General features: G+C 36.4%; 1 protein-coding gene and 1 long non-coding RNA gene across 6 annotated transcripts; one reads left to right on the forward strand and one right to left on the reverse strand.

Moving 5' to 3' along the window:
- Positions 1–2836: 2836 nt before the first annotated feature.
- MSR1 (macrophage scavenger receptor 1) lies at positions 2837–87539 on the reverse strand. 5 transcript variants are annotated; one of them, XM_033226006.1, is made up of 10 exons: positions 87370–87535; positions 73455–73558; positions 70483–70596; positions 64058–64470; positions 59708–59894; positions 50735–50815; positions 45155–45235; positions 38215–38268; positions 15110–15298; positions 2837–4799 (listed from the first exon to the last, which is right to left on the reverse strand). In XM_033226006.1, exons 2-10 carry the CDS (start codon positions 73555–73557, stop codon positions 4666–4668), a joined length of 1356 nt encoding a protein of 451 aa, XP_033081897.1. In that variant the 5' UTR covers position 73558; positions 87370–87535; the 3' UTR covers positions 2837–4665. The 5 variants fall into 5 exon arrangements, with proteins under 5 accessions (XP_033081897.1, XP_033081888.1, XP_033081876.1 ...); XM_033225997.1 differs by having other exon boundaries at positions 73455–73561; XM_033225985.1 differs by lacking the exon at positions 87370–87535 and adding an exon at positions 83831–83881.
- Positions 87540–102219: 14680 nt separating this feature from the next.
- Positions 102220–117705, forward strand: LOC117092449. The gene is made up of 3 exons (XR_004440819.1): positions 102220–102478; positions 102934–102935; positions 117695–117705. It is a non-coding gene; the product is annotated as an uncharacterized LOC117092449 (long non-coding RNA).
- Positions 117706–144179: the final 26474 nt, after the last annotated feature.

Consider the following 144179-nt stretch of genomic DNA (forward strand, 5'->3'; position numbering starts at 1 on the left):
TTGTTTTGTGACTATCCTAAATGATTTTTACCAAGACTGTGTTCTTTATTGTTGAGGATCACTGGACTCTGTGTTCCTTACTTTATGTTAAGCTAGTGTTTTTGAATGCCAAGCACTAAAAACAAAAATAAAAGACAAAATACAAAATCTGCAACAAACAAACACAACCAGCAACAATCCATCTCCCTCAGTATTGCAGATTGTTTCTGAACCTGGGCACGCCTTCAACATTTAGCCAGATTTGCACTAAGCCTAGAGATCAGCCCAAGGTGAAACCTTAGGCTCTTTTCAAGGCACTTGTTTTTCCCTGGGCATGCAGGGGGCTTTCTAAATTTCCCTGCATTCATTTTTTTTAAAACACCCTAATTTCCCAAAGGAACTCTCTTCAGTTTTTGCTACCAGGCCTTATGCTCTCTATTTCATGTTTCAACTATAATGTTGTGACCCACACATTTGAGGGTTGTGACTTCAGCTTACAGTATTTTTGAACAACAGTCACTGCTTTACCAACCTGAATTCAAAATTAAGTGAAACAGAGATGAATGCTTTGCATCAGTCCTTCAAGGAATATCTTAGACAGATTAGGACAGACAAACATAACCATTTGTGAAGAAGGTCGTCTCTGCTTCCTGTGGAACTAGGGACCAAGGGCCCAAGCTACGAATGTAGACTGCCTACCACTGCCCCAAGACAAAAAAACATTGCTGCATCCAGGAGGAGATAGGTGGAAGGCAGGTAAAACCATCACAAACTTCATTGTTGTTTCAAAGTTGCCTTTTTCTTGACTCAACATTTGCTTAGTTGCTGTAAAATTTCGACTTTTTTCAGAGTCCTGACAAAGTTGATTCTAATAATTTCTATTTATTTTTTGATATTTCTCTAAAGCAATGAGTTCATGAACCTGCCAACTTCACCATTTTGTTAATATTGCTCTTTGTTTCTGTTTGTTTAAATAAATGTACTCAATAATAACATCTACATAAAATAAGTTCGTTAAGATATTGACATTTTAAAAATATAAATTCTAAGAGTTTTAAATATAAATTATTCTGCAAAGGAAAATAGCTGAAATATCAGAAAGGAATACATATTTCACTATGTTATGTGACCAGAAGATTGGTGTGGTTAAAGAAAAAAACATTTAAAAATCTATTACCTAACATTCAATAAAGAAAAAATGCAAAGAAAATGCATAGTTGAAAAAAAATCAGACTATATTATCGTTATATGTGTGATTGAAAGCCAAAGCCACATCTAGTGCCAAACAGATGTTCCTAAAATTCCTGTATACTGTCTCAAAGAATTAAAAAAACTCAACATAATTGTCTCCTAATTTTGCTTTTCTGAGGGAACATTATTAATTGTCTACCTGATAAACATTGACTTTTTCCTCCTCTCTGCCAGAATCTTGTTTTTATTTAGTTAACATGGAATCTTGAGCTTCACCAGCCTTGAGCCTCTCCAACTCTGGAGAGTAAATAATGCTTATCACTGTAACCCAAGGATGGTAAATTTATATGTCTTGACTGTGATTGCTTTGGGCATCCTGATCAAACAAATTACTGAGGGTAGAAATATTTCATTTTACCCTTAATAGCAAATATTATTACAGTTGACCCTTAAACAATTCGAGTTTGAACTGTGCACTGTTCCACTTATATATGGGTCCTCCACCTCTACGACCCCTGAGAAAGCAAATCCAAATCCTGTCTTTCTCCTTCTCGGCCTATTCAATATGAAAACAACAATAAAGGATGAAGACATTTATGATGGTTCACTTCCACTTGATTAATAGTAAATACATTTCTCTTCCTCATGATTTTCTTAATATTTTCTTTTCTCTATTTTATTGTAATAACACACTACATCATGCATATAAAATGCATTAATTGACTACATTATTAGTAATACAAAATGTGTTAATTGACTATTTATGTTATTGGTAAGGATTCTGGTCACCAGTGGGCTCTTAGTGGCTAACTTTTGGGGGAGTCAAAAGTTATATGTGGATTTTTCACTGTGCAGGGGGTCAGTGCTTCCAACCTCTGCGTGGTTCAAGGGTCAACTGTATATGATTTGTAATAGTCACATGCTTTAATGTAATACGTTACTTGAGTACAAACTACGATAGTCTATACACTTTGAAAAAATGGAAAGTTTTGATTCGAAGCTATTTAGATAATTTAGGTGGAATATGTTTAGCCCTTAGATATCAATGGTTATTCTTCATTTTCTACATCCCTTTGCTCTTTTTTCTTCTTCTTTTATTTAAATATACATTTTGCATTTATTTTATTTTATTTATTTATTTTTTTTGAGACGGAGTCTCGCTCTGTCACCCAAGCTGGAGTGCAGTGGCCGGATCTCAGCTCACTGCAACCTCCACCTCCCGGGTTTACACCATTCTCCTGCCTCAGCCTCCGGGGAGCTGGGACTACAGGCACACCACTGCACCCGGCTAGTTTTTTTTTTTTTTTTTTTTTGAGACAGAGTCTCGCTCTGTCGCCCAGGCTGGAGTGCAGTGGCCGGATCTCAGCTCACTGCAAGCTCCGCCTCCCGGGTTTACACCATTCTCCTGCCTCAGCCTCCCAAGTAGCTGGGCGAGGTGATAGTTTTTTGTATTTTTTAGTAGAGACGGGGTTTCACCGAGTTAGCCAGGATGGTCTCGATCTCCTGAGTTCATGATCCGCCCGCCTCGGCCTCCCAAAGTGCTGGGATTACAGGCTTGAGCCACCGCGCCCGGCCACATTTTGCATTTAATGTGACGCTAGATGGCTCAACGAGTAGAATACATTCATTCTGGTCAGCTGAGCTATTTTTTCAAAAAAACCAAATCGCAAATTTCTGTTTTTTTAATGGAGTGAATGCAATTCAACATTCCAAAGTAAATTAAGTCCTCAATTTGTATTGGTGCTATTAGGTTCTTTTCTAGACTGGACTGAACTTCGTAGATTCTCTCAAATACAAAAGGGATTTTTAGATTACTTATTAAAGATATAACTATGCATAAGTGGTAAATCAGTACACATATACCAGACAGCAATAAAGTATTAACAACCCATAGGCACTGATCTCAGACGTCCCAAGCAGACTAATAATGCAAATCATTCTTTCGAAAACTATTGTATTCACCTTTTGAAGAAAATACCTAGATAGTGGAATTGAACACAAAGAATTAATAACTAGCTGAAAGTACAGCCAGGGTTTGAGACAGAAAGTGTGCATTCAGAATTCATTCTCTTAACCACAAAATTACGCTGCCAGAGAAAATCAGCAAGGTTAAACAAGTAGAAGAATGTTACATGATAAAGGTGCATTTTCAGTAGGCTGTGTACAATAATTGCAGTTCCACGGTAAGGTTTTTGCCTTTTTAAGTTGGAGGGTTGTGAATCTACCACTTGGTTACTATGTGTGGTGAGACTTCAGAATATGAAAGAGTGTTTGAGCTTATGCTTTCATTGGCCACTATTAAAGAAAGAACAGTAGAGTAATTCCATAATAATACTAGTTTACAATTACATTTTTTTGTGAATTGGTCATAGGAAACTTGAAGAATTCTGTTATTTTCAGGGCTGAGGTTGAATTCATTTGGGCTTTAATATCAACTATGGGTCTTTCTGCAGACAGTCACTTTCAGGATAGAATTGGGTAGCTTTTCACACTCTACACTGTGGTCCTGGGGATGGGTTGACTACCAACAAAAAGTTGCTAAGCTACTTTCTGGGGCATGCTCCGAGTTATTGTCCCTTTAGCACTAAAGAGGCCCTCTCCAGCCCCGGTTGTAAATGTTGACTGACTTCATAAAAGACTCCAAAAAACTGAAATTTCTCTTTCTTCTGCACTCAAGATGTTTGCATTCTGTTTGTTAAAATGGAGTAATGAGCTTTACATTTTAAACACCATGTCCTAGAATTGTAACAAGCTAATTATTCAATGTAAAACACATAACAAACTAAGCTTCCTGTTAACAAGTGGCATTTTTGATCCACCAATTATCTGGACAAATATTATGATGGTCAGTTTTCTCATATGTTCTGCTTTCAATTTACTTCATGATTCAATTAAACAGTTGTCAATACATGACAAGAAAAATAAGCTCCCTAGTCCATCGTGGTCAAGACATATCATTAACATTGATATCTAATACACAAGTTATTGCACACTGAGATATCTTAATAGTTGGATAACATCCTTCTTTTAAAATAATATGTGTGGATTGGAGATTTTGCAGTCTAGGCACAAAAGATATCTTCTGAATCCTTCTATTATTCAGAAAGTAATTAAAATCAACTACATAGATTACAAAGACAAGAAGAGCAAAAAATTGTAATCTTCTGATGAACGTGTTATGAATTGGAGTCAATTATTGTTATGCATTTCTATTACACTTGGCCTTTGTAATCTGAAAGCTATAAACTTCAATATATTCAATTCAACATATAAGTCATTATATTAGAAAATTCCATTTAAAAACCTATTGAAGTTAAAATGGTTTAAATATAGATATAAATGGTAAGTATGAAGGTTTTCAATATGTTAATCCTGTAACTTAAAAATATTATTTGGACAATATTCTTAATCTCTTATTCATTAAATGGATTTTACAGGAAGAAGGTAATCATTTTTGAGCAGCAATTTCATAGTTGTGAATGAAAATATGATGTATTATAAAGTGCAAGTGACTCCAGCATCTTCAGAATGTGAACAGGCTCTTGTCCCCCATTGTCGAATTTTACATTCTTCAATAGATGATTCTCTCCCAAAACAATACACTTCATTCAGCCATATTGGACCAGTACCTGCAATAATGAGGTGCAACTGCATTAGTAAATTTAGAGTTTAGTGTTTCTGTTCGTGTGGGGCAAAGCCATTAATTCCTTCACTAATTAAACAAAAAAAGTGTTCATTATTTTCTATATGCAAGTTCTGTGCTCTCTAGTAGGAATCAAACATGAATCTCCTGCTTCAGAACACTTTATACTGTTAACATGTAAACTACTAAAATGCAAAGTAACAAGAGCTATAACAAAGGTACCTACACAGTTCTATGAAAGTAGAGATTAAGAATTTTTTAACGGATTTGACAAATTAGTTTTATTATTAATCTAAAAATAAAGAAGAAAGTTTCAGCCTTAATAATCATGGGTGTATGTAATAACCTGATGATCCAAGTGTATATATATGTCAAAGGGTCTTGGGGGTATATTTGCATGTAAGATAAACTGGAAAAAGGAAAACTTAATCACAGCATCTTCCTCCTTTTCTTATCTTCCCATGTATTTCAATTTATGTCTGCCTAGTTTATCAAATACATTATCTATTTTTAATTAAAGTAGAACTAATCTAATCAGCCAAGGGCCTACAAACCATCCTGTAAGGAAACCATGGATTAAGAATGTTACTAATTGCAAGCACAAACAAACAGCAAGAAAATGATAGAGCAAAGGTTTTCATGAGCTGATCAATTATGAGAGTAGTAATAGTAAGTTGGAGAGCCCAAGTATTTTGTGAGGTGTTTATAACAGTATTGAGCCTTTTTGACTTGAAATTTTAAGGCAGAAGAAGGAAAAGAGTAAAGGAATATGATCTCAAAATCAGAAACCTTGCCAGGGATACTTTTTAGTTCCCAAATTAATCTTACTAGGCATGACATGTTCCCTTTTGTGTTTGTGATTGTATGAGTGAGCATGTTTGTATATGTATATGTGTTTGTATATCTGGGTTTCCTTTTAGGTATATAAAGTCTATAAAAACTTTTTGAAAGCCTCAAACGGCTACTTAAAAATACATGCATATACAAACAATTGCGCAAATAGTAAGACTATGCCCATGTTAATACAGGAGGAAGCCAAAGTACTGAGACATTTGTAAATTGTATCTATTATATTTATTGTCATTTATAAATTGTATAAACAAACTGAAATTAAACTTTTGGTGAAAGCCATGGCTCTGTCATAATTTGGAGAGTGCGAGAATGGCTCCATGAATTCTGAACCTGGGCTACTGTGATGCTTTTGCATTATATTTTGTAGGTCTAGTCAGTGAATTTAGATTTCAGCAGTGCAGAATTTGTACAATCCAGGAAAAGGAAATTGAGACTGGGAATTCTCCAAATGTCTACGACACCAGCAAGGTCATCCCAATATGAAGAGCAAAGGAAAGACATTATTTAGTTGATTAATGTGCTGACATGTAAGCACATGTTTTTAGAAACTACGGTAAGGGAATTCATGAATGTTAGAATACCAAGGTTGTGCTCATAATAATGAAAATTTAAGTCCACTCTTTTAAGAATTTTATGTGACAGGAAACACACATTTGATGTATTATTCCATGGAATCCTCAAATAAATTTCAAAAACTGAATGCCATTATTGTGTCATTTTACTGTTTAGGAAACTGAAAATCAGCGAGGATAAGGAACTGTGTGTGCTCAAAGTCACATAGCATTCCAACCCCGTGTCTACCCTGAGCCACTGCCTTTAATCAATGACTTACTGCAACCTCCTTCATTGTTAGACTTACTTATTTAGCAAATCTGCTTTGAGTGCCTACATGAGTGAACAAGACCAAACTCCACACTCTTGTGGACTGACTTCCTGGGAGGGCTTATCTTCTACATAGATGAAGCACCTGAGATCACATATGTACTCATGCCAGAGCAAATACCTTATCTAGAGCCTCTGATTCTTTTTTTTTTTTTTTTTTTTTTGAGACAGAGTCCGGTTATTTTTCCTCTGAGGACACATGGATGTGACAAATGTATTGTGGAATTTGGTATCTCTGTCTTTTGCTATGTGGAAAAGTTTCAAACAGAGTGAAATTTTTTTAAGCGCTTGTGTATAAGGTAATATGGTAGGTCCTTTCACATACATTTCTAAATTTACTTTTTATAATAACCTTGTTAAATAATGGTAATTATCTCCATTTCATAAATTTCATAGATACATAAACTGAGACTCAGAAAGGGTGTATGACTTTCTCAAAATTACAAAGAATAGATCCAGGCAACAGAACATCATGATACTTAAAGCATAGTGATATTTATTGGTTACACAGATGTCTAGAGAGAATTATAGAAGTAATTTCCAAAGATTTGTTGTTTTATTTTTACATTAATATATTCAAGACTATTGAGCCCAGGGGAAAAATTTATTTAATACATATTTTCCATCTCATTCCAAATTGTTTTCTGCATTAAAAAATTAATGCAGAGATAGTATAAAATTCATAAAATTTTATCCTTGTGTAAACCAATGAGATAAAAAACAAATTTGTTTTTATTTCTTTAGATAATAACTGTTACTCAACGATTTTCGTTGTTGGGGCTGTCGTTGTTATTATTTTCTTTGTGCCTCTGAACTATTATTTCTAGTCAGTGGAAAGCTATACAAAAAGTATGTGTGTTTCTTAGGTATGTTTTTAGTCTCTAATCTTCTTCCTCTCTCTCTTCTCTCTCTCTCATCTTTCCACCTGTATACCTAGCCATATATACATCTATTGATTTCCTTTATAATTTGAGGGTTGTAGGGATTGATATTGATTTTATATATATATATGATATATGATATTGATTTTATATATACATAGAAGATCTCTCTCCCTCTCTCTTTTTTTTTTTTTTTTTTTTTGAGACAGAGCCTTCCTCTGTCGCTCAGGCTGTACAGCAATGGCGTGATCTTGACTCACTGCAACCTCCGCCTCCTGGGTTCAAATGATTCTCCTGCCTCAGCCTCCTGAGTAGCTGGGATTACAGGTGTGCACCACCATGCCCAGCTAATTCTTGTATTTTTAGTAGAGATGGGGTTTCACCATGTTGGCCAGGATGGTCTTGATCTCTTGACATTGTGATCCACCCACCTCAGCCTCCCAACGTGCTGGGATTACAGGGGTGAGCCACTGCGCCTGGCCTCCTCTTAACCTCTTTATAAAAAATGAAAGATACTGATATTTCTTTGGGGTATTTGGGTATCTTTAATCTTACCAGCATGTCTATGAAAAATAAAAGATAATCAGTTTCATACATCACCCAGATATATTATAAAATGATGAGATTTGAGATCAGCTGCTGAATAGATAAATGGGGGAGCAAATATCATTAATAGTTAAAAGTGTCTGAATGTGTATTTTCATTATATCTAGTCATGGCTGAGTGACATAAATTTCTATCACTTTTAAGCCTAGTTGGGAAGTGTTTTGTGAACAGCATCTGCTTTGAGAAAAACATTGTGAATTAAAGTAGAAAACACTGTGGGAATCAAAGTAGAGAAGAATGGGTAAATAGTGCATATAGTTTGGATTCTAGTTTTGTGCTTATAGAGAAACCGCTTATTTTTCCTCAGTTTTATGATATGCAGAATAAAGGGGCAAGGGTAACATAGCTTTAAGACTTTGTCTACCTTTAATATTTCATGATTCTAAGATTCTGAAGAAGCAAGCTCTTTAGAAATGAAGTTCTGAAGTATAAAGGACTTGGAAGGATGTTCCATCTGGCAGAGAAAGCATGGTATGAGAGCCAGGTTAAGGCATGAATCTCGACCCTTCTTCCCACCCCCATGCACCCACAACCAACATAATGACTACGTACATGTGTACAAGTTTGGTGACCTCTGCTAGCCCTACTTATTTTCTCTATGGAAATAAAAAGCTATTTTTCTATGATTACCCAGCTCTACGGACCGGCCCTATATTACTTTCCATAATATTTGACATTCAAACATTTACATTTTAAAACATTCAACGTGCAAAGAACAGTACGTAAAAATTTGACTTGTGACCCTCTGATATATTTATTTATCTTTGAGATTAGTTTTACTCCCATTCATTAAAGGATAGTTCAGAGGTATAGAGTTGCATTTTTTGATTGCCTTCTGTTTACGCTTATGGTTTTTGTTTTTTTTTGAAAATTTCACACAGAAAATTGATTATGGTATATGAAAGTGGTAATAAAAAAGCAAAGAAAAGTTAGCTAAGAATAACTTCTAAATGGCATTTATGTTTAGATGTTACTTTTGTTTCTGTTTTCAGGTTTGGAATTTCAGCACTCTAAACTCAGAAGATGCAATAGTTACTCCAGATCTCACTTCCTTCACCAGCATCCACACAGGCTCAGATATACCTGGAGCACATTCTTGGAGGTACCATTGTTGTCTGATAAAGCTCATCCAAGTTTGCTGCAGGGAGACCACAGGCACAAGAGCTTGGAAAGCCTGGATACAGGGCCAAAAGTACTCACTCTCCTTTCGCTGCCCTGTGCATTGATGAACAGTAGATGCCCCTCAGTGCTTATTTAATTAAACTTGTTTTGGCTAGTCAGAAAAAAGGTGCATCCAAATGAAAGAACCTATTTAAAGGAGCATGCTTGAAACTTTATTACTGTAAGTCATTTTACTGGCAACTGCAAAACTAATTGTTCTTAAAACTAACAAGAATTCTATCTGCTAAGCCAGGTTTGCTATTTAAAACCAGAAAAAAAAAATATGTGGAGACTGTCCAAAAATTATATTCTTTCTGCAATGAGGGATTATATAAAGAGGATTCATTTAAGTTGTTTCCTGGCTGGGCACGGTGGCTCATGTCTGTAACCCCAGCACTCTGGGAGGCCGAGGTGGGCAGATCTCTTAAGGTCAGGAGTTCGAGACCAGCCTGACCACCATGGAGAAACCCCGTCTCTACTAAACACACAAAAAATTAGCTGGATGTGGTGGAGTATGCCTGTAATCCCAGCTCCTCGGGAGGCTGAGGTAGGAGAATCGCTTGAACCTGGGAGGCAGAGGTTGCGGTGAGCAGAGATTGCGCCATTGCACTCTGGTCTGGGCAAAAAAGAGTGAAACTCCATCTCAAAAAAAATAAAATAAAACTTGTTTTCCTTTTTGTTTCAATTTGGTAATTATGTACAATATGATATGATCCTGATTCTTCTCACTTTCCTGAGAGAATGATAAATAATTAAAACATTAATGCATGTTTCTCTTTCACTTCTTTACTCATCCACTCATTTTTCTAAGTTTCTTTTCTTGTCTCTGCTCTGCATTCAAAATTGCTTTTTCTTTTTCTCTTACAGTGAAACTGTAAATTTAAGGTGGAGGAGTGAAAAAATGAGGAATGTTTTAAAGAGCTTTCCATAAAAACCTCGTTAGCCATGTCAAATCCCCAATCAGTTAATGTAAGCCTGTCTTTTGAAATACAATGTCCCGTGAAGTAGATCGTAAAACTTACTTTTCAAATCATTTTCTTCAGAACAAATAATGTTGGTTCTATTTTTTTCTCTCAGCTTATTTTGCTTTATTATTTTAAAATTTACATAATTATTCTTTAGTTGTTTGATACTGAACTCTAGGCAGGGAGTGGAAACAAGAGCTAAGTCAAACCGGGTGCAGTGGCTCACACCTGTCATTCCAGTACTTTGGGAGGCTGAGGCCGGAGGATTGCTTGAGGCTAGGAGTTTTAAATGAGCCTGAGCCACAGAGCAAGGCACTGTCTCGATAAGAAATTAAGATTTAAAAAAAAATAGCCAGGTAGGGGGTGCATGCCTGTGGTCCCGAGAAACTCTGGAGGCGAAGGTGGGAGGATCACGTGAGTGTGCAGGAGTTTGAGGCTGCATTAAGCTGCGATTGTACCATTGTACTCCAGCCTCGGTGACAGAGTAAGACTCTGTCTATAAAACAAACAAGCAAAATCTAAGTCGTATTAGTGGGATATCTACTTTGAATTATCCTTGGAATATCACTGATGTCAATATACAATGTAATAGTGATCTGACTCTTTCAAAGAGAATAGCAAATAAATGTGTGATTATACAGTTTGTATTGCTGCTAGGGGTGAGCTCCTTCAGTACTGCGCAACACAACATTGTGAGTCAGATTTTGTAGTGGGTGCTTTCCATATGCTAGTTAGCTTAGACTTCAAGACACATTCGCCAGATTGGTGTTATTCTCACTTTATTGGAAAGGAAATTGAAATTCTGAAACACAGTAACCACAGCTAAAGTTTAAACTTGCAATTGTTTAACTTAGAAAACTCCTAATCTTTCCAGTTTGCTTCACTAGATGCTGAAAAATGTAAAAGGATTGTTTGATGATAATAAAACTCTGGGACAATGTATAGAATCACCAACTACCATAAACAAACAGCCTCCTGAAATTTAGACAAATTATGTCAAAACTTGAGAGACTTATCTTCACAAGCCAAGTAAATAATTTCACATGAGACTAAACTCTGTCTCTTTATTCTTATTTAAACTTAAAAAAACAAAAACAACAACAACAACAACAAATTCTCTTCTTAGTATCTCCGTATACCTATTGTCTTCCTTTCTTACCAGTTCTTTAGACCAGAAATCCCTATCTTATGGAGATATAAGTAGGAATGAATAAAAGCTTTGAGGAAAATACTATTTTACGCATGAGACTAAGCCTTAAAGTTAATGCAATTTTAGGGCAATAGTCTTCCACTATGTGTTTCTCACCTATGTTTGTAACTCTGGTGGAAAAATATCTTTGAAGTCCACGGCAAAGCTTCATGCTCAGAGAAAAAATAAAGCTACAGATGATGTCTTGTTCACTTTCATACCACAGGTTGTATTTTGCCAGCACTTACTCATTTTCCTTGAATTAAAGTATGTATACTACTACTGTTGCTCTCCATTTGATTTTCTCTTTGTAATAGACGAAAAATGCTCACCTCAACCACTGTGCTACCAGGCTAGTTTCTTAAAGCAAGGGTCCCCAGCCCACAGACCATGGACCATTAGTGGTCCATGGCAGGCGGGCGAACAAAGCTTCATCTGTATTTACAGCCGCCCCCTATCACTCACATTACTGCCTGAGTGCTGCCTCCTGTCAGATGAGTGGCAGCGTTAGCTTCTCATAGGAACACAAATCGTATTGTCAGTTACACATGTGAGGGATGTAGGTTGCATTATCCTTAGGAGAGTCTAATGTCTGATGATCTGAGGTGGGGCTGCAGCTCATGATGCTAGAGCTGGGGAGTGGCTGCAAATAAAGATTAACATTAGCAGAGAGGTGTGACAGCACAGAGGCAATAATAAATCAATTGCTTGCAGACTCATATGAAAACCCTGTCAGTGAGTGGCAAGTGACAAGCTGCATCCGAGGGCAGGCTTTAGAGTGGAAAGTGAGTCGATATACTTCAGTTGTACAGCTGCATTTGGTGCCCTTAATAGTATGTTTGAGACAACTTCAAATCTCCATACCTTCTGGATTAAAGTTTCAAAGCAGAATATCCTGAAACTACCACAAAAGCACTGAAAAGGTTGCTTCCATTTCCAACATCCTATCTTAGTGAAGCAGGGTTTTCTGCAGTGACAGCAACCAAAATGAGATTATGGAGTAGACTGGACATAAGCAACACACTTTGGGTGTCACTGTCTCCCATAAGCCCCAGATGGGACCGTCTAGTTGCAGGAAAGGAAGCTCAGAGCTCCCACTGATTCCACATAGTGAGTGGTATAATCTACATCATAATGACTTGTATCATCATTTCATTATATATTACAGTATAATAATCACAGAAATAATGTGCACAATAAATGTCATGTGCTTGAATCATCCCCAAACCTTCTCCCATCCTTGGTCCAGAGAAAAATTGTCTTCCATAAATCTGGTCCCTGGTGCCAAAAAGGTTGGGAACCACTATCTTAAAGAAACAAGGCTAAAGGCAGAGTTGTCAAATCCTGCATAATGTAAGCATCAAAATAATTCATCCAGACTAGTGGTATTTTAGGGTACTTTTTTTTTTTTATACTGAGCTTGTCTGCATTTATTATATTATCTAAATAACTGGCAATTTTTATACTTCATTTATCAACAAAAGCACGTCTTGAGAATCCAAAACATCCACATGCTTTTATTTCTAAAGCTGAAGAATCTTCAGTCATTTACCAGGTGACTAAGAACATGGATAATAATCATTATGTCCTCTATTAGAACTCTGGATGTCCCCTTCATAGATGGTAATAGTCACTGGAAATGTTTTATGTGATTATGTATTTAAAATAAATGGCCTTTCATTCTGTGGATGTTAGTTATCATAGAAATGGATTCTGTTCCCACAAAACAATTTGGAAACGTGGGCTGGGTGTGGTGGCTCACACCTATCATCCCAGCACTTTGGGAAGCCAAGGTGGGTAGATAGCTTCAGCCAAGGAGTTTGAAACCAGCCTGGGCAACATGATGAAACCCCGTAGCTACCAAAAATATAAAACTAGCCAGGCATGGTGGTGCATGTCGGCAGTCACAGCTTCTCAGGGGCCTGAGGAGGGAGAATCACTTGAACCCAGGAGGCAGAGGTTGCAGTGAGCCGAGACTGCGCCCTGCACTCCAGCCTGGGTGATAGAGGGAGACCTGTCTCCAAAACCAAAAACACAAAAACAAAAACAAAACAAAAACCAATGTGGAAACTCAGACTGGGAGCTCAGTCTTGTTAAATAACTGAGGGCATCATTCAATTCTCTAGGGATGAAGAGTTGAGGATTTTTTTTTTCTTTTTCCTCTTCTCTAAAACAACAAAAAAGAAAAACAAAACAAAAGCAAATATCTAGCTGTTGACCTTGAAAATATCTTACTGTTTTACTTTTGGAGATACATTTTATAGGTGCAAGAATGATTTCAAACCCACACTTTTCAACCTGGGAAAAACGTTCTAAATATGGGACAGGGATGGAAAATTTGGAAACTCCAGAGATCTGTTTGAAGCTATTTATTTCCTTTATTCTTTCTATGTAAACCTTTAGGGTGCAAGTTAAAAACTGGGGCCAGGGGCTGAACCTGGCTACAGAAGTTCTGCACATTACCACTCTGTTTTCTGACATCTCTTCTCTTTATAAAATTAAATTATCCTTCTGGGATCTGAAGACTCTAGAACCTGAGACTTCTGCTTAAATCCACCTCTTAAACCTAACATGGTAATAATAATAATATTTTTTTGAGATGGAATATCACTCTGTCACCCACGGTGGAGTACAGCTTGGCTAACTGCAACCTCCACCTCCTGGGTTCAAGTGATTCTCCTGCCTCAGCCTCCAAAGTAGCTGGGATTACAGGCGTGCACCACCATGCCTGGCTAATTTTTGTATTTTTAGTAGAGATGGGGTTTCATCATGTTGGTCAGGCTGGTCTCAAACTCCTGACCTCAAGTGATCCACCCACCTCGACATCCCAAAGTGCTGGGATTACAGGTGTGAGCCACCATGCCCAGCCTAATATGAAAATCATTTTAGGTAAAATAGTAAAGGATGTAATTGTGACCTATTATTAATACTATGCAGGTATTTAACACAATGCCTGGCACATAGTCATTACTCAATAAATCATAGCATATTAGCACTTGGTAATATCTTCTAGGCATTTGAAAAGTTCATCTTACCTTTTTCTAGTTTTCTGTAAAAATTTGCTTTTCAGAGACAGGCCTTGCTCTGTCACTCAGGCTGGAGTGCAGCAGCATGACCATAGCTCATGTAACCTGGAACTCCTGAGCCCAAGCGACCCTCCCACCTCAGCCTCTGTAGTAGCTAGGACTGCAGGTGCATGCTATCATGCCTGGCTTTTTTTTTTTTTTTAATTGGTAGCGATAGGATCTTACTATGCTGTCCACGCTGGTCTTGAACTCATTTATTCTAGTGATCTTCCCGCTTCAGCCTCCCAAAGTGCTGGGAATATAAGTGTGAGTCACTGTACCCAGCCTAGACTATGTTCCTGTCACTACTTTGTCATTAGAGAATGCCTGCATTTCATGTTTTTTTAAAACAAAACTTTCTGACCAAGCATCGGTGGCTCACACCTGTAAGCCCGCACTGTAGGTGGCCGAGGCACGCAGATTACGAGCTCAGGAGATCAAGACCATCCTGGCTAATGTGGTGAAACCCCGTCTCTACTAAGAATACAAAAAATAAGCCGGGCATTGGGGCACACGGCTGTAGTCCCAGCTTCTAGGGACGCTGAGGGAGGAGAATCGCTTGAACCCGGGAGGCAGAGGTTGCAGTGAGCCGAGATCGCGCTACTGCACTCCAGCCTGGGCGACAGAATGAGACCGCGTCTCAAACAGCAGCAACAACGACGACAACAAACCCCGTAAGATTTTCTTTCAATTACCTTGTCCAAAATGAGCTGCCTTGTGCACGGCTTGAACACCCGGGTATCCCAAACTCCTACAGACGACCTGTCCAACACGCACTTCCCAGCGATCGTCACAAATTGTACCCCACTGGCCGCTGTGGAGTATCTCCACTCTCCCCTCGTGAGGGCCGCTCCCACCGACCAGTCGAACTTTCTTAAATGGAGCTGTTTTTAAAAAAAAAAAAAAAAAAAAAAAAACAGACAAGCAAGGACTAATTATGTACACATTACTTTATAGCACCTTTTTAACACACACAGAAAAACATTTTAGCACATTTTTCCAATAAGTTAAACTATTGGAATAAATATTAAACTTTCTAGCACCACCTATTGGTAAAGAGTTTAACTGCAAATATTGGAGTTTTAACAGCTGACGAGCAAAATCCAATCTGTCTTACATGTAAGTTATATACATATGAGGACACTTCAAATATTATATTCCAATGACTTTCAATTTTAACAGATACAAGTTTACTGTCATATAGATCTTTCATACCATTGAAAAATTATAACTAAATGGTTCATTATTTTCTTGACATGAAAACATACAAACTTATGAACATATAATGCAGAGATTTTCAATGGTATAGGAGGTTGGGGAGCAGATATTTTAGAATATCACAAACACAAAAATAGGTGACCAAACTTCATATCTTTTACCAAGGGAAACAAGGGAACTATAGTGACAACATTCATTTAGAAATAGCAAAGACTTTCCTTGTAGTGAGGTTCCTGGATTCTGTACCAAAGTTTTTTGTGTTTTTCTTTTACAGAAAAAAATATTAACTAGATGTAAAATCAGACAATTTTGTGTATTTTGAGAAATGATTCAAATAGTAAAAACAAAGAAATAAGCTTTGTTTACAATTATGAAAGTAATTTTGTTCTATAGTGTCTAATCAAAATGACCATGTGTACAATAAACTTTTGTAAACTCTTGATCCTGCTACAGAAAGATTTATATAAATATGAAATGGCTCTTTTCTATTTTTAAAAACCAATATATATACACTTTGACCTAGGGACAGATTAAATAAAATAGTACAACAAATATTATAAGAGCAATTCACTTGGTGTATGAAAATTCTTTTAAACAGCCTGTATTATTCTGCTACATATTTGTTTAGAAAATTATTTGGCTAAAGAACAGAATGAAAGGCAGAGACGAAAAATGTTTTTTAAAATTTAGTTAATACCAGATAAAAATAACAATATTTTCTAATAATCATAAAACAAATTAATGTAAGTCTATTTAAACAAAACATATCTTTTCAAATATAAGTTTGAGGAATGTTATATTATAAAAAAGCAAGATGTAATTTTTACAACAAAAGTATCTCTCTAATACGAAAACAGTACGGCTTTTTGGAGCTTAATAAATTGAAGAACTATTCAGTAACTTTTTTTTCTCCAATTTGAATTCATTCTGTTAGAACGGTAATCTAATAACATTGAAAGTTATTAGATTATCATCCCAACAAATGTTTTTAACTTATGCTTATTACTGTTTTAACAGTAATTTAATAACATTAAAAATTATTAGATTACTGACAATTTCCTGTAATGAAACTGAGTGACCTGAGCCATGCAGAAACATAAAAGGTGGCATGTTACTATATATATAATTATATTTATTCTCTTGATTCTTCCAAAATATAATTCAGTGCTAAATACTGAATTAGTGTAAGCATGCCTGAGTGGATAAGCCCTTCTTCACTTAATAGGCATAAGTTAAAAATGTTTTTAAAAATGAAAATAATTTGTTATTATGGTATCTCAGCTTTCATTTACTAGTAAAATTCCTGAGTGGCCCGATCATTTCCTGTAATTGCCTAAAGAAAATTAGAAAGAAAAATCCAACAATGGATTGTGAGAAGTCTTTACATATTAGAGTCATGTTTTATTAACTAGTATGATATCCAAATGTTTATTTTTATACAAGTCAAATACATTTAAACATAATATATTTATCATGCATGCATACTATGAAATTTCAGGCATATTCAAACATTTGATTATATAAGCATCATTGTCCTGTTGTCCAAACAAGTGTATGTAAGCATTCTCACGGCCCACTGTTTACCTCTTACTCCTTCCAAAATGTCATGAATGAGCCATGCTTGTCCTGGAGCAGTGGTTCTCTAACAATAATATGTAGCAGAACAAGCTCCCAATAGCTGATGCTGTTGGTCCAGGGACCACACTTTGAGAACCACTAACCTAGATGATTGCAGTATATATTTAGAAGAGGAGACATATTATATCAGAAACAGATGGTGCTGCTGATACAATCCTTTGATCTCATTTATTGCAAAGAGAATGGCTGACTGTAAATTTCTACCAAATTCCCTATGCTCAAAGGATCCTGAGGGGGAGTAGGTACGTGTATTCAAATTCTTCAGGGCCATATATGTTTGGGTATGCTGATCCATATCTGTCACCTGAAATATTGTTCAATTATAAATCAACTGTTAATAGGTGACCACACATTGCTGATCCTTGACCATCTCTGAAGTAATACAGAGGAAAGGTGTCTGAATAGGTCAGTAGACTCATTTGAGAGTTGGCTTCACCTGACATTCAACTGCTCTGTTTTGGTGATATAGAAAAGTTCGTTTTGTCATGAACCTTGATCATAGCATTCGCTCTGTAAGACTGAAGGATCGAAACTTCTCTGAAACTAGCTAACTCATTGTCATAGATATGTAAAACACGTCTATGGTTTCTTTGGCATCAAGCTAATATATTTAGTCAGATAGGGCTTTTTTTTTTTCCATTTGGGTATTTTTATCTCGTATATAAAGATTTCAGAAGACACACGTGTGTGTGTATGTATGTGTGTGTGTGTATGTGTTTCTGGATAGCTGTTTCCTCTTAACTTTATTTGTGTAGACATTTTCTAGATCCAAATCAAATAAACACAGATAAGCATTGACTATGTGCCTAAACAACGAATCCCTGTATTATTACTCTTTAATTGGTGAAAAAACAGAAACAGAAACTAAAATAACTTACACCAAAACCAAAATAATACTGTATTTTAAGGATCATTGGATGTTTCATAGAACCCAAGGATAAGATTATAGTTAGGAATCTGGAATAGCCGACCCAAGACCCGAATCCGCTTAGGAGGCTCCAACTTGTACCCAAGCTTCTTTCTGTAGGTTGCTTTCTTCTTCTTTTTGTTGTTGCAAGCTAGATATCTTTGCTCTCCTGTTCACTTGATAGAACACGTCCGTTAACAGCTCCTAAGTTTATGTTTTACAGTTTCTTTCTCGATGAAAGTGACTGTCTCTTTCTCAGTGACAGACTGACAGTTCTAACACTCACCTAACTTGATATTTTACAGCCTATTTCTTAGTGATAGATTCTAAAATATCCAGGGAAGCTCTTCAGTGGCCTAGTTTGGGCCAAATGCCCATCTGTGGACTGGACAAACAGGCAGTGTCACTTGCATGAACACGGCATTCCCGGAATGAGAATGGGGAGGCATTTCCTTATTGAAAGAGTTTTGAGCAGACAAAACATATTAAGTCCATTCCATAAAAGATATTTTAATAATCTTGCTGCTTTTATGCAAATATTTGCTGTTTCCTTACAGAACAGGTTTGGGAATCCCTGATAGAATTACAAACATAGTAGACTAGAATGATAGAGGACTTCATGAGAATACTCTTGCCAAGTGACTTGTGGAATAAATAAGGTCATGATTAATCTCTGTTCACGTTTCCAATCTAACCCTTGAGAAATTCTGCTTACCTGCATTGGTTTGTCTTTTTACTTTAGTTATGTAACTACTCACATTTTTCAAATAAGTCTCATTCTTCTTTATTCCTGGGGCTTTGGTTCCTGTCTGGAATGTTCCTTCTTCCCTTCCCACTTCCCCTCTCATTTCTACACTCTCAATCTCCAAATGTGGATTGGTTACTCTATAGCACTATTACAGATGCTATACCAAACCACACAAACTTGTTTGTTTCCCCCCTTAGACTGAAAGAAACCCCTTATGGACATCTTTTCAGCATCTGACAAAACGCAAGTTGTCACTTAGTAGTCACGTGACAAAGAGTTATGGCATGAATGAGTAAATGAATGAATGGTGAGCTTCTCTTGATACATGAACTGCATTACCCAGTGGGATTCAATTGGCAGATGCTTAAAATATCAAATCATAGAAGAAACAGAATTTAATATTTCATAAGTCTTTAGAGGGAATAGAATATAGTTTCTATGTGTAGAAACAGAAAAATCATGAAAGAAAGACTGATTTAACTGGCATAAACATGACTGTTTTTATGGAAAAAACGCATATGGCTGGCTACCGAGAGCCTCTCCATATACGAGGGTTTGGTGGGAGGCTCTGATCAGAGAAGCCTGAGACATTAGAAAATCTGATTTTGTCAGCTCAGTGAGCAGATCTATCTCTTAGAGGCAGACTAATGTTAAACGGAATCTCGGGACTAAATGTCAATTCAATTTACAATGAGAAATGTAATTGCCTCAAAAACTGGAATATTTGAATTTGCTTGACAAGGCCATTTTCTCCCCTTGGGCAATCTGCATGGGAAGCCAAATCACAGGCAGTGAACTCTTAGTTTAATTAATTTATTAATTTACAATGAGACCTAGCAGTGAGATTTTGCTTCTGGGACTGGCCAGTGATCTTTGGTTACCACATTTTTCTTTATATATGTTAATACATTCAGCCAGGTTAAACGATGTGACATATCTCTGGGCATTCATTGAATGTTCACTCTATCGTTTAACTTTTTAAAGGCAATCTCACTATTCTTATGTCCCAGTTCTTTACATCTCTATGACAGTGAGTTATCTAGTTTCAGAGAAGTTTCATCCTTTCTTTAGGAAAGAACTGGGACATAAGAATAGTATATACATATATAGCCAATGCACAAAAACATGAATGGAAGGAAACAAACTCCAGGATGAAGGTTTACCCTGGAAAGGAAGACAGGTAGACATACTGGGACTTCAACTCTGTTCATAACATTATATTTCTTTTAAACATTTTTAAAAATTTTTCTTTAGAGACCAGGTGTCCCTGTGCCTCCCAGATTGAAGTCTGTGGTGCAATGATAGCTCCCTGAGGCCTCAAACTCCTGGGCTCAAGTGATCCTCCTGCCTCAGCCACCCAAGTAGCTGGGATGACAGGCGTGCGCCACCACACCCAACTAATTTAAACATTTTTTGTAGAGAAGGGGTCTTACTATGTTGCACAGATTAGTCTCAAACTCCTAAGCTCAAGTGATCTTCCTGCCTTGGCCCCCCAAGGTGATGCCATTACAGGTAGGAGCCCCTGCACTCAGCCAAAATTATATTTCTTGAAAAACAAATTCTTGTAGTCAAGACGGTAAATGTGAACATTTCAAAGGTCCAAGTGGTGTACACATGACTATGTATTAGCTATTTATGATAAGTGTTATTTCTTTTCTTTATTTTTGAAATATATTTTATTTAAAGAAGGAAACAAGCCATTCACAGCAATGTTGACAGAGCCACACTGGAACCCTGAACAAATTATTTAAAGTGTTCCATATACAAGTCAACCCTTAAAAGTTAGAGAAAAGATACTACGAATCTATTAATCACTGTTAGAAAGACAACATTTAAACTTGAAAAGTCAGGGAACATGTAAGGTCTTCTTTGCATGTGTCAATTACCACTACTCATTGGGAAGAAATAACTGAAGTTAGAAATGACTTTTGAGGAGCATAACAGTTATTATCCTATTCTTTACTCATAGTCATGATTTCTTTTTTGTATCATTTATTGGAATTAGGATTTAGGTTAAATCCTAACCTATGGATTATGAATCACAAAATAGAGTCTATTATGGATTAGGTTAAATTCCATAACAATGGAAGTTATGATATTTGAAATGCAAATGTAACACAGAAATTTTTTAAAAATCTGGTTGCAGTTTGACCTGGAAGTTCTCACAACATGGCAAAATTCCTTTAAGAAAATAACTAATCCTTCATTTAAGATAACTGCCTTACTGAGATACTTAGCAATGAAATGTACAACCCAAATATCAGATACCTGCAGAAACTGAGTTAAATTTCTTTAGAAAATTTCTCTAGAAAAATAACATAACAGATTGTGTTACTCCTAAAGTCAGAGAGACAAGTATTTTGGAGATCCTGGGACAGAGTCAAGAGGAGATATTTTTGTATTTTTTGAAGAGACGGGAATTCACCATGTAGCCTAGGCTGATCTCCAACACCTGAGCTCAAGCGATTTGCTTACTTTGGCCTCCCAAAGTACTGGGATTACAGACATAAACCACTGCACCTGGCCATAGGTGTAATTTTGCACAGTTTCCTTAATGGTTCTAAATCGTCAAGGGGAAGACATCAGAGTGACAGATTCCTTGTGGGGATTAAGTAAAGGAGGTATAGAAAGTGCTTTTCATAGTGTCTGGTTCGTTCTACATATTATAGGTATTAGTGATACTATTATTTCTTAGAAATTCAGATTTCTGGCCTGAAGATGGGAAATAGGTGATGGGAGGACAAACGTAACATATATTAAATAACAGTTTCTCAACGACTTTGTGCTTCAGAATCCCAAGGAGAACTTTTGGGAATCACATGTATCGAGGCCATAGCACAAACTCCCTGAAATCAGAGTATCTGTATGTCATATCCAGGCATCTTTACATGATAAAAGCCTCACGGTCATTCTGATGTTCACCATATCCTGAGCCCAACTTGTAGAACAATACTAGAATACATAGGATCACTTAGAGAGCTACAAATCACTCACATTATGGAATAATTACACTAATACATCACTGCTGATAAGCAATCAACAAGACTATTTCTAAATATGATTGAACAAGTGAGTGAGTTTGATCCCCTTTCTAGTGCCCTGGACCCTGCATTCTGAGATTCTTAAAGGAAATCTTGCCTTATCCAGCATTTGGTATTTATCTCTTCGGGTTAGGCAATGAGTATATCTTATCTCTACACACAAAACAGCTTGTCAAGGGGAAAGCTCAGGATCAAAAGTAGAGATGGAAAAAGTTATTTTGAAGGAAAAAATGTGGCATTCTTTCTCAGCCATGGCTAGATGTTAAGATAATGCCACACAGCAAGAGCTGACTTTACAACAAATATAACATATCTAACGAGAAAGAGAGAAAGAGCAAGACTGAGTCCAGATGATTTACTTTGAACACCTGGATTCTGCTATTCCTGAAGCCATCTGTTGGAATTGTAATTCTTAAATATATAAACCAATAGACTCTATTTTGTGATTCAGGATGTTTCTCTTACTTTCTACTTAACAGTTCTTACAAATACTTCGATGGTGGTTATTTGTCAAAGAATATTAGAAGTGATTGCCCAGGTCATCCTATTTGTCACTGATCCCATCACCATTGGTTATTGTCTATTTAAACTGCATTATTCTGGTAATTTTTATTATTTTATGAGACATAATGTAAAAGAACATCACTAGAATGTAAATACACAAAACTAGCCATAAAGAAAAGTGAAATTGTTCTCATAACTATAAAAACATCAGAATGCATCAAATTTATTTATGGTGCAATCTAGGCCCTCTTTAAGAACAAATTTACAGAAAGATAGACAAAGAAAACTGAATTCATTCTGAAACAATTCCAGCCGTGTGCTGCAGAGATCCTGCCCACAGACACAGGATCAGTTCTTGATGCCTTCCTATCGTGTACTGAATTGTGTCACTCCAATATTTGTATGTTGAAGTCCTAAACCCCAATGTGACTGTAGTTAAAGAGAGAGGCTGTATGGAGGTAATTCAGGTTAAATTAGGTCACAAGGGCAGAATCCTAACTTGGTAGGACTGGTGCCTTATAGGAAGAGATAAAGACACTAGGAGCTCAGTGCTCACACAGAAACTGCCTCATGAAGTCACAATGAGGAGGCGGCCATCTGCAAGCCAAAGAGAAGCCTCGGGGAAACCAACCCTGCCCCAGGCTTGATCATGGGCTTTTAATGTCCAGAACTGTGAGGAAATAAATGTCTATAATTTAAGCTATGTTATCTGCGGTATTCTGTTCTGACAGCCCAAGCAGACTAACACGTTTTCTTTTTTCACTTACATTATGTATTTGTATTTGCAAAGGAGAAATAGCATACTTCAGGGCATATAAACTTAAAAATACACACTTCTTCTTTAATTTATAGGTGGAGTTAAGCTGCCATACTTCCTCTTTTGTGATTTGAACACATTGAAAATCCCTTTTCTGAAAATCACTTTGTCCCTAAAACACCTACTTTAAAGGCTTAGATTTTTATTTAAAAATGACACAAGTATTTACAAAGGGCCTATTAGATGTTTTAATACATTAACAATAATGATAGTTCGTTAGCTTACGCTCTGTGATTGATAAAGTACATATCCTTTTGATGCAGAAATAGTATTTCTAGGTGCAGGTAATGTACTGGATAACAAAATTAAGTGAGAATGTAACAGGAAAGAGTTTGAGGTGGAAGATGTTTTATAATAGAACAGATAGATAATCATTTTATAGGGGACAAATAAATTTTGTTGTAAATCATGAAGTTTCTGGGAAAATATTGTACACAGAAACTGAATATTTGTATGCAAAGAGGTTTACTTGTCTTTTGGGCTTTCTAGGAAATAAAAATGCAGAATTATACAAAACATCATTAGGAAATTGGTCATTTTGCTAAATAATTCAGATTAGAATTCCTTTATGTAGGTCCCTAAAATACCTGAGGGTCAAATATTTTACTTTGGCATGGATTAAGCAGGATGTGAGTAAGAAGTAGAACATGAAAATAACTACAGCATCCAGGAAAGGATTACGAGTCTGTAAGCTAAGCCGTAATGGCGGGATTTCTTGGAGACTCCATGTGAAGCAAGCCCACCGAGTCGTTCTAGGAAATTTGGTCTTAAGATTCACCTCAGATTGGGCGCCGTGGTTCACGTCTCTAACCCTAGCACTTTGGGAGGTCAAGACAGGCAGATCATTTGAGTTTAGCAGTTAGAGACCAGCCTGGGCAAGACAGCAAAACCCTGTTCCCTACAAAAATTTAAAGAAAATACCCGAGTGTGGTGACGCGTGCCTGTAGTTCCAGCTACTTGGGAGACTGAGGCGGGAGGATCACTTGAGCCCAGGAGGCGGAGATTGCAGTGAGCCAAGATCATGCCACTGCACTCCAGTCTGGGAAACAGAAAGAGACTATCCCCCAACACCCCCTAAAATAGATTTACATTTTAAGGGCAGCACATTTCCAGAGACACTAGGCTGAGGGGGGCAAATAATAGGCTGTGAGCCTATGCAAGGAAAGTGCTTTAATTTGAGCAAAATAAATAATCTTGTGTGAGTATCAGGCTAAATTTCTAGTACACAATAGGAATCCTGGAGTTATTTCTTCAAAGGGCAGGAAAGCGACCTGGTACCCAGGTTAGAGAGGAAAGGGAAGTGGTGTGTAGGGTCTCTGCTTCATCTGCATTCCCGCACATAATTGTATGAATTTCCACTTTTGCTGCTGTGAAAAACGGGGCTGATGTTTTTCCTTCTAATTGGTTCTGGTGAGAGTGAGGCTGGGAGAGTTAGTCGGGATAGGGACTAAGCAGGACAAGGGCTAACTGCTGGATCCATAATTGATTTAAATCTCTATTTCAAACAACAAAACATACAGGCATATCCGGTTTTATCGGTCTTCACTTTATTGCTCTTCGCAGATACTGCATGTTTTACAAATTGAAAGTTTGTGGCAATTCTGTGTCCTGCAAATCTGTCAGGCTCATTTTTGCAACCGCCTGTGCTCACTTTGTGTCTCTATGTCACATTTTGCAAATTCTCACAGTATTTCAAACTTTTCTCTTTGTTTCAAATGCTTTTTTTTCTGCACCTAGATGATCACTGTTTTTTATCCTTAAGTATATTAACATGGTGACAAATTATTTTTTTTTAAACTTTTATATTAGGTTCAGGCATACCTGTGCAGGTTGGTTATACAGGTCAATTGTGTGTCACGGCAATTTGGTGTACATAGATTATTTTGTCATCGAGGTAATAAGCACAGCAGCTGATAGCTTTTCAGTCCTCACCCTCCTCCCACCCTCCACCCTCAAGTAGACCCCATTGTCTGTCGTTCCCTTCTTTGTGTCCGTATCTACTTAAAGTTTAGTTCCCACTTGTAGGTGAGAACATGAAGTATTTGGTTTTCTGCTTCTCTGTGCATTTGCAAAGGATAATGGCCTCCAGCTCCATCCATAGTCCTTCAAAGAACGTGACTCATTCTTTCGAATAGCTGCATGGTATTCCACGGTGTATATGTACCACATTTTCTTTATCCAGTCTACGAATGATGGGCGTTTAGGTTGATTCCATGTCTTTGCTCTTGTGAATAGTGCTGTGATGAACATATGCGAGTTATGTGTTTTTATGGTAGAACGATTTATATTCTTCGGGTATATACTCAGTAATGGGATTGCTGGGTCAAACGGTAATTCTGTTTTAAGTTCTTTGAAACATCACCAAAGTGCTTTTCCATAATGACTGAACTGATTTATATTTCCATGAGCAGACAATAAGCATTCTCTTTTCTCCACAAACTCGTCAGCACAGCATCTGTAATTTTTTGACTTTTTAATAAACAGCCATTCTGACCGGTAATGAGATGGTATCTCATTGTGCTTTTGGTTTGCATTTCTCTAATGATTAGTAATGTTGAACATTTTTGCATATGCCTGTTGGCCATGTGTACGTCTTCCTTTGAAAATTGTCTGTCCTTGTCCTTTGTCCATTTTTTATCGTGTTTATTTTTCACTTGTTAAGTTCCATATAGATTCTGGATATTTGACATTTTTTTTATATATAGTTTACAAATATTTCCTCCCATTCTACGTATCTGTTTACTCTGTTGATAGTTTTTTTTTCTGTGGCACAGAAGCTGTCTAATTAGGACCCATTTGTCAATTTTTATTTTTGATGCAATTGCTTTTGGCATCTTCATCATGAAATCTTTACCAGCTCCTATGCTCGGAACGGTATTTCATAGGTTATCTTCCAGAGTTTTTATAGTTTTAGGCTTTAAAGTCTTTAATCTATCTTGAGTTGAATTTTGTATATTGTGTAAGGAACGAGTTCAGTTTCAATCTTCTGCATATGGCTAATCAGGGATCCCAGCACCATTTATTAAAAAGGGAGTCCTTTTCCTATTGCTTGTTTTTATTGGCTTTATGAAAGAGCAGTTGGTTGTAGGTGGTTGGCAACACTTCTGGGTTCTCTATTCTGTTCCATTAGTGTGTGTGTCTGCTTTTGTACTAGTACCATGCTATTTTTGTTCTGTACCCTTGTAGTATAGTTCGAAGTCAGGTACCATGACATCTCCAGCTTTGTTCTTTTTCCTAAAATTGGCTTGGCTATTTGGCTCTTGTTTGGTTCCATATACAGTTTAAAATAGTTTTTTTTTTTTCTAATTATGTGAAGAATGTCATTGATAGTTTAAGAGGAATAGCACTGAAGGTATACATTGCTTTGGGCAGTGTGGCCATTTTGATGATACTGATTCTTCCTATCCATGAACATGGAATGTTTTTCTATTTGTTTGTGTCATCTAGGATTTATTTGAGCAGTGGTTTGTAGTTCTCCTTGTAAAAGTCCTTCATTTCCCTTTTTAGCTGTATTCCTAGGAATTTTATTCTTTTTGTGGCAATTGTGAATGGGATTGCATTCCTGATTTGGCTCTCAGGTTGACTGTTGTTGGTATACAGAAATTCTAGTGATTTTTGTACGCTGATTTTGTATCCTGAAACTTTGTTGAAGTTGTTTATCAGCTGAAAGAGCTTTTGGGTCAAGACTATTGGGATATAGAATCATGTTGTCTGCAAACAGAGTCTGACTTTTTCTCTTCCTATTTGGATGCCGTGTATTTCTTTTATTTTCGTTGTGTTTTGTTGTTGTTGTTGTTTTGTTTTGTTGTGGTTTTATTGTTTGTTTGTGTTTTTGATAGAGTCTCACTCTGGCACCCAGGCTGGAGTGCAATGCCATGATCTTGACTCACTGGAACCCCTGCCTCCCAGGTTCAAGTGATTCTCCTGCCTCAGCCTCTCAGGTAGCTAGGACTACAGGCACCCACCACTACACAGGCTAATTTTCGTATTTTTAGTAAAGACGGGGTTTTGCCATTTGGCCAGGCTGGTCTGGAACTCCTCACCCTAGATAATCTTCCCACCGCAGCCTCCCAAAGTAGATGCACTATATTTCGTTATCTTGCCTGACTGCTCTGGCCAGGACTTCCAATAGCATGCTAAACAGGAGTAGTGGAGAGGGCATCATTATCTTGTGTTGGTTTTCAAGGGGAATGTTTCCAGCTTTTGCCCATTTAATATGATGTTGCCTGTGGGTTTTTCATAGATGGCTCTTATTATTTTGAGATATGTTCCTTCAATACCTAGTGTATTGAGAGTTTCTAACATGAAGAAGTGTTGAATTTTATCAGAAGCGTTTGCTGTATCTATCGAGATCATCATGTAGTTTTTGTTTTTAGTTCTATGTGGTGAATCACATTTATTGACTTGCAAACTTTTTCATTATTAGTAAAATATGGGGAGATTAAAACAAAGTTTGTTGAAAAATGCAATTAAAAAGTAAAAAACACAAAAGATAAACTTTATTTCTCAACATAAGCTCCATCAAGTTCAAGACACTTTTATAGGTGATGATACTAGCCATTTAGTCCATCCCTAAAGACCTGAGGATCTTAGGAATTTAACTATATCAATGCCGTCACCTTCTCATTATTAAAAGAAGAAAAATTGGTGTACTTTAAAAATATTTTGAGAGTGGGAATCAAAAAGATGTCAGAAGCAGCCAAATGAAGATTGTAAGATAGATATCCAATGATTTTCCATTGAAACTCTCCCAAAAATTGTCCTAGTTTGATGAGAGCAATGAGCAAGAACACTGCCATGATGGAGACTCTCTGGAGCAGCTTTCCTGTGAGTTTGCTGTTAAAACTTTGGACAACTTTCTCAAAATACTCTCATAGTAAGCCTAGGTTATCATTCTTTGGCCCTCCAGGAAGTCAACAAGAAAAATCACTTGAGCATCCTCAAAAACTGTTGTGAGAACCTTTGTTCTTGACTGGTCCGCTTTTGCTTTGACTGTAACACTTCCACTTCTTGGTAGCCATTGCTTTGATTATGCATTGTCTTCAGGATTATACTGGTAAATCCATGTTTTACCTTCTCCTGTAATTCTTCAAATAAATGCCTCAGGATCGTGACCCCACTTATTTAAAATTTCCATTGAAAGCTCTGCTCTTGTCTACAGCTGATCTGGACACAACAGTTTTGGCACCCATCTAGAAAAAACTTTACTCAACCTACATTTCTAAGTCACAGTTGTGCAAGCCAAACCAGTTAGGATGTCTGAGGTGTTGACTGTTGTTCTGCTGTCTCAGTTCTTTTCAATTAAGGCACAGACAAGATGAATTTTTTTTTTTCCTTACAAATTGATGTGGCTAGTCAGCTACTGCAGGCTTCATCTTCAACATGTTCTTATCTCTTTGTAAAACTGAGTTCTGTTTTTTGCTAAATTGCTGATTCCTTTGGGACACTGTGCCTATAAACTTTTCATAAAGTATCAGTGATTTCACCATTCTTCCAAACAAGTTTCATCACAAATTTTATGTGTGTTCTTGGTTCCATTTTAGCAATATTTATGTGGCTCTGATAGGGGCTCTTTTTAAACAGATACCTCATTGTTCTTTGTGCATCAAATTAGATTCTATTCAGACATGTTATAATAAGCTAGCTTGTTTTAGTGCAAAAGTTTTGAAATCCAAGTATAGTGTTCTCATAGTACATATTTTCCATGATTCTTTTGAAGACCCCTTGAATTTGTTATGGCAATCAGTGATCTTGGAGATTACTATTGTGATTAGTTTGGGGAACCACAAACCATGTCCATAAAAGATGGCAAACTTAGTCGATATATGTTGTGGGTATTCTGACTGCTCCACCAACTGGCTGTTCCCCCTTCTGTCTCTCGTCCTCTCCTCAGGCATCCCTATTCCCTGAGACACAACAATATTGAAAGTAGAAAAACAGTAACCTAACAATGGCCTCTAAATGTTCCAGCGAAAGGAAGAGCTGCATATCTCTCATTTAAACCAAAAGCTATATATGATTAAGCTTAGCAAGAAAGGCATGTTGAAAGTCAAGATAGGCTGAAAGGATGAAAGATATCTAAGTTGTAAATGTGAGAAAAAGTTCTTGAAAGCAAATAAAAGTGCCACCCCAGTGAACACGAAAATAATAAGAAAACAAACCACCTTATTGCCGATATAAAGTTTTAGTTAGTTAGTGCCCTTCATATATGATCAAAACCACCATGATATTCACTTAAGACAAATCTAAGTCCAGAGCAAGGCTCTACCTCTCTTCAACTCTGTGGAGGCTGAGAAAGGTAATGAAACTTCAGGAGAAACATTAGAAGCTAGCAAAGGTTGATTCATAAGGTTTAAGGAAAGAAGTCATCTCCGTAACATAAAAGTACAAAGTGAATTAGCAAATGTGGATACAGAAGCTTCAGAAAATTGTCCAGAAGATCTAGTTAGGAAAATTGGTGAAGGTGACTACACTAAACAACATATTTTCAATGTAGATGAAACAGCTTGTGTGGAAAAAGATGCCATCAATAACTTTCATACTTAGAGAGGAGAAGTTCATGCTTGACTTCAAAGCTTTAAAGTATAAGCTAATTCCCTTGTTAGGAGCTAATGCAGCTGGTGACTTTAAGTTGAAGGAAATGCTCATTTACTACTCTGAAAAGTTTAGGGCCCTTAAGAGGTAAGCTAAATATCCTCTCCCTGTGCTCTAGAAATAGGACAATGAGGCCTGGGTGACAGCACGTCTGTTGACAGCATGAATATTTTAACCTCACTGTTGAGACTTATTGCTCAGAAAAAAAAAAAAAAATCCTTTTAAAATATTGCTGCTCATTGACAGTGCACCTGCTCACCCAAGAGCTCTGATGGAGATGGACTAAAAGACTGGTGTTGTTTTCATGCCTGCTAACACAGTATCCATTGTACAGACCATGGATCAAGGATTAATTTTTACTTTCAAGTCTTATTATTTAAGAAATACATCTTGTAAGGCTATAACTGCCATACAGAGTGATTCCTCTGATGTGTCTGAGCAAAGTGAATTGAAAACTTTTTGGAAAGGTTTCACAATCCTATATGGCATTAAAACAATTTATAATTCATGGGAGAAGGTCAAAGTATTGAGGTTAATGGAATTTGGAAGAAGTTGATTCCAACCCTCATGAATGACTGTGAGGGGTTCAAGACTTTAATGGAGAAAGTCCCTACAAATGTGGTATAAATAATAAGAGAAGCAGAGAACTAGAATTAGAAGTGGAGCCTGAGGATGTGGCCGAATTGCTGCAATCGATAAAACTTCAACCGATTAGGGGTTGCTTCTTATGGATGAGCAAAGAAAGTAGTTTCTTGAGATAAAACCTACTCCTGAGGGGAAGATGCTGTGAACATTGTTGAGATGACAACAAAGGATTTAGAATATTATATAAATTTAGTTGCTAAAGCAGCAGCAGAGTATGAGAGGACTGATTTTGATTTTGAAAGAAGTTCTAAAGTGGGTAAATGCTATCAAATAGCATCCATTGCATGCAGCAGAGACATCTCTCATGAACAGAAGTCTCAATCAATGTGGCATATTTCATTGTTATCTTAAGAAATGGCCACAGTCACCCCAATCTTCAGCCACCGTCACGCTGATCAGTCAGCAGCCATCAACACTGAGGCAGGAGCCTCTACCCGGAAAAGATTACGACTTCTGGAAGGTTCAAATGATTGTTAGCATTTTTAGCAACAAAGTATTTTAAAATTAAAGAATGTACATTATTTTAAAGACATAATGCTATGGCACACTTAATAGACTCCAGTGTAGTGTAAATATAACTATTGTATGCACTGGGAAACCAAAAAAATTGTCTGGCATGTTTCATTGTGATAATTGCTTTTTTTTTCTTTTTTTTTTTTGCCATGGTCTGGAACTAAACCTACAATATGTCCACAGTATGCCTGTATTAGCTATACACTCTATTAAGGAACACATCTATTGTTAATGGAATGCTGCTTTTTTTTTTTTTTTTTTTCTTTTGAGAAGGAGTCTTGCTCTGTCTCCAGGCTGGAGTACAGTGGCATGATCTCGGGTCCCCACAACCTCTGCCTCCCAGGTTCAAGCGATTCTCCTGCCTCAGCCTCCCAAGTATTTGGGACTACAGGCATGCACCACCACACCCAGCTAATTTTTGTATTTTTAGCAGAGACGGGGTTTCACCACGTTGGCCAGGATGGTCTCAATCTCTTGACCTTGTGATCTGCCCACCTTGGCCTCCCAAAACACTGGGATTACAGGTGTGAGCCAACGCTAATTTGTGAATCCACAGAAACACCATGTAACTGTCAAGGATGAGCAGCATTTACCTAAGAAACCTGGAACCATCCCTACTCAGGTACACTCAGTTCTGCTAACTCATAACTAGTGCTACTAAGAAAGTACATTATGGAGTTAAAAAAAACACACAATAGAAAAGAGAGACATTGTAGAGGCCAAATAATAGTGAAAAATGTTAAGGCTGAGCCTGTTACCAAAATAAAGATAGAATATTAACAGGTAGCTCTTCCCCAGGAGCACATAAGTAGCTCTCATTAGTGATAATGGAAGCTTTGTGAGCTTTCCGGGAAGACTATGTTTCTGAGTAATATCCTTAGGAGGGAGACTAGAGGCAATAGCTGGAGTAGTTATAAAGGTGGAAACATAAACAAAGAATAATTGAGAATACTTATTTGGAATTTGATCTGCTGTAAGAATTTTTATCTCTTTAGCTCTTCAAATGACTAGGCCCATTCTAGAAAACCAAACCGCTCATTACAAATTTCTTCCTTTTCTGCCTTTCTCTCTCTCTACCTATCTCTTCCTCTCTTTCTCTTTGCACACTCTCCACATGACATATCTGTGATATTTATATATAAAAATACATAACACTAGTGTGGGAATACTGAATGGAGTCATAAGGACTTTGGAGATGTAAAGACCTGGCTTTGAGTTTCTGTTCTTCCACTAATTAGCAGTAAGACTCAGCTTATAATTCTAGAAATTGGGATAATAGTCCTTCACCCAAACACTCTTCTGAGGATTAATGTATAATGCACCAAAAACCCTGTTGGGTTGGGTGTGGTGGCTCACACCTATAATCTCAAGATTTTGGGAGGTTGAGGCAGGAGGATCGCTTGAGGCCAATAGTTTGAGATCAGCCTTGGCAATACAGTGAGATCCCATCTCTTTTTTTTTTCTTTTTTAAATAGCCAAGCATAGTGGTGTGTGCCTGAAGTCCTAGTTACTCAGGAGGCAGAGGTGGGAGGATCATTTAAACCCAGGAGCTCAAAGCTGCAGTGAGCTATGGAGGTGCCACTGTAGTCCAGCCTGTGCAACAGAGCAAGACTCTATCTCTTAAAAAAAGATAGAGAAAAGGAAAAACAAAACAAAACAAAAAAGCCCTTGCCTCACAGGCTTTACTTTGATCAAAAATGCTTTGTAAAAAGACTAGTGTTCATTTAAGATTGAGCTGAGTCCTCAGTAAAAATCAAATGAAAAACCAATGGATTTTGTCCTATCATTGCTTGAGTTTTAGATAGGATACTCAAAATTCACATCCTAGTTGTAGTCTCATTGCACATGAGCAAAGAATGATGAGAAATACTACCAAACCACATACTGGTAATTGAGGTACTTAGGACAGAGCCTCACACAAGTGTTATGTTTTATGGTAGGAATCATTCTGCTTGACTAAAACATCACTCTTCCAAGTTAAGGTGAGAACACAGCAGACAATTCACTATGACTAGCATTAGAGCTTATTGCAGGCTTCTTTTCTCTTCATTATACATTTTTAAAGTTGATAAAATTTGTGCCATTTGTGCCAATAATTTGAACAGGGCATTCAGGATCCATTTTTTTTTTTTTTTTTTGTCTAAAGAGAGAAGAGAAGCCTTTCTTCCCTAATTTGAAAAGTTTGGATTACTTTTTCACACTGAAAAATCTATCTTTAGTCTAGGATGTCAGATGACTTTTTACCTGAATCCCTGGAATTGTCTCCCAGCATCTCTGGGACTGAGGCCATCCTGTGCCTGATGTGGACCAAGGTCTCCTGAAGAAAGCTGCTCACACTCTACCTGACTTCCAGTGCAGAATGGGACAGGAGGTCTCACCAAATTAAACCAAGGAAAAAGAGATACAACTTATCTCTAGATGTTTGTGTAAACTGGTTATTCAATGTTGCTAGCCTGCTAATACTCGGGAGTATCTGAACAAGCAGCTAATTCTTCTCTCCCTTTTACTTCTGGAGATTTTAATGTCATGTAGGCATAAAACCAGAGTACCATTGACAACTCTAACTTGTTTCAACCTTTCTCGGAATTTTCTCATCAGCAGTGTCTTGGGCCCATGCTTTGTCCTTCAGAGCCTGGACTCTTGTTTTATTAGCCTGACATTTTGTTCTGACCTCTGGTGACAGCTACTGGCCTCTGGCGTGTACTCTGTTTAGTCGCTTATTTATAACTAATGCTCTTCTGCTCAACTCAGACAAACTCATTGATTTGCGATCTGGTCACCCTTGCGTTGCTCTATCTAATATAAAATCTTCTCTTTTTCTACAGCATCTCTCTTTTTGTCATGACATTTATTCAGCTTCTTGCATTTTCATTTTGGTTTCACTCCTATTCTGATTACAAATTAAAAATGTCTGCATTAGACCAATGAGGAAAAGCTATTCCAGTTCAGAGAGATCACTGCGAAGCATACCTTACATCTTTAAAGCACTTTATGATTTCATAGAGCATCTTCACACACACAGTATCTTACTTGATCCTCACAACAACCCTGTGAGGTAGGTGTTAACATGTTCATTACACAAAGGTGGAAATCAAAATGCTGAGATACACATAGGCATACTATCTAGAGTTCTACTAGCATCTTAATTGTATGAATCTTGGGTCTTAAAGGAAAGAAGAGCTGTGAAAATGTGGTCTGTTGATCAGTAGAGAGAAACCAAAAATATAACATGGAATCCCATAAGAGCTTTCTACAACAAAAGAATATTGGTATTCTTTTTCATGATCAAAATGTTTTTGTTTGAAATGACCAAGTAATATAAGAAAAGTTTTATTTTTGGTTTAAATGGGTTGGATAAATTGCCCAAGCTCGACCTCACTTCAAAACTTTAATATATATATAAAATATACATATATATTATATATATACACACACACTGTAATTTGGAAAATAAGAAGATGAGAAGTAAACTCAGAATCAATTTTTAAAAAATATTCTAAGGAATTAAAAACTCTTTATCTCCTCTGCATACCTATCCAGCCCTATTCTTCCCCCAGTATAGCTTGGATGTATTATAATTGCTTGTTCATTTGTCTACATCTCTCAGGGACAGTTAGCTCTGTAAAACCGGAGACAGTATCTCTCTTATTAGCTGTTATGTCCAGCTCAATGGACATCTGAATTAATGAATCAATGAGTAAATGAATGGATTTTCTTCTGACATCCCTATCTCGGTTGAGAACAATGTTTGAATAGAAAGAACTTGCATATTATCAGTACCCCTGACAGTTCTCCTAGAACCCAATAAATTAAATTGGGTTCTAGACTCTAGGCGAATGGGTGTAGTCCAGACTGTGCAACAGAGTGAGACTCTATCTCTTAAAAAAAGAAAAAGAAAAAGAAAGAGAAAAAGAAAAAAAAGCCCTTGACTCACAGGCTTTACTTGGATCAAAAATGCGTTGGAAAAAGACCAGTATTCACTTAAGATTGAGCTGAGTCCTCAGTAAAAATCAAATGAAAAACCAATGGATTTTTCCTATCATTGTATGAGTTTTAGACAGGATTCACTTAAAATTCACACCCTAGTTGTAGTCTCATTGCACATGAGCAAAGCATGAAGAGAAATACTACCAAACCACATACTGGTAATTGAGATACTTAGGACAGAGCCTCACATAAGTGTTACATGGTATGGTAGGAAACATTTTGCTTGACTGAAACATCACTCTTCCAAGTTAGGGTGAGAACACAGCAGGTCTCCTACAACTCAATAAACTAAATTGGGTTCAAGACTCAAGGTGAACGGGTGACAGAGAACTGAGGACTGGTTAGAGCAGCCCTCCAGGCCATGCATGAGAGGTGTCTAGGCTGGGGATGATGGGGAGAGGAGTGATGGTGGCGTAACTGGAGTAAGTAGAGGTATGAGCATGGGAGCAGAGACCCAAACAGCACCAGGGAGCAGGAGAGGAGGCCATGTGGAAGTCAGGTACAACACGGGAACCAAGGTCATTTGGAGGAGTCACAAAAGGATCTTGGAAGTCAGTTGTGCAGATGACTTGTCCAGAGGTGAAGGGCCTTTTAATGAGATGGTAGCAGAGGATGTCCCGCCCAACCCACCTGATCTTAAAAGGGCCCCGCCCTCATGTGATCAGTGAGTTGTACTGGTCCTGACACATATATAAAAGAGGAAATTAATTATTATTTTTAATCATATGTAAAGAAAGCCTGAAAAAATTTAAAAAATGCATATTAAAAAACTCAATATACATTTTCACCTACCAGAATTAACTAAAGATGTGGGGAATCAGGTACTTTCATACAGAATAAGTTGGTACAAGCTTTTAGCAGCCATTTACAAGAATTCATCAAATGGTAAAATGTACATAACCTTTGAACAATCGATTCTACTTCTAGCAAATTCCCTATTAAAAAGTATTCCCACAATATTATATATTGGAGTGTTGAATATAGCATTGTTTATTAAAGTCTGACCAAAGCAAACAAACATCATTTAGTGTTCAGGACGAGAGGGGTGAATGGCTATATTATGGTAATTATGATATAGCTGAGTAATAGAATAATGTGTAGCCATTGAGAGAAAAGAGGTAGAGCCATATATAATGATATGGACAGATGACTGACATATTAACATCAGCAAAAAGCAGAATATACCACATTAGATGTTTATGTGTATTATTCTTTTTTAAGCATTATGCAGTTGTTATATACTCTATATGAGGAGGGAGGGCCTGGTGGAGAATTCAGAGGCTGTCTACAAACATCACTCTTACTGCTTCCTCAAAGAAAGTATGTACATAAACTCCAAAATAGCCATTAAAATATCTGTAACTGAAAACATTTCTGAACATATCTGAAGAGAATGTTCAAAGCATTTGATAACCTTAGGTGATGGAAGAGAGTGGGGTGCTGTTTGCAGACTAAAAATTTTAAAAATGGCTTCTTATTTGCAAAGCTTGACTAGAGTCAATGTTAAGAAGCTCAGAGAAAGCCTCAGGAAAAGGAGATAAAGAAAAACAAAAGATAAAATAAAGGCAGAGATAAAGATAAACATAAGGATAAGAAGGAGAACATTTTAAGAGGAGCTTCGCTGAAAGTAAATGGAGTAAAGAGGAGAAAGAAAGAAGTAAGTCGAGTAAAACATATACAGCAGGTGGGCTGGGCACAGTAGCTCATGCCTGTAATCCCAGCACTGCGGGAGGCCGAGGTGGGCAGATCACAAGGTCAGGAGATCGAGACTAGCCTGGCCAACATGGTGAAACCCCATCTCTACTAAAAATACAAGAATTAGCTGGGCATGGTGGTGCACACCTGTAGTCCCAGCTACTCAGGAGGCTGAGGCAGGAGAAGAATCATTTGAACCCAGGAGGTGGAGGTTGCAGTGAGCCAAGATGGCGCCACTGCACTCCAGCCTGGTGACAGAGTGAGACTCCATCTCAAAACAAACAAACAAACAAACAAACAAACAAACAAAAAAGTATACAGCAGGCAAAAGTGACCACTTTAAAGAACAAATGGATACAATGGAGAAAAGACAGACTAATGTTTCTTTGTTTTAATATAAGAATAACAATAATGCTCATTAAGTAACACTAAAGTACTCAGAAGAAATCTCTGTTATACTTTGAAAGCATCATGATTACACTAATGACTACTCTAATGGCTAGTATTCACGAGCATGCCCTGCTTTGCCTATATATGGCATACCTACACAGTACTAGGTTAAAATAATTAGGTTTTGTAAGGCAGAGAAATTGGTACTGTATATTTCTAGATAATGATTACAACTAAAAACTGCTAGATTTTGGTACATAAAAGGACTTGCCATTATCTGTCTAAAACAGACCCCTGATGATTAAATATGATCACTCTGTTTGTATCAGCTATCCATGAACACATAGACATACACCCATCACATGTAGTTCCTACTGGGAATACAGAACAGGAAGCCTTTTGATTCTGAGAAGTTAAGTGGGCGTTCCACATTCCCCTTCATAATCCTTTCATCATATCAGTATACATTGAGTCAAGACACAACAATTGACTTACAGCATGGCAGATAGAAGACACCTCATCTAATACTCAGTTTTTAAGGTCCAATTAGCAGATTGTTTATATTGTAACATGAGGTCAGCATTAGATTGACAAATATTCTTGTGAAATCTATTCTGTTGCAGGTTTAAAGGTTTAGAACATGGAATACCACATTTCAAGTTTTTAGTAAAATAAACAAAACAAAAAGCCCCAGCCTCAGAGTGCTAATTTTTCAGGGTTCTTAAAACGGTCCAAATTCTTATATTTAAGGGTTCATTTAGTAAGGAAGGAGGTTGTAATTGTTTCTACTCATAAGCTTGATTTTCCCTCAGTGGATAGAAATTGACTTGAAAATTGAACAATTTTCTATGTGGAATATTTAGAAAATAGTGTACATCAGAAAAACAAGACAAACGGATAATGAGATTGAAAGAGTTGTATAATAGAATGCATTTGTTTTACCCCAATTAGCACGCTTATTTGTAAAAATTATGTTTGGCTTCCATACAGTCTCTATGGATCTGTGCTGAAGTTCTCAACATTTGCCTCAAGCCCAGATCTCTAGTATCACAGACTTACTTATTACAAGAATTCACAAAGAAAACAAAATACTATGTACTTACTTAGTGTGTTTCCACTCCCCTTTTCCCCTTTCTGGCCTTTTGGTCCAGAATTTCCTTGAGAAAACAAAAAAAAATTTGTTTTTAATCAAGGCAATTCACAATGTTTGCTTTAACTGCAGACAGATCATCACAAGGTAATTAAAATATAAATGTATAAGAACTGACAGATATTGAAATGTATAATAGCATTGACATTAATAATAATAATAGTTATTACTTAGGAAGCTCCATTCTGAACTCAGTATTGTGATATTTCAAATTATTTACAAGGCCCTAAATGCCCCATTTTCCTAAATCAAGCAAATCTGAAGAATAAGGAGCTTGTTTTGTAATTATTCATCGTCCTTTTCTCCTCTTCCTTTGACTGATCTTACTCACACTCCCAGGAAGTCCAGTGCCTTCCATCAGCTCCCACATCCCATTCTTCTATTCACATTACAATTTATGGCTTTCATTTCTTTAGAGTGTACCATCCCCCAAAACTGGGCTGCCAAGGAATTTCTGGGAGTGTTGAGATTCTTAGTCATGGAGAAGGTAGGAAGATCCTTGGAGCATTCTCATCTCTAGGGTGATCACCTTTGGTTGGTGAAATCTCATTTATACAGGGGTGTGGTAAAAATATTTTGTACGAGGGTCAGGGCTTCAAATGGATGCGGAAACACTGCTAGATCTTGGTCTTTGCCAAGGGGTTGCTACTTTACTCACTGTTGATTTTTAAACGGGTCTGCAGACCTTTCTTTAGTACCAAGAAGATATTTCATCTCATAAGATTGGCACTGTTCCTGCTTAGTGATTTTTCTTCCAACAACCATAAGATACAATCAGATCTTGCTAATTATTGTCTTGACACAAATGTAGAACTGATCCGAGTGCTCAGTCTCTAAGTCAAAATCTTTTATATGTTTTTGATTCCCTCCAGCAAAATCGAGAAACTTCAAACTTTTCATCCTAGAGCTCAGAGGATGTAGTTTAACAATCATAGACTTCGAGACAATAATAGTAATAATTTAGAAACCCTTCTGTTGAATTATTTTGCTCTGCCACTTACTGGGTATGTGACTTGGGACAAATCTTTAAATCTTTCTGAGCTAAAGTTTATTCTTCTAGGAAATAAAAAAATAATGCTTTCCATTGTAGAGTTGCCTGTTCATTACGCACTTTGCCCATAAAAGATACACATAAAAGATCTAGTTCTTCTTATTTCTATTCTTTACCTCCTAAAGCTTAGCTGGAATCTTCTCTCTGTGATTTTATTCTCAGGGAATGAGAGAAAAACTTTGTCATCTCAGTTCATTTTTTATGGTACAATTATATATAATTTTAGTGTTTATATGTTTTTTTTGATTTCTCTAGTTTACATTGTCTTCATCTGTGCTTTATTTTGAACATGTGTCATCATGTATTTCTTAGAGAAGATTTTTGGATCCTAATTTACCAACTTAAAAAAATACATATATATAATACAATGTATATAATTAGTAGCACGAGACTTGAGGCACTTAAAGAGTAAAAATTATTCCCAATTGAAATTGTATTTTGAAGATTTAATGAAATGCCAGCCATTTTATATCAGGGTCATAATACCAAATTTCTAATTCTCTAACTGCTTTGCATAATGTGATTATACTTCATATCATTACATTCATTTCTTACTTGTAACTGAGTTGTTTCAGGTACTGTTAAATTGGCAAAAATCGTTGTTACCACAAAGCACCCAAAACCTTTCCTATTTTTTGAGAGCATGCTTTAATAAAATATAGTACTGAATTTTCAGATTGTCTAAGAGGAAGAAGGTCTAAGAAACTGTTAAAAACTTGGGAAGGGAGGAGTTAAAGTGTAACTGATCAGTTCCAATTCTTTTCATAAAAGAGAACATAATAAGCAAGCTTAATTTCATTATTTCAACATTATCTTCACAATGAGAAAAGAGAAAGAAACTATGTATTGTTCTTAGAAGTATTTTCACACAGCAACTTGTCTTAGATATTTCAGGACATGCTTAAGCCAGAGCACTGACTCACGAAAGGCCCTTGTAGCTCTCAGATTCTGTGATAAATAAAAAATTACTTTCATGCTTTTATTTTGCTTTTGTTCTTACACCACTGTGACTTTTCCTCTTAAAGATGGTAAAATGAAATGCCTTATCTCCTTATAAATAAACAAATGTTTTGTATCATTTTAACATGATTCAGAGATTTCCTTACCGATGATACTTGGAAATTTTTTTTCACACTTGAAAATATCAAAAATATCCTTTCTAAAGGAGAGGAATGAATTGGTCCCTCAGAATGATACCTTTGGTAAAAAATGAATGCAAGGGCTTGGTCCAAATCTAGAGTTAACTATCTCCTGTCCTATGTATTACTCTTTTAAAAAAGGTAACTTATATTTCTAAAAGCCATTCAAAAATAAGAACCAGGTCATATGTAAGAGGACAGTCTAACTTGAAAGAATCTAAGAGGAGGTGTCTTCAATAACATCATCATGATGTCAAGCATTTTTAAGTGTCTCTTCTATGAGCCAGATACTAGGTTAGATGTTTTTGCATACATGCCTTAATTATAGTAACCAAATTTTCTGCAGCTGTAGCCCGCCTCTCCACCTCCCGTTTTTTTAAGCTATTTTTAAATGTGATCATCCTGTCTCCTAAGCCTAGTGCATCTTCCTGGTCCCTGAATTCCTCACCTTATACCCTCTCATTAACCCTACACTATCTTTTTGCTCTGCTTTCCTCTGTCTTCAGCCACTCCTCCTCTATTTTATCTTTCCATAAGCATTTAAATGGTACTCAGATCCCTCCTTCAAAGAAAAAAACAATGAAACAAACAAAACGAACTAAAAGTGCATCTCTTCCTCCTCCTCTGCATAGCAAGGCAGCTCAAGAGTTGGCTGTACGCCATCTCCAACCCTTATCCACCATTCCCTCCTCCACATACCCTAATCTGGTTATCACCCCACCCCACAGAATCTGCTCTGAACAATGGCAACATCCCCGAAGCAGCAGTTGCAAAGAGCTTTTTGTAGACTTCACCTTCCTTGACCACCTTTGAAACTCTGTCTTTGTCTTTTTTCATGCTCTATTCTCTGGGTTTTCTTCTTCAGTTGGGCTACTTCTCTTCCATTTGCTACTGCGTTCATCTCAGCCTGTACTTCTGGAACTACTTAAAGCTTTATGCTAAGCCTCTTCTCTTTGTACCTTCCCACCCTCTACCCATAAAATGTTATTAAAATCAGGGGTTCTGAAGAATATTTATATGATCATAGCTAAACTTGTCTTTTAATCTTTGGCCTCTCCTCAAAACTTCAGACTCATGTGTTCAACCATCTGTAGATAGCTCCATGAATCACACAGAGAAAATGTTCAGTAAATGTGTTGAATTAATAAATGAACTGTGTATGGTCTAATATTTTAGATAATTCTGAAAATTACCATAACTTACCCTGAGGGACACAATCAGGCTTTGAATGAACTTCAAGAAGCAAAATGGACAGAAACACGTTACTTGCATGCTGAAAGTTCTACTTTGTTGAACAAGGTAGAACAGAGCCTTCTACGGATTTTGAAGATATGCAAGGTTTCACTTCAATTAAATCCTCCAAACTTTCTGAAGTAAATATGTCAGGTCTTATAAATGCACTACTCTATAGATCTGCTATGCATGGAGAAAGTATGAAGTCTTCTCTTTCTCTTCTCAGGCTTGTGTATCTTTTCAGTTGTAGACTGTCTTATTTACTTTCCATTTCCCTGTTTCTAGCACTGTATCCCGATGAGCAGTGTGTACTTAATCCATGTAGAAGGAAAGGGCAAGGTGGGAAGAAAAGGAGTGTGGGAGGGAGAATAGAAGAAAATAGATGGAAGATGTTCTTTTTGAACTTTTTGCTTCAGAATCTGATAACGTTTTTGATGTCATTCACATAGTCCAGGCTGTTAAAAAACTACAGCTCAAGCAATGTGAAGTATCAAAGACTGTTTATAACATAAATGGGCGTCTTAGCTCTGAAATATATTACTTTATCTATCATGCACCTGTTTTTACATATTTCATTTTTGACAATTATTGGACTTATTTCTAATTTTACCACCTTCTTCAGACTCTTGTAGAGGAGAGACTGTATTGTTCCTTCTTTTAGTCTGCAGCACAACTAGAGCAGCACCCAGCACTGCTGCTCACATCTCTACCAGATTGGTGTCTTTTAATAAGAAGTGATGTCCTAAGGATATGTTTTGTCAAGGGACTTATTACCTCTGACCTTGTTTTCCTTTGTGCTTGATTACTTTTTCTCCGCTGTTTTTTTCCACCTAAACATAATAGTTTTCAAAACATAGTCCCTGGACCAATAGCATCACCTTCACCTGGAAACTGGTGAGGATGCAAGCCCAATCCCAGACCTACCACAACAGAAACTCTGGGGTGGAGTCCTGTAAGCTGTTTTAACATATCCTCGTGGTGATTCCAATGCCTCCTATAGTTTGAGAAAGACAAACCTAAAGAAATTCTAGGCCTCTTTTAGTCTGGCACTAACAAACACTATTTTCTATGTAACATATTTTCTTACGGTATGGAATTATTCACTCCATACTCTCTACTTCCATACAGCATTTTGTCCAACCTCACCAAGGTTGTTTACTCACCGCATGGCATTATAGCTAATTGCTTATGCATTTTTTTCTGTCTCCAGCTCCTTAAGAACAGCAGCTGTGCTGTATTTATCTCCAGCACACAGTGACCCCTCATCAAGTTGTTTGGACTGGGTGAATGAATGAAATAATCCTCTCCAAAGCTAAACATATGTTTACCATTTGATCCAGCAATCACACTCCTAGGTAAACTTGTGTCCACACAAAAGCCAGCACATTAATGTTTATAGCTGCTTTATGCATAATATCTAAAACTTTTTTTTTTTTTTTTTTTTTGAGTCAGGGTCTCACTCTGTCACTCAGACTGGAATACAGTGGCATGATCTCGGCTCACTGAAACCTCTGCCTCCCGGGTTTAAGTGATCCTCACACCTCAGCCTCCTGAATAGCTAGGATTACAGGCATGTACCACCATGCCTGGCTAATTTTTGTATTTTTTGGTAGAGACAGGGTTTCACCATGTTGGCCAGGCTGGTCTCAAACTGCTGATCTCAAGCAATCCACCCACCTCAGTAATCTGCCTGCCTTGGCCTCTAAAAGTTCTAGGATTACAGGTGTGAGTCACCATGCCCAGCCTAAAACTTCGAAGCAACCAAAATGTCCTTTAATAGATGAATGGATAAACAAATTGTGGTAAATCCATCAAATGGAATAGTATTGAGTAATACAAAGAAATGAGTGACCAGGCACAGTGACTCATGCCTGTAATCCCAGCACTTTGGGAGGCTGAGGCGGGAGGATCACGAGGTCAGGAGATTGAGACCGTCCTGGCTAATAGGGTGAAACCCCGTCTCTACTAAATATACAAAAAACTAGCCGGGCGTGGTGGTGGGAGCCTGTAGTCCCAGCTACTTGGGAGGCTGAGGCGGGAGAACGGCATGAACCTGGGAGGCGGAGCTTGCAGTGAGCCAAGATGATGCCACTGCACTTCAGCGTGGGTGACAGAGCAAGACTCCATCTTAAAAAAAAAAAAAAAAGAAATGAGCAATCAGACCATGAAAAGATATAGAGAAACCTTACATTCATACTGCTAAGTGAAAGAAGTCCATCTGACAAGGCTACATACTGTATGATTCCAACTACACGACATTCTGGAAAAGGCAAAACTGCGGAGTCAGTCAAAAGATGAGTGGCTGCCAAGAGATGGTGGTGGGGAGGAACAGAGTTGGAGCACAGAGGACCTTTCGGGCAGCGAAACTCTTCTGTCTAATACTGTAATGATGGATACATGACATTATACCTCTGCTGAAACATATTAAATGTACAACACAAAGAGTGGCCACTAATGTACATTATAGATTTTGGTTAATAATGATACATCAATGTTGGTTTATGAATGGTTACATATGTACCACACTAATGCAAGATGTTCATAAAAGAGGAAACCATGGGTGGTTTATGGGAACTCACTATGCTTTCTGTGTAGTTTTTCTATAAATGTAAAACTGTTCTAAAAATAAAATGTATTTTTAAAATACCTCAATGATAGGGACCCTATTCCTTTTATTTCTTTTTCTTATTTTTTAGAGACAGGCCCTCACTATGTGGCTCAGGCTCGTCTCAAACTCCTGAGCTAAGCAATCCTCCCGCCTCAGCGTCTCAAATAGCTGGGGCTACAGGTGCTCACCTCTGCACTTGGTCCGACTCTATTCTCTTGATGATTATTCACTTTGAAATTAGGAGACAGTAAGCCTAGCTCTTTCTAAAATTGCTGTTCAAAGTTTGCAATTCAAGCTTAGGCTACTGGCAGAGCTGATGGAAATAATATCATCATGCGTGTACATTTCAAAATGCTGAACAACCCTGATGATTAAGCACTACTAGATAATAGCAGACAATTTATTTTGCAGAGGATAGGATTTCAGACTTCTCTGTATTTTGCTAACTGTAACTTCACAAAGTCTGGAAAGTTGTAGTTAAATGGGTATTTATACTTTGCTTCTTTTTTTTTTCTTTGCCAGTCTTTCAACTGTCTTTGTTCAAAGATGGATATCATTGTTTGTGATGATTTATTATTGTGAAGAGTTTATAAATCTTGTGTGGTTTTTTAAATGATTTTCCTTTGGGATATAGAAACTTTCCTCAGGTGAACAAAAGTCAGTTTCAAAAATGTGATTTCAGAAATCATTTTTAGACCACAAAATAACTGCATGTGAATACTAGTATTCACACAATGACCACTTTCTATCATCCAAGAATTTAAAAAATATATATACTACATATATAACATTATGTATATATATAAATTATTTGGTGTTTCTTCTACATATTCCATAAAGAAAATACACATTATCGTAATACCTGGCCTTCCAGCATATCCTGGGAGTCCTCGACTTCCAGTAAAGCCAATTGCTCCCCGATCACCTTTAAGACCTGGAGGACCTACATTATTAATGAAGAAAAAAAGGAGGTAATAATTCATTTTCATACAGACTTGAGAGCATAATGAAAACATCTAGTTTTATAAGTGAATATGAAATTAGAGAATCTCCAAATGAAGGAATAGTATCTTTCCCAAAATTTAATGTTTGACATTGAAAGATAATATAAGCAATAAATATAAACCTTAGTACATTCAGCACATTGCAGCTATTCAAAAAATAACATATTGTTAGTAGAAACAAAAGCACATTAGAAAAAACAGATCTTGGCGTTTTAACCAGAAGACTTATGTAGTCAGCCAGTAATCATCAAATGGCAGGATTTTGCTGTAGCTGAAATGACAACTTTAAAATGTATAAGCTGAAAATTGAATTCTTAAGATTCGCCTCAGAAAAAAATATAACTCAAGCAATGTAAAGTATCAATGAGTGTTTATAAAATAAATTGGTGTCTTGGCTCTGAAATATATTACTTTATCTATCATGGACCTCTTCTTACATATTTCATTGTAATCCCAGTGTAAATAAACACACACACACACACACACACACACACACACACACGATACACAGATTTACTTACGAGTATATACTATATACTGAAACAAATCTAAGGTTTTATATGCTTAAATTAAAACTGAAAATGGCTATTTTTTTACCCAATATTACTATGGTGATCATAACAACTGCATACAAAAGAAAATGTTATATTCCTGTGAAATAAAATATTTTATCCTAGAGTTCAGTGGTTCTTGATAAACTATTGTAATAGTTTCGGCATCTTATTTTGTGTCATTATCAATTCGGAGAGATCTCATTCACCCAGTTTCACTTGATTCCTTGGGGAGGCACACTGTAAGAAATTGATTACACATCTTTGCCCAATACCAGCATTTTGGAATATTACTTTTAGTTCATAAGTTCCAGAAGACAGCGCTTATATATATATATTAAATACATTTTAAAAATCTTTTCTTGAGGTTTATTAATAGAGACACCTAAAACTGGGCTAACTTCCCTCTAAGAAGCGCTCAGTTTAAGAAGTATATTATTCTTAATAGTAAGAAATATTAATTAATCCAGTATAAACCTTTGATTCCAACAGAAATTAAGCAAACTTTCAAAGCAATAAAGTGATAAACTATGTTTAGAACGATTGCTCCCAAAGCAATAAAGTGATAAACTATGTATAGAAATATTAGTAAAGTCAGGACATTTCAACTCAATTTAATTACGAAGTAGTATATATTGGCTGGACTTCATAGTACACAGCCTAACAAAGACCTAACATCTGTTCTCAGTACACGCTGATTAATATTTATACCTTCCTTCACTATGTAAGCAAGGTAGTGAGACTTCCGCACTTGTGGTTACTGAGACCTGTCATTCAAATTTACAAATAAAAACACTGACAGTAAATTCTGCCAATTTAAAAAATTTGAAAACATTCCCCTACTCTTTGTAGACTGCCATTCACAAGTAACCTACACTTTTACTGTTTCCTTCATTAATTCAAGAAATATATATTGTACTAGTCTCAGTACATTCCTGGAGTTAAAAATATCCTTATCCAAACAGATCTTCCAGAGTGGAGAAACAATGCGAGACAGATAGTGAGAAAGGTAGCAAAGACAGACAGTAATTTGGGGGTTATAATTTTAGAAAAACTGGGTAATGGAATAGAGAATGCCATGGTGCCTGCTGTAGACAGGAGCATCAGAGAAGCCCCTCCAATGCTGACTTCTCAAGTACCTTACAGTGATGCTCAGAACATAGCTGTTCAACTAAAAATCAAGGTTGTTCAACTACAAATCAAGTACATTTTCAATGGGAGAACAAACAAATCTGTAAATGAAGCATATGAGATACTTGCATAGAAATCAGGCAGTCATAGAGCTCTGTTCTGGGAGATGGTTAAGCATACTCTATATGGCCTATGGAGTTATGTGACTTGTTTGTTTAATGATGTTTGAAAATGTTGCCCCCAAAATATAAGCACCGTTGTTGAGCTTTATTGCATAAGATCAGATTCCCTGAGGGTTTCAGGAGGCAACTGACTAATTTTCTACAATAATCTGTGGCAATGGGAAGGGCCTGGCACCTACTTCTAACTCATGGACAATATAAGTACAATTACACGGACTCTCAGCCATGGGATGTTCCAAGAGACATTAGACATCATTCAATCAGAATCCATCATTTTACAGAGATAGTTCCATAAGACCCCAGTGATCAAATCACTTACGTAAAGCTGGTCTGATAATTATTCACACATCCTAGGTGTCCTGCTCTGTTCTGGCTCCTTTCTGCAACGTAGCAGACTGGTTAAGGGCATGGACTCTGCACTCATGCCTATTGGGGTTCAAATACCAGCTTTGCCACTTACCAGTTGCTGACTGACCTCGAGTAAGTCATTTAACCTCCCTGTGCATTGCACCTGTAAAACGGGTGTATTATTTCTTGCTGCATCATCAGGCTGATGTGATAATTAAAAGAGCTCATACATGTAAAACACTTAGAAATTGCCTGACATGTAATGAATACTTTGTAAATGTTAGCTTTTCTTGTTCTCCTCTCCCCTCCTCCTCATCCTCATCATTTTCACCAGCCTGTTGTAAAGGCATCTAAACTTAGTTTTATTTAATGATACGTACACAGTTAGCAGTGACTCTGTTTGATTCATTGGCACCATTTGTTACCTCCAGAAGAAACCCGCTCTTAACACTCAGGCGTAGAGGGACACCCTGGAGCCAGGCAATGTTCCTTACTCAGGTGTATATTTAGGGATCCTGTCCGTGTTGAAGCCTGAGGGAGAGGCCTTCTTGGGCCACAGCCTATGGGAAGGGGTGGGCCAGGGTAAAGATATATGTGGATATAAACATTAATAAAATATGGTTCCTCTCTTCCAATATCCATGGTTAAGATGAGCTTATTTTCTCTTCCGGAGACACGATTCCTATGGTGGAAAATTCAGACTATGTAAGGAAAGTAAATAGTATTGGCTGATGATGAAAAGTTTGCAGTCAGAGGAGCCTTCAGTTCCCTCCCAGGGCATCTCATGTAGGTAGCCCCTTCCATGCCTACAGGTCAAACTACCTTGTTATTGATCATATGGACATAAACAGCTCCTTAGATGGCCCACACAGAGATTCTTTTAGAAAAGAAAGTTGTTTCTCCTTCAAAACATTGTTGTCATGGGAAAACAACTCTAAAATTGGCCCCTTAAAATGAATGCACGTGAGATCAAAAATCCTTGATCATGACATTTGCCTCACTTATATTATTACTTATCATCCTGGAAGCTCTGTGAATTCAGAGATTCTGTATCTGTTTACACATACTCTACAGGGTATTGTAGAACACTAGGCCTGGAGAAAGTGCTCAGCACATATTTTTTGAGTGAAAAGTGATAGGCCATTCTCCCTAGCATGCTTTCAAGGAAATAGTCCTCTAAAATAAATTTGTTCTTATTTGGGGAATAAAGCATAAGTAAACATAATATCCACCATAGTATATCAGTAATGATTCTACTATATTTAATGTATTAGTTATTTGAGGCTACTAGGACAGCCATTTAGGTTTTGCAGATATTTGCATCATGATGGTGAGTCTAGATGAATTTGATTTGGTCAAGCTGAGTTTAGTAGGCTCAAATGGATGTACAGATGGGGACGTAATAAACCTGTTCAATTTAGAAAGTAGAATTACTATGATTGTCCATCATATACTCTTTGCTTCCTGATTTCAGTATCAGATATGAGGCAGTTAGACAATCTGGTGGAGAAAGGAACAGAATGTAGCAAGTAATCAGGGAATAATTCATTAGGAAAGATGCCTGATATTTTGAATACTTTTCTTGCAGTGCACCAAACTAAATGGTAACCTGATACCTTAAAAGAGTCATTTGATTACCCCCAGGAACTCGACCTGTCTTTTATGAGGAACTGGGTAATGCCTATGTGTGTAAATGAGCAGTACCAAAAGCAACAAATTATGACATCACTTTTTACCCTGTAAATTTAAACCATGACAAATTGTAAATTTACAATAAAAAAAAAAAAACAAAATCAAAGACACAAGCTGAAATTTACAAATCCTTCTATTTCATATATTCATAGTTCAGAAACAGCTGCAGAAGATTTTCCCAAGATGAAGCATTGTATGGCAAGCTGTAGCCCAGACTGAACTTTTATGGTTGAGTTATAGAGCTCTGACAATTGCAGTTTGTATGGAGGAGCTAACAGACCCTTGACAACAGTAGACTGGCAGCAGATTTAATACTGATTATTTCCCCTGCTTATGACATTAATGCAACATTGTTAGTATCTGCTTAGCATTAGTCAAGTAGAAAGGCTTTCCTGAAACAAGTTCTTTCCTGGCAAGGCATTCAAAAGCACACCAATGCCAATACCATCGGACCTGGCATATTATATATATGGGGAGGATTGCTATTTTATATACATAATATAAAACATGTGTACCTGGATGTATCATCTATCTTCACATATAATATGCCACATACACACACACACTATATATATACACACATATACATATATCTGCTTAGGTAGGTATCAAGTTCATGCTTTTCATTGTCAAAAATTATTTTTCTGATGTGACCAGGGCTAGTCAATACATTGATCAGAAAGAAGAACTTTTTATATAATCAAAAGACAGAAAAATAAGATGAAGTACATGGTATTTAGACATTTTTTGGTAACACAAACCATTCTAGTTATAATTAGACCTTGCAATATACTTCCTATCATCAAACAGCATGCAGGATATTTCATTTCTAGCCAAGGCTAATATGAAAGTTCATGTTCTCTCTTCTGTGTCTTCTATTGTCGTTTTCTAAAATATTTCTTTCAAGATTACAACTTAGAGGAAAACAATTTGAAACAGTTTTGCTCTTAGTAAAGCACAGAGTGACTGTCAGCAAAGGTAAATGTCATCCATATGTTAGCAATATGTACATTCAGATTTCATTAGTTTAAACAGATATATTCCAAATACTACATAAGAAATATAGTCCAATTTGCTTGTGATTCGTAACTCACTACTAGTATGAGTTTTTATGTCTTAAAAATGAGATAGCTTGCAAATGTGAAGATGATTTATTCGATGCAAAGATAATTTTTGTACTCCCCTTCACATATGATCTAAGGTTAGGTCTGCCTTATACTGTTTGCTATCTATTATATACATGTCACTCTCTAGACTTATGAACAATTCCATTTGGTCACTCTGGGTGAAACATTTATTTTCTTCAAAAATAATGAGTAATGGTTATCTTTTAGTACATTATATGATTAGGCTACTAGAACAGTTACTACCCCCCACCAACATTTCAACATTTACACACACAGACACACACACACACACACACACACATACACACCCTCTGCAGGATATAAATAAAATAGCGATCCTCCCCATACATGTACCTGGATGTATATCATCTATCTTCACAGTATACGATTAGCTATAATTACCATACCTACTGGACCTGGAAATCCTCGTGGGCCACTTTCTCCAGTGGGACCTCGATCTCCTTTTTCACCTGGGGGTCCAGGAGGACCTTTAAAAAAAATTACAGTTATTAATCATAGTTATAAAACATAGGAAACATGGGTTAGTCATCTGTCAATATACTTATATAAGGAAATCCGAAGTCTTTTATTCGTTGTGCAATAATACAGAAAATGGATAAGACCAAACTTCATGAATGGAGGAGTATTCTGCTATTCAGGAATATAATGCCTTATGCTAACAAGGATGACATTGCCTCAAAACAAACAACCTAACAATATATTAAATGTGAGTATGCCTCACACCTTTCTATGTTCTGAGAACCTGGGGGCAGAGAAAAGACAGCAGGCTGGCACAAAGTCGCATTAGCATTATATACTTCCTAGGCAGTTAGACGTTGAGTTAGATATAATATGCAGTTAACTACTATATGGAAAATCTGTAAGTAAGAACTTAAAAGACATTTGTGATACCCTCAAGGGAAAGGAAAATTCACACACAGTAAACAACCAGAAGCATTTTGTTGGAACTGACCATAAACTCAGATATTTGTCAGTGAGCTGGAGATCGGAGTGCATGGTGATGGTTGAAGTCTTCATTGAGAAAGTAGGATAATGAGGGGTACTTTCAAGAATGAAGAGAAGGGGGAGGAAGATAATTCTTAGGGAGTGGGAAAGGTATGAGGAAAGGCAGGAAGATGAAAATGAGTAGAGGAATTCTTTTTTCAAGTAAAATCCTAAGTCAAATTCCTAGATTGGTATAGATACTATAAACATTATGGAGACACTGATAGGAAAACTTCTGTCTCATCACTTTTGTCAGGTGGTTCTCCTGAGAGCTGTGATTAAACAACACCGATTTAGTCATTTGTATTTTCTGTGTCCAGCAAAACAGATACCTGATCATCACGTCTTTAAAATGATTATACCTAGTACGTCTTTAGAACTCAGAGGTAATCCTACCTACATACCATGTTCCTTATGGAGTACAGAAGGCAAATATTCTCTTCTTTATTTAAAGAAGAACACTTGGTTTCTTTTTCAACACAAAAAGAAAGAAACAGAAAGGAACATTATTCCTTAGATTCACCACAGAATAAGGACATAGTGATATTTTAAAGGAAACATTTTCATTTGCTACTGTTTGGTCACATACATAGTTCAAGGAAAACATACAATTATATACAGCATCCCTGGTTAGAATGCACTTGTTTACAAATTTTAATCAGGTGGAAGGTATAATACCTGAAGAAATCTAAGAGGGGGCCACATAAATAAATAAAGATTATCTCATGAATAAGTATATTTTGTCCATTTTTTTGTTGCTTATTTTGACATCATTGACTCTACTTCTGTCTATTCCTCTGGTATGTCCCATTTTCAAGGTACAATTTGGGCTTTAGAGGCTCAAGACATCATTACTCTTCTCAACAGAATGTCCTTTTCTCTTCATATGCAGCATTGGACACACATTTAATTGTATATTTATAATAAAAGCAACTCTACTTACAGGAAATATAGAAGCCTAGAAAAGCCATGAGGAAAAATATAATTCATAGATGTATTATTTTAACTAAAGATCTTTAACACTTCTTTCCTAAATGTGTATGTGTATTTTTTTCCACATAATTGTCATGCAAATAACATACTACCGGGCTTTTAGAAATTAACCAGGGTATTATAATCTAAGGTATAGCTTAATTGTTGTGAGACATATATTTAAGTGCTGCACAAGAAATACCAGGTTTCCATATCAAGGGGAATTTGTATGTGCTCCCTGTTCTCTGCAGAAGAATGTAGTACTTCCCAAGAAAAGGGGTTTAACCTGCATAACCATGAACACAGCTGCATCCATTCGTCACTACATAGTGATGAATCAAAGGGGAGGGGGGCAAGCAGGACAGACATTCAATTTGCAACCTGAATTTTGTTGAACTAATTGAAGGGAAGCACAGTGATAGTATTCAAGGATGGTGTTTGGAAAAAAGTGCACAAGCAAAGATTTCAGTTTAGTAACTAAGGATCCAAAGCAAGACTCAGACATTCCAGGAAAAACCAGAACATGAAACAAGAAGAAACAAGGGACACAGAGAATAGATCTAGACTCTTAGCCTCTTAGATGGACTTCTCACCATTTCTTTGGTAAGTAAGAGATAGAAGGAACTCTCCTAATTACTAACTATCCTTTCAATTATACTACATGTAATTATGAGAACTGCATACAGCTTTAATTTTGGAATATTAGTTCAATCACAGCAAATACATCTGTATTATTTTACAAAATTTGGAGTTAAAGATCCCTCTCTGTATTTTTATATACAAATACTGATACCTGGTATTCGAATCCTAGAATAAGAAAAACAGGTAAAGCTTTTTGTTAGAGTTCTAACTAGGCGTGTTGAATGTACATTTTTATTGTTATTCTATTCTTCATGTAACATTAATCTCACTTATTATGTTTCATTTTTGTACATTGTTATAGCCCTTTTACTGTTTCTAACCAAATGTTGGAAGGATCTCAATAAATGTTTTAGGTGTCTTTTAGATACATTGGGGAAATAAAATAACAAATTATATACCACTTTACTCTTAGTTTCTGATGCAGAACTTTTCAGAACAATATCCACTACCTTGCCACCTTCCAAAACTAACCTCCTCTCCATTCCCATTGTAGCTCACGTCTTCACCGTCACACAGCTGGACTATTGCTAGAGCTTTTTTTATCTGGTCTGAATGCGTTTTGTCTATTTCACCTATATTTCCCTCAGTGTTGGCTTTCTTCTTCTTTTTGATAAGAATCTGTTTTGCAATGTCTCCATCAAATTAAGGAAATACAGTAATCTATTCTGCCATATTATGGAAAAAAGAATAAAGACTCAGAGTCTCTTGTAGTCACCTTCTTTGTTCATAGTTTCCATTCACTCTTTTCAAAATTTTGTTCCATATCGACATAATAACTGCCTCGTGGCATCAATAAATGGACAAAACGCTACCTGTCAGCTCCCTTGCTGATATATGTCAAAAAAACTGGGTTAATATTGGCCAAAATATATGATTTACTCTAGTTCAAGAAGCCATAGAATTTACATTATTTTTCATCTTTAATATTTTCAATTATAGTTATAGGAATAATTCATAAATACTATCACAATAATCTGCCATAAAAAATTACCTTTATAAAACACATGCACAAAATCTACTATTTAGCTTCCTCCATGATCATCTCTTAAAAAGGAAAATTAAGATTTCTATATAACCACAAAAAAGTACTGATATATAATATGTGATAATCATCAATATCATAGATCAACATTACCCAATTTATTAGAAAAGCATACCCAGGCATATCATATCATTTAAAATCCTCAGATAACATAGCACTAATAATATCTAAGTTTCCAGAGCTATGCTTCTCTAGTTTTTATTCATTATGAGCATTAATTTTCTACTTTGTTTTCAATCTTGTCTCATATTCAGATCATCATAAAAATCTGCCACATCTTCTAGTCTATTGCTGCCTAAACCTGCATCTTTTTTTTTCTAGTTTTCATTCTCATTGATTTAGATATGTTTAATCTGGAAGACACTTTAAATATTGTTTAACTAAACATATTTATAGAGGGTCAGAGAGTGACTTGCTCAGGGTCTTAAAGCTAGTCGGGTAAAATCAGAACTAGAACATTTCATTTCTTTCCTGACATCCTATGCTACCATGTTCTAAATTTAATTGACTTCATTTTCCATATCTTTTCTTCCATTATTCCTGAGCTGAGTTTTTCCTTTACACAGTGGTTAAACTCACAATTCAGGTTTTTTCCTTTTGTTAAGTGTTCGGTTTTTGTTGTTGTTGTTGTTTTCAGAGATAGGGTCTTGCTACTTTGCCTAGGCTGGTCTTGAACTCCTGGGTGCAAATGGCCCTCTTAGTCTTCCAAAGTGCTGGGATTACAGGCATAAGCCTACAGTCCAGCTGTTAAAATCTCAGTAATTAATTGTACAAAACTCCAAATTCAAATATCCTCAGTTGTTTTTTCATTTTCTCTTCTATAAAAATCAATATTTCTTTTTTGGTGCTCTTATACACTAGGAAGCCAATATATCTAAAATATTTCCAAGTAAACAAAATGTTAGCTATTCTCACCACAAAGCCATATTGTATTTTATTTCTCTTAAATACCTTTCTCTAGAGTTCATCTTTGCTTCTTTAAGTCATGTTATCCCCAACTCTCCACCAAACTCTACTTCACCATTTCCACAATGAAATTGTATGTAGTTCTTTAAGAGTCTAATTATTATTATAACTACTTGAGAAATGTATTAAAAATCTTTGTCTCTTTTAACTGTATAATTATTTAGTGATTATTAATATAAGGGAAGACAGAACACAAAGTAATTACACTCATCCTACAATCAACACATGATAAAGGATAAAGCACTCATTAATTTCTAAAATATGCTTCTTAAGTTATAATTTAATTAATATATACATTATGGCTAGGTGCTATAAGAGATATAAAGAATAGTTTCTAATTGAAGTAACTTGTGTCCAGGAAGAGTTAACACTGTTCTGGAAGAGAATATGAGATACTTTTAAACATAACTGTCACATTAAGAATTCTCTTGTGAGAGAATACTTAATGTTCTGCATTAAGACAGAAATAAACGTCAGCTGGGCCTTACTACTGGCAGAACCAGCAAAAGCTTCATGCGAGAGGTAGCCTCTTAGATGGACTTTGAATGATAAATAAGATACTTTCAAATACAAATCGAAGAGAAAATATTTCAAATAAAGGAAAAGACATGAGGCAGGATGCACAAGGTACTGGGTGCATTAGAATCACAGTCAAATTAGTTGAAATATTTGATATACAAAAAAGACAAGGGAGGGAATGAAGCATTCAAGATTAGTTAAGAGACACACTGAAGAAGACCTTGAGTACTACAGGCAAAACTGTATGTCTAATGAGGGGGCAACAGAGAGTCTTTATGCAATCTAAGACTTGCTTTAGGAAGGCTGTTTTCTACAAGGGTGCAAAAAGTATTACAGTCTGGGCAGAAAAGCAATTGCAATTCTGGCAAAGAAGTGATAAGAATAATTTATATGAGAATATAAAGAAATGACAAGGGAATAGAGAATACAGAACATTGAGAACTAATAGTGGTCTTGGGAGATATAAAATAATTAAAATTGATAGCTTGCAAACCAGGAAGAATGACACCGCTATAACAGAGTGTAACTTGCTAAGAAGAAAGTGTTAGTTTCACTTATTCACTCAACACATATATAATTGCTCTCCCACTATTTTCCAGGCACTCTGACAGGCATTGGGAATGCAGAGGTAGACAAGAAGGAGAAGACTTAACCTCACAGAGCTCACGTTCCACTGGAGAAGATACAAGCTAAACAAGTAAGCAAATGTAGAGATGACATAATTTCATATAGTGGTAAATACTATGGGGAGATTAAAGGAAATCATGGTAGAGAGAGATGGGGGAGGTTAGAATGAGAATGGTAGAAGGTGGAGGAGGTAACTTTAAGTGGAGCCAAGAAGGAGTAGGGATGTAGAGAACATTTCAAGAGAAAGAGAAAACGTCTAATGTTCATTATGGACAGCATGAAATGAAATAAGCACTTTCTCTTTATTAACTTTTACTTGTTCATAGCACTTAATTCTTCCACATTTCCAAGCAAGGCTGAAGGATGACAGAGGGAAGATTTAGAAAATTAGGACAGAGAAGTAGACAGGTGACAGACCAAGTAGAAGTTTAAATTTTATCCCAAGTCTAATGAGAAGATATTGGAGGATTTAAGCCTGAGAGACAAAAGACACATCTAGTGCAAAGAGAGAAACCACACAACCACACACATCTAGTAATGTGTGTGGCTTTTCTTAAATAGCATTGTTTTTTGTTTCTTTGGGTTTTTTTGTTTGTTTGTTTATTTGTTTTTGTTTGTTTTGTTTTTCCTCTATTTAGAATGGACTAAGAGCAGAGGCAGGGGAAAGCAACTGAGAGATGGATCCCAGACTGGGATATGGTTGCTTGAATGAGAGTAATAATAGAGACTAAGAAGAAGTTTGATTTGAGATATTGTATGAAATAAGAATTAGTAGGATTTACAAATAGATTACATAGAGAATGAGAGCAGGGAAGTCAAAGATGGCTTCCAAGATCACGGAGGGAGCAGGTAGTGGGAAAATGACAAAACCATCAAAAAGACTGAAAATGCAACAGATTTGGGGAGGTGGATGGGGGTGGCCAGTTAAGAAGCGAGGATTTGGTTTTGAATTTGTAAAGCTTTGGACGTTTATTTGAAATCCAAAGTGGAGGTATCTAACTGTTAGAGAAAAATCTGATTAATTCAAATTTTTCTTTATCATCTGTTTCACTATGATAAATACTATATGTGATATGTATTCTGTATAAGCAAGCTATAAAATACAACAATAATGAGAATACCCTTGCAACATCACAATCCAAGAAATCGGTATCTACCTAGATGTTCCCCCATCTCATTCATCTATTTCCTTTTCACAGATAAACATTACCCTGAATTTTGTGTTTATCATTTTCTTAAATTTTAAAACAACCATTCTATTACATATTTATGTGTCTGTAAATTTACATTATTTAATTTTACTAACTATAAGCATTAGAAGTAAAACTTATCTACGTATTGTTTTCTGGGACTTGTTTTTAATTTTTTTTCATTGTCATTACTTGATTATTAGGCTTCTTAATTTTCTCAAGCTAATGTATTTGAAATGAAATCACATGAAGTTCTTAGTTCTACTTTTCTAGTTGCTAATGTTGTAAAATGAGACAAAATATTAAAATCATGAAATAGAGCTTAACAGACATGGAAGCTGGAATGAGAACATCCAATATGAATGTTATGTGAGTTACAGAGGAAAGGAGAAAAAGAATTGTGAAGAAGCAACAAAGTGAATGAAGCTGGTTAATTCACAAACTGATAGACATAAATCTACTAATATAAGTACAACAAATGTTAAATGGATAAATTATCAGTACAAAAACACAGATAAGTAAAACTGCAGATATGAAAGACACAGAGAATGACAAACTGATTGGTGGCAGTCATTTTAAGAACCATAAGAAAAGCTTGAAGCCAGGGGACCAATATTTTCAGCACACTGATGGAAGTAATCAAAATAACTGTCAACCTAAGAAGTGTGTATGTAGTACAACAGTTTCAAAGATCAAAATAAAATAGAGAAAATGAAATCAGAAGTTTCATTATCAATTTACTTTTGCTAAATGAACTTCTAAAAGATATACTTCAGGCAGAAGCAAAATAATCCCAGAAGAAATGACTGAGGTGCATTTAGAAGGGAGAACAACTGGTAAATTCATGGGCAAATTTAAATAAATATTTGTTGTGGGTGAGTGATGACTATCTGAGCCAGTGGTGCAGAGTTAAATAATTAACCAAGATGGCTGTAGATAAAGAAAGACAGATTTATTAGCAAAAGCAGGAAAATACGTTGTAAGGAGGCAATGAGCAGGCCAGCAGAAGAGAAACTGATTGCCAGGAAACAAGGGTTTGCTGAAGATTTTATAGAATAGTGTTTATACCATATGCTGAAGAGAGCTTGTGCAGTACTGATAAGCTGAGGTTACAGCGGGTTAACTTGCAGGTATCTGGTGATAAGTTTCATGCAGGAAGGACCTACATGTTCTGGATCATGAGGAAAGGCAGATTTATAGCTTATCTTCTTTCTCTTTTTGCCTTCCCTGGTTCTACCAGCCTGACTACTTTTCCCTAATTAGGGCTCCACAATATTGTCTGTATAAAAAAAGAAAAATAATATTGACTAAGTTCTCAATTAAAAAAATAAAATAGAATGAGCTATACAAAAATATTAGCAGGAAACTAGGGAAGAGGATAATCAAAGCATTTTCAGTTCCTTGTGTATTTTATGATGAACGTTAAAATACTGATCAACGATAGACTTCAAGATAAATGTTAAGGTTAATAATTAATAAAAATTAGAAATATACTACAAAGTTTCTAAAACCTTTTTGTTAACTTTGGTAGAGAGAAAAATTCACCAACAGAAAAATCTTTATTGCCAAAAGTGGCAATAAAGGAAAGCAAAAGAAACATAAAATAAACTGGAGAAAACTAGAGCACAAAATAAGAGAGTGGAAATAAATACAGTCAAAAGAGATGTTCAGATTATATATTTTTTAAAAAGAAAAGGTAAGTGTTCATTGCAAGAGACAAACCTAAAATAAAGGATATGAAAAGGCAAAAGGTTGCAGTGAAAATATAGAAAAATACCTGCAAATCATTGAAATCAAAATATAGAAAAAAATCTATAATGTAAAGCTAAAACTAAAATATCTAAAATGTAAACCTAAAACTGAAAGTGCATATATATACAGATATCTTTGGTAATATTGGTAGAGAGAAAAATTCTTATATATTCTATATATATATATAGGCAAGATTTAGTTCACCTTTTTTCACTAAGAGGTGCTGCAGAAGAAATGAACAAATCCATCATTATTTTGGAGAGTTCAAAGGATTCTTTTAATTAAGAATACAGTCAAGTAAGAAGTAAAAAAGACTGAAAGTTTTGAAAAAACAATATTAACAAGGTTGGTTTGTGAACATGTGAAGAAACTTGTAATTACAGAAAACTTGTATTCGGTACTTATGAGGTAGTTTTTAACAATGAGAAAATCATTAGACCTTAAGATACATTTGGCTTATCCCTTTCTATGTAAATGACACTCGGCTACTGGTTATCGTACCCTGTCTTGATCTGATTTTAATATTCTTTCCTCTGGGTATCTGCAGTAAATATATGCTCAAAAATTATTTATTTCAAACCACAGGATTTCAAATATCAAATCTCTGCATGTATCAGTATATTTTAATATATGTCATTTTCTGGAGGAATGACAAGACATTTTACCTTGAATTAAAGTGATATTTCTCAAGGTCTGAGAATGTTCCCAGTCTTTCAGTCTGAGATCATTGGTGATGTTATTCAGTACTTTCACTTCTCCTTTTATTTCCTGTTCCAAATGTACTTGTTCTTCTTTCATAGCCATAATTTCTGCTGATACATTGTAAACACGCTCCTCTAATTTACTGATTTCCTGTAAGACACAAGTAGGCATTCACAACCTTTGTTACATACATAATTATCAAATATGAAAGTTCAAGAAACCCTCAGAGTTCAGGTTTTTAAAAACATATTACAGGAATTTTATGGAATAAAAATATGCAGATTAGAAAACTGTTTTGAAAGTAGTAATTCTTTAATTGTGAAATATTTCATCTTTTGACTGAATGGCTGAATGTTTATAATCACAACTCCTTTCAAAAAATCAATTTAATATATCTATGAGATGTTTCTATTCCCATATATATAGATGTCAAAATGCTAACAAAATTAAATAAACATCATAAGGTTTTAATTTATCTGAAGTAAAATGTCTTCATACTGTACTTAGAGTGGCAACATATTCAAATTCCATAAATTTGATAGATTTATACAGGAAATTGTTTTATAGTAATAAGCAAAGTTTAATGTCATAAGCCTCAGTGGTGATGAACATTGACAATAGATTTTCATACCCAATAAAACCTCAAACTCGCATATTAACAGTGCTTTCCTTTAAATTTGCATTACCTCTGTATTTGAGGCATTAGTATTTTGTGTTTTCAAATACATATATATTTTGTGTATATTTATACATATGCATTCATAGACTTAGAGTGTGAAACAGACAGAGGATCTTCCTATATCCTGGAATATGCTTTTATATTTTACTCAATAATATATTAAGGATATTTATCTATTAAAATACTTTAGAGACTGACATTTTCAGTAATTTAGTGGAATTGAATCTATTTCTCAAAATTTATTTAGGATTCCTATTCATAGTGTTTTGAGCTGTGCACTTTTCTACAACTTTAAACAATGCTGCCATGAACGTCATTTTAAGTGTATTTATATGTTGATGTAAGTACTTCTAGAGAACATCTTCCTGGAAGTGGATTTGACCAAAGGGACTAAACATTAAACAGTATTTTTGTTCAACTATTGCTGTACTGCTCTTCAAATATATGCGATCATTTTTCTTCCTCTTACTGCGTGTCAGTGTCTACTTTTTGCAGCTAAATACTGGGTACCATTAATATATTTAAATTTGCATAATAAGAGTAGGTACATAGCAAATCATTATTATTTAACTTGTTTTTCAAATTTTAATGAGGTTAAAGCAACCAGTCATTAAATTTCTGACAATTAATATTTATTAATTTTTCTTTTAGATCCTTTGCTTGGTTTTCTCTTTTGGTATTGGGCTTTCTCTTTTTGATGAACCAAATCTTCTCATCTATTCTGGTAATAATTTCTATCTCTCTGTTCTACTTGTATCCCATTTTCTGTCTTCACTGTATGCTTTATTATTGTATTAAGTACTCCTATGTTCTAAAGTTGATAAATACTCATTTCCCATTTGCACATGGAAATAAGCCCGTGGTATATTTTTCTTTAATCCAGTTGTAAAGAGAAAATTACACTCTCTTGAGCTGGACTGGACTAGACAAGCTGAGGTGAGAGGCTCAAGATGGTCAGGAAGTAAGACCTTTGAAAATAAATGAATGTGCATCTAGATTTGCCTCTTCAATGACACTATACATAGGCAGAGAGGCTCATCATCTTTCATTGCTCTAACTGTGCATTTTTCCAAACGAAACCTTATTCTAGATTAGAATTTCTCATCCTGCACCTCCTCCTTCCCTGACCATTTGACATTTTCTGTACATACCATCATCACAATAAAGGTGAAATGGTGAGCATGGATGTTTGTAGAGCACACCACCATGATAAATACACCTGACTTAATTTAGGTGGCTAAAAATTGCTGCCAAGTATGTCAGGTAGCTCTAGACGTTCAGCATAAAGTGTTAAGGGACTAGAGAGTGATTTTGCTTCCTAGAAACCAGGAATCACTCAGTTTTCTCATCATACCGAAAAGCTGAGGCTACTTTTTATTTTTATTTTTTTGAGATGGAGTCTCGCACTGTCACGCAGGCTGGAGTGCAATGGCATGATCTCGGCTCACTTCAACCTCTGCCTCCTGGGTTCAAGTGGTTCTCCCAAGTAGCTGGGATTACAGGTACACACCACCACACTGGGTTAATTTTTTGTTTTTGTTTCTGTTTTTTTTTTTTTGGTAGAGATGGGGTTTCACTATGTTGGCCAGACTGGCCTCGAACTCCTGACCTCGGGGTCTGCCCGTCTCAGCCTCCCAAACTGCTGGGATTATAGGCGTGAAGCACTGCGGCCGGCCGCTGAGGCTACCTTCTTATTCCCTTCTTTGAAAACTGCATATGGTGCTTACATTTGTCAAATTTCACTGGAAATTATTTTTCCTGGGAGGAGGAAAAGTGTGTTTAATTTCAAAAAATCCTATACAGCATCCACGCACTCCCTCCACACGCTACCACCAGTGACCCTCCTAGAAACAAGCATTTAATTTTGTAGTCATACAGTCCTTTTGACCTCTATCGATGGAGATGATAGATGCCTGTCTTTCATTTGCTGCCAATGTTCTTCCTTTTTCTCTCAAATTAACGTTTGGTGTCCTTAATAAGTGTTATGCTGGTGTCACTTATAAGCCATTTCCTCAAACGACATTTACAAATTCAGGCATTCATTTAATTTATTCCTACATTGAGCTAAAGATTCAAAGATCAATAAAGTTATTCAAGCAATGGGGATGAGAGTCCAAACACTGTTTTTCAGTGTACACAGGAGTACACACACACACACACACACACACAAACATTGGCACTGACCTAGTTCCTAAGTCTCTGTGAGTGACTACTGTTTCTAAAGATGTATATAGGTTTCAAAGTTTCACCATTCCCTTGTATTTCCTTTTCTAATGCTGGAATTCCCTCCAAAACGTGTCGTCTATGCAAACTCAAACAGCTCACTAATCACCGGATTTTGATTGTTTCCATTAACTATCACTTCAAACAAGTTCAAAATTTCTACCAACTTCCAATGGTTTCCAATTTGCTTTCAATTTCTCACATATGTGGGTTCAAAAGCATACCACAGTCAGCCAGACACAGTGGCTCGTGCCTGTAATCCCAGCACTTTGGGAAGCCAAGATGGGTAGATCACCTGAGGCTAGGAGTTTGAGACCAGCCTGGTCAACATGGTACAAACCCCATCTCTACTAAAAATACAAAACTTAGCCAGGTAGGGTGGCATGTGCCTTTGATCCCAGCTACATGGGATGCTGAGGCACGATAATCACTTGAACCTGGGAGGCAGAGGTTGCAGTGAGCCAAGATCACACTGTTGCACTCCAGCCTGGGCAACAGAGTGAGACTCCATCTCAAAAACAAAGAAACAAAAATACTCCATGGTCCTCCAGGATTTAATGCACTGCCAGAATCAAACGTATCCTTCTTCTTCCATCTCATTCACCTTCCCACTCCCCTTACGTCATCTCAGTGCTCTTCTGACCCTATTGTTACATAAATGGTATTTCTTCTCCACTCTTCTTTCCCCCCAACTTAATCAATGTCTATCCCAATAACTAACATTTTAGCTTCCTCTCTTTCTTGTATCATCAAAACTATGGACAGTTTCTTCTTTGTACACTTTCTCTAATCTTTTGATAGTCCAAGACTTTAATATCCCCATACCCTTTGATATGCTTACTTATTAACAATGTAGGAAACACTGATAGATTTTAGAAGTGACATGGAATAGAAACGGAATATCAAGGCATTGGGATGAGGTTTACCAGCAGACTCCCTATACACAAACTGTAATACCCTTGTCTTCTGACACCTTAAGTTGAGGACCATGTACAAGTTCAAAAGTTCTGAGTGAAACTTACAAGTCAAAAAATTCTAAGCACATCAAATGGGTCTGTTGCAAAATTCACATATACAGAGTGTTCATGTCTCAGGATCTGCTAAGACAATCTAAAAATTATGATCGGTTTAGGCAGTCTAAAAAGACATTTTAACAGTATTTATAAAATATGTAAAGGGAGTCTATATTCAATGGGAAAATTTCCCCCTTTTTCTAAGAGTTTGGAGATAGCTAATCCATTTTAAATCCCTTAACATCCATTTAAAATCTTCTGATAAGTTCACCACAGAAATCAGGGTAAACAGGATAACGAAACAGGGTTTGCAACTTTTGCTTTCCTGTACTGCCTAAGGAGAAGAGACTTGGATAGATTCAGTTCTAGCACGTGACCTTGCCATTCCAAACTCTTACCTCTTGTTGTTTGAAGGTTTTCTCTTGGATTTTACCATTCAGCTTTTCTATGTTGAGCTGCAAATCAAGCAATGTGGTATTCAAACTTATTAAGGACTTGGAGATTTCATCTATTGCATTCCCATGTCCCTGGACTGAGGAAAACAAGGTACTTAGCTGGAGAAGAATGTCATTAAATCTTTGATCAGTCGTCATGCTGAAGTTCTGGAAATGCTCTGCATCTATGAGATTGGCTTCCATGTCTGAAATGTGCTGGATTCTCTTCTCCATGTTGCTCATGTGTTCCATAAAGACTTCCTGAAATCTCATTTCCTCTTCACTGTCATTTCCTTTTCCTGTGAGACTTTGAGTTATATCGTCTGCATTAGTTGAACCAACTGAGCAATGCTTCGTTTCCCACTTCAGGAGTTGAGCTGTATATTGAAGTAAAAATAAACCAGTCATGGCCTGATCCTTAAATGCATACACTATCCCATCCCATATCATTCCATTCCATTCGTTTTATTCCATTCCACTCCAACATTTTGAATGCTAGGCTAAATCAAGTATTTCCTTTTCATCTACAATGTGTGAACTACGCTAAGTATATTGCTGAGAAGCATACATTCTCCCTTTCCCATTTTATGTTAAGATGATTCCAGGATTATATCATGCTTTCTGAATTGCTGCTTATATGAATCTTCTTGGTCACTGATTTTGGTTTTGCCAATTCAAAACAATTCTATAGATTATGAAAGGCAATGTATCTACAGAACTGTTGTTAGAATAAAGTGAACTAATGCTTAATCCAGTTTCTGAAGTAAGCATGTTGAATAAGTTCACAATGATAATGATGATCATGAGGATGACAAAAGCAGTATGTGGTAAAATACTGGTATCATGAACAGTATGGATAGATTGTCGGTTTATCTTCTTCATTCTTTCACTTGAGCTGACAGAAAAGTGTCATTTTCAGTTAACACAGACCTAATTCACAGTTGGTGGAGCAGGAAGTTGGGCAAATAATTTTTTTTCTCTTTATAAAGGTACTATTCTCATAACAGTCCTTTTTAACTATTATAAAATATATATTCACAGCAGAAAATCTAGAAAATATAGATAATATGGAAAAACAATTTACCATGAATCTCTCCATCCTAGCTTAAACTCTAGGATTTTGGTGTATGTGTCTCAAACCTTATCATATTATTAATCTTAAAATGTGACATTTTTAAATAATCTGGACACCACTTTTTAATGTAATGCTCTATCATAAGTACTTTTTCATATTATTAATATTTAATATTGTTCTACAAAAATAATTTAATAAACTCCATTGTATTATATGCATGGATCTGCCAGATTTATTTTAAAAAACAACTGCATTTAGTTTGCCTCTGTTTTCAGTTATATAGTCAATGTTTTGATGAACAATCTTGTGATTAATTATTTACCAAATTTAAAAAATTGTATTCCAAAACAGTATTTTAGGAACATAGCGAGTTGCTGATAGATATCCCCAAATGGGCATATGTTCTCTAAACAAGCTAATTATCATTCTGAAATAATGTAAAGCAATATGTTTTATAGTTTCAAAAAATAAAAGGCATAAACATTAACTTTTTATACAAAAATAGGCGGGGTGCATTGGCTTATGCCTATAATCCCAGCACTTTGGGAGACTGAAGCAGGTGGATCACGAGGTCAGGAGATCAAGACCATCCTGGCCAACATGATGAAACCTCGTCTCTACTAAGAATACAAAAATTAGCTGCGCGTGGTGGCGGGCACCTGCAGTCTCATCTACTCAGGAGGCTGAGGCAGGAGAACCGCTTGAACCTGGAAGGCAGAGGTTGCAAAGAGCCGAGATCATGCCACTGCACTCCAGCCTGGGCAACAGAGCGAGATTGCATCTCAAAACAAAATAAAACAAAACAAATTCTTAATTATAGACAATGAGGAAAATGTTAAACATAATCTTACCACTATTCAGTGATGGTTGAGGTTTTCTGTTTTCCTGTATTTCTATATATGTATCTGTTTATACCTTTTACCGACATGTATGCTAGTCATATTCATATTAGATTGGATGTATAAGATTTTCCACATTTGACAATTATGGAACAATAAAAAGAATAATTTCATATTGCTCAAAAATATATGCAGCTCCACCTGAGTCTATCAATTTTCTTAATAAAAGTGATGATATGATGACAGTACAATTTTTATAGATTTTTGAGAACTAAACAACACAATAAAAACATTTAGTTCTACCCCTAACTCAAGGGTTTTGTTCCATAAATGAGAGCTGGGTGTTTACATAGAATCTATTTCCCTGATTCTAGAATCTTCCTACACTACTCCGTTACCAACTAGGCTACTCTGAACAAGTTACTTATCCCTCTCCTTGCTTTGGTTTTCTCAATTTGTAAAAGTAACAATTACCTCAACAATGGTGCTGAGCACAAATGAAACAGGCATATCTATTTCTCTAAAGTGCCTTATAAATGAGAGATACTATCATCAGTTATATCCACCGTATTTACTACCTTTGCTTAAAGAGGCTGTGGTTGGATCACCTGAGGTCAGGAGTTCGAGACTAGCCTGGCGAACATGGTGAAACCCCATCTTTAAGAATACAAAAATTAGCTGGGCGTGGTGGCACACACCTATAATCCCATCTACTGTAGATGCTGAGGCAGGAGAATTGCTTGAGCCCGGGAGGTGGAGGTTGCAGTGAGCCGAGATCCTGCCATTGCACTCCAGCCTGGCTGATAGAGCAAGACTCCGTCTCAAAAAAAAAAAAAAGAAGAAGCAGCAGCTGTTTGATGAGCATTACTACTGTAGCTATTATTACACTAAGAGTGTCATCCTAAATATGTAAATAAATTCTAATTTCAAAAAATATATGATACCATATTTTTCCTGGTTTTATTAATTTAATATTAGCTTATTTGGAATAACAAAATGTGTGTGACAATACTTTGATGTGATCTATAATAGAGTTGGTATTGAGTATGTTATTCTATATTTCTTAACATATCAATAACTTGGAAATAAAAGTATATTTCTTAACTGTATCTCATCACATTTACTAAATTCATTGTGGGGAGCAAGTTTTGGGTTGACAGCCTCATCCATGCATTTGTTAATTCTGTGATTTAATTACTATATACTGTGCGGAAAACACTGAGTAACTCTGGGAATAAAAGAACAATCGGGAATGGAATTTGACTGTAACAATCAGAAGCCCAAATAAACAATGTTTTCAAAATTACTTCAAAATTTTCCTCTAGCATTGTCCTTTTTTGATGATTATTTCTTTTGAAGTAGCAGTTACAAATTTAGATTCTAGAACAGAACTGCCTAGATTAGCAATTCTGGCTCTGTACTTTATAAACTATGGCATCGGACAAGTTACTTAATCTGTCATTGCCTCTATTTCACCATCTGTGTAAATGGGGTACTAACAGTCAGTGTCCAAATAATTAAATGAACTATATGTAAAATACTTAGACGACTTCCTGGCATGTAATAAGCATTTGATAAATTTCAGATTTTTGCTATTATTAATATTTGGATTCAAGATGTGTGATTCAAGTACCTATATGACCAATATTGATTGACTATGGGGAATTAGCACTGTGTGATAAAAATATTTTTCTGGAGTTGGATGTTCCCATGAACATAGTTATCTCTATGCTTTATTTTACTATGCACATTGCCCTTATTGCTCAGCCATATAGTTTTACTTTCATTGGAAATAAGATTTATTTTGTATCAGTAAAGCTAATATTTTTCACAATATGGAAAGAGAAGCCCCAATTTGACTAAGGTCACATGACCAACTATTTTTAATTTGACAACAAATTAAACATGAGTTGACAGTAAATGCTACATTTTATTAACAGACCTAAAAACACAAATTACCTGTTTCATCGAACCCTGAGTGAAAACTGATTTTTCATTAAAATGTTAACTTTTTGTCATATATCTAGGTAAAGAATGCCAGGGTTTATATTTCAAAAGTTCACTTATTTTTATTGGAGAGATGGCATTTTGTGACTTTTCTGTTTCACATATGAAAGGAGACAGAATTTTATGGTCTGTGCAAAAACCTAAGGACAGGGTTATATTTGATTCTACAGATCATATCTACTCTTTCATATTGGAATTATCTTTTCCTACCCCAAATGGATATTGTTTTCAGCTAAAGAATTTTCAGTACTTCAGTAATAATTGATACATACATAAACATAAATTCTTGATTTTTTTCTTATTGTTCTGACACAGTATTATCCTGTCACACTCTGATAGTGTTTCAGCAGCTTCTTTAAGAAAAGGTTCTAAATAGAATAAATCTTATAATTAAGAAAATAACCCTCAATATATAATTCACTTCATATTTAGAGTTTTATATATAATATTCTATTTCACCCATCAATTCAGAGTTGCCAAACTTCTGTCATTTTAGGGATCTATTTTGTCTACATTTGTAATTTTTTATGCCAAATAGAGATATATATTGCTTTTCAGTTTCTTTTTGAAAAATATACTGATCTACAATTTAATTAAAGGTGTAAGTGGATTGTCAATTGTTTCGTATTAATACATAATAAACATAGTGAAGCCTTTCCCAAATTCTGGTGAATCTTGCACTGATGTGAACTTATAAAATTTGAACATTCGTAGCATCTAGTCAATTTTAGTAGGTAGCTATTGTAGTTTTAGTAAACAGACTGGTTCAATCATTGTAAACTTCAGAACAAATGTGTTAACTTGGTAGTATTTTCTAATAGCTCATGGACTTTGAACTTGGTTAGAAACTTGAATTATTTTCCAACTCCTGTCTGCATTCTGCATGAGCTTATCGGAAGCTGAGGTCCCTGGTCTTGGCTCTGCAGGCAGTGATTTGCATAAAAGTGATGAAATGTACTCAAATTCCAATTGGCTTACAGGTAATAATCCCTACAATGAAGCATCCTTTAGTTAAGCATTTCAAATTACAGATAAGCATAGACATAAACAAACATACAGATAACCTTGATTATGAGGAAATTGACTGTTTAATGCCAAACATTAACATGTCCTTTTACTCAGATAACAATAGTTTGGTTGGTTGGTTTGATTGTTATGGTTGGATTTCTTTTAGTTTACTTTTAATGGCCAAAAAGAAGTTAATCGTTACCTATGAAAAATATTTTCCTGTGGTGATTTTTTTGTTTTTTATTGGCCGACCATATTGTTTTATAAAAACTTAATTAAAATAGGAGACAATAGACCAGAGGTTAGGGTTCAGAAGTCTTGGATGGGAACTCCAGCTTCAATACTGAGCTGTCTGAATTTTCTTATGTGGATAATGAGAATAATTACAGTGTGTATACAGAGGTTAATTGTAAGAGTATATTATTGTTTTTATTATTTCTTTCTTAGTGAAATTTTTGCTCTGTCTTAGAATACTTCCTTAGACTGCCCTGTAGCAGAGGAAGTTTGGCCTGGTCTTTAGGAACTTTTTTGTTGTTGCTGTTAAGCTGCTTAGTATGCACATAAAAATGTATCTTATCCCCCGCATATCTCTTATTAGAGCATATGGGCAGACATTTTATCAGACATATAGAGAAGAGGAGAGCTATAAGGCATATAAATTCAAATGCCAAACAAAATACATCAAATCCATCCAAAATGCTACAAGGGGAATAATATTTACATATGTGCTTAAGGTATATACAAGCTATCCACCCTTGTAGAAACAGTCAAATCCATCTCCAGTTCAAGTCAGCCTCTCCAAAGAAATATATACCTCCAGAACATCACTTTGAGCCCAAGTAACACGTTCTATATTTTTTATTTGAGAGGATGCTATCAGGTTATGTTTAGAGATATTTTAAATAATATCTCTATGAAAAGTATGGTCATATAAATTGGATTTTACTAAGTTGTACGCCATTATTCTACAAGGTCTCCACTCTTTAAAAACTGACAGAAATATTTTTTCTGCTCTTAGTACTAAGAATACAAGAGCTTCTCCTGGACAACAGGTTTGTTTTTTATATTACAGCCACTGTTAATGTAAACGATCATGTTATTTCTTCACACTGGCAAAGCGAATACTTTTGAAATTTGTCACGCACATTAGAAAGAGAGGACTCTAGAGGATAATATATTTTTGAAAGAGTTTAGTCCTTTTCATTTTACTTTTACAAATCTGTATTTTTATCTTGCACTTATTTCCATTCTATTTTGTTTTTTTTCTAATTTAAAAACTATTCTTTCTACTTAACTTTGCAGAATCTGTTTTTTAATTTAATAAATTTGAAGGACTCCTTGTAATATAGTATTTTCTTTATGAATGTACCATATATAAAAGACTGAATGCTTCTTTTTTGCTTTGGCAATGAATAATTCACGGATAAGTTACTAAATTTCAAAACTCTGGATCACGTTACCTGCCACTATTCCAATGAGAGGGATGAGAACTGCAAACACAAGGAGGTAAAGGGCAATCAGCGCAGCTTTGAAGGACTTCAGTTTCTCTTGAAGGGGAGGGCTGTTTTTAGGATCTAATAAAACAAAAAAGCCCAGCTTACTGTTAGAAAGTGTTATCTTCTTCCATAATTAAAATTGTTCTAATCTCCAATTACATTGTTACTACCAAGCCTACTGGAATAAAAAAGAAGAAAAAATGGTCCAGATTTATGCAGTAGAAAAGAAAGGGGCAGTCACAGGAAAAGCCAATCCAGGTATCATTATAGACACTTGATGGACTTATCCACTCACTAAGCATCCACAAGAAAGTTACCGTGCTCTACAAGTTGTGCTTGTCTGATTTTTTGTAATCAGTGGGTAAATTTTAATATTGACACTTAAATATACAAACACAAATTTTATTCAGCATTCACATGGGAAGATATTCTGGATGACAAAATTTTCTAAAGTAACTATGTAATTTTTAGTATTTTAAAATCAGATAGGGCAAATATTTATTTTCAATGACTACAATATTAAAATAATTTTATTGTCCAATTCCTTCTCAATAGTTTTGTATTCGGATACCTCTTATGATTTGAATACAATGTAAACAATATTTAAGAAAAATGAAATAAACCAAGTGATTCACATTTTGGCTAATCTTTAGAATGGATCAGTGAAGCCCACCTTATTAATAACAGCAATCTTTTATTCATATGCATTTATATGGCACTGTGATTTATATAATGGGATATTAATTGCAGTAGAGAGAAAGCAATATAGAGGGGAAATAATAGATGAAGAAGTCCTTTCTCTGATTAGGTGAATACAATGGTCATTAAAAATTCATTTTCTGTGGTCATTGCTTTCATTGATCAATTTTAAAAAGTAAATTTTACTTTCAGGTTGCAACAAACAAGGTTAGGGTATTGAAAAGAAAAGAAGAGAACTTTTTTTTTTTTTTTTTTTGAGATAGAGTCTCGCTCTGTCACCCAGGCTGGAGTGCAGTGGCCGGATCTCAGCTCACTGCAAGCTCCGCCTCCCGGGTTTACGCCATTCTCCTGCCTCAGCCTCCCGCGTAGCTGGGACTACAGGCGCCCGCCCCCGCGCCCGGCAAATTTTTTGTAGTTTTAGTGGAGTCAGGGTTTCACCGCGTTAGCCAGGATGGTCTCGATCTCCGGATCTCGTGATCTGCCCACCTAGGCCTCCCAAAGTGTTGGGATTACAGGCCTGAGCCACCGCGCCCGGCCGAGAAAGTTTTTAAAAAGTAAAGAAAGGAAAAGAGCTGGATGCAGTGGCTCAAGCCTGTAATCCCAGCACTTTGGGAGGCTGAGGCGGGAGGATGGCTTGAGCCTAGGAGTTTGAGACCAGCCTGGGCCACGTGGATAAACCCTGTCTCTAAAAGAAATATAAAAAGTAGCCAGTCGTGGTAGCATGTCCCTGCAATCCAAGCTACTTAGGAGGCTGAGGTGGGAGAATTGCTTGAGCACAAGAACTTAAGGCTGCAACGGGCTGTGATCACACCACTGCACTCCAGCCTAGGCAAAAAAGTGAGATCCTGTCTCAAAAAGAAAAAAAAAGAAAAGACAGAAAAGGAAAGGAAAAGAAAAGATTGAAGGAAAAAAGAAAAAGAACCCATAATAGAAGCAAGTTGAGATATGGTCCACCCGCCAGTTTGATTAAGCCTGAAAAGCAGGACTCATTTTCTTCATCTCTAAATTATCATCACAAATGTAAACTCTACCTTTTAAACAGCTCTCAAACATTTCGATTGCTTTTTCTCTGCTCCCAATGACTCTCTCCTCCTTCTTCAAACTCTCATTATTTCTGTGTGTAACAGCCCTCACTATTATCTTTACTTGTATGCATCTTGCTTGTGCCACATCCTCCCATCTACCCTTTACACAGAGCACAAGATCCACTGTCACCCTGGAGTTGAGGTCTGTATTTCAGGTTTGCTATGCAAGAACTCATATATGAGCCTTTAACTTTGTATATGCTGCTTCTTCACACTGAAATGTCTTCTCTGTCTTTTCCACTTCCACCCATCCCCTTAGCGATATGTATTTATGCTTTAGGTTTAGCAGAATTATAAGTAACTCCTCCTGACATCTTAAACGATCCTGTTGAGATACAGCTGAGGATCGCTACTTTTGAGCTGTTGTCATAACCTGTGCAAACGGGTTTCACTACTGCTATACGGGGTTGAATTGTGTGCCCGCAAAAGATATGTTGAAGTTTTAACCACAGGTACCTGTGAAAGTGAGTTGATTTGGAAATAGGGTATTTGGAGATGTAATCAAGTTAAAATGAAGTGATACTGGATTAGGGTGAACCCTAATCTAAAGACTGATGTCTTTGTAAGAAAAGAACAAATAGCTACACAAAGAAGACCATATGAAGAAGGAGGGAGAAATGAGAGTGGTGCAGCTACAAAGGCAAGGAACAGTAAGGACTGCCAGGAGCCCCTAGAAGCTGGGAGGAGGCACAGGAAGATTCTTCCCTAGAGTCCTCAAAAAGGCACATGGTCTGACACCTGCATTTTAGACTTCTGGGTCTCAGAATCCTGAGTGAATAAATTTCTGTTGTTTTAAGCCTCCCAATTTGCAGCCATTTGCTACAACTCTAGAAAACGAATACAGGCACATACTACCCATGATTTTCAAATATTAGTTCACGGTGCTAGGATCATATTTATCTCCAGGACCTAATATTGTAGCTGGGAAGTCAGAGGGCTCAATCAGTGTTGTAGATTAATTTGATTTCATATAATACTGCCTTACTTTTATTTAAGCTTATTCTTATTCTGTCTCAAGAATATCCCTATTTGCCAAATAAGTATTATTTTAACATCCATATACATTTAAGGTAAGTCTCAAGACTATAATTTTATATATTGTCAATAACTCTAAGAATGACCTCCATGGGCAGCCCATCCCCCTCCACTTACTCGGACGAAGCAAAGCTGTCATTGAGCGAGCATCAAATTTCACAGATTCAGAGCAGCTATCCGCGTCCTCCTGTTGATCATGAAAGCGATCCCACTGCTCCATACTTATGTGAAACAAATGGAAGAATATATTAATTCCACATGAAATGGCTAGAGCTCTTTTGCATAGTGTTTTAAACTGAAATTTCAGTTTGAAATGGAATCTACATTCTGTGACACAATCTACAATAAATAACATTTAATTTTAGCAAAAAAACCATATTTTGTTAAATTTGTATATCTGTCATATACAGCAATGTATTAAACTTACCCATAAGTTTTAACTTGCATGTAAAAAGACAGATGTATGTGGAGCCCTCTCATGTATCTTTCTGTGGGCAAATCTGTATCTCTATTTTTAGAGGTGTGTTTTTGGAGTGTGGGAAAAGAGGTAGCTCTTCTTTCTTAGCTGAAAATTTTTTTACAAGTGACAGAAAATAACTTGTAAAATGATTTAATCAGTAATTTAATAGAGTAAAAGGAAGGAAATAAAAGAAATGTCTGGATCTGAATAACCTGATTTGACTTCTCACAAAAGTCAGTTTTCCCAGATAATTATTTTAATTTGCCTCTACGTGAGAAAAGAGAGGATTTGAGCACTATGCCTGCCTTCTTCCATCCTCTTCCTTCACAGTGTTTAAATCCATTAGAGATCATAGTCCTTGTACATATCAACATAGGATTCAGGAAAACTAGTGATGGTGGCATTTTTACGTGTATCTGTTGGCTGCATAAATGTCTTCTTTGGAGAAGTGTCTGTTCATATCCTTCACCTACTTTTTGATGTGGTTGTTTGATTTTTTTCTTGTAAATTGAGTTCTTTGTAGATTCTGAATATTAGCCCTTTATCAGATGGGCACATCATCAGTGATCATCAGAGAAATTCAAATCAAAACCTCAATGAGATACCATCTCACTCCAGTTAGAATGGAGATTGTTAAAAATTCAGGAAGCAACAGGTGCTGGAGAGGATGTGGAGAAATAGGAATGCTTTTACACTGTTGGTGGGACTGTAAACTAGTTTAACCATTGTGGAAGACAGTGTGGTGATTCCTCAAGGATCTAGAACTAGAAATACCATTTGACCCAAACATCTCATTACTGGGTATATACCCAAAGGATTATAAATCATGCTGCTATAAAGACACATGTACATGTATGTTTATTGTGGAACTATTCACAATAGCAAAGACTTGGAACCAACCCAAATGTCCATCAGTGATATACTGGATTAAGAAAATGTGGCACATATACACCATGGAATACTATGCAGCCATAAAAAGGGATGAGTTCATGTCCTTTGTAGGACATGGATGAAGCTGGAAACCACCATTGTGAGCAAACTATCGCAAGGACAGAAAACCAAACACCGCATGTTTTCACTCACAGATGGGAAATGAACAATGAGAACACCTGGACACAGGAAAGGGAACATCACACACTGTGGCCTGTCATGGGGTGAGGGGAGGCGGGAGGAATAGCATTAGGAGATATACCTAATATAAATGATGAGTTAATGGGTACAGCACACCAACATGGCACATGTATACATATGTAACAGACTTGTACGTTGTGCACATATAACCTAAAAAAAAAAAAAAAAAAAAAAAAAAGGATTCAGGAAAACTAATTCTCAGAAACGATGTACATACAAATTTACAAATTGTCTTTGCAAACTGCCAAATAAGGAATTTCCTTAGTATTATTTTAATTACTCTATTCACTGAAAAAACAATTTCCCTTAGAACAAATAGTTTTGCATATTTGGAAAAAACACATATTTCCTGACTGTTTAAAAAAATTATTTATTGGCTGGGCGCAGCAGCTTACGCCCGTAATCCCAGCACTGTGGGAGGCTGAAGCGGGTGAATCTCCCAAGGTCAGGAGTTCGAGACCAGCCTGGCCAATGTGGTGAAACCCCATCTCCACTAAAAATATGAAAAAATTAGCCAGGTGTGGTGGCAGGCACCTGTAATCCCAGCTATTCGGGAGGCTGAGGCAGGAAAATCGCTTGTACTCGGGAGGCAGAGCTTCCAGTGAGCTGAGATTGTGCCATCGCACTCCAGCCTGGGCAAGAAGAGAGAAACTCTGTCTCAAAAAAAATTATTTATTTATTTATTTGTTTGTTTTGAGATGGCCGTCTCACTCTGTTGCCCAGGCTGGAGTGTAGTGCTACAATTTCAGCTCTCTGCTACCATGTTGGCCAGGCTGATCTTGAACTCCTGCCCACAAGTCAACCTCCCAAAGTGCTGGGATTACAGGTGTGAGCCATTGCACCTGGTCTCTCTCTTCCTCTCTGTCTCTCTCCCTTTCTTCCTCTCCCTCTCCCCTCTCTTTCCTTTCTCTCTCTCTCTCTCTCTCTCTTTCACTTTCCAGGGCTTTTCTCATTTTACATAGGCAGCCATACAAATATGTCCTTGTACCTTTTTCAGCATAATTTAAATTGTATGTGCATACTAAGTAGCTTACCAACAACAACAACAAAAATGTTTCTGTGTCTCTTTAACATGTATCAAAAACATTGGAAAGGTTTGATAAAAAGAGACTGATGGGCCTCATCCCCAGAGTTTCTGATATTTGGGGTGAGGGCTCAAGAATTTACAATTCCAACAAATTCTCAAGAGGTGATGCAATTGGTCTGAGGACCACATTTTAAGAACCTTTTCCATAAAAAGACATTATATGACTTCTTTTGTTGGACATAGTTTAGTTCATGTGATTGATAGATTTAGCCTAAAGCCAACATCTTCTGATCATTTATTTTCTTGAATGCTGAGTAACGGACTTAGCACAGCACAGTTCTAACTGAGTGCAATGGCAGCATCAGGACAGCAAACTCAAATCCAGCCCAGGAAATGAAAGGCAATCATTCAGATGCAAGTGTTCATCCCACTGTGGGGAGAGGCAGTGATATGTAAGGATATGACTCAACTCCTGTCAATATATTTTGAAAACATCACTAAGGATATTCTTTATTTGGCAGTTTGCAATGACAATCTTTGCATATTCCTCCTTTCTGAGAGTTGGTTTTCATGAATCCTATGTTGATATGTTGATCTGACCAAGGACTATGTTATTTAATGGATCTGACCACTGTGGCGGAAGGGAATGAAGGGAGGTAGGCATAGAACCCAAATCTCCTTTCTCAGGGAGAGGCAAAGCAAAATAAATAAACAATTATCTGGGAAAATGAACTATTGCAAGAAGCCAAACTGGATTATTTAGATTCACACTCCTCTCTATTTCCTACCTTTAAATTTACCCTATTAGATTTAAATAGCAGTTTTACTCACCAAGCAAAACACATGAACAAAAAATCCAAATAATTTTTAAAAGCTGAGATGACAATAAAACTTAGCAAAATTCACTTTAAAACTATAGTTGAATGATTTATAATCCTTTGGGTATATACCCAGTGATGTGATTGCTGGGTCAAATGGTATTTCTGGTTCTAAATCCTTGAGGAACCGCCACACTGTCTTCCACAATGGTTGAACTAATTTCCACTCCCATTGACAGTGTAAAAGCGTTCCTATTTCTCCATATCCTCTCCAGCATCTGTTGTTTCTTGATTTTTTAATGATCGCCATTCTTGGAACCAATCCAAATGCCCATCAATGATAGACTGGATAAAGAAAATGTGGCACATATACACCATGGAATACTATGCAGCCATAAAAATGAATGAGTTCATGTCCTTAGCAGGGACATGGATGAAGCCGGAAACCATCATTCTCAGCAAACTGACACAGGAACAGAAAACAAAACATTGCATGTTCTCACTCATAAGTGGGAGCTGAACAATGAGAACACATGGACCCAGGGAGGGGAACATCACACACTAGGGTCTGTCAGCGGGTGGAAGGCAAAGGGAGGGACAGCATTAAGAGAAACACCGAATGTAAATGACGGGTTGATGGGTGCAGCAAACCACCAGGGCATGTGTATACCTATGTAACAAACCTGCACATTCTGCACATGTATCCCAGAACTTAAAATATCATTTAAAAAAATTGAAGAAAGAAAACGCTATAGTTTAAGGCAACTGGAACTATGTACTAATGCTTTTTAACTTTGAACTCAGTTTGTAAGACATGGACTCGCAAAAATTGTATTCATGTATACCTGGTATGTGCAGACATGTGTCACTTAAGGACTAAGATACGTTCTGAGAAATGCATTGCTAGTCAATTTCATTGCTGTACGAACATCATAGAGTGCACTTACACAAACCTAGATGGTCTGGCCTATTGCTCCTGGGTTACACACCTATACAGCATGTTATACTGTGCTGAATCCTGTAGGCAGGTTGGAACACGATGGGAAGTATGTGTGTTTCTAACATATCTACACGTAGAGAAATGCAGTAAAAATATGGCATAAAATATACAAAGTTGTGCACCTGTATAGGGCAATTAGGATAAATGAAACTTGCAGGACTGGAAGTTGCTCTGGGTGAGTGAGTGGTGAGTGAATGTGAAACACTGTAGACTTTATAAACATTGCACACTTAAGCTACACTAAATGTATAAACAATTTTATTTCCTCAATAATAAATTAGCCCTAGTTTCCAGTATCGTTTATACTTTATAAACTTTTTTAAAACAACTTTTTGACTCTTTTGTAATAACACTTAGCTTAAACCATAAATTGTATAGCTGTACAGAAATATTTTCTTTCTAAACTGCTTTATCCTATAAGCTATTTTAACCTTTATTTTTTTTTAATGTTTCTACTTCTTTAACTTTTTTGTTGATAACTAAGACACAAACGCACACATTAGCCTAGGCCTACACAGGCTCAGGCTCATCAATGGAACTGTCTTTCCCTCCATATCTTCTCACACTGAAAGATCTTCAGAAACAATAACAGGCATGAGCTGTCATCTCCTATGATATCGATCCGTTCTTCCAGAAGACCTCCTAAAGGACCTGCCTGAGGCTGTTTTACGGTTGAATCTTTTCTTATAAGTAGGAGGAGTGCACACTAAAATAATGATTAAAAAGTATAATGTGGTAAATACATAAACCATTAACATTTGTTATCAAGTATTACATACTTATGTAACTTTACATAATGTACTTATGTAACTTTAGATGTGTCTAAAGCCAACATCTTCTGGTTATTACTTGGTGCGTGTCTATAACCAGAAATGGCTTCCTTTTAGGCTACCTACTGGCCCCTTCTCCATATGTTTGATTATGGCTTTGATCCTCGCATTTGAGATATTCTGGCTCCATTTTTACTGAAATGCAAAAGAAACATCTCAGATTATTCTATCTACCAGGTAATAACGTTTGTGAAAAAAGCTGAAGCCTTAGAATCTGATAAGTATCTTTACACTGTGAATTCTGAATGAGTAGGAACCATGTCTGATTTTGTCCACATTATGTCACTAGAGCCTAAAGCAACCTGGAACATAGAATATACTGAATAATATTGAATATACTGAATAAATAGAATATATAAATATATGAATAACTATATATTCATTATCTATAATTACATTTATAACATATAATACATATTTACATATAAATTATTAATTTATAATATATATAAATATATTATAATAATTATAAATTATATAATATATTATATATTATAATATATATAATATATTATATATTATAATATATATTAATATATTATATAATTATATAATATATAATTTATATGATATGTTAATTTATATAATATATAATTGACAAATATATATGTTATTATATAATATATACTATAGTAAATAATATATTATTATATTAATATAACATATATATTTCCCAATTATATGTAATACTATATATTTGCCAATTATATTATATAATATAAATATATAATATGTATAATTATATGTAATTTATATTATGTTAATATATTATATAATTGGCAAATATATTATATATTATATATTTTATATATCATATAATTGGCAACATATCATATAATAAATAGATTTACATTATTATATAATATATAATATTTAATATAATAATATATATATATATACATGGCACAGGCATAGTACAAAAGGGAGTGATTACCTCTTTTGGGGATGTGGGTAATCAAGGTAGGAATACGGAAAAGATGACAATGAATCAGGGTTTTGAAAATGAGCAGAATCTGGGGTAAGGACATTCCAGGATGGAAAATATCATGTTAAAAAGCATGAAGGTATGAACAACATGGAACTGCAAGCAGCTTTAGTTTTTCATAAAGACCTCATTTATTTTTCTCCTTTACATATTTATTTTTAATATGCCTTACCTAGGTTAAGAGAAAACAAAGATTTAAAAAGCCAAGTGTCCCTTTTATTATACTTTCTTTTCACATAACCTTTTTCAGCCTAGATTCAGGTAACTTCCTGTCTCTCCCATGAAAGGAGAGGGGCAGTGCACATCACAATAGGCAAAAAAGGCTTTCAGGAAATAAAATGTTTTAATTTGATCTATTACATCTGTTCATTTTTCTTGAGTACCTTGGAAAGTGGGAAAAAAACAAAAGGAGAAAAAAATGGTATTTTAAACAACCAGACTATAATAACCTTAGTTAGGTTGGTAGTACACTCTTTATTCTTTTTGTCTAAATAGGTACAAACGAGGTTCAAGAAGAAGAGGCTGGAGAGGCAAGTAGCTGGTAGCATCTGACTCATCAATTTCTTCCTTTATTTTTCTGATCACATAAATTGATCTGGCTTTCACAACCTACCCAAAATATAACACTGAATCACTATCTATATAAGTGAAGTTAAAAAAAAAAGTATTCTTTGCTTTGGCAGTAGTGACCTGGATTATTATTATTAGTGACACATTATATATTGTTTATTAAACATCTTGCTTTTCTCCCTTTCACTTTGAACTAGAGATGAAGCTTGATTTTGTTTTTCTTTAAGTCTCTAACTTTTGGGTTATCTTTTTTTAGCATATAGAGGTGATAATAAGTATTTTGTGGACTACTGTATTTTAAACTGTGGTTAACTTGGGAAGATTTATTTAAACTCTGAAAAAGGAAAATTCTCTAGTACATGTCTATGAGTGGTTTAGACTAACTGACAATATTTGGTCTATAAAATGTCCCTGACGAGTGTAGTGGACCAGAAGGGAGGTGCACACTAAAGCATACTCAGCGGAACGAGGAATGAACAATATTCCCTATGGCTACATTTGTGCACCATGGGAAGTCTGTTTGCTTTCTGGGGCCAGTGTTCAAAAGGGATTAGTTTATCATGAACTGCATGAAATGTTGGTATATATATTTTCCAGGAAAAAAAAGACCATGTTCATCAGAGATAATGCAGTCATAAGATTTGTGGCATTTTCTGATGTTACTGCCTTTTTTCTTAGTCTGTACAGTCTCTCCAAGAATCTCATCTTCTTCCGTGGCTTGAACTACTGCCTGTGTGCTGATCGAGCCAATATAGCCAACCCAGATCTCAGTCTCAGAATCAGCTTTTGTTTTACATAATACAACTACCTACAAGGTGGATTTTCTATAGCAGCCTACCTTTTATTTTTCCAGGATTTTCATTGTGGGTATATCATCCATTTACATCATCTATTACCCACTTACTATTATTATCTACTTACTATGTAGTGGAGAATACATGATACAGCTAGGCATATGCCAGCAAAGCACAGTCACTCAAATCTGAAGCCAGAGCTGCTTTTCTAGACCACTCTCATGTGTAAGACCCATATCTGATTGCACAAACACTCCTGATTTCCTTGGATCCATTCCTTCCATTCTATTCCAATTTTTGGACTTTAGCTTATTTTTATCTAGCCCAGTCAGGCATCTTGGGTAGCAGCAGTGGTGCAGACAACTAAGAGGATAATCCAAGGGCATTAAAAGAGAGGACAAATTAATAGCATCTAAACCATAACACTTTAGCAAAGAATAGGAGGAAAAAATCAAATAGTAGAAGATACCTTTCTTCAGGAAAAAACACGAGAGACATAAACTTGGGAAACATGATATTCAATGGGTGAGTAGAGGAAGAAGACTCAGTACAAAAGACAAGGAAGAACTTTTTGACACTGCAGGAGAAAAACAAGAAGCAGTCGGGGTCATGCAAAAGAACAAAGAAGTTCATGTCCTGCAAGAAATCCATAACCTGCCACATAGAATTTAAGTTGTTTTTTCCTGTGTGGTAGAAGCAGAAATAAAATCTTGCAAGATTGGCAGTGGTAAATGTATAAAAATGAAAGTCCCTGAATGCATAAATGAAAGTTGTTCATGCTCACGGTTTTCTGTTGAGAAAAGAAATACTGATGATTTCACTGAGACAGCACATCCAGGAGTTTTATTTATTTCTGGATATTCCTCCTCTTCTCCCCAATATCTCAATAGCAGAGTGGGCGAGGGCCCAGTTTCTGTTCTGTTTTCTGTCCTTCTATTTAAACTCCCTTGGTGATCTCACTAGCCTCATTGCTTTAAATATAATCTGGAAGACTGATGACTCTTAGATCTTTATCTCTTGCCCATACCTCGCCTCTGAATTCCAGACCCATATATGCCACTGCCTAACAACATCTCTGCTTAGAATTCTAATATGGTCCAAACCTAGAGGTCTTCCTTGTTCCTTGCCTTTTCTCTTCCACTACTTCCAATCTCTCATCTGATCCTGTTGCTTTGTTTTCAAATGCTATGCAGAAACTGAGGACTTCCTGTCACTTCCTTGCTAGCATCCTGTCCAAGACCCATCAATCTTTTCACCTTGACAATTTTTTTTTGAGATAAGGTCTTGCTCTCTTGCCCAGGCTGCAGGGCAGCCATGTGATCACATCACTGCAACCTTGACCTTCTGGGTTCAAGCAATTCTTCCACCTCAGCCTCCTGAGTAGCTGGGTCTACAGGTGCATGACACCATGCTCAGTTACCTGTTTATTTTTTTTCTAGAGATGCAGTCTTGCTATGTCGCCTAGGCTGATCTCAAACTCTAGCCTCCAGCAATCTTCCCACCTCAGCCTCCCAAATTTCTGGGATTATAGGCATGAGCTATTGAGCGTTGATGTTAATAGCACCCTGACTTTCATTCTTACACTCTTGAATTAATTCTCCACACAGTTTCCAAAAGAATCCTCTTAAAAAGTAAGGCAGATTGAGTCACTCCCATGCTCAAAGCCCCTGAATGCCTTCTTGTCTCACTCAGGCCTTCACTAAAGTCTGACTCAATAAAACAGACCACCCATAATCCCTGCACTTTGGGAGGCCGAGGTGGGTGGATCAACTGAAGTCAGGAGTTTGAGACCATCCTGGTCAACATGATGAAACCCCGTCTCTACTAAAAATACAAAAAATTAGCTGACTGTAGTGGTGGGCACCTGTAATACCAGCCACCAGGAGGCTGAGACAGGAGAATCGCTTGAACCTTGGAGGCAGAGGTAGCAGTGAGCCAACATCAGGCCACTGCATGCCAGCCTGGGCAACAGGAATAAACCTCTGTCTCAAAAAACAAAACAAAACAAAAAAAAAAAAAGAAAGAAAAAGCAAGCAAGGAAGCAGACTGTTCCTGAACATCCATTTTCAACCTACAACCCCTTGGGGCTTTGTCTTCCCCATCCTGGCTTCATTTTCTTTCCCCCAAAACATATTTTCCTTATTTGTCTTGTCTATCATCTGTCTTCTCTCATCCAAGCCAGATCCATGATGTGGACTTTTGATCTCTTTGGTTCAGGAATCAGAGAGTTCCTGAAGGTGCTCATTACATACACAATGCAGTATTTAAAATTACATTAATAAATGAAATGAAAGGCAAGATCTTTTTCAAGATGACTGGATTTTATATCTTGGGTTATGCCTCAAGAAAACTTTGTGGTTCACTAAAATGGGAATTTAAAAAATTCCTCTGTTACACATTGGAAAATAAAATATTTCTCTCTGCACTGCATGTAACTAGCAAACTGAAACAACAAATATTACCCTCATTGAAGCCACTTTGCTTCAAAAGCATTTATTATTAAAATTACCAGATTATTTCAGCTCCCTACTCTGGTTATAATCATTGTAATTTTTTAGTAATGTGAACATACATACATGCATGAGCCTTCATTAGCAGGCAGTGAACGACTCACACTGTTCAAGTGTGCCGTTTAGTATCAGTTCGAAAGTTAGGAAAAACAGTAGCTTCACATAAAGTGACTTTTCCTATTAAATGTCAATGCACCGATAAAGGATTGTGAAATCTTTGGCGTTTGTGTAATCTATTAAAAGCGCGTGCTCACGAGAAGCGAAACGCGTTTCTGCAATATCAGCTTTTTATCAAGTGCATGAAAAGTTTACAGGAAACTCATAATGAAAGAATTTCAAGGTTAATTTGTTTGGAACCATATACTTACTTTTTCTTGTTTTTCTTATAAAACATTATCATAATATTATAGATACGTTAGGATAAAATTTCTGTCACCTCATCACCTTAATAAAGGAAAAAAACCCTTAATTTGTTAAATGAAGCTCGAGTCTTTGGATATATGTACACATGTAACATAGTTCATGTTGTCGTGCAAATATCATTTGGTATTATGCATTTTCCTTAAAATCATCACATTATTTTAATATTTCAAAGGAATTTTTCAAACTTGAATTTTTTTTTTATTATTCTTTAAGTTCTGGGATACACGTGCAGAATGTGCAGGTTTGCTACACTGGTATACATGTGCCATGGTGGTTTGCTGCACCCATCAGCCCATCATCTAGGTTTTAAGCCCCGAATGCATTCGGTATTTGTCCTAATGCTATCTCTCCCCTTGTCTCCCACCCACTGACAGGCCACAGTGTGATGCTCCCCTCCCTGTGTCCATGTGTTCTCATTGTTCAGCTCTCACTTATGAGTGAGAACATGCAGTATTTGTTTTTCTGTTCCTGTGTTAGTTTGCTGAGAATGATGGTTTCCGGCTTCATCCATGTCCCTGCAAAGAACATGAACTCATCCTTTTTTATGGCTGCATAGTATTCCATGATGTATATGTGCCACATTTTCTTTATTCAGTCTATCACTGAGGGACATTTGGGCTGGTTCCAAGTCTTCGCTACATAATAATTCAACATATATAATATGTGTGTATGTGTGTGTCAATATGTGTGTGTATATATAATCTTATTTATATAGTCATTTTTCTAAAATATAATTTTTTTCTTTTAAACTTTTTTTCCTTTTGTCAGGCAGCAATGCTTCACTGATATAAATAATGATGTTATAAATATTTCCTTTTTTTTTTTAGATGGATTCTCGCTTTGTCACCCAGACTGGAGTGTAATGGTGCGATCTCAGCTCACTGAAACCCCTGTCTCCTGGGTTCAAGCGATTCTCCTGCCTCAGCCTCCTGAGTAGCTGGGATTATAGGCATTTGCCACCATGCCCAGCTGATTTTTGCATTTTTCACCATGTTCGTCAGGTGATCCACCTGCCTCGGCCTCCAAAAGTGCTGGGATTACAGGCGTGAGCCACCACACCTGGTCATTACTTTCATAATTTAGCTTTCTTCTTTTAAAACATTTCTTTAGGATAATTCACCATATGTGAAACTCAAAGGTGAAAGGAAAACTATTTTGAACTTCTTGGGCTCTACTGTCTTAGTGATCTTTAATTTTATTTTTTTATTTTTATTTTTATTTTTATTTTTTTTTGAGGCGGAGTCTCGCTCTGTCGCCCGGACTGGAGTGCAGTGGCCAGATCTCAGCTCACTGCAAGCTCCGCCTCCCGGGTTTACGCCATTCTCCGGCCTCAGCCTCCCGAGTAGCTGGGACTACAGGCGCCCGCCACCTCGCCTGGCTAATTTTTGTATTTTTAGTAGAGACGGGGTTTCACTGTGTTAGCCAGGATGGTCTCGATCTCCTGACCACGTGATCCGCCCGTCTCGGCCTCCCAAAGTGCTGGGATTACAGGCTTGAGCCACCGCGCCCGGCCGTGATCTTTAAAAAGATTGCATACATTTGTAAATATTCCAGACTTACATATGAATATGGCAGTTTCAAGCAAAATTCACTACCATTGAATAATAAAGCTTATTTTAGAATCATTTAGATTTTGATAAGAGTTAAATAACACCTAAAAGTGGTTTTCATTTTTATTTGTTATTATTAATGTTAAGAGAGAGACTTCACTGTAATTGTTTGTCACATATTTTTCTTCTTGGGTTATTATCTATTCATATTCACTGTTTATACATCCCCACAGGTTCCTTTCACCTGTGCATGTGAATAAGTTCTTTATATTTAATACATATTTACCATCTGTCTTTTCATACTTGACATGTATTCATTTTTCCAAGATTTGTCCCTATTTAGTTTTTTCATCATAATCTTATGGTCAACTTTATCTTCAAGATTTGAAATAAATAATAACCTTGTGATCCCCTTTATTGTATAAAATAAAAACTTTGATTTTTGTAACAGCAGTTGAATGTGTACATAAAATTAAAATTAAGTTAAGATTGTTTGTGAAATTAACAGTTTTATGCTTAAGGAACAGCTTAAGGAACCTGTCTGTAAGAAGGATTTTAGTAAGAAATGGAAATATTTATATTGAGCCTGAGGTCACTGATATTCATTCTTGGTAGCAAAGAAGAAAGAGCACCAACTTTTGAATCTGAAATCTAGATTTGAGTATTGACTGTGACATCATTTAGCTGTGTGACCTTAGACAAATATTTTAACTTATTTGAACTGAAGTTTCTTTAGATATGTAAAATATGATCACAATATAAGTTTAAAGAATTGTTGTGAGCATTAAAAATAATTTTTGTAAATTGCCTGAGACACAAAAAAGCATCAATATATGAATCACTGCTATTTTAAAATACCATTTTTTAAAAAATATGAGCTTTTCTTATTTTGTTCTCACAGTATCTTCATGAGGTACACAGTAGTACTTTCTCCATTTTACAGGGAACTAAGACCTGAAATGTGTAAGTAACTAGTCAATATTACGCAGCTAGGGAGCGGGGGAGCTGGCATTTGAACACAGGCAGTCTACTCCCAGAAGATCAGCTCTTACCCACTGCAGAAAACTGCTAATCACTGCATAAAACATTCATAATCTCAGTTCTATGGTTTTTCTATAACTATATTTACCTGGTCAATGCAAATGCCAACCTCCCATTGCATGCTGTGTGAATCTTACTTATTCTTCAAGATTAATAGGATTTCTAGCATCTCCATGAAGATTTATTTCTGACAGACTTTTTTCCCATAGAAGTAATTTTGGCCTCGCCTATATTTTCATAGTAATTACCTATAGCTCTTTCATACTACTTAAGGTGCTCAAATTACATTATGCCTATTTGGGGATATTTTAAATCATAAAGTTCCTGAACACAAAAAGAACTATATTTTATTTTTTGTATCCTTTCCCCACATCTAGTTCAATGAAGTGCATATAGTAGATACTCAGCCAATATTTGCTATATAATCAAGGAAAGATAATAAAAGGCACGAGATTAAAGCCAAAAATGTTCCATGAAAAGTTATGAAAGGAGAATAACTGAAATATATCAAATTATACTTTGAATAAAGTCAATATCTTAAACAAAATATGCTTAATTATATGAAAAAAAAAAAGCACCCTGCCAGTTCAAACTACAAAGCATTTAGTATATTTCATGTGTATTTGTGAACACATATGTTTTTCACTCACGGAAAATTTAGCAGAAATCTCTATTTTTTGATTATCAAAAACAAAAAAAAACACAACAAATTACTGCTGATAGAATAAAGCATTCTACTAGAAATCATTAATCATATATATATACACACACACAGAAATATATATCACACACACATGCATACACACATAGAGTAGACACATAAAAATCAATAGAAACAATTCTGGAAACAAACATTAAAATAAGCTTTTTTTTTTTTTTTTTTTTTTTTTTACCTTTGGTCCTAAAGAAAGCAGCATTGATTTATCCACTTTTCTCTCTTTACAATTGAAACTTAAAATCTTTATCTCATAGTATTTCAGCATCTGGTACATGAAGAAAGGAAATGACACATTGGTGTGTTGAAAATCTTTCTTAATGTGTTTCAATAGCACTCTCACCAATGCACAGGTTTGCAAAATCTAAATTTGTCAGATAACTCACTCTTCACCCCATTTAGGCTGCTTAAAAAAAAAAAAAAAAAGAGAAGTGAAAAGAAAAAGAAACAAGGGTTGTTGAAACAAGCGCATAATTTATGGCAGATTGAGCTTTCTTTTTTTTTTTTTTTTTGGAGACGGAATCTCGAGCTGTCGCCAGGCTGGAGTGCAGTGGCTCAATCTCGGCTCACTGCAACCTCCGCCTCCCAGGTTCTGTAGGCGTGTGCCACCACACACAGCTACTTTTTTGTATTTTAGTAGAGACGGGGTTTAGCCATGTTGGTCAGGATGGTCTTGATCCTCTGACCTCATGATCTACCCACCTCGGCCTCCCAAAGTGCTAGGATTACAGGCGTGAGCCACTGCACCTGGCCTGATCTTTCCTTTTTTATAAGTAATCCATGCCTTCTAAAACATTCATTAATTCTCACGATCTCCCCTTTCATGTTACTATAATGTTGAGTAAAGACTCCATGTTTGGCCGGGTGTGGTGGCTCACGCCTGTAATCCCAGCACTTTGGGTGGCCGAGGTGGCTGGATCACTTGAGGTTAGGAGTACTAGACCAGCCTGGCCAACATAGTGAAACCCATCTCTACTAAAAATACAAAAATTTGCCAGGCATGGTGGCATGTGCCTATAATCCCAGCTACTCAGGAGGCTGAGGCTGAAGAATTGCTTGAATCCAGGAGGCAGAGGTTGCAGTGAACAGAGATCACACCACTGCATGCCAGCCTGGGCAACAGAGTGAGTGAGATTCCATCTCAAAAAAAAAAAAAAAAAAAAAAAACAATAACAAAAAGAAGAGTCCATGTTTAGTGATTTGGGTTTTTTCTTAAATCCTTTTTCCTGTACCTTTATCCCTAGCCTCAAACACAAAACACACGAAGAAAGAATATGATGTCTTACTAAGTACAAGTAACAACCTAAGAACACTCACTTCTGTTCTCTCTATAATGATAACAGCATTAATTTTTAAAGCACCAGACAAGTTGTTTATTTCCAGTAGTAGAGCAGAGGGAAGGAATCTCAGGCATGGGATCAGATGAAAAGGATGTTCTTTCCCTTCTGCCATCCATCAGGGTTTTATACAATTCAACTCAGTTATTTACTCACATTCAAGAAGTTCAAGTATGACTCACATAAAAACGTCCAACACTATATTAATGAGTTAACTTTTACAACTGATAACTTCTGGGAGAAGGTGTTTAGTTTATATTCCATAGCCACTTCTTTGTGCCCAAACAGGAGGAATCATGCTTCCTACCAAAAGATGTCCCAAATTGCCGTGCCCATGGACACCATTCTTCAGAAGACAATACGTCTGAAAGAAAGTATGCAGGAACAGGGCATGGCCTTTGAGAGATGCAAAGTAACAGTATTTTTCCGTCATTTTAAAGTAACCACTAAAAGGCTAATAGTAGTAGTAAGACAGGCATCAAAGCAAGCTGCATAATTTCTAACCAGGCAGCTTTAAGACAAGAAGTAGGATCACAATTTGATCCAGCCTGGAGCAGCGTAAATGCTATTGGCTATTCCTCATCAAATTGTTACTGACACGGAACTGGAGACTACAAAACTCACACTCTTTCCTTTATAATTATTTGTATATGCTTCTTATCTTAAAATATAGTCCTTTTGGGTTTTTATTTTTTTGACAAAATCTGAAGTTTAAAATGTAGACATCCCTGACAATACTACATGATTAGAAAAGTCAGACTCTGGGACTAGCAAGCGAAGACACCAACTTTCCAGAATTCTATCCTAATGAGGTTTCTTTCTGTCAGTGTGCTTTATTTCTAGTATGTCTCTGTAATATTGTTTGGTATATATCCACAATGCTAATCACTTCCCTACGTGATGATTTCCACACTCTTCAGCCAATCTAATTTTTCATTAAAAATTTTCCCTTTCTATATGTCTAAATAGGTACTATATATTTTTATATAGTTTTACATATAATAATTATAGATTACATAACACAATATAATCTATTAGGTCTTACTCTATGTAAAAACACCTTTAGCAGGGAACCATGTAAGAAATGTTCAGTTCAAGCCAATGATTGGTTGAGAACAGAGGTAATGTGTAAGGGGTTGGGACTTTGCATTCATTCTTTCATTTGACTTCACAGCAATTTTGTCATATCATTTCCTTAATTGAGAAGTTAACGTTTACAGATGTTAAGTTTCTAGAGATCATAGAGCTATGAGTCATCAGAGCTGGTATTTAAACCCAGTCTGATTACAAAATTTGGCAAAATATAGTTTTTTCTTAATCTGAAGTAGTATATGTATTATTAGGGGACTATAGTATCCCCATAAAAACAGGTATACAGAAAAGAAACCCAAATATGAGCAAATTCCAGATCATGCAGATACTTTATTAATAATTATTGTGATGGATCCCAATTACTGCATTTTTGTTGCTTATGGATATGTGTCTAGAATGAGGTATATGTAAGATTATGTCCAGTGACCAAATAGAGATTCATAATCAAATAGACAAATGGCTCGAAAGAATTGATTCAGATGTCCTAGGGCTCATTGTGGTAGAGGTATACTGAACTCAAAAGAAGATTTAACATTTTACACTCATTAAGAGGTTTTTTTTTTTTTTTTTTTTTTTTTTTTTTTTTTTTTGAGATGGAGTCTTGCTCTGTCACCAAACTGGAGTGCAGTGGAGGATCTCAGCTCACCACAACCTCCACCTCCAGGGTTCAAGTGATTCTCCTGCCTCAGCCTCCCAAGTAGCTGGGACTACAGGTGTGCGCTACCAAACCCAGCTAATTCTTGCATTTTTAGTAGAGGTGGAGTGTCACCATGTTTGCTAGGATGCTCTCGATCTCTTGATCTCATGATCTGCCCGCCTCGGCCTCCCAAAGTGCTGGGATTACAGGCATGAGCCACTGCACCTGGCTAAGAGGTATTTTTGTATGTCTAAAGTTACAACAGGTTGTGAATCATAATATATAGTTAATATATGATGACATTTATTGTATGATATACATATGATAAAGTTTCAGAGATAAAATTTTTCATGTTCTTAATTCAAAGCAATAAGTAAATAGTGATTTAAATAAAGATTTTAATAATGCTGCAATGGACATATACTGCTTTAGGATTATAAAGTATTTACAGAATTATCAAAACATACTTTATTAAAATTGACATTGAAAAACTGCATATTGACAGAGCTTTTTGTTTGATAGTCATAAGTAGAAAACTGTGAAGTTACCAGTAACATTTTATATAGTCTTATTAAACAGAACTTTCCTATATGAGAATTATTGAAGTCAAAAACCAGAAACAGACCAAGGATAACATCAGAATTAAACAGTATCTTCCTTCTATTAAACATATAATAATATTTTGGCTCACCCACACAATCTTAAATTGGTGCTGTTAGTTAAAATTTTAATATTTTGGTGTCATTTTAAAATTTAACATATGCATTATATTTCAAAAACTTGGTTAAGAACTGTAGGCTCATGGTGTTTAGGTCTAAATTTGTGTTTCTCTATTTTAACATAAAATTATAATAAAATAATATATCAACACTTAATAAGGTATAGAGATCAATATATTTATTTTCTTTTGAGAAACATTACACAATGCCATACTGTCTATTTGTTAAAGAAAGTGCATGGAAGACCTCTAGTTCCAGCTTCAACATCTAAAGAGCTTGGAAGTCATCACTCATATCTCGACACCATGAAAAAAGGTGGAGAAACTAAAAATCAATGACGTCTTGGACCCATCAGAGAACTGAGGTCGCAAGGAAACCACTGGCCTGAAACCGGGAGAGAGAGGAGATTACAGAGCATCACAGCAGAGATCAGAGGCTCCAGTCTTAGAGGAGCCCCTAAACACTTACAGGCTTTACTTGCAGGAATACCACTTGGTTCTCACAGTACATACCGAAAAACATCACCTGATGTCCCTGGCAGAGAGAGGGGAAATCTAATGATTTTAAAGTATGCATAGAGCATTTCCTGTAACAAAGTCCTACTCCCTAGAGAAAAGAGTTTATCAGAGCGTTATCTTAGCTAGGCAGCTGAAGGGCAACCATTCAGCTCTCACTCCCTCTAGTCCTCCAGTTCCAGTTCAACTTGACGGAGAAAAAGGAAAAATAAAAAGGGTTTAGAAATGCTCATGAAGGTCATAGTCCAGGGACAAGTGCCCACTAAAAGACTGAGATTTAATCACAAGACTGTAGACTGCTTCCCCCCGCCCCCACATCTCACCACTCCGTCAACAGAGCTCCAGTGTGATAACAGTGGATGACAGCTGAAAGAGAGGCAAGGATTTTTTTGAAAGGGAAGTTTGTAGGGGAACCTAAATACAGCAGAGGCAACAAAGAGACCCTACAGGTAATTTCAGCTTCTGACAGCTGCATCTACAGGAAATGTTAGATGCAACCCAACTCCTAGCTAGATTAATATACAACCTCACACTAAAAGGCAAGTAAGCACATCTAAGACCCTAAAAGTCACACTGTCCTTAGACAGTTAGGGAAGTAGAATGGATAACATATGCCCAAAATATGAATGACTAATTTCCTTGCAAGATCAGCTGTCTCCTGTAAGCAACATTTGACAATTCACCCTTTCCTCGTGATGATGTCTTAACTGAGAAGACACAAAAATGCAAAGAAACAAAAGTGAATATGAGATCACTTTTATGTGCTATTTTTAAAACAGTAATGCACACTGCACTGTGTTTAGGGAAGTATGGCTTCAGAATTTTAGGAAAGATCCATGTCGTTTAAATGAGTTTCAAAGTTGTAAAAGTGTCAATTAATTTAAGCCAGAGCAAAATGCATTAAGCAAATTCTTACCCAGAAGTCTGTGAAATCGTGACTGAATGTCAGCCTAGAGGCCCAAATGAGAGAACAGAATTTATGCTGCAGCCAAAAGGATTGTTGCAAGGTGGATACCATTGACTTTATAGCAATTTCACATGCTCCATTGTCTTTTATTCTCATAGCAAATTCTCTTCATTTTGCAATGAGAAAACTTAAAGACTCTTCAATAAATTATCTAGGGTTACCTGGCTAGTGACAGAGCATGAACTAGAATGTATGTTCTGTGATGTTCTAAGCCACATGGCTCACGTTGCCTTCATAAACATACATAATTGCTTATTCTACACATCTTCAGTTCCCCTCAAAATATCTCCATAAACTACTGCTTAAAGCTCCAGGATGGCCTTTGTGAAAGGGAAGTAGGAACTCAGGCACCCAATTAATTTTGACAAAAGAAAAAAGCAATTAAGTTGAAAGCTGAATCATGCAAGAAACTGCCATTCATTTTGTTCCTAAGCAGATAGCTAGAGATAAAAGGTTAAATATCTCCACAGGTAGCTATTTTATGTTCACCTTATCTTATGCAAACTATAGATTTACTGAGCAAGAGAGGAATATATATGATTGATTATTCCCCTACCTGCTCCATTTCTCTTGCAAAATGTGGATTGCCATACCCTCCCTCTTTCTCCTCCAGCCAGCTTTTCCCTTTAAATATGGAAGCCCTCAAAATCATCTACGGAGAAAGTCACAGACCAGAGATGGTTTCTGTGACTCTGTGCTCTTTTTCTCCAGGAATATCCTTAACCTTGGCAAAATAAACATCTAAATTAATTGAGACCAGTCTCTGATACTTTTTCGTTTGCACCTCCAAAGCTCAAACCTATCATTTGCTGTTTGATCTTCCTGCGATCAGAGAATACATGTGTTTTTCTCTTTTGCTCCCCAAATCACTTGGAAGCACCACTCATTGGCAGATTCTAACCTGGTGATGAGAACTGTAAAAATGATTGATAGGGACACTCCACTCAAATGCCTGCATCTCTCAGAGACATCACCAAACTTGTTTTATTTCCTGTTATCTACTCTTCAAGAAGCAATTATCAAACTTAAACATGGCTTCTAACAGCTCAAGGCCATATCTCTGGGACCACCCAACCCCCTTTTGAGTTCCTGCCTAGGATAGCTCAGGACTGTCACCGAATTTACTGTTTGTTCTAGCCAGTACCTGACAATAAGTCCCTGGCCTCCTTTAATAGAACATTTTCTAAAAAAGGGCTTACAATGTCGCATTCTTTCTCTGTCCTTTTCAGATGTACATATGTTTCCTATCACCTAGGAGTGTCTTCTTCAATGACTTGGGAGTATTTTTTTGCAAGGACCTGAAAGCCATTCCTTTGAAAAGTTGTCATTAGGAAGGATAAGATTTCTGTCTCCTGGTCTCTGTTGGGGGATAGAACCTTTCTCATTTATCACTCCGGATCCACTCTTCACCCTTCTGTTTTCTCCAAAAGGATGATCTTTTTGGACAGAATCAAATGACTCCCCTGACCTCTGGCTCCTGATTACGTTTGGCAGACTGGCAGGCTAGCGGGATATGTGTGAGGCGGAGGAGACTGAATCCTCCATATTAATTATCTAAATATGAAATAAATATTTATGGTCTAGGAATGTTGGGTGGCCTCCTAATGAGTTACTTGGCTTATATAATCCAAAAATATTCAAGTCTGCTGAGTAGAAACCCAATTGTCATTATTGTGGAGATTCATAGCATCTTAGTTTGAAAACTATATCAGTTCAAAAATCCACTACTTCTTCAATGATCGGCCCCTAGAGGAGCAGCCCAGCAACTTGGCTATTAGGACTGGGGTAGAGAGGCTAATGCCCTCCTCACAAAAGTGTTCATATCTGAACTCCCAGAATAATATTACATTATAGGGCAAAGGAAAATTAAGATTACACGTGGAATTATGGTTCAGAGCAGCAGAGGGAGGCAGAAGAGATTCAGAGAAAATAATGTGATGACGGAAGAAAGACCAGAAAGATGCAAGGTTGTGGACTTTGATGACAGAATAAAGAAGACCACAGACCAAAGAATGTGGGTGGCCTCTAGAAGCTGGAAAAGGCAGAGAAATAGATTTTCTCCTAGAGCATCCAGAAAGGAATGCAGCCACGTTGACAACTTGATTTCAGCCCAGGGTGACACATTTGGACATGTAACCTGCAGAAATGTAAGATAACTCATTTGTGTTATTTTAAGCCACTAAGTTAGTGCTGCGTTATTATAGCGGCAGAATTGTATTCATTTGCTTGGGGGCCACAACAAAATACCTCAGGCTGAGTGGCTTAAAAATCAGAAATTTATATCTCACAATTCTGGAGTCTCAAAGACTGAGAGCAAGGTGTCAGCAGCTCTGGCTTCCCCCGAGACCCCTCTCCTCGGTTTGCAAATTCCTGCAATCTTTCTGTTTCTTCATGTGGTTGTCACTCTGTGCTGCATGAGTGCCCCCGGTGTGTTTTTTTAATGTGTTCAAATTTCCTCTTCTTATAAGGACACTAGTCAGATTGGATTATGACCCCCCACCCCCACCCCGCCCAACTATGGCCTCATTTTAGCTTAATTACCTCATTAAAGGTATCATCTTCAAATACAGTCAGTCACATCCTGAGGTGTTCAGGGCTAGGATTTGGGGGCCATGTTTCAGTTCATAACAAGGGCTATATTATAAAGCCTTCCTTGAAGCCATGTCTAGAGGGCCCCTCGGGGATAAAACAAAGCTACATACTGGGGCTTATTAATAGAGGCTCAGAACTCTGACCATCCTGAGCACTGTGGAAAGTCTTGACCCAAATGCATCTCCTAGTAAGTCCAACAGAACTGTAGACCCAACTGGCGGTTATTTCTACAGATACAAACTGTGAACTAAAAAGATATATATTTAATTATTGGCAGCATCCATATTCGTTTCCCGATCTATGGAGTGAAAACTCTTACGGTAGAAGGGCCAAATAGAAGCCACTGAAACGACCCCTCCTCACTAGGATGGTAATCCAAAAACAATATTGCATCTCCTGGAGAACTGGTGACATCAGGGCCACCATCAATTGTTAATGTTGCAAAATTGTGTTTCTGGGGGAATGATATGTGGCTGAAACTCTTAAAATGGCCAACAATGTGAAAACATCCATTTTCTGTGCCAGTGTCCACGAGAGAGCACCCACTATGTAGAGTCAATAATGTGATTGACAAGGTGACCTATCTGGTAAAGTCAGTCAGCTTTTGCCGTAGCCATCGCATATGGGAAATGGCCACGCAGAGAAGACTGAAGTGGTTCATGGGCTGAACAATGTAGGCTTTTCTCAACAAGCCGATCTGAAGTTTTCAGAGGCTGAAAACTCAGTAAGCTGGTCTGGATACTGGTACTCCTGAGTTTCTAATATGCAAATAGCAGAGACAAATACTGAAAACTCCTGAGATGGCCCAACCAGTCATCTGGCAGCACATTGATTACACCTGATCTTTTCCAGGGAGGCATGTTTAATCCTCTATGGAGAAAGCACTGGCTAAAGATGTGGACTTTCTTTTCCTGCCTTACTGATTACCCCAGCACCACAATGAGCAGACGCACTGAATATATATTCAACAATGATGCATACCATGCAGCATTGCTTCTGACCAGGAGCACATTTTATAGATGGTTCTAAGTTTAAAAGTTTCAGAATTAGTTCTGATGGGTCACGCTCGATGAAAGATCCATCATTAGACCAGTCACGTCTTTCTACAGTTGGGGTTTTATAAGAATGTCAACTCCCTCACACACAAAAATGGATGGCTGGATTGGGAGAAAGATCCCCAATGCAGGGGAGTACCTCAATATTAATTTTCTGTTCTCCTAATTGTTTCATATTTATCATAGCACTGTTTTATTTTTATCCATTTGTCTTAATTTTCAAACAATGAAAAACAAACATGTATATTTTCAATGTATCTGTAAATAAAAATGTTGCTAATACCTCATACCTCACATTTATGTATTTCTTAGCAAATAAATAGTTACTATTAACTTATTTCTTCCTTTTTTTTTTTTTTGTATTTTGCTCACACAGGTAGACTATTACTACATTTTTTGAATGCAAAGAAATGGAAAGAAACCTTGCATAAATTATCTCATTTCACTCTTTACAATGCAATGAGATATTTTGGGCAAAACAATATCATCCCAGTTTAAAACTGAGGACACCCAGGCTTAGAGAAAGTCACACAAGGCTAAGAACTGAATTTGAATAGAACCCAGGTTTTCAGTTAGCTTCTTTTCAGCATTCTATTATCTGTGGATATGACAGTGATGACTGATGTGGGCCATGGTCTTTCGACTAAACAACATTTGGCCGGGCGCAGTGGCTCACGCCTATAATCTCAGCACTTTGGGAAACTGAGGCGGGCAGATCACAAGGTCAGGAGATCGAGACCATCCTGGCTAACATGGTGAGCCCCCATCTCTACTAAAAAAAAAAAATTTGGCCAGGCACAGTGGCAGGCGCCTGTAGTCCCAGCTACTCGGGAGGCTGAGGCAGGAGAATGGCGGGAACCCGGGAGGCGGAGCTTGCAGTGAGCCGAGATCGCGCCACTGCACTCCAGCCTGGGCGACAGAGCGAGACTCCGTCTCAAAAACAAAAACAAACCAACAAAACAAACAAATCAACGAACAAAATCCATTTGAGATCCTTCCAGTTTTAAATCCCTCCTTGCAAATGCCTTCTGGAGAAGCAGGGTCCATTTCTCCATCACAAGGCTGACAGCACCAGGGACTCTCTCTCTGTTCCTCGATAACTGCAGTGTAGGCTGTGACCTAGGTCAAGTCAATTATTTAATCCTGCTTGGATTCTGAGTCTTGAAAAAAATAATACAAAGATGTTAAAATATTAACAACTTATAGCAATGACCAGAATGAGAGTCCAGCAGAAGATTGATTATCACACATCCTGTGTTACTTGTGCTATTAACAGCCTCCTTAACTGGAGGAGGCTCCGGGCTTGTGTGTTTAGCATCCTTTGCTTCCTGCATGCCCTTTCCTGTAGCTGGGCTCTTCAGCCTCCCCACTGATTCTCTAAGGGATCAGATATTCTTCCAGCACATTTCTTTACTGCTTACTTTAGCCAGAGTTCTTACAACTACAATACTAATCATACTTAATGTAATCAAAGAGAAGCCGACAGAGAAACCAGATGATCAAAAGAATACCAATCACTCTTCATTAATTTCCATTGTCCAGGACTGTTTCTGTCTGTCTTTGTTTGTTTCCTTTTTCAATTCACTTGTTATAGTTCACAATATAGCAGTTTACACTATTCCAACGGTAACTCTATAAATGGCACGCAGTCTCCACCACATCATGGGCGCTACGAATAAACAGATTCTTACATGAAAATGTGTCATGCTCTATTTCTCTTTATCAGATATGTAATGTGGATACGTGATATGCTTTATGATCTTCAGCACTGATCCATTTTAAAGTATTCACTCAATCCTAAGACACTTAGCTGTAAACATCCTCATTTACCAAAGCTATGATAAAAAGAGAAGCTAGAACTTCCTTAATGAGGCTCAGGTGCCCGAACAGATCTGATGGAATCCTGCAGCTCTCTGCAGGACAAGCATGACATCCAAAAAGCACACAACTAAAGAGAACAATGAGTATGGTAATGAGGATGAAGGGAAATGGCAAGTTTTTAATCATCAGCCGAAGTGCAGGATACCCCACAAAGGACAGAAAGAAAACACTACCTTTGGAATAATTGTTCAAAGAAGATGATGATTCAGAAAAATAAAACAAAATGGAACATAAATGGCCCGACTGCATTTTTCTTTGCACTATAAATGGCAATTAAAGTGCTTAATCTTGAGCCTTTTATGATTTAGATATGAATACAAATTATCTTAAGAAAATTCCTTTGCAAGGCAGAAGCTTTCTTAAAATGTAAATTAGTTCTTTCCCGTCTGTCATAATGCTTACAGCGAATTTACACAGCACTTCACGTGAAACGATCTAAGAGTCTTCTCTGCCTGTTTTTACATCATATGGAAGAGATTTTTGTTTATTTGTTCATTTTATTTTGTTTTACAGTAGTGGAGACAAGTGTATCAAATATTCCAGGCTGACTTTAAAATCTATAACAAAAACACTGCAATTCTTAAATTTGTAAAATAACTACTAGCTAAGGCAGATTAAGGAGAACTGTTAGAAAACTGGTTACTGACATGATGATATTTACATCTGTAAATAAACTCCTTGCATCCAAATCCCTTGCTATATTCAAATAACATGAAACATGAGCAAGGTAGGGCCTCTAAAATCAGCTAATAAAAAAGTATTTCAATAAAGAAACAGTGTTATTTACGTAAGAAATGCATTGCAGCATTTCAATATTTTCCAGGAACCAAACATTTTTATATTTTATAATTCATTCATTTTTATACAGTTTTTCTATGAATAACTATGAAGAATCTTGCCACTGGAATTTACTAATTGTGTGACATCTGAAAAGTAAAATCAGGATTGGAAAAGAACCTCTTAGAATTGAGTTCATTTATATATATATAATCATCATACTTGACCTTTAGTATTCCCTCTATAAATGTATTATAAAATTGTGAACAGTAAATTAAGGTATTGAAATTTAAATTAGAACACCAACATTTACTTCTCTTCAGTAGTGTTAAAAAATAAATGAGTTTTAAGGAACTCTCAGAAATGTTTTGAAATGTCTTTTTTTTTTTTTTTTTTTTTGAGACGGAGTCTAGCTCTGTCTCCCAGGCTGGAGTGCACTGACCGGATCTCAGCTCACTGCAAGCTCCGCCTCCCGGGTTTACGCCATTCTCCTGCCTCAGCCTCCCGAGTAGCTGGGACTACAGGTGCCCGCCACCTCGACCGCTAGTTTTTTTGTATTTTTTAGTAGAGACGAGGTTTCACCGTGTTAGCCAGGATGGTCTCGATCTCCTGACCTCGTGATCCGCCCGTCTCGGCCTCCCAAAGTGCTGGGATTACAGGCTTGAGCCACCGTGCCCGGCCCTTGAAATGTCTTTAAAATGAAATCAACTTTACGAGATTCATAGACTCTGTGAGAAAGAATACACTTTTGTTCCTAAATCACAGGAACTCAAGTCATTTTTTTGTTATTTAGTAAAACACAGTTGTGGAAATGTTATTGGTACGTCTATCGTAGGACTGAATAAAATAGTTTTATTCTAAAAATACATTTAAGCTTCTCAAAACACCTGAATGAAAGGGTGATAAGAACCACTCTAGAAGAATTATGCCAATTTGCCCTTTCATTAGCAATTCATTGAAGTAAAAAGCTGATTCCTTAAACCTTTATTGTTCTCAAGTTTGGTCTGTTATTTTTAACATTGTCAAATTAATGAGATTTCTTTCTTCATTTTTCTTTTCTTTCTTTAAAAGTATTAAATTATTTTTTATTTGAGACAGGGTCTCACTCCGTTGTCCTGGATAGAGTGCAGTGGCAACATCTTGGCTCACTGCAGCCTCAAACTCCTGGCCTCAAGCAATCCTCCTGCCTCAGCCACTTGGGTGGCTGGTATTACAGGCAAGTGCCACCACACCCAACTAATTTTTTTAAAAAATTTTTTGTAGAGATAGGGTCTTGCCATTTTGCCTAGGCTAGTCTCAAACTCCTAGTCTCAAGTAACCCTCCTGCCTTGGCCTCCCAAAGTGCTGGGATTACACGTGTGAGTCACCAGGGCGGTTAATTTTCTTTTATTTTTGATATGTTTTACACATTTATCTGATTGTAAGTACAGTTAATCTTATTTTCTTAGTGCATTTGTCATCTATGTTTATTTTGTGAATAGCTTTCAATCAGGCTAGGTTTTCCTTTTCCTCATTAATTTTATGAAAATTTGTACACCAAAGATTTTGACTGTTATTTCCTTTTTTTTTTTTTTTTTTTTGCATTTGGTTATGTCTATTGTGGTATTTTAATAATATGATTTTTAAAAAAATCCTTGAACTCAGATCTATCAATCTTCTATGGGTTTATTTCGTGTTTTTTTTTTTTTTTTTTTTCTTTTGGAAAGGATGTTTTCTAACTCAGTATCATCTAAACAATGTTTTAGTAAGAAAAATTAAAAGAAAAAAACAGAGTGACAGAAAATACTTGTAATATGCCTAATGTGAAAAGGCCTAATATCCAGACTATAGAAAATATTTCTAAAAATAATTACCTAGTAATAGAAGATATAGTAATTCAGTAATTTTGCTTCTAGGTAAGTACCTCAGAGAAATTTCTGCACATATGCACCAAGAAACATGTACCATCATCTTCAAAGAAATGTTCATTACAACCCTATTGGAAACTACCCAAGTACCACTTAAGAATAAAATTAAAATATATTGTAGTACACTGATTCATACAATGACTGATCTCATTAGGAACTATATACATATTATATATATATGACATATATGGTTGTTTAGACTTGAGAACATGTGTGTGTGTGTGTGTGTGTGTGTGTATCTATCTATCTATCTATCTATCTATCTATCGTTTTTGTTTTGTTTGAGTTGCGGTCTTACTCTATCACCCAGACTGGAGTGCAGTGCCATGACTATGGCTCACTGTAGCCTCAACCTCCCCGGACTCAGGGGATCATTCTGCCACGGCCTCTCAAGTAGCTGGAACTACGGGTATGCACCACTGTGCCTGGTTAATTTTTGTTTTCTTTGTTTGTAGACACAGGGTTTTGCCATATTACCTAAACTGGTCTTGAACTCCTGGGCTTAACTTATCCAACTGCCCTGAACTCCTAAAGTGTTGGGATTACAGGCAACCGTGAGCAATTATTTTAGTAAAAATAGTGTTTCATGAAAAAGTCATGAGTTTAGTTCACAATTTAAACTATTGCACAGTGGCTACTGTGACATTTTGTTGCCACTGCATTGATTCATGTTAAGTCACAAGCAGTGTTACCTGCTTCTTACTTTGCAACATCCATGCAAATGAAACAAAAAAGTCAAATAGCATTATAGTATTATAATAAAAACAGTTCTGACCTTGTGGACCCCCTGAAAAAGATTCGAGAACACAAGAGATCAGCAGACCACACTTTGAGGATTACTGTTTTAGTGTATTGTTTTAATGGGCTATTACTCAGCAATGGAAATGTACAAAATAAAGACGTAGAAAACAGTGTAACTCAGTCTCCCAGCTATAATTTTGAAAAACAGAAGCAATGCTTACAAAACACATACCGTTGAAAGTAGAACTGTTTAGGGAGGCATAGATGTGATAAAGTCAAAGAAACACTGAAGTACATGCTTATCACAAAAGTCATGCCAGTAGTTACCTCCTGCGAAGGGATGAGATCTGTAACTGGGGAAGAGCAGATGATGGGTTTCTGGGAGAACAACTATTTCTGCTGATCTATTTCTGGATCTGAGTGGTTCCACAGTTGTTTATTTTACAATAATTTCTTAAACTGTACATACTACTTCATTTACCTTTCTGTATTGATATCACATGTCAAAATTAGGTAACAAAATTGAATTAATATTTATTCCACTGCATTTGTATTTCTTTTCTTATCTTGGTTAGCGCAGAGGAAGGGTCTAGTTTTTCTTCCACAAATGATACTCAGATTCTCCGCCATCCCTTATTAAATGTTTTATTTTTTCCCTAGAGATGTGAAAAGCCACATGAGAAGACAATGTTTATGTTTTTTATAACTCTTCTCTTTTCTATATCCATGTGCAACCCTCACTGTGTGTGGAATAAAATTGCTTCTACTTATGACACTCACTTTATTTGATTTTTTTTTTTTTTTTTTGGCCTGGCAAGTTATTGGTTAATTTGTTTCACCTATTATGAATTCTATGGGTCACCATTCTCCTTGTCTTTTCCAAAGATAGCATAATGAGCTGCCCTTAACCATCTGCTCTGTAATTTGCATGCCTGAGAAAGAAGCTTACTTTTAAACCCTTCTCTAGTGACAGAATCCAAAGATCATGAGAAGGCACATCAGGTCAAGAAAAGGTACTATAGCCTGTTGGTATTTGAGCCTTGACTACTTGGAAAAATGACCTGAAGGTTCAGAATATGTACTAATTTGCAATTTAGCTGAGAAAGAAATTTGGATGACATACGCTGTGAAGCTGGTGTATAGGAGCATCACTTAGCTAGAGAGAACCTAATGGATCACACACCATCATCATTGCACCATCATCAATGAGACTCTATTATTCAGCCATACACAGAGAAACTTCTAAATATTTTCTCCATTTTATTGAACAGGAACTCTGAAAAGAATGTAATCCTCAGGAGCTGATAAGGAAAAGGGACTCAGGACGCATACAATTAAAAACTTAGATAATAGCACAAAAATTATTTTAATAAATGTTAAATTACAAATGTTAATTAAAGATAAAAGGTAGTACACACTTTGGGAGGCGATGGTGGATAGATCACCTGAGGTCAGGAGTTCGAGAGCAGCCTGGCCAACATGGTGAAACCCCATCTCTACTTAAAATACAAAAATTAGCCAGGCGTGGTGATGAGTACCAGTAATCCCAGTTACATGGGAGGGTGAGGCAGGAGAATTGTGGAGGTTGCAGTGAGCCGAGATTGAGCCACTGCACTCTAGCCTGGGCGACAAGATTGAAACTCCATCTTAAAAAAAGGAAAAAGATAGTACAGACTGTTTTTGGTATAGATTTTTAAACCTTATGATTTTTGGTAAAAATCCATGTGGGCATTACTGCTAGAAAGGGAAATTTCATTTCACAGAAGAAAAACAATCTATTTCCCTAATTATGAGAATTCCTAGGTGACTTGGTAGGTTTAAATCCAAGTCTAACACCATGACTTTTCCTCTCATTTGGAAATTGAGGGTAGAGACTGGACCTTGTAATTTTCCTAACACTGTTTTCCTTTTGAACAGTAATAGATTCAGAATGTATTAGGTTGAACTAAACACGATGGGAGCTTATGTTAAAAAAAGTTTCCTAAATGATTAGCATATATTTATTGCTTTCCAGATATTAATGACATCCATTAGTTAATTTGTTCATGCATGCAGCCATGACTGTGTTCATTCATTTGTGACAATCAAATTAGAAAACATACAAAGACCCTTAGCAAACTAAAATAGTACACAAATATGTATGCTATTATTATATCTATTTCTACATCATTCATATCTATATGGTTAATGCCAGGTTAGTTGACACAGGAAATGCTATGAAGAGGTGATTGATAATTTGGTCAGAGCAAAACATGGCTAGTTATTGACGCTTACATCACAGGCAGAATTGCTGTAGCTGAGAAGGACAGAATGAACCAGGGAAGTAAGCACACAATGACAGTGAGTTGGAGAACATTTCATTTAGAAATAAGGCTATGAAAAGAATGCAATAATTACATCTGAGAAGGCTACTATGAGGATTCAGGAAAGGAATCATTAAAATATTAGGAGGAAAATAAAAGTTTTCAGACGTGGCGTTTGCTGTGAAAAAGTCACATATCATGGTTCTGGAGTAAGCCAGGTAAATGTGGGCCTCTGATATTCACTAAAAACCTTTTCTTCAAAAAAACAAAAACAAAAAAAAACCCCCAATACTTTCTGAATATATAAAAAAGTCACCAAATTATTTAATAGTTTGTCACCATAAGATCTATAGTACATGTGAAAAAATACATTCTAAACAAAAAAAGTGAATGATCTTGTTTAAAATTACACAATTTTGAAATAGATTCTCACTAAATAGTCATTTGGTCATCTTTTGACACTAAAATTTTAGATGATGCTGAGAATAAGCTCAGCTAGAATTACAGAGTCTTCAAAATGAGAAAATGTCAATGTTAATAACTCAGGAGGTAAGCAAAAATGGTTATAATTACTATGAGGTAACATCGGTATCAGGGTTGAAGCTAGTAAACTCTTAGTCTTTCCAAAAATAGAATATTCTCAGTATTTTAAGTTTCTGTTGAGCTATCAGACACATAATTTTTGAAAACTTTTCTGAGTTGAGCACAAATAGAATCAAACCGTATCCAATTTTAACTCCTATCATAAGCCATGAATGTAGCTTAGAAGCATGAGAATATACTTTGTATTCTTGTTAGATTTTAAAAGAGAGAAATAAGATGTTTAAGGAAAGTATTTTCACGGTTAACTCAACCTCTGTTCTAGAGGTGCATTTTCTTTTCCTGCCATCATTCTTTAATAATATTGATTTCTTCTGTTGTCTGATGAATGTAGTCATCTCAAGTCTTACAAGGGTGGGTTGTAAATCCAACAAACTGAAAAACTGCTGACTTTGAACTGGGGAGCAATAAAGTTAATAGCCGTGTATTCTAAATTTGACATAATGATGTGCATCACTCTCAGAAATAAATATAAAGTTTCTTAAATCAGAGCGTGAGAAGTAACCAGATTTGGCATGCACACCAATCTAAGCAGAGTCATAGATGGGAAGAACACAATGGTAGCATCCATAAATAAAAATATATATATAATATTGACATTACAACATACACATTTTATGGTCTTTCCAGATGGAATAAGAACTGTTTAACAATGATTTTAAATACAGTAGCATGATTATCAGCATTAAGATATAGAAATTTCAACCTTGGAATGAAAAGAGTGAAAACTTTTCATTATTCGACATAAAATAAATGGTCCTTCTCATGATTAGTTATCTTTACCCTCAACTATTCTTTTATATATGTATTTTTTAAACCTGATCTTACTGTGGTTCAGTCTGGAGTGCAGTAGTGCTATCTCTGCTCGCTGCAACCTCATCCTCCTGGGCTCAAGTGATTCTCCTGCCTCAGCCTCCTAAATAGGTGGGACCACAGGCGTGTTCCACTCAGTCCAGCTAATTTTTGGAATTTGTAGAGATATGATCTCCGTATGTTGCCCAGCATGGTCTCAAACCCTGGGGCTCAAGCTTTCTACCTACCTTGGCCTCCCAAAGTCCTGGGATTAGAAGTGTGAGCCACTACACCTGGCTCAAATACTCTTAAACCTAAGTAATCCAGCTGTCCTCTTGTTTCAATATCACATTTCAAGTAGTCATTTAACTCTTAAAGGGCTGGAAACTTCTAAATTGCTTCTTTCACATTTCACTGATGCCTTTCAAAAATCTGGGACACCTATGTGCAACTTAACTATATTTGCATATGAATTCCTCTGATTTGGGAATGCTATTCATAAATAATTGTCATGCTGTCATTTTAAAAAGCCACCACTCAGGTGTACACATTCTAGACATAAATGCATGAAGTTTTAAAATGTGGTCCTACAATATTTCAGAGGGTATATCTTCATTTAAAAATGTTTGACAGACAACATGGGACACAGATTAAGATTCAGTTGTTGGAATTGAGAATGAAAGAATTTGTCAGAAGTTTACCTAAGACCAATTATAAATTACTTTACCTTGTAGGCAATCCACCACTTGGTCTTTAAATTTTCTCCAAGTGTTGGTTCCTCTTCTTCCTGACAATCCAGGAGACAAAGTTTAACAATTAGAACTACTTGATCACAGGTTCACCAAACTTTCCATTATCTTTTGAGTGTGCTGTCCTTCAAATCTCCAATTTTCATCAAACCTGTGATGTAACCTTTTGGTTTCCACTCCAGAGCTGCCAGTGAAGGACATGTGAGATGTTACAGGGTCTGCACTACAAATGTATTATTTCCAATGTGATTAAGGCCCCTTAACAGGCCAATATCTTTACTTGTTATTTATCCCTTCAGTATCTAATCTAAGCTATTTGGTAATCTCTTCAAGCTCCAACTGAACTTCCCTTTTCCTTTACACTCAGCAAAATATCAAATTTCATGCCTTCCTGAGAAAAGTGAGATGAAGAAACTTGACTTTCCTCCAGATACGGACTCAAACATGCACACTTCCCTAGATATGCTTTCGTCAGGCTTGCCACTAATGCCAGAGGGTGACTTTATCCCTACAACCCCTGCTGTTCAGAGATAAAAACACATTCCCTTCTGACCTGAATTCTACCTCTTTCTGTAGCCTCCTAAGTCTTTCCATTCAACTGTGCTTTCTTTTTTGATTTTTTTTTTCCGTTTTCTACTTCTTCCAGCACCTTCTCCTTGGTTTATGAAAATGTCTTCATACAAAGGACTCCAACTCATCCTTTTTTATGGCTGCATAGTAATCCATGGTGTATATGTGCCACATTTTCTTAATCCAGTCTGTCACTGATGGACATTTGGGTTGATTCCAAGTCTTTGCTATTGTGAATAGTGCCGCAATAAACATACGTGTGCATGTGTCTTTATAGCAGCATGATTTGTAATCCTTTGGGTATATATGATGCAGCTGGAAACCATCATTCTCAGCAAACTATCACAAGAACAGAAAACCAAACACTGCATGTTCTCACTCATAGGTGGGAACTGAACAATGAGATCACTTGGACTCGGGAAGGGGAATATCACACACTGGGGCCTATCACAGGGAGGGGGGAGGGGGGGGGGGGGAGGGGGGAGGGGGGAGGGGGGAGGGATTGCATTGGGAGTTATACTTGATGTAAATGACGAGTTGATGGGTGCTGACGAGTTGATGGGTGCAGCACACCAACATGGCACAAGTATACATATGTAACAAACCTGCCTGTTATGCACATGTACCCTAGAACTTAAAGTACAATAATAAAAAAAAGAAAATGTCTTCATAAAAGCAAATAAATATTTTAAAATTAAAATTTCTTTAGTTGACATTTTCCTCAATCTATTTCATTCCTTTTCCTTTTCATTCTTACCACCACGATTTCTCAATCAATTGCAATGTGCCTTCATCCTCATCATCAGAGAAAACATTCTAAAGTCACCACTGAGCCTAAAATCACTTATTAAAAATTTCTCCTCCTTTAACTTGTTTCTCTCCCATACCATTGAATCTTCTTTCTCAGCCAATTTCATTAACTATTTTTTGGTTTATTTTTTGCTTTACTTTTCACAAAATGCTCTCTATGCAAGTTCAGGGATTTCATGATTCTTAAAAGCACTTCCATAAAAGAGGCCTTAATTCCTGTCTCTGGGTCCAGAGTTCACACACTACTTCAACCGTATAAGTCGAAATTCACATACACATTTTTTTCTAGATATTTTCACCTTTCAATTTCCTGAAAGTATTTTAAATTTAACATTTACAACACTTAGTTTCAGTAGTTCAAATATAAAATGGTGGAAAAAGTAATCTCTCTCCTTTCAAAAATCAAGGGAAAACAACTTCTTAAAATGATGACTGCACCTTTGATAAAATAAGAAAACAATCATAACTCCTAATTACAATCTCTAAAGATAGAATTGTGAATTTTAGTAAAATTTTTCCTTGATGGAGAGAAGGCACACACAATTATTAAGTTACCCCAAAATAGACATCATGAGCTCCATCAGAATTCTCTCACTTGGAAAAAAGAATCTGACTGAGTAGTTGTGCTGCTTGCCACACATCAGATCTTTATTTTGTATTACTAACTTAAAACGTGAGAAACAAAGAGGAATAATTTTTATGTAAAGCAGGCTGCTGGAATAGGATAGTGGAGACTATGGGACCAAAACTATAATATAAACAACACAGTCTCCTCAATCTTGCAAGGAATAAAAATAATAAACAATAACCTGAGTAACATAGCAAGTCTTGATTTCTACTGAAAAAAAAAATTGCCAGGTGTGGTGATGTACACCTACAGTTCCACCTACTTGGGAGCCTGAGGCAGGAGGATTGCTTGAGCCCAGGAGTGGAAGGCTGCAGTGAGTATGATCATGCGACTGCACTCCAGCCTAGGTGACAGAGAGAGACTTTCTCAATTAAAAGAATAAAATAAATAAAAAATAATGTGAGGGATCAGTTAGAGTGGTGGGAAAAACTACAGAGAGAGGATGCAAACCTGCTAAAGATGGGAAGGTTCTGCAAAGCCCCGGGGAAGAATAATTGAAGGCAGCTCTTCTATAACCCTGAGGCAGAGGGCAAGGGGTAGGTACAAGGGAGTATTGCGGGGATTTATCTTAAACAGGCTTGTTAACTTATGTTGACCAGGAACTGACCTTTGATCATCCTGGAGCACAAGCACGTGACATTCCCTGAAACGGGAACAATGAATGTTAATTACCTACAGGTTGTGTGGGCTCCAGGTTTTCGGCATTGTGCCTGCACTGAATAAAAAGCAAGCTCCCGTGGCTGCTGCTATTGGGGCTGCTGCTCTCTGGCCACTGGAGCTGGGCAGTCACCTAGTTGCTCTTACACTGCATACCTATGTCTGAGTACTCATTTCATCCGTCGGCCAGGGTCTGTGGAAGATACCCCGCAAAATAAAAAGAATAAATACAGTGCTGTGATTTGAATGTCTCCTCCAGATCTCATGTTGGAATTTAATTGCCAGTGCACCATTGTTAACAGGTAGAGCCTTTCAGAAGTGATTAGGTCATGAAGGCTCTATTCCCATGAATGAATTAATGCTGTTATCATGGAATGAATTAATGCTGTTATCATGGAAGTTTAGCCCCATTTTTCTCTTTGTCTCTCACATGTTCTCTTGCCATGCGATACTTCTGCTGTGGAATGACCCTTGCCAGATGTCAGTACCATAGTCTTGGACTTCCCAGCTCCAGAACCGTGAGCCAAATAAACTTCTATTGTTTATAAATTACCCAATTCATGATATTCTCTTATAGCCAAAAAAAAAAAAAAAAAAAAAGTGTACTAAGACATGGAAAGACAGAGCTTTAGTTAAAGCCAGGGAGGTTTAGAAAAACTAAACTATTGCAAAGTGATACCTAAAGCTGATTGTTGTTAAATTTAGAGAACACAGAATGAAGCATATGAGATATAAAGGGCACTTCACTCTCCTGACCCCTTCTCCATTCCATCTTTTAATAAATATTTAACATAAAAATCCCCCATTCAATGATAAGTTATATCTGGAAGGGGTTCAACATGGATGCATGTAAGGACTACAAGAAAAAGAACTGATAGAACCATGGAAACAAATGGCAGATGAATATGAAAAAAATTCATGAGAAAATGGGTGAATATTATGAAGAAGCATTACTCCAACAAATCAAATAAATTAAAGAAAACCTGTTAGCTGAAACAAAAGCTCAAACAAGAGACACAAAATCTCAAAGAAGAGAGTTATTTTAAACAACAAACAGTAATCTGCCATAAATCAGTGAGAAAATGATTTAAAAATCAAGGCCATTCTAGAAAAGAGGAGAAATATGAACACATTCCACAGATAGCACAGTTAATCACAGGGAGAAGAATTTGGTCAAAATAAATGAGTGAAGAGCAAGGAGTTAAAACTACACACAATATAGAGATAATTAGTATCCCCAACAAGTAAAACAACAGAACAAATCAAATGGCCAAAACATTCAGTCTTTTGAAATTAAAAATAGAAATCTATAGTTTGTAATGTTCATTTCCAGAGGAAGTATTGAATAAAAAATGAATGTCAATGAAGATCAATATAGTTAATTACTGGTAATGGTAATTAACTATAAAAGTAGCAATCCTATAGGATACCCAGTTGAAAAATCAAGTCACGTATTAAAGAGGTAAAAAGCAAATTTTTCACTTCCCCTTTAACGCTAAAATAATAGTAAAGCAGTATCTTCAGAGTCTTCAGTGAAATTACTGTGACTCAATGATTTTTTTACTCTTCCTAGTTGTTACTGGTTGTAAAGGAGACAGATATTTTCACAAAGGCAGAAATTCAAGAACCCTGAGATATGTATAGTTAGAAAAATACCTGTGCCCCTACAAAATGCCCTAACTGAAGAGGACATAAGGTAAAAGTTGTACAACTTCTCATAACTAAATAAAACAAAACAAAAAACTATACCACTGACGACATAAATTCTACAAATCACTTATTTCTCTATTTGCTTTTACAACCATAATAATTATTTTATTTATTTATTTATTTATTTTGAAATGGAGTCTCGCTTGTTGCCCAGGCTGGAGTGCAGTGGTGCGATTTCGGCTCACTGCAAGCTCCACCTCCCAGGTTCACACCATTCTCTGCCTCAGCCTCCCAAGTAGCTGGGACTACAGGCACCTGTCACCACGCCTGGCTAATTTTTTGTATTTTTAGTAGAGACAGGGTTTCACTGTGTTAGCCAGAAGGTCTTGATCTCCTGACCTCGTGATCCACCCACCTGGGCCTCCCAAAGTGCTGGGATTACAGGTGTGAGCCACCACGCCCAGAATACAACCATAATAATTCTTTAAAAGCAGTCGTTACAGTCACACTCCAGTTTCTCTTATCATATACTTTTTAAAAACCCATACTTATTAGATATAAATTACATACTAGAAAATTCCCATTTAAAATATTTATCTGATTTTTAATAAATTTACTGTATTGTGTAAACATCACCACAATCTAATTTTAGAATATTTCTGTTACCTCTCTGTAATTCTAACTGCTGGTTTACAGTTAATTCTCATTCCCACTCATTCCCAACAACCAATAATCAATTTTCTATCTCTATAGATTTGTCCTTTCTGGTTTTTTTAAGTTTTATTTTAAGTTCAGGGATACATGTGCAAGTTTGTTACATAGGTAAACTTGTGTCCTGGGGGTCTGTTGTATAGATCATTTCATTATCCATGTATTAAGGCTAATACCTCCTAGTTATCTTTCCTGATCCTGACTCTCCTCTTATCCTCCACTCTCCAATGGGCCCCAGTGTGTATTGTTTCCCTCTATGTGTCCATGTGTTCTCATCATTTAGCTCCCATTTATAAGTGAGAACATACAGTATTTGGTTTTCTGTTCCTGCATTAGTTTGCTAAGGATAATGTCCTCCAGCTCCATCCATGTCCTTGCAAAGGACATGATCTCGTTCTTTTGTTATAGCTGCATAGTATTCCATGGTGTATATGTGCCACATTTTCTTTATCCAGTCTATCATTAATGGGCATTTAGGTTGATTTCATGTCTTTGCTACTGGGAATAGTGTTGCAATAAACATGCGTGTGCATATGTCTTTATAACTGAACAATTTATATTCCTTTCAGTATATACTCAGTAATGGAATCTTCGGGTTGAATGATATTTCTGTCTCTAGGTCTTTGAGGAATTGCCACAGTGTCTTCTACAACGCTTTAACTAATTTATACTCCCACCAAGAGTGTAAAAGTGTTCCTTTTTCTCCAAAACCTTGCCAGCATCTGTTATTTTTTTACGTTTTAGTAATAGCCATTCTGACGGGTGTGAGATGGTATCTCATTGTGGTTTTTATTTGTATTTCAAAAGATCAGTTTTTGATTTTGTATTTCAAAAAATCAGTGATGTTGATCTTTTTTTGTATGATGTTGGCTACACATATGTCTTCTTTTGAGAAGTGTCTGTTCACATCCTTTGTGCACTCCTTAATGGGGTTGTTTGGTTTTTTTTCTTGCTTTTTTTCCTTGTTTAAGTTCCTCATAGATGCTGGATATTAGACCTTTGTCAGATGCATAGTTTGCAAAAATTTTTTTCCCATTCTGTAGGTTGTCTGTTCACTCTGATGATAGTTTATTTTGCTGTGCAGAAGCTCCTTAGTTTAATTAGATCCCATTTGTCAATTTTTGCTTTTTTCGCAGTTGGTTTTGGAATCTTCCTCATGAAATCTTTGACCATATCTATGTCCTAAATGGTATTGCCTAGGTTCGTTTCTAGGTTTTTTTTATAGTTTTGAGTTTTACATTTAAGTCTTTAATCTGTCTTGATATAATTTTTGTACATAATGTAAGAAAAGGGGTCCAGTTTCAATTTTCTGCACATGACTTGCCAGTTATCACAGCACCATTTATTTTCCCATTGCTTATTTTTGTCAGTTTTCTTGAAGACCAGATAGTTGTAGGTGTGTAGGTGTATTTCTATGTTCTCTATTCTGTTCTATTGGTTTATGTGTTTGTTCTTATACCAGTGCCATGCTGTTTTGGTTACTGTAGCCCTGTTGAATAGTTTAGGTCAGGTATTGTGATGTCTCCAGCTTTGTTCTTTTTGCTTAGAATTACCTTGAGTAAATTTTAAATAAATTTTAAAATGATTTTTTTCTACTTCTGTGAAGAATGTCAATGGTAGTTTAAAGGGAATAACTTGAATCTATAAATTGCTTTGGGCAATATGGCCATTTTCACAATATTGATTTTTCCTATACATGAGCATGGAATGTTTTTCTATTTGTTTGTGTTATCTATGATTTATTTGAGTAGTGGTTTGTAGTTCTCCTTGTAGAAGTCCTTCACTTCCCTTGTTAGCTGTGTTCCTAGGTATTTTATTCTTTTTGTGGCAATTGTGAATCTAATACATGATTTGGATCTGAGTTTGACTATTGTTGGTGTATAGGAATGCTAGTGAGTTTCTTACATTGATTTTGTATTCTGAGACTTTGCTGAAGTTGCTTATCAGCTTAAGCAGCTTTGGAGCTGAGATGAGATGATGGGGTTTTCTAGATATAGGATCATGTCATCTGCAAACAAGGATAATTTGACTTCCTCTCTTCCTATTTGAATACCTTTCTTTCTTTCTCTTGCTTGATTGCCCTGGTCAGAACTTCTGATACTGTGTTGAAAGGAGTGGTGAGAAATGGCATCTTTGTCTCATGCTTGTTTTCAAGGGGAATGCTTCCAGCTTTTGCCTATTCAGTATGATATTGGCTGTTGGTTTTTCATATATGGCTCTTATTGAGGTATGTTCCTTTGATACCTAGTTTATTGAAAGTTTTTAACATGAAGGGATGTTGAATTTTATCAAAGCCCTTTTTTTGCATCCATTGAGATGACAAGTGCTTTTTGTCATTACTTCTGTTATGTGATGGATCACTTTTATTGATTTCTGTATGTCGAACCAACTTTGCATCCCAGAAATGAAGCCTACTTGTTCATGGTGGATAGGCTTTTTAGTGTGCTTTTGCATTGGGTTGCCAGTACTTTGTTGAGGATTTTTGCATTAGTATTCAGTATGGATATTAGCCTGAGGTTGTCTTTTTTTGCTGGATCTCTGAAGTTGACTTTTCTTGCTGTATCTCTGAAGTTGTCTTTTTTGTTGTATCTCTGCCAGGTTTTGGCATTTAAGATGGCGCAGGCCTCATAGAATGAGTTAGGGAGGAATCCCTCCTTTTCAACTTTTTGGAGTAGTTTCAGTAGGAATAGTACCAGTTCTTCTTTGTACATATGGTAGAATTCAGCTGGGAATCCATCTGGACATGGACTTTTTTTTTTTTTTTTTTTGGCTGATAAGCTATTTATTACTGCCTCAATTTCAGAACTCATTATTGGTCTGTTCAGGGTTTCCATTTCTTCCTGGTTCTGCCTTGGGAGGATATATGTGTCTAGGAATTTATCCATTTCTTCTAGGTTTTCTAGTTCATGTGCATAGAAGTGTTTAAAGTATTTTCTGACTGTTGTATTTCTGTGGGGTGAGTGGTAATATCCCCTTTATCATTTCTGATTGTGTTTATTTGAATCTTCTCTCTTTCTTAGGCTAGCTAGCAATCTATTTTGTTATTATTTTCTTTTAAAAAATCAGCTCCTGAATTTGTTGATCTTTGGAATCGTGTTTTATGTCTCCATCTCCTTCACTTCAGCTCTGATTTTGGTTATTTGTTGTCTTCTGAAAGCTTTAGGTTTTGTTTGCTCTTGGTTCTCTAGTTCTTTTAACTTGTGAAGTTAGATTGTTAACTTGACATCTTTGTAGCTTTTTGATGTCGGCATTTAGTACTGTAAATTTTCATCTTCACCCTGCCCTAGCTGTGTCCCAGAGATTCTGGTACATGCCAGCATCCAGGCATCAGAGAACCCAAGCTGACCAGGAGCAGAATGGTATCCAGCACAGCACGGTTGCTCTATGAAATTGTGGCTAGATTGCTTGTTTCAGCAGGCCCCCAATCCCATTCCTCCTGACTGTGTGAGACCTTCCAACTTGGGTCTCCAGCCACCTCCTACAGGTATGTTCAGGCTGGCAACAGGTCCATACCTTGCTAAGATGGAGTTCCCAGAGGAAAGCGCAGGCTGCCATGTTTGATGTTTCACAGGCTTCATTGGTAATACTTCTGGGTACTGAAAAATCCACGGCAACTAGGTTTCTTTCTTCTCATTAGTTTCAAATAACTTCTTGATTTCTCCTTGATTTCATTCTTTACCCAAAAGTCATTTAGGAGTGGGTTGTTCAATTTCCATGTAGTTTTATGGTTTTTAGTGTATTTCTTATTCTAGAGTTCTAATTTGACTGTGTTGTGGTCTGAGAGACTGTTATGATTTCAGTTCTTTTGCATTTGCTTAGGAGTGTTTTACTTTCAATTATGTGATCAATTTTAGAGTATGTCCATGTGACAATGAGAAGAATGTATATTTTGTTGTTTTGGGTGGAGAATTCTGTAAATATTTATTAGGTCCATATACTCCAGAGCTGAATTCAGGTCCTGAATATCGTTGGAAATTTTCTGTCTTGACTATTGGTCTAATATTGTCAGTGTGATATTAAAGTCCTCCACTGTTATTATGTGGCAGTCTAAGTCTGTTTGAAGATCTCTAAGGATTTGCTTTATAAGTCTGGGTGCTCGTGTGTTGAGTGCATATATATTTAGTATAGTTAGGTCTTCTTGTTGAATTGACCCCTTTACCATTATGTAATGCCCTTCTTTGTCTTTCTTAATCTTTGTTGGCTTAATGTCTGTTCTGTCACAAACTAGGATTGCAATCCCTTTTTTTCTGTTTGTCATTTGCTTGGTAAATTTTCCTCCATCCCTTTATTTTGAGTCTATATGTATCTTTGCATGTGAGATGGGTCTCCCGAAGACAGAATACCAATGGGTCTTGATTCTTTTTGTTTGTTTGTTTGTTTGAGATAGAGTCTCGCTCTGTCGCCCAGGCTGGAATGCAGTGGTGCGATCTTGACTCACTGTAAGCTCTGCCTCCCGGGTTCCGGGTTCACTCCATTCTCCTGCCTCAGTCTCCCGAGTAGGTGGGACTACTGGCACCCGCCACCATGCCCGGCTACTTTTTTTGTATTTTTAGTAGAGATGGGGTTTCACCATGTTAGCCAGGATGGTCTCAATCTCCTGACGTCGTGATCCGCTCACCTCAGCCTCCCAAAGTGCTGGGATTACAGGCATGAGCCACCATGCCTGGCCTGTGTCTTAATTCTTTATCCAGCTTGCAATGCTGTATTTTAATTGGGGCTTTTAGCTCATTTACATTTAAGGTTAGTATTGATATTTGTGGATTTGATCCTGTCATCATGATGCTAGCTGGCTATTTTGTAGACTTGTTCATGTGGTTTCTTTATAGTATCACTGGTCTGTGTACTTCAGAGTGTTTTTGTAGTGGCTGGTAATACTTTTTCCCTTCCATATTTAGTGCTTCCTTCAGGAGCTTTTATAAGGCAGGTCTGGTGGTGACAAATTCCCTCAGCATTTGCTTGTCTGAAAAAGATCTTATTTTTCCCTTGCTTATGGGCTTGCTTTTATAGGTGACCTGGCCTTTCTCTCTGAATGCCCTTAACATTTTTTCTTTCATTTTGATCATGAAGAATTTGATGATTATGTGTCTTGGGGATGATCTTCTCATGGAGTATTTTACTGGGGTTCTCCACATTTCCTGAATTTTGAATGTTGACCTGTACAGCTAGGTTAGGGAAGTTCTTGATGATATCTTGAAATATGTTTTCCAAATTGATTCCATTCTCCTCATTTCTTTCAGGTATGCCAGTCTGTTGTAGAGTCAGTCTCTTTACATAATTTCATATTTCTTGGAGGTTTTGTTCATTTCCTTTCATTCTTTTTTCTCTATTCTTGTCTCTACTCTTGTCTGCCTGTCTTATTTCAGAAAGTCTTCAAGTTCTGAGATTCTTTCTTCTGCTTGGTCTATTCTGTTGTTGATACTTGTGATTGCATTATGAAGTTCTTATAGTGTGTTTTTAAGTTCCATCAGGTCAGTTATGTTCTTCTCTATATTGGCTATTTTGGCTGTCAGCTTCTGCATTGTTTTATCATAATTTTTAGCTTCCTTTCATTGGGTTTAAATCACTGTGCTCCTTTAGCTCAGCAAAGTTCATTTTTATCCACATTCTGAAGTCTATTTCTGTCATTACAGCCATCCCAGCCTAAGTCCAGTTTCAAACCCTTGCTGGGGAGGTGTTGCAGTCATTTGGAGGAAACAGGGCACTTTGCCTTTTTGAGTTTTTGGCATTTTTGTGCTCATTCTTTCTTGTCTTTGTGAACTTATCTACCTTCAATCTTTGAGGTTGCTTTCCTTTGGATAGCATTTTTATTTCTTTTAACAGTCAGGCCACTTTACCATAGGGCTACTGTGGTTTGCTAGTGGTGAACTCCAGACACAATTTGCCTTGGATGTTCCAGTACTTACAGGTATCACCAATGAAGCCTGTGAAACAGCAAAGATGGCAGGCTGCCTTCTTCTTTGGGAACTCCATCCCACCAAGGTATGGACCTATTGCCAGCCCAAACACACCTGTAGGAGGTGGCTGGACAGCCCAGTTGGGAGGTCTCACCCAGTTAGAAGAAATGGGATTGGGGTTCAGCTGAAAGAAGCAATCTAACCATAATTTCACAGAGCAACTCTGTTGTACTGTGTACTGCTCTGCCCTTGGTCAGATTGGGCTCTCCAAAGCCAAGAAGCTGGTATGGCTAAATTGCCAAAACAGCAAAGACGGTCGCCCACTCTTCTCTCTAGGAGCTCTGTCCCAGGAAGTTTTAAAATCTCTGTTGGCCACAGAGCATCGACCAGAGTGGCTGGAAGCTCTGATCAGGAAGTCCCTCTCTGGGTATTTTATATAAACAAATTATAAGCTATGTAGTATTTTTCATCTTTCTTTTTCACTTAGCAAAACTAAAAAGAAATTATTCATGTTGAAACAAATATCCGTAATATACTCCTTTTTATTGTTATATAGTGTTCCAGTGTATGAAAATGAGGTAGAAAGAAGAACTCGACTCAGGAGGTGGGACCTGACTCCAGATATGAGGTTTGGACACTGGACCAGATTGAGTACTAGCTGAAGCAGGGCCAGGGAAGGAACAGCTTTCCATAAGACATGCCTACCAGTGTGTCATGTCAGTTTACAATTGCCATGGCAAAACCTGAAAGTTACTGTCCCTTTCCATATCAATAACCCAATGACTAGGAAGTTACCATCCTTTTTATGGAAGTCTCTGCATAATCTACACCTTCATTTGCATATAATTAAAAGTGGGTAGAAATATGACTGCAGAATTGTCTCTGAGATTCTGCTCTGGGCACATTGCCTATGGGGCAGCCCTACTCTGCAAGGAGCAGTGCCTCTGCGGATGCTGTATACTGCTACTTCAGTAAAAGTGGCCGTTTAACACTGACCTGCCCTTTAATGCTTTCCTGGGTGAAGTCAGGAACCCTCTCAAGCTAAGGCCCAGTGTAGGGGTTTGCCTCTCCTGCATCAAATGCACTACATTTTGCTTATCCATTTACCAGTTATGGGCATTGGGTTGTTTCCTAAACAGACTTTTGTTCTTAAAATTGCACTGAAATTACTCTTATTAAGTCCAGTCACTAAGTATCCCTTTTTTTTTTTTTTTTTTTTTGAGACGCAGCCTCACTCTGTTGCTCAGGCTGGAGTACAGTGGCGCAATCTTGGCTCACTGAAAGCTCTGCCTCCTGGGTTCACACCATTCTCCTGCCTCAGCCTCCCGAGTAGCTGGGACTACAGGTGCCCGCCACCATGCCCATCTACTTTTTTTTTTTTTTTGGTATTTTTAGTGGAGACAGGGTTTCACAGGGTTTCATCGTGTTAGCCAGGATAGTCTCGATCTCCTGACCTCATGATCTGCCCGCCTCGGCCTCCCAAAGTACTGGAATTACAGGCGTGAGCCACCATGCCCAGCCTAATTAATCACTTTTTAATCCAATTCATCTTTTCCCTTTGACAAAGTTTTAAAATGTTAATGTAACCTCCAGAACATCACATTTTCTTGCTGGTTTGCTCACTTCCCTTTCATTCCTCATTAGCCCACTGTGTTAGCCTGTTTTCATGCTGTTGATAAAGACATACCTGAGACTGAGAAGAAAAAGAAGTTTAATTGGACTTAACAGTTCCACATGTCTGGAAGTTCTCAGAATCATGGCAAGAGGCAAAAGGCACTTCTCACATGGTGGTGGCAAGAGAAACGTGGAAGAAGCAAAAGTGGAAACCCCTGAGCTCTCATGAGACTTAGTCAATATCACAAGAACAGCACAGAAAAGACAACCCCCATGATTAAATGACCCACTCACCCGCTGGGTCCCTCCTACAATGTGGTGGAATTCTAGGAGATACAATTCAAGTTGAGATTTGGGTGAGGACAAAGCCAAACCATATCACCCACTTTGTCGAACAGGTCTTCTTTTGGTTTATAGATCAGTGCTGTCCAATAGAAATTTAATTTTAACCATAAATGTAACATGAAATTATTTTTAGTGCTATATTTTATTTAATTTAATGTATCCAGAATATTACCATTTCAACATGTAGTAAATATACATGTTTTTCATGAGATTATGAACTTAATATTATGTTTTTTATACTAAGTTCTTCTAAATCGAGTGGTTTGTTATTTGCACTTTTAGCACATCTCAATTCAGACTAACAAATTACAAGTTCTTCATAGCCACATGTAGCTAATGGCTACCATACTGAAAAGCACAGCTTTAGATCCTTGAAAGCCCCAGGGAAAAGCTTTCTAAATATTTTTTTTCTCTAACTGTGTGTACTTCCTAGAGATATCACTTGGTCCCATGGCTTTAAAAGTCATGCACATACTGATGACTATCAAAACCATATAGTTAGCTTTGAACATTTAACTGGACAATGTTACTTGTATGATTAATAATATCTTTAATAAAACATTTTCAAAATATATCATTTCTACTCCTCCTTTCAAAATATTCTTATTCTTTTGCATTTTCCCATCTCAGTAAATGTTGTCATTCTTCTTCATTTGTTATAGTTAAACATTGGAAACATCTTTTCATTTCAGAAAGAAAGAAAGAAGACATATTGATGTTTTAGTAACATAATAACAAATAGCTAGCCATATATGGAAAATAGCAAAGTCAAAACCATACCTCATCACTTAAATCAAAACAAATTTTAGATGAATTAAAATGTAGAGTAAAAAACGTCAACAAAATGTGGAGGAAGGAAATGTCAGCATGTATGCATCACGGAATGCTTTTTTTTTTTTTTTTTTTTTTCTGAGATGGAGTTTTGCTCTTGTCACCCATGCTGAAGTGTAATGGCACAATCTGGCTCACTGCAACCTCCGCCTCCCAGGTTCAAGCAATTCTCCTAATTCTCCTGCCTCGGCCTCCCAAGTAGCTTGGATTACAGGTGCCCGCCACCATGCCCAGCTAATTTTTGTATTTTTAGTAGAGACAGGGTTTTCCCATGTTGGCCGGGCTGGTCTCAAACTCCTGGCCTCAAGTGATCCGCCCACCTTGGACTCCCAAAGTGCTGGGATTACAGGCATGAACCACAGTGCCTTTTTTTCAACAACAAAAAAATACAATCCAGAAACCTCAAAAGAGAAAGAAAAATACTCAATGACATTACTGATAAAATTTTAGGACCAAAATATGCAAAGTCAGTAAATATCTGCTACATGTTTTTCAAATGTAAGTTTAAAATATAAGGAAATTTGATATGTTTGTTTTCTCTTGCCAATTCTGGAAACTACTTGCAATACATCCTGCCACGTGTTTTAAAACTTTTAAAAATCTGGTCCATATTTGACAGTCACAAGATATTAAAAACATCTAGATATAAATGAGCAACTCAAGTGGTGAAAAATGATGAGGAGAAAAACTTCGATAAGGAATTGTCATCAAAATTTTTTTTTGCTTCAAGTTGTGTTTTTTTTTTTATATGCAGTCACATAGTATTACTGGCCTATAGTATATACTCATAACTACTTAATAATATGAATTAATTATTTTAGTTAATCTAACACATATCTGACACTCTGTGGCAATTGATTTAATACTCATAACAGTTTTGAGATAGGTGGTATTATCACTTTCATTATATAAATTAGTAAACTGAGGCAGAGAGAGATTAATAAAGCTTATTCAAGGTCACTCAGCAATTAGGTGGCAGATATGGGATTCAGGCCCTGTGTGCTCACCTCCAGAGACTGGGCCCTTAAATCAACACCATAGCATCTCTTAGTGATGTTGAATACATGTTTAAATAGATAACATAAATGAACAAATGAATATTAAGACATATGCCTCTCAAAATAATTAGGCTGCAAAATATCCTTTTCATAGATCATGAAAACATTGCTTAAAACAATGATGCAATAGACACCATTCACTTTTGCTAATGAAGTTTCTAATGTACACATTTCTAATATACACATTATGATTAACTTTAGCTTACTGCTATGGACTGAATAATGTCTCCCCCAAAGCTTATATGTTACAGTCCTAACTCTAATCCCCAATATGACAATATCTGGAGATGGAGACTTTGCAAGGTAATAGGTTTAGATGGGATCAGGGGATGGGGCCCTCATGTTGGGACTGATACCCTTATAAGAAGAGAGATCAGAGATATCTCTTCATCTCTCTCTCTCTGCCATGTGAGAATACAGCGAGAATACAGTTGTCTGTAAGCCAGGAAGAAAGTTGTCATTAGAACGTAACCATCCCGGTATCCTGGTCTTGGATTTCTAGCCTCCAAAAACGTGAGGTATAACTTTCTCTTGGTTAAGATATTGAACCTATGGCAATTTGTTATGTTGGCCTGAGCAGACTACGACATTCATTTTTTTAATCTTACTATAACAGTTATGTTTTCTGCAAAATGTGTTGTTGGTTTTTAAGCACGAGTTGCATATTTTAGTTATTAATACTTTGCTTTTTCATATACATTTTAGAACAAGCTTGTCAATTTTATAAAGTGCTTACTGGAACTTTGATTTAGATTTTGTAAAATCTATAGACTTATTTGGGGGAAATAGCATCTTAACAATATTAAGTGTCCTGTTCGATGAGCATGGTATAGCTCACAAATTATATAGGTCTTTTGAAGTTTCTCTCAGCAATGCTTTACAGTTTTCAGTTGAAAGGTTTGGTGCAGCCTTTGTTTAATTTTTCCTTTTTAAATTTTTTAACATTTTCCTTTAATTTTTTTGTTTTTGATGTACTGTAAAAAGTGTTTTTTCTCATTAGTTTCACATCATTCATTGCTAGTATATAGAAATACATTTGATATTTGTATATTGACCTTGACTCTTATAACGTTGCTGACATAAAAGTTCAGTGATTTTTGCACAGATTTCCTAAGTTTTTCTACAAGAAATTATGTATTCTATACATAATCATACTTCTTTCTAATATCCATTTTATCACTTTATTTTTCTACTTGCTACACATGATCTATAGTGTGGTATTTAATAGAAGTTGTGAGAATCAAAAACTTAGCGTTGCTAACAAACTTAGGGGTAAAGAATTACGTGTTCCACTATTAAATCTGGCCTTAGCTATAGGTTTCTTTCTTTTATGTAATTACTTTTTATAAACAAGGAAATTTTTCCTGTGCATTCCAATTTTGCCTAGAATTCTTATCATAAATCTGTGTTTAGCTTTTCTTCACATTTATTGAAATGAAAATATGGTTTTCACCTTTAATCTGTTAATCATACTAATTTTGAAATTTAAATCAAGCATGCACTCATAGATAAGTTCCATTGAGTCATGATATTTTTATGTCTAGATTAAATTTGCTAATGTTTTGTTGAGAATTTTTGTAATAAGTTTTATGATGACTATTAACCTGTAGTTTACCTTTTTTGTAATGTATTTGTCTGGTTCTGGTATCAGAATAATGTTGACTTCATTGAATGAGATGGCAATTGTCTTCTCCATTTGTATTTTCGGACATAGTTTGACCTCTATTGGTATATTTCCTCCTAAAATGTTTGGTAGAATTCAATGGTGTAGATACCCGTAATGAATTTACTTTGTGGAAAAGCTTTAACTGGAAATTAAATATTTATGATAGAAATAGAGCCTTTCAGGTTATATGGTTTTAGTGGTATGAATCTTGTTAGTTTGTGTCTTCCATGAAATTTATTGTTTTCTAAGTATTCAAATATATTGGTATGATATTCTCTAATTATTATTATTATTATTTATTTATTTTTTTTTTTTTTTTGAGACGGAGTCTTGCTCTGTCGCCCAGGCTGGAGTGCAGTGGCCATATCTCAGCTCACTGCAAGTTCCGCCTCCCGGGTTCACGCCATTCTCCTACCTCAGCCTCCCGAGTAGCTGGGACTACGGGCGCCCGCCACCTCGCCCGGCTAGTTTTTTTTTTTTCTGGTATTTTTAGTAGAGACGGGGTTTCACCGTGTTAGCCAGGATGGTCTCAATCTGCTGACCTCGTGATCCGCCCGTCTCGGCCTCCCAAAGTGCTAGGATTACAGGCTTGAGCCACTGCGCCCAGCCTCTAATTATTTTTTAAAGCCTTTAGAATACTGAGTGATGTCTTCTCTCTCATTGATATTTTATGTTTCCACTTTTTATACAGATTAGTTTGGCTACAGTATTGGAACAAGCTTTTGGTTTTGTTGATTTTCTCTTGCTATGGCTTGAATGTGTTCTGGAAGTTTTCAGTGTTGGAAACTTAATCCTTAATGCTATAGTGTTGAGAGGTAGGACCTTTAAGAGGTTATTGTCATGAGGATTCCACCATCATGGATGGATTAATGTCGTTACTGTGGGAGTGGGTTCATTGCAAGAGTGGGCTTGTTATAAAAGCGAGTTCAGCCCTCTCTTGTTCCCTCTTGCACATGGTATTTTGCCCTTTTGCTTTCCACCATAGGATGACACAGCAAGAAGGCGCCCACCAGGTGCGGCTTTTTGACCTTGGGCTTCCCAGCCTCCAGAACTGTAAGAACGAAACTCTGTTCTTTTTAAATTACTCAGTCTCAGGTACTCTGTTCTAGCAGCACAAAACAGACATAGGACGGGATATCATGGGATAATACAGCAAGAAGACTGTGTCAGCTTCTGGTCCCTTGATCTTGAACTTCCTAGGCTTCAAAACTGTGACCCAGTAAATTTGTGTTCATTATAAATTACCCAGTGTCAGGTATCCCATTATAGCAGCACAACACAAAGGCACCTCTATTTTTTCTGTTTCCAATTTCGTTGATTTCTAGTCTTATCTGTATTATTACTTTTTTCTACATTTTTTGGAATAAGTTTCTTCTTCCTTTCTAATGTTTAATGCTACACATTTATTTCTAAGGGCAATTTAGCTGCATTCTTCAATTTTTTTATGTTTGTGTTATTATTTTTATTAAATTCAATATATTTTCAAATTTTAGACAAAATATTCTCTTTGACCTATGGATTATGCAAAGTTATGCTGTTTAATTTGTAAATATTTGGGAATTTTAGTGATGTCTTTCATTTTTGTTTTTAAATTCAATCTTATTGTTATTAGGAAACATATTTTTATGATTTCAATACTTTCAAATTTAAAGGTATTGAGACTTCTTTTATGGCCCCACATTTCATATACATTCTGGGCAAATTTTTAGAAAATGTATATTCTGCTGTCACTGGGTGAAAGTGTTCTACAGATATCAACTAGGTCTAGCTTTTTCATAGTTTGAATGTTCCTAACAATTTTCTATCTATTTCATTCTGTAATCATTGAAAGAGGATATTGAAATCTCCATGAATATTGGATTTATTTCTTCTTCCAGCTATAACAGGTTTGCTTCATGTACTTTGTATCTCTCATTTTAGATTTTTATGTATTTATTATGTTATGTTCTGAATTTATCATATTATTGTGAAAGAGCTCTCTTATTCTTGTTAATATTTTGTAAAATCTTTTTTGATATTAGCCAATGTGCATTTGTGTGTGTCCTGATATGGAAAATTGTTTTCTATCCTTAAACTTGTAACCTAATAGTGTTCTTATACCAGTAACCTTCACTTTTAACAGTTCTCGTATGAATGGCTTTCATGTGTCACCATTTAGTTAAATATTACTTCCTCAACAGCATGGTTCAAATTTCAGCTACCATGGTGTATTCAACTGTGGTAATTTCATAAGGCACAACTTTGATATAAACTCTTTAGTCCACAGTCACTATATTAAATAACATATGTTCACTTTTTTCAAAGTATTTTGTTAATTGCTCACAGAACATATGTTGTTAATTTCATGTACAGACAGCAAAGCATGTAGTTATATTTCCTCCTTGCTGTCCAGTGATAAACCCACATGACATTTTACTAAAATGAATACCAAGAGAGGAACCTGCCCAAGAAAGATAAAAATGTAGCCAGGAAACAAAAAGTGATAATGCTAGAAGCAAAGTTCAAACAAAATGCAAACGAAGTTCTAGGAGAAGTAACTGACTATGGGAATATAAAAACTGCCATATTTCAAGAGACTATAGATATGTAGCTAGAGGACTATAGTGAAGTCAAACATAACAAAAAATTAGCAAAGTGGTTGTAACAAAAAGAATTAAGACATTCGAGAGGAACTGATGATGACAAAAACCACATTAAAGAAACTCTGAGGGATATTTCACAACTGGAAGGCAAAACTATATACTGTGTAAAGTAGACTTAGAAAAACAGTATGACAAATTGCTAAAACATGATAAAAGTCTTCATCTACACTATATGTTATACAATGAAAACTTTTTAAGAGCAAGTAAAACATTTAAGTCCTCAGCTTCCAATGTTTTAAATTACAGTGTATTAAACTACTATTTTTTAACTTTTGTATACATTTATAGTGGAGAGTAAAAGGATTTTTAATGTTTGAACAAAACATTTTAAAGCTAATGGGACAATCGCCATTTTTTTAATGACCAAGTTTACTTATCACATGTTCAACTTTCATTATTTTATTGTCCCATACTACCATGCAAAGCGAGGACTGCCTATATTTGAAGTAGGTGAGTCTAGAAGGCAGTGAATTGCTTTTTTATCCAGGTAACAGTCTGTACATACTCTGAAAACACAGCAGTAATTAAGATATAGTAATGAAAATCTACATGAAGAGAAAACATTATCTATAGATAATTTTCTTCTAAAGCAAGACAGAAAAATAGAAAGGAAACTTTAATTAAACATATTGCTCTGATTGACTGAACTCTCCAGCAAGATGGTATCATTTTGTAAGTTATGATCTGAGATAGCATGACCAAGAAACTAAAAAAGACTACACGATTTTAAAAAATCAAACAAATTATAATTAAATTAAAAGATGTAGATTTGATGATAACCTTAGTTAAAGGCATGACAAATAGATATTCACATGGGGCAGTTCTTAAAAGTGATTGTAACTGGAATTCTTTGACATAGTGAAGTTGGTTTGCTAGTCTGTTTTTAAATTGTGAGTTCCCTTTATCCATAGGCTATATCAATATTGACAGTTTCCCATGGTACCACTATAGCATTTGCTCAACATTTTGCAGATGTGTACACATAGGTTAAAAGATAAAAGTCAGGTTTTAATTCCCTAGCTTCTGAAGTTGCATTGTCCCCAGTCTACCTTGATGTCATACAATTGTCAAGCTCCAATTTCTGCTCAGATATGTTTATTACAGACTTTTCCTTCCTTTCTAAGGATGTCTTACATTGTGCCTACTCCTTTATAAAATCAATTCCCTTGCTAGGTAAACATGAAAGTGGACCCTAGAATTTCACATCAACTATTTTAATTTATTTTATTTTTATTTCCGGTTTTAAAACCCAAATATTAGTTAAATTGCAACCATAGGAATGGATTCTGCCTCCCTCCCCATCTTAGGTCTTAGTTCATTCAGGTTGTTACAACAACATACCTTTGATTGGGTAATTTGTAAACAGTGCAAATTTATTGTTCACAGGTCTGGAGGCTGGGAAGATTAAGGTGCCTGAAGATTCAGTGTTTGGTGAGAGCTCTCTGCTTCAGAGACAGAGCCTCCTAGCTGTGTCCTCAACATGGTACAAGAGACAACCAATCTGTTTCAGATCTAAAGGTGCTAATCCCACTCATGAGGGCTCTATCCTCATGACCGGACCACCTCCCAAAGCCCCACCTCTTCATACCACCACCTTACAGAGTGGGTTTTAACATATGAATTTCAAGGGGATATGCCTACATGGAGACCGTAACACTTCTCCACTCACCCCCAGTTCTGGGAGCCTTAAAGTGATGGGAAGTGAAGAGTCTGACTCAAGGAAAAGAACAAATCATAAAAGAAAGAAGGTCAGCAGTTTTTCCTAAATTGTCCCTTTTTGCACTTTCTTGATTTGGAAGTTTTATATTGCAGTTTCCTTCATCTAGCAGTAACTCGTAATGCTTAATACTGTATTTTTAAAGAAAATTTTCTATTTTTGGTATCACTACTATATTGCTACACAAGAAAATACATGGATTTTCTTTAGTTATCTATTTACCATTCCCTTCTTATAATGTCTGTATAAAATTTGAAGTCATATCATTTTTAATATAAACAAGTAGAATAAATATAAATATAGTTTATATGAAATTTTACATGCTCTGTGTTTTATACCATCTGATTTATATTTTACATGGTATTATCCCTCACACTTGCTTCTTGCATTTTACTTCTTCCCTCCAGATTTACTTTTCTTATTGCTGAAAGCACATTCTTTAAGTGTTTTGGTAAAATACTTTAGTTTTTCTTAAATATTCATAAATGCTTAAATATTTATAAATGAGTAATCACAATGACTCTTGAATGATAATTTTTATGGAAACATTCTAATTTATATTCTGTTACTTCATAGAATAAGCTAATCTCTTATATTCTAGAAGACTGTGTCATAGTAATACGGTATCTTTTAATAATTGAGCTTTTTGGTTTTTGCTTTTTTGGTAATCTCACTTACCCTTGAGAGCTTTTAACAGTCTCCCTTTATTCTTGATGTTTCATAGACTATGATATGTCTCAGCGTGATTTTTTTTTAATCCTTCTCATTCTTTGGTGAGTTCCTGCAAGACTCCTATCATTCTGGAAATCTTTAACATTAGCTCTTCAAATACTGTTCTCCATTCCTGAAACTATTCTTAGATGTATATTAGAACTGCTATGTCTATCTTCTGTACAATCTTAATGCTTTCTTTTTTATATTTACCTACCTCCGTAAAAATTATAGAATAAATAAATATATAACACCTGTATTTAGTATTTTTTCATTTTATTAAATTTTTACAGATGTTTTTCTTTTATCTTTCTAAAAATGCAAAGCATATTTATTTTAAAGTTATTTGGCATTGTGCTTTCAGAAAAAATTCATTTTGAATAAACTTACCTTCTTATTTTTGATATCGTGTCTTCCTTGCTGCAGTTTTCCTAATATGATTTGTAACTTTAGCTTAAAAGCATATTTTAATAGAAATGTTAGTCCTCTGTCTTTTTCTACTGATCTCTTTTGTCTAGAAATCTTGTGGTTCCCTCCAAGTCATCAAGAAGTACAGTCTAAACTCAGATCCTATCCTGGTAGTCACAGAATCCCAATTGCAATGACAATGGATTCATTCGCCACCGAGCCAGGGTGGGATTTGACTTTGCGACTATTTGAGGTGTTGCTGTTGCTCTCCCATCCACTGTAGCTAAGCATTTCTATGGTGCTACACTCTGGGCAGTAGTTTCCATGTATTTTAGATTTCACGTAAGTGGAGTTCTTCCTCAGCCTTCAGTTTTATGCCGTAGAGAAGCCTGGCTTGTCTGTCCACTATGTAGGTGAACCTTTGGTCCCCACTACTCCCTACCAAACTCCTCAGCCTGTTCCTGTGCTCAAAATACAGCAAACTTCCATGCTAGATTCCTCTCAGTTTTCATACATAACATACGTGTATATATGTATTCATGTCTTTGTGTGTTTCTCCAAGTTTTTGATAAGCAGATACAGAAACAGGATAAATTACACAAGAAATGTAGTAGGAATATGCCAGTGAGAAAAAATGGGAAGGGGGCCAGAAGAGGCTGGAAAAGGGATCCCGGTGAAGAAGACAGAAAAGGAAGGCTGTATGGGAGCATCTTAGATATTAGTGATATTGTAAATAAAGTTCAGCAAAGCCATTGTGGAAAACATCAGGCAAAAGTTGCAGGTCAGAGGTGCCCTGCATCTTTCTGGAGCAGCAAGCCTCCATGTCACTGTCATTGGCTGGGAGCCCGTACGCTGCGTGAATTCAGGTGAATGTGACTAACAGAGAATTTGGAACTCAGTCATTCCACTTTTTGTAGTCACAGATCTGAGAGGGGTGTTTTCACAACCACTACACCTTGCCACTTTTTTAGTTGTGTCTTTTTCAAGGAGCACAGACAACACTTTGAATTCAAGATGGCAGACAGATCACTGCTGAAGTCTCCCCTTCTGACACCAGATACAAATAGGTGCAAACAGAAGTGGGGGAAAAATCAATGACCGCTGTAAGAAACCTAAGAACTTGGAACATGAAAAACTGAGAGGATACCTTGAATACTGGAAAACAGATGGAGCTCCATTCCAGACTGAAATCAGAGCCCAGAAGACATTCTGCAGAGTATTGCTAAATGGTAGATGCATCGTAAATGATTCTCCATCACCAACAGTGTGGGGCACAGGAGGGTGTTTGGGGCAAGCTATAGGATGACTGCATAAGGCAGCAGCAATCCATGTGAGGCAGCAGCAGGAAATTCAGGACCTTGGGGAAGAGAGACCTTAACTCTCCCCTACATGGCTTCTGTGAAGACGGGATAGATGAGTTAGATAGCAAGAGGACGTCAGGTACCTGAGGGAAGAAGAAGGGAGAAGTAATTTTACAAGGTCATATACAGATAGCGAAGGAAAATTTTATTATAAAATTTTCCTAGGCCCTAACCTATTTGTGAAGTTTTATGTGGGTCTGTCCATATTAATAGGAAATGAATCTATCCTGAACTTTAATCTCCCTTTTATGCAGTACTTTAAAATAGGATCTTAACCCCTTAAACCTGTGAGCTCTACAGTGTCTCCATTTCTTCCTTCTTTTCTTTCCCTTTTCATACCCCCAATGGTGGTGAATACAGTGTAGATTCTATATATTTACATGTGTTTCTGAAGTGAATGTAAGACTCCAGATATTTACCTTTGGCTTTATGTGTCATACAACATCATCCCTTAGTACCAGGAAATATTAATAGAAAATACACTTTGCAGGTGCTTAATTAGGTGATTTTAGGACCATCCTGAATTGTGTCTACATACACAAGTGTAAGAAAGTTTTTGAGAAATTCTAGTTGAATTTTTGGTTAAGACCATAAGAAAAAAAAAAATCTTCATTCTAGAAAATGTTTGACTAAAGCCCTAGTTGGTTATTGCCTTTTCTTTCTGAATGCATACTACAAAAATAAAAGTTTCTAAGAATTATGATTTTTTGAGGTGGAGTCTCACTCAGGCTAGAGTGCAGTGGCGTGATCATGGCTCACTGAAACCTCTGCCTCCTGGGTTCAAGCGATTCTCCTGCCTCAGCCTCCCAAGTAACTGGGATTACAGGCATGCAGTACCATGCCTGGCTAATTTGTGCATTTGTAGTAAAGGTGGGGTTTCACCATGTTGGCCAGGCTGATATTGAACTCCTGGCCTCAAGTGATCCACCCAACTCGGCCTCCCAAAGTGCTAGGATTATAGACATGAGCCACCATGCCCAGCCGAGAATTATTCTTATATGCTACTCATGTGGCACATCATGTGGGCTTAGGGAACAATCGACTTGTTGCATAAAAGAATGCATTCAAAATGCTTGAAGAATTCCTTAATAAAGATGATGTTTTCAAGGTTCACATATGTGCACAACAGATTCTATGTTTTATAAAGGGTGTAATTTTTTGAAAAGTGAGCAAGCATGAGAAAACATTGTTTGCAGCACATTAATATCAAAGTTCGAGAATAAAAAAAACTCTATAAAAATAAGTACCACAAATTATTTTTATAATAATGATGTATATAATGAGGATATGACTACTCATTCTATTTGAGTAATTATGAATGAGTTATGAATGAATTATTCATTCATTCATTCATTTACTTTTTGAATTTTCTTGAAGAACCTATGGTGAGTTAGTTGAATTACTAAGACATTCTGTTGTAGTTCATTCAACAATAGTAATTGCTATGTAGTATTCCATTGTATGAATACAAGTTAATTTGTCCATTTTACTGTAAATTAACTTCTAGGTTGCTTTTCACATTGGGTTAATTTAAAAGATGTTTCTATGAACATTCTTGCTTATGTGTTTTAGCATGTTCCCACTATGTACAGATGCATATTAATATTCACATTTTTAAGGTGATTATGAAAGAGTGAATTCATAGATAATAAGGCATGCACATTTTCAGGTTTTAGATAATAATCTCCCTTCTGAAATGTTGATACCAATTTATACTCACACTAGCAGGGAAATTACATTTTTTTAGGTACTCCTCGTTCTTACTAATTTGGTGTTTCCTGTTTCATTTTAGTCAATATGTTACGTATGTGGCTTTAATTCACATTTCCCTGATGACTAATACATTTTAGCATCATTTTATATGTTTTTTGGCTTTTGGATATCATAATTTATAAAATGCTGTTTGGGATTTTTGTCCATTTTTCTACTGGGTTGACACTTTATCTTTAGCATTTATAGGAGATTGTTCTATATTCTGTATTAATCATTTCTCAAAAATAGATAGTAAGTATCTTCTTTTAAGATGGTAGTTGGCTTTTATCTCTCAACTCTCTTTTAAGTTTATCCCTTTTGAAGAAATCTTTGCTTCTACCAAGGTCTTGAGGGTATTCTTTTATGTTTTTCCTCCAAAAGCTTTATTTTTCACTTTAATGTTAGATCTACAACATTGCTAGAACTGACTTTTGTGTATTGTACCACAGAGGTTTGATTTGGTCTTTCCTATGTAGATATCTAATTAACCTTGCACCACTTAGTAAAAAGACATTCCCATCTCAACACTATTGCAGTGTAATCTGTGTCAAAAAATCAAATGACCCTCTACACATGGGTCTTCCTCTGGGTTCTTGTTCTGTTTTACCAGCCTTTCTGTTGTATTTGTTAAAATGTCATGCTAATCATGATTTTTCAAAGTACTATTTCTTACATCTCAAGGAACCCATTTATAATGCAATTCATTTTTCATAATAAATATAAATGTGTATTTCAGGACACTCAATCATTAAATTTTTTTGCAACATCTCATATTCAATTAGATCATCACTATTGTCTGATAATGTGGCTGATGAAGAATTCACAGTCTTTATCACATGACAGCTAAATAATTTACTCATTATTCTCTTGTCCTTAATTATCTTCAACATGTGACTTGTCTTGGTAAATTTTTTTTAACATTTGACCATTCAATGTGCTTAACTCTAGATAATAGAAACTGTAGATCTCCTTATTTAGAAACGTTAGATTACCTGTTATTTATTTATTTATTTATTTATTGGAGATAGAGTTTCACTGTTGTTGCCCAGACTGGAGTACAATGGCATGATCTCGATTCACTGCAACCTCTGCCTCCTGGGTTCAAGCGATTCTCCTGCCTCAGCCTCCTGAGGAGATGGGATTACGGGCGACTGCCACCACACACACCTAATTTTGTATTTTTAATAGAGACAGAGTTTCACCATGTTGGCTGGTCTCGAACTCCTGACCTCAGGTGATTCCCCACCTCGGACTCCCACAGTGCTGGGATTACAAGCATGAGCCACTGTGCCTGGCCAGTTATGTCAACTTTATATACTGAAAGGGAAATGATGTCATTACCAAATCTCTTGCATTAAGAAACTTAGGCCTTTATCTCAAGATAACTCCTGACACAGGAGGCTGTAAGGAGCAATGGAGGTGGCCAGTTTTGATCTGCATATAAAATATCAATAGAAGTCTAAATTGTGTCTGTTTTTAAAATTAGAGTTTTAATAAAATAAATATAACTGATTTATAATTATGATGGGGTAATAGAGACTGAATTTACCCTCTTGCCTGAAACAACCATATAACTTGGTAAAATATATGAAAATGATTTTCAAACATCTGACACAAGGCAGCACAAGACAGTGATTCCTCAGAGAGGGGAACCTGGAAGATGAGCCCCAGGTTTGCCTCTACTTATTGTCTTAAGAGAATTTCAGCCTGAAGTGCAGGGAGAAGCATGGGTGGTTAAAGCAGAGACTATCGTGGAACCTGCAAGTAACTCAGCAGACAGTGGGAGAGACTGGGATATGGTGGGAGGGCAGGCAGTTGTTAATGCTGTATATTCTTTGTTCTGTTTTCAAATGTTGTGGCTGAGAACTGCTCTTTAACACCACGTCTTTTACCCATTAATAATCCCCTCTTTAAAAATGTCCTGGCTGGTTGTTGTGGCTGACACCTATAATCCTAACAATTTGGGAGGCCGAGGCGGGCAGATCACTTGAGGTCAGGAGTTCGAGACCAGTCTGGCCAACATAGTGAAATCCCATCTGTACTAAAAATACAAAAATTAGCACGGCATGGTGGCACGTGCCTGTAATCCCAACTATTTGGGAGGCTGAGGCAGGATAATCACTTGAACCCAGGAGGTGGAGGCTGCAGTGAGCTGGGATAACACCACTGCACTTCAGCCTGGGCAACAGAACAAGACTCCGTCTCAAAAAAAAAAAAAAAAAAAAATCCTTATCCTAGAATTGCACAATCCTGCCCTCAACCTTTTTACAATAGTACCTTTCCCTATTTTGTGTGTGCTTTTATAGTTTTGTAAAGATTTCTTTAAAAAAAATTTAGAGAAATCTCTTAAGAATTTCATAAACATGTTATTCAGACCAAAGTACACCTAAATGTAGTTATTAGACTAGAGTGCCTATTGCTTGTTTGATTGCTTCCGCATGAAAACCATTGGTGTGATGGTCTAAATATGAAGAATCAAATAAAAATAAATAATGTAATACTAATTCATGTTCATAGAAAACAACAATCTTGTATAGAATTGTATACTTTATATGCATTCCCTTCCCATTATCATTAATAACAAATAGTTGGTGATTGAAAGAACTGATCTGAAAGAATGAAGTCATCTGAGGGGGGAGAAGAATGTTGATTTTCTCCTTCAGACTTTTATTAAAATGGAAATTTGCAGCATGATTTACTCTGTTATTTTCTCAATTGAGTCAAAATTGGTATTCAGTAATTTTTTTAGTTTTCAGAAAATATAGTGTATGTTAAGAATAAATGAGTAAATCTAAGCAAATCGATATGTTTCCCACATTAAATGAGGCCAGGCAATCAATCCACATTTCCTGCCTACAGAATGCTGAATTTCAACTGACTCGAAATCAAGATCAGGGACTATTTTGGGTTATATTAATGTAGAAGAAATGAGAAGGTAAGTCTCACTAAATTCAACAGAAGATACAGAAGCATTTAAAATAACAAGGACTTCTTTTCTATGACAATTGAGAACCAGTTTTCCAGTAAGTATGATCTTAGTAATTAATTTTTATTTTTTCTGTAGAGACAGGGTCTTGCTATGTTGCCCAGGCTGGCCTCAAACTCCTGGTCTTAAGTGAGCCTCCTGTCTCGGTCAATCTTAGTATCTGACTGAAAACTTTGACCACAGTGGCCTTTACAACACTGTAGGAAGAGCCAGCTACTTTCCCGATGTATGGGAGTCCATGTTTTGATGCTTGTCAGACTATGAAATGGTCTAACAAAATTGAACAAAGGAGTGAGGTGATGGTAAGGGTTTCCAGTCTGGGTTTCCTGATCACTAGGTTTGTCACTGTGGGACACCTTGGTAAGTAGAGGAGAATCATAATCTTTTTACCTCACTTTATAGTATTTTCTGCCAGTCATCACGCAACCATATCTAAGATGAAAATACTCCTGGGCTGAATCTGCGGCTTCTAATCGACAGGCACTGACTGGAAGAAGAACAGATGGTAGTTACTGGGATTAATACTGGTTGAATGTAAGCATGAAGAGTAGTCAATAAGTTCAGACCTCTTACCTCTCTTTTTGTCTAAATTTGTATCACGGAGGCAAACAATTATACCCATCCCTTCTCCTACAAACTAATCAAGTAAACTTTTATTAATTCACCTTCAAGTTTGTTCATTGTAATCGAGATATATTTGCTGAGGCAGAAGCTGAAATAAAACAAATGCATCATAAAATATACCCTATGATCCATCATTCTCTTGTGATGATGATATTTTAAAAATTTTCACATCTAATTTGGTATTTTGAAGCATCCTGTTGGAAAAAAAAAGTTTCTATTTTAAAGTCTTAACCTCTTGAGGGTTAAGTTTAAAGGCTGAATAAGAATTTGAAACAAAATAGAGACACTCTATTTATAAGCACCAGTTTCCTCATCTTTAAAACAGAGATATTAACAAATTGGTCACATAGCGTTTCCAAAGGAGTTCATTAGACCCTTTCCTATAGAGTACTTAGCACAGCTCTTGGGTATAACAAGTCCTTACAAAAGTCTGATGTTGGGGGGAAAAAGGCTCAGAAAAGAAAGCTGCTTTTAAAGACTTGTATGGATTTCTATCAGGAAAGCTAACTTAATTTCATCCCAGTCTCAAAATTATAGTCATGTTTTCCAGAACTCCTACCTTGGAAGGGTTACAAAAACTTCAGGATTATTCTGCCCTGAAGATCCAGAAATGTGCATGACCACATTGTTTCGACAGTGGTGCCAAGGAACTGTCTGGATGGATGAGTTGCACAGGGAAACCAAGAGTCAAAGATGTGGACCCACTAGTAAGGGAAGGAAGTGCTCTTGAAAGAGATCTGGGGCGGGCGCTATGGCTCACGCCTGTAATCCCAACATTTTGGGAGGCCAAGGCAGGTGGGTCACTTGAAGTCAGGAGTTTGAGAACAGCCTGGCCAACATGATGAAACCCCGTCTCTACTAAAAATACAAAAAAATTAGCCAGGGATGGTGGCACATGCCTGTAATCCCAGCTTCTCAGGAGGGTGAGACAGGATAATCGCTTGAACCTGGGAGGAGGAGGTTGCAGCGAGCCGAGATCACGCCACTGCAGTCCAGCCTGGGCAACAGAGCGAGACTTTAGCTCAAGGAAAAAAAAAAATGGAGAAAGCCAGTGGAGTCCCAGACTTTAGGACTATTTCAGGAGAAAAAAAAGTACTTTGGATCATAGAATTTTTGCAGGTGAGAGTGGAGCTGTGTCATGGAATCCTTCATCTTGTACTTCCTGACGGAAGCAGCTTCAATACTGCTAGATCTAATGGGCAGGGATATTTAATGCCTTGGTTTTCTCCCTCCCATAAGACCAGCATACTGACATGACCTAGTGAAATCTGGATTGAGTGTCCAGAGAACAAGCACTGCTGGAATATATTCTGCATTGATTTAGGGGTCACTGCTGAGACTTGGGAAAAGAGAGTAAGAAAAACTTTTTAAAGTAATAAATATTTAATATAAATTTACTGAATTGATAAGAATGGATCCTACTATATGGTAACATAGTATTACAATGAGCCAATGTGGTCTATTAATAAAGCATAGGAGGTGGCACTGTTCTCTCACTTGGAGCTAGGGCATGAAAAACTCTTACAATTAAGTATTTTTTCCTTATTGGCCCAAATGATGCTCATGGTCCCTCTTGTACATGACTTGGCTGTGCTCTCTCTGCCAATGTGTGGCTTCCATTACAGTCAAAGTCAATAGAGTACTAGGATTGGGTTCTATCCAGGCTAAATGAATGTAGTAAGACCAGTTCTACCCATAACTAGGGCTACTACGTGCTAAACAATCCATCTGTTGCAAGGATGTTACATAAGACAACAGGATCTAAAATCTCTCTGGTTTATTGACTCATAAACTAGCTCAGAATTTATTTGGCTTCCTAAGGATTTCATGTTTGACTAAAGCCAGTTCAACCTGATCCCTCAACTCATTAATTCAAGGGCTAGCATTCTAAGACAAGCATAATTAATAGACCAACCTAGTTGTGTTCATTAAGATTCTCATCTTCCTTCTTAAAGAAGAGATCATTTGCAATGTTCTTTAGGAAATTCAGAGTGTATACTTTTGGAATGAGATAAAAGAGACATATCTTAAAGTCCAGAGAAGAACAGGAAACCCAGCATTCTCTTTAAAGTAGGGCCTTTGGAATTTATTTCCTTCCTCTTTAAAAACAGTAAGTTTTTACCATCCACTAAATACAAGTTTATGTCTGATTTTTGTTTGTTTGTTTAATCCTCTTAGGTTAATTATTTTTATATAGTATTTCATGCCACATTTATTTAAACTAAAAAACAAGTGAATATTGATGGTTTGGTGGTTGCTATTTTATAAAGAAAAATTAACATACACAGGTGGTATTATTTGATTGAGGCAGGGATAGTAAATGACCAAATAACAAGAAAATCCATAATACTTGTCAAAAAGGGGCAGAATTATTTAAACAGAAACGTAAACCCTGGCATATTCATGGTTAACATGTATTTATTGAACAAGTACTATGTCCCAGAAATTTTGTTGGACCCTTTAGACGCAAAAAGTAAGGCATAATCCTGACCTCAGGAGTTTACATTTTAGAGTTAAAATATGCATTAGGAGAATATATGCTCGTTAGGAAAAAAGAAAATGAAACCCCACCATTATGTGTGCTATGGCACAGGTGTGCAGTTTTCGCCACTGACACATACAATGGGGCATGATGCAATGTCTGCTATGGAAAAGGGAGTCTTGAGTCAAAAGCAGAATTAACTCAGTAAAAAAAAGATTACGGGATAGAGGAAGGTTTTCTCTGTAGAGCAAAAGATAAAGACAAAATAAGGTGGTAATAGAATATATACAAATTTAAGAAACTACAAATAATAATTTAATATGGAAGATGTGAGGACAAGAGAAAAATTAGGTACAGATATTTTTGTAATTTTAGGTGGAGACAAATGTTTAAAATTCTGCTAGCACACCATATTAGGCACCAGAGAATGGAGGGGAAGTACATAGACCTTAGAGCCCAATTGCTGTGGTTCATATCTCAACTAACAAGTGAAAACTGGATGAATAAACTTCTTATGACATCTGCACTTCTATTTCCTATGTGAAAACTGGTAATAATAAAACAACTTTTTTTCACCTGCATGAAATGTTGTTTTGAGGATCAAATGTATTAATAACTAAAAGTTATCTAGAACAATATCTCATACATAAGTATTTAACAAATTTACATGTTACTAATATTAAAACTAGAAATCGTTAAAAATGGATATAATTGTGTATAGCACAAAATCAGATTTTATAGACATAAAACTGTACTGGTGTGTACTGATTGCACAGGATGGATAACAAAAGGTATTCAGGGCAACAGAATGAGAACTTGTCTCAAAACAGATTATATTTCAGAACAGTTTTAGATTTACAGAATATTGAGCAGAAAGTACTAAAGCCTCTTATCAGCACTCTCCCATTCCAGTTTTCCCTATTGTTAGTATCTTGCTTTATGTGGTATATTTGGTACAACTGATTAGCCAATATTGATACAATTTAGATTAGGTTTCACTCTGTACCTTGTGTGAGTTTTTACACTGTCCCATGACATGCACTATCACTATGATATTATGCAGAAGCATTTCACTGCCCTAAAAATTATTTGTAGTCCATTTATTTATCCCTCCCTTTTCCTTCCAACCCCTTATTAACTCCTGATTTTTAAAATATTCTCCATAGTTTTGTCTTTTCTAGAATGTCATAAAATTAAAATAATACAGTGTGTAGACAGATTGGCTTTTCTTACTAAGCAATATGGATTTACAGTTCCCCCATGTCTTTTTGTGACTTGATAGCTCATTGGCTTTTATCACAAAATAATATTCCATTATATGAGTGACCACTGTTTGTTTATCCATTCACCTGTTGAAGAAAATTTGGATGCTTCCCAGTTTGGGACATTATGAATATTAATTTATTTTTTAGGAGTGTTTTGGGCATATAGATGATTTATTATTAAACTCTATTATATTCATTACAACATAATTATTACATATTTCAAAGTTAACATAATAAAAATAAAATATCCAGTCATTAAAAAGGCAATATATGTCTCTGTGTTCATCTATATCTTTACATATATGTATGTATACATATTATGGATTTTTAAAAATATATAACTATATGTACATGTGTTGTGTGTGAGTGTACACTTATTTGCATGTAACATTTTGTTGGCATATAGTTAGTGAAAAAAGCCTACTTATTACTATAAAAGAGGGTTCATAACCATTACAATTTTTGTAGATACATAGGTAGAGATACAGGTAGATGGATATGTAGCTAATATCTGAAATTATGTTGACCCAAATGTTTATAATATTTGCTTTGCATTGTAAGTTTAAAATAAATCTTAATTTTCTTCTTTCTTATTTTATTCGTAGGATTAATTTTCACCAGTAATTATCCTTTACATTTGTAAATAAAATTTATTATTTTTGTTAAAAATATTGAAACATAAGAGAATAAACTAAGAAAAGAAAGCAGAGAAGATTCCTAAATGGACAAAATATAGAGACTGAAATAATGCCTTTAAATCACAAATTGAATGTTAAATGTTGATGGAGGATGAACCTTCCAGAAAAAAGTTACATATTAAAATAACATATATATGTTAAAATACTTTATGTATAAAATAACATATTAATATAACATATATTATATGCAACATGTTATTTTATGTAACATCAAATATATGATATATAAATAATACATAAAATATTAACAATAAAATGAATTGTTTCCATTAGGTTCTTCTGGGGAATAGTTAAAACCTGAAAAGGAGTGTAAGATGACTTGAGGTAAATCCCAATTACCAGATCTAAAACTGCTGGCTCTGCCTTCTAATAAATTGAAGAACTTTTCTTGGTTTGTGATTAAGAAGACAAAGTGTAACCCTGTCAACTGATTTTTAAAGGAATGTGATGTCAAATCTTCACACATTGACTTTGTCAATGACAAGAAAATTTTTATGAGATTTAGTTAATAAATTTTTATAACTCGTTGCTAGGAAAGACATTATATGAAAACAAACATGATAACTACAGAAAGAGATAAAGGGCGATGAGGTGAAACTACTTGAGCAAAGGAAATGACAACTTAATGTCTCCCTGACTCAACTTCTTACATCACATAGCTTTGATTTCAGAGAACCTTCCTCCTATACAACACCATTGAGAAAAATCAGTGTGTCAGCAGGAATTTTGTTTCTATTTCCATACTGAGACTATGTAGGAAATAAAACATGAATTAATTTGAAACATATTCAAAATAGCATGAACACATTCATCATTTTTAACAAGTCAGTTGATGTGAAAAATTAGAATTCTGTAATAAGCCAATGTTACGGGTTGAATTGTCCTAACTGCTAGTAACTCAGAATGTGACCTCATTTGGACATAGGGTCTTTACAGAGGTTAGCAAGTTTAAATGAGGTTAGTAGAGTGACCTCTAATCCGATGTAACTGGCATCTTTGTAAAAAGGGACAATTTGGAGACAGACACACATAGCGGGGAGATGAGAAGACAGAGAAGACACCTATCTACAAACTAAGGAGAAGGGTCTGGAAAAGATCCTTCCTTCCCTCACAGCCCTCAGAAGGAAACAACCTGGCTCCAACAGCTTGATGTTTGACTTGTAGCCTGTAGCATTGTGAGACGATAAATTTTCGTTATATAAGTAACTCAGATTGTGGTGCCTCATTTTGACAGCCCTGGCATATTAATATAGCCAATATAAAAATTTACCTGGAAATTTTAAAGGATATAGAGTTTTTTTTAAAAGGCAAATGAACCCCTCAAACTTTCCACCAGTTCTCAAGCATAATCAGTTTTCAGAAATAACCTACCAAACATTTTGATACTTTTTAGATATATTATTTTACTTTTTAGGCAATTCTCTAAAATATAAAGGCCACTATCCAAGAAAAAAAGGTTAGAAACACAATTAGATTGGAAGATATGAATTATCTGTAACTAATTCCTTACAAGTAGGCAAAGCATTTTGAAAAAAAACATAGTATTCCATAAGTTGAAGATTACAAACATAAAGGAAAAAAAGTACATAACCAAGGGCAACTAACTCCAAAATGTAATATCCTCCTGAGGAAACCAGCAAAACTGTTGTTGCTTTTACAGTCTTAGCACACTATGTGCCTTTGAGTATTTCCACTGCCTCCCCTCAGGATATATCTCCTTAATAAACCATAACAGATAGTATTAAGTGGATACCAGAGATCTTCAGCAGGATTCTCTGCATTTTTGAAGTTAAATAAGGCATTTCAAATACACGTTGAGTTGCACATTAAGTAATTTTTAAATGTCCACTGACACACACACAGATATATATCCTCAAGTAATTATGAAACGAGCATTTACTACCAGCTCAAGTCAAAGAGAGCAACACACCTCAACTAAAAGGATAAAAGGGACCCCCAAAATGGGAAAAAACAAAGCTGACTGGGGAATAAAGATCAATTAGAACAGTGTTTTATTTACTGCTGTACATTCAGTGGTTAGCATAGAACAGGTGCTCAGTATTTGTAAAATGACCAAATGAATGAATTCCTCAATAGCAAGTGGTTTTGTGAGGAATCTTTGGAATTGTATGTTTAAGAATGAGTAGTACTTTTAAGTGTAACAAACCTATATATCTCTATATATATATTGCATAAGTACCAGGACATCTTTGGCAATGTGGAGAAGTCATTTGAGCAATGCCAATTAACTCTCCTGTTGGCAAAAATATACAAAAGAAAATAAAAAGGAAAAACAGGAAGAACATGACCAAAATACAACAGCAATGTACAAGACCTATGAGTCAGAAGGAGCAGCATGTGAATTTTTGAATGACTATTAAACATCTCTGAAATTATGAATCTGCTATGTATGTGTCCCTGGGGATAAAACAACTTCTCTATTAATGATGATTAAAACAGAAAGCATAATTTATCTCATTAAAATTTATTTAACAATCATTCAGCCCCTAATACTTTTCAGGGACTGTAAAAAGATGACTAAAATCCAGTCCCTATAATCGGCATCTAGCTAAGTTTAGTGACACTTCCAGACCTGGTCACCAGGGGTTCCTTTCCTGTGTCCCAAGTCTTAGAAAATTCACAAACTTGGAAACATAAGGACTTAAAAAGATGGTTTTGTGAGACAGTTATGGGACCATTTAGCAACCTGTTGAACCAAAAGAAAATACCGGAGTGTAGAAGTGTACCTCCCCAGGCAGTAGGATGGGGAGGACTGGGTGAGGAAAATGAAGATGAGTGGGGAGGTGTTAAGAGTGGCCAGAGAGAGGATGACCAACCACCCCAAATTCCGCAATGCAGGTATCTAAGCTGACCATGTCCCAAGATCATCATTTTTCTGCCCTCCTCTCAGTCCAGGTGGGGGTTGTTTGGGAGGCATTTAGAATTGCCTGGAAAACCTGTTTAAAAAGGGAAGTTGAAAAGATGGAAAAAGACCTGGCTCCCAGCTCCACATCCTGGTTCAGGCAGTTCTCAGCCTAGACCCAGGCCACCTTTATTCTACTCTGTCCCAGCCAATAAAGGGTACCCCTGAGGCTCACAGGCTGCAGAGCTGGAGGGAGATGAGAGGTAGTAGAAGTTGCACTTTTAGCTTTAGCCTGAGCAGGAGGAGGGTGATGCTGGTGGAGCTGGCTGCAGGGCCTCGGGCTGAACCTGGTCTGTGCATGAGAGATAATTTAGAACTTTAAATATTTCAAATATAAATATATGAATCTCTTTGCACTCACAAACATTCAATGCACCTACTAAGGCAACTGGGAAAAATGATCTTAATAAAATATAATCAGATGAAACTGCATAAAAAGACTGCACAGGGTGCAGAATATGTCAAAAGTGATGGTGAATCATAGCTGCCCCTCTTAATACAGCTTTTAACTTTTGGAATGCACATTGCCTTTCTGAGTGTCCATTTCTTTCACTGTTTGGTGGTAGAAACAATATCTGCTTCACACAATGTGGGCCTGAAGATTAATGCTATCACAAGGCTGATACCGTGTATTAGTCTGTTTTCATGCTGCTGATAAAGACATACCCAAGACTGGGCAATTTACAAAAGAAAGAGGTTTATTGGACTTACTGTTCCACATGACTGGGGAGGCCTCACAATCATGGCAGAAGGCAAAGAGGAGAAATTCACATCTTATGTGGATGGCAGCAGGCAAAGAGAGGGCTTGTGCAGAGAAATTCCCATTTTTAAAACCATCAGATCTCATGAGAGTCCTTCACTGTCACAAGAACAACATGGGAAAGATCCACCCCCATGATTCGGTCATCTCCCACTGAGTCCCTCCTACAACATGTGGGAATTATGGGAGCTACAAGATAAGATTTGGGTGGGGACACAGAACCAAACCGTATGGTACCACTAGCCCAGATACTGTGCTTGGTGCCTATAATATGACTATGGCCACTAGTGCCATCTTCCCTAATGTTGGTGCTATGGGAAACTATGGGGGAGAGATTCATTTTTCCCTGGGCTCTGAAGTCACAGAAATCTTCAAAGAAAAGAGGTCACTTAATGTTATCTTAAAAAGCTTTAGAGGAGAAATAAAATGAGCAAAACTGTGAAGTATACAAAACTCATGTGCTTAAACTTAGGGTTGATTGTGGGGCTAGTGGTGGAAGTTAAAAGAATCATTGGTGTGTGAAATGACATTTTTATAACATATAACATATTAAGATAATACCACGTGGGCAACTAGATATTATTAAAACTTGTAAAACAATAGTAATAATTTGAGAAATTATTTTAGAAAGATAATTTCCACCGCAGGTGGACTTCTCCAAAAATAATTGTCTAGAATCAATCATTTTCCGAATGGTAAAACCATCAGTGCACCGACATCAGAGTCCCTAAAAGGAGCCTTCCAGGCTGGGCACAGTGGCTCACACCTGTAATCCCAGCACTCTGGGAGGCCGAAATGGGTGGACCATGAGGTCAGGAGATGAAGACCATCCTGGCTAACATGGTGAAACCCTGTCCCTACTAAAAATACAAAAAATTAGCTGGGTGTGGTGGTGGGCGCCTGTAGTCCCAGCTACTCGGGAGACTGAGGCAGGAGAACGGTGTGAACCCGGGAGGCGGAGCTTGCAGTGAGCCGAGATCGTGCCACTGCACTCCAGCCTGGGTGACACAGTGAGACTCCATCTCAAAAAAAAAAAAAAAAAAAAAAAAACCAAAGGTGCCTCCCAAGGGAAAAATGCCAAGGGGTCGAAGTGGGGGTGGAACAATTATGTCCAAGTAAAACCCAAGAGTTATTTATAGGATGTGCAGCTGAGTGCGATCTTTACATTTTGTTCCTTTGGTTTACAATTTTGGTCACAGTTAATTTCCATATAATTTGTGTTTTAGATCTGGTATCAATAAGTTTTATATTTTAGATTCTTTACAACAGTAAAAATATTAGACACTCAAGAGAAAGTAATTTTACTGTGACTGCAGTAGATATGTAAACAGCAAAATATCTAAAATTGCCAAGAGCATGTGTGTGCTTTAGTTCCTAGAGAATTTCAGTTGGATTGGATTTCTGAGATTTGTGAATACTCTAAATTTTAATGGCAGCAGTTTTGTTGCCTTTTGTTCCTCTGGTAGAAGTAAGTTGCTTCATATTTTATTTGCTTTTTCTTTTCAGATTCCATTTTACATAGTTTAAGCCCTAGGTTCCGAGTAGAGAAAGAAAGAAGGAA

This window comes from Trachypithecus francoisi, unplaced genomic scaffold (genome assembly GCF_009764315.1).
Source record: "Trachypithecus francoisi isolate TF-2019V2 unplaced genomic scaffold, Tfra_2.0 Contig01440, whole genome shotgun sequence".
Taxonomy (NCBI): Eukaryota; Metazoa; Chordata; class Mammalia; order Primates; family Cercopithecidae; genus Trachypithecus; species Trachypithecus francoisi.

Excerpts from the sequence above, each read along its gene's own strand:
- MSR1 (XM_033225985.1), bottom strand. The coding sequence starts at position 83,862 with ATGATAATGTTTTATAAGAAAAACAAGAAAAA. Across the intron at positions 64,471-70,482 it reads TCTCATTGGAATAGTGGCAG|CTCAACTCCTGAAGTGGGAA; the intron begins GTAACGTGATCC and ends TTCAATATACAG. Across the intron at positions 4,800-15,109 it reads GGCAGCTCATTTTGGACAAG|GTACTGGTCCAATATGGCTG; the intron begins GTAATTGAAAGA and ends TCATTATTGCAG.